Here is a 144,179-nt window from a genome sequence, read left to right as displayed (position 1 = left end):
GTTGACTGATGTGATTGTCTGGAAATCTTAGTCTTCATATAAAGAAATGCACAAGAAATTTCTTTTATCATATATCTTTGAATATGTGATGGAAATTGAATATTTATTTTTTTTGTTCTCCATTTTGCCATTGTTATAGGTTGATGGGAATAGAAATTAATGAACATTGATCAAGTTAAAAAGAGTGTAATATTTTGTTTCAGGCTGAACGTGAAGTAAAATAAATTTAAATGAGATTGGAAGAGGAAGGAGGGAAAAGGAAAACATCAATTTTGGATATATTTTAGTACCAAGTTTTTTGTTTTGGTTGAGGTAATTGAACCTTCTATGTATTTCACTTTCCAATTTGAACGAGAATTTCCCCAAATATTTTTGAGTAGCCAATACAGAAAACAGGAGTTCTGATTGAATTAAAAAAAAAAAAAAAGGATGTTCTGACTCATAGTTTTCTTCCAATTATATTAAAATGAAAATTAATTTTTAAAATGGAAAAAGAAAAAACTAGAATAAACTTTATTCAAAAATAGACAAATGCCTGTCATTTGGATGCAAGTTGAAAGACTTACTTCCACAGTAAGTCTTTTTAGAAATTTCATTTTTTTAAGTCTTCTTGTACTCATTTGTCAAATATGTCGTTAAAAAGAAGCATATGCTTTATTTGAAATCCTAAGTATGCTGGACACACATGGAAAGTCCATTGTCTGTTTTATCGAGCTTATCTTTTCGTATGTTCATGCCATATTTCTGAACCCAGCAGGACTACATAAAGTACAAGGGCTGAGTACGGGCTAATATTGAAGGCTATCATTAGTGAAAATGAAATTAATTGGGTTATGCATTATGTGCTGTTGTCTCTTACAGAAACACCGGAATGAAACAGCAGGCTTTCTTGAGAAAGGACAAAATCATGTAAACAAACCATCAAAAACCTCACCGGGAAGCATTAAACTTCTGAATACTAGAAAGAAATTAACTATAATTGCCAGCCTACTGGGGAGGTTATTATCAGAGCCTCTTAAATACTGCCTGTACTTTTGCAAGAAAACACACTTCTTTCTCTTTGGAGATGAAGTCTGCAGTATTGGCCGCCTATGCTTATCTATTGCTGGAGAATTCTTGTAGTCAGGTATTATACCTGAGAGAGAGAAATTATAGTATTGACTGCATTTAACCCAATGTAAGATGAGTGTGTGATCACCAACAACTCATGGCAGGAAAAGCGTGGACCATGGGCACAGTACTGTGCTAAGCCAGGGGCTCGCTGCCTTGTGACATGTGTCTTCTTGTGTAAACTCTGCTGGATGCAAGCATGCTTCTGCTATGGCTTAGGACTGCCTCCACATCACTGTGATAGCGAAGTCCAACATGCTGGGTATTTGCACGCACTTTGAGATCCTCTGCTTCAGTTGTGCCATGTAAACTTGATGCTTTCACTTCTATGCACTGGCTACAGACCCTCATTTTGTTTTTTAAGCTTTAAGCTTTTTAAATCCATTTTTCCTTGGGCATATTCTAATGCTTTGTGCAGTGCTGCTATAATTATCCCAAGTACAGACCAATATATTGGTATTTCAGTTGCTTATGTATGTGTATGATTTTTGACAAACAACTTGAGGCATATCCTTAATCTGCTCCCTCCAGAAGGGTTTTGTTTTATGTAGTCTTTGCAAGAAAGAGCCAACTACTGAAACACAGCAAATGATAAACTGCACTGGGTCTATGTCTAAACAAAATGAGCTACACTGGCTCGGACAATGCTAATGGGGGGTAGAGATTATTAAACATACCAAGAGTGTGATCATACCCGTACAAAGGTAATTGTCACAATTTTTCTGTTGCATTTCTGTGTCTGCATTAAGGTAATTCTGTAACAATTTCAATTACACAGAAATGTAATTTTGTTTTGAAATTACGTTTTCACTTCAATTCATGAAAATTCAAATGAAGCTCCATTCATTTTCCTTTTTCTCTTCCGTAGATTTGAAAACTCATTTTGCCATTCCCAGTTCCTTAATTTTAGCTTTCTCCCCACACACGCAGTGCTGCCATTACACTTGTTCGCAGGGGCTTTATCAGATGAATTAAAGCAGATGGACGAGCTTTCTCTCTTTCTTTTCCCCCCTCTTAGTCTCTAAATAAGGATAAATTTCTTGCATGTAGTGAATTTCTTGTACTTCTGTATGGGGAAAAGAAATAAAAGTCTTTCATAAAGTAATTATTTAGCAGTATTTAGTAATTTGCATCTGAAAAATTAAGGTTCTAGACTTTTGAAATAGAAGATAACTTGGAAAATTCATAGATCAATACAGGATGGAGTTTTCTTCCACTGAACAATAGAAAACAATTGAAATGCAAAACTGATTTTTTTTTAAGAATCACTTTATGTCAACTTTTAGTATTGCCAGCACATTTCAAAACTTGACACTAATATTTATTTCACTTAACAATGCTGTTAATGAAGTTGGTTGTATAAAGCTGTGTAAAACCTCATACTTTCGTTGCCTGTAAATTCAGGCACATGCCCCTGAAAAGCTCCCAATGGTGCTCATTCTACTACATAGAGAGAAATAGTAAAACCAACAACTTCTTTGTCCAAGGCACTTCAGACACTAGTAAGAGACAGCCATGCACATAAGGTACATTTTCAAATATCTCAGCTGCTTTTTTTCGCTGAAAGCATCATATTCCAAGTTGAAACAGATGTGACTGATTTTCTGCTTCATCCAGTTGAACAGTTTTGTACGGGGAAGCCTGGGATAGAAGCTGCAGGAGGCTGGGTGTTGCCACATTGCCAGAGGCTGCCTTTTCAATGGGCTCTGGGAGGAAAAGCAGCTGGGTTAAGCCACTTCCAAATCTGCTAAAGGAAACAGCAGTGTAAGCAAAAAATTGTAGTAAAGGCTGAAGATTGATGCAAATGAGTTGGTCTTGTTGTTGTTATTTGTTTGTTTGTTTGTTTTAGCAAAGTTCTGCAAAAGAAAATGGAGAAAGTGTTTGCAGGCTGAAAGATGCCATAACAGGTGATAACAAAGGGCTTTGGGAAGGGCCCTGCCTGGAAAGGCTTGAAATGAAACAGGTCTTTCTCAGTTCTTGCTCTGTGTGGAGAAAAAAGGTGTTCATTTTTTTGACAATAATAAAAAAGGTAACTTAATTTCTTGTGTGTGGTTTTGGTGTTTTTTTTTGGGGGGGTGGGGGGGAAGGGAGAGGGCGGTAATATTTATTTATTTATTTATTTTCTCATTTGGAGAAATTCAGAAGACGTCCAATCTGGCTTAATGAAAGGATTTGAATGTTGGATACTACTGATGAGTTTCACATATAAATGAACACTCTTTAGAATAGAGCACTTACCCAATAAAAACTGCCTTTTACTGAAACCGTGAATGCATGTCCTCTACTACATTGAAATACTTCAGTCCTGTGACCTCACTGTGACCTTTCCTTAGAAGTGTGTTTAAATTACTGACTGTTAGGTTGTTGTGTTTTTTTTTTTATTGTTGTTGTTCTTTATGTTCTTTTGCTTGTTTTTACTGCAGATTTGGTACTTGAGTATCAGAGACAGATCTCCTATGTACTATTTGGCTGTTATGAAATCTTTTTAATCTTCTTGGGAATAAATTAATAATTCAATCTTTTATGAGCCAACTTTAAGAGGTATTTTTCTGACATTGCAACTTCCTTCTGAATTCTCTCCAACTGGTAAATCTCCTTCTTGTACTGTAGTTACAAAGATGGGCATTACTGTGTTACAGTTAGACTGTAGTGCTTCTAATACTTTAAAATCTCTCTTTCCTAACCTTCCTGGGCATAATTTTCATGTATTTCATATATTCTTTATCACTCTCACCTTCATTTGCATTTCGTTTGCTGTCAATTTATTGTATTTCCCATTTGTCATGTATTGGTAAGAAGGATTTGTTTTCTTACAGTGCTCACTTACTTTACTTTACTTTATAAACTGAAAATATTATACTTTCTCTTGCATATTTAAAAAGTTTTCGGATAAATCCCTTTTATCGTTCACATTTATATATCTGTATTTCTGGGGCTAGAAGATCTTTAGGGTGTCTTTCAATTTGAACCATTCTATGCTTTTCCTCCTCTAGCCTTTTACTGTATTCTATCATGGTAAAGGTTTTTCTCCTGTTTTCCACTTTAAACACTTTGAGTTGTTTCTCATTCTTCTAAACTTAAGACCAACCATCATTTTTATTTTCTACTGACTATATTAGAAGCTAATTTTTAGTGCCTAGATTACATTTGTAAACATATGAGGACTGAAGTAATTATTTAACAACAAGTGATTGCTAAGCATATGCAGGAAAATGCAATAGCAATAATCTGTTAAAAATGCAAAATGGAGGGGGAGAATTAAAGGTTCAATCCACTTGTCTACAAATGTTAATAAAATTGCTAACATGATGCCTGTTCAGAAAACAAAATCTAGGATTGGTTGTAAGTCATTTTAATCCCCATCATTTTCAGTGACAGAAAAAAGCCTATAACAGTCCAAATTTGGTTTAGCACATATAATTTATCTCTCTCTACTCACACTCAATTAAACAGCACATTGTCTAATTTTCCTGTTCCAAAACACAGACACCCACCATTGATGTTCATGGTTTTTATTTTATTTTACAAAGCTATTCCAGCTATGCTAAATTAGCGGGAACATTTTAATCAAAGCTTGCAATGGATCATCCACTGCCAGTCTGGGGGGTGCTTGGTGCATGCAGAGGTGTGTTTGCTTAAACACATCTATGCACAGACCGACTGGTCAGTTCATCGCATGAACATAGACAGACTGGTTGAACCATATTATTTGATCATAACTGTAACAAGCTTAAATTAGTATCTCAGCTTTAGCTTTATTGCTTTTGTGCAGCTTACAGAATGGAATTACAAGCTGAATATTTCCAAAACGATGCAGATGGCTGGCATTTGGAGAACTACAGAGTGAGCATGGGTAAAACAAAGCTTGAAATCATGGCAGCTTCTTGCCTCACAGTAGTTCCTCAACCAGAGAAACATAATTTAGATCTCAATGTGTCGGACTGCTTGTATATCATAAAACTTTACTTTTTGATAATGCATTGGAATAGGTCCCTCAGTAAAATATCTAATTTTAATATTCAATTTGTTGTTTTTTTTTTTTTTTGTGAGTCTTATTTTCCAATATTGCTTTTCAATGATGAGTAGAAAAGATACAATAGCATTCCTTACTATAAATAAAATTGGCTTTGGTTAAGGTTTTAATAAATTAACCAAATAGCACTAAATATCACTAAATAGCACTCCGATGTTTTGGCTCTCTGGAGATGTCAGACTTAATATTTTTGTCATCTTTGTAAACATTGCAGCCAGTTGGAAAACTGATTACATTAACACTATGAAAAAAGGCATATTTTTACACGATCCCCAGGTAGGAAACAGGTTTTGATGCACATGCATAATACCTCAGATACCATTATGAAGAAGACAGCCAGGAGCGCATAGAAGCACAGGACAGTAGGAGAGGCCATAGGCATGATTCAAAAAAGGAGAGATGCCAATTGGATGTAAGGAAAACCTTTTCTCCCAGGATGACTTTAACAATCACTTATGCAGGTTTGATAATGCATATTCTCTTCAACACCACTTAGTGGAATAGGAATCTATACAATTGGCCTTAAATATAAAATCAGGATAGATAAAAGTTGCTGAAGTCCTTTGGATTGTCTCAGATTTTCCTCGAGAACTCTTTGAGAATGTTTCCTATTGCAACTCTTTCCTAATTGAGAAATAGTCTGATTTTTTTATTATTATCCTTAAAATCCTACTTTTTACACTTAATTATCTTTTTCCCGCTTTTAACAAAAGCTTTTAACAATGGAGATTTTCAGTAATTAAAACATGTTAGAAAAAATTCCCAGGTAAAATGAGATTCTATATTCTGTATTTCATGCTTTCATTGAAAAAATTTGCATCGGATGAAAATAAAACACTAGCTTAAAATGCTTTTATTTCGATCTGCTTTTCACCACATTTCATTTTCACTACTGTCTTTATTCAGTGTTAAAAGCATTATTTGTTGTTTTTTCAGTAATGTTTTCTGTATGAAAGTATTTATCTGGGGTGAGATTATGTTATATGAGCAAAAACTAACAAGATTTATTCTGTCCAGGGACTACTGATAGTGTCTTTCCTTGACCTGTCTTTTGATTTTGACATACATCAGCAGTATCGTGGGCCAGGAGCCCTCTACTTGTTCCTTGTGTGGTTCTGAGTGCTCAGTCCTGATCTTATTCGTGGTAGTGACTACTCATTGTTACAGGTGGCAAATAATCCCTAAAAAAAAAGCAATAAAAACTTCTTTAGAGCTGATGGATCAGACACTGTAAGAGTAGAAGTCTCCCCTGACCTTGTAGCAGACTTGCATGCTGCACAGTTAATGACAGCAAACTTCACAATGTTGAACAGGTTATGCAGTCCTTAGTTCAGAACTGTAGGATTCCTCATTGTGGTGCTGTTTGGAACATCTGCTTCTTGTCTTCATCAATGCCGTCAAAATGGAGTTATCAAAGACTGTTGTCATTACACACACACTGAAATGTCTGTGCTGGGTCTGACTGGGCTAGAGCAGTAGACATCAGCCAGATAAAAAAACAGACAAAGGGATCAGTTTTGATGCCAAACAGCATGATGTTCAGCAATAAAAACTGCATTAGAAGAAAGAGGGGGTGTTGACCTGGGGTATCTAAGGGGACTTTCTTGCTGGCTCGGCCCTGATCTGCCTGTGGGAGCTCTGTGTGGTCACCTTTGCATATTTGTTTTTTTGCCCTCTCTGTCACTTTTTAAATGGTCTTTGTCTTGACACATGAGTTTTGGTACTTGTTCTTCCATTCTCTCTCTTCTGACCCTCTGGGGAGAGGGGAAGTAGCTGCTAACCATGGCAGGCTTAGGTTGCATTTTGATTAATTTTTAAGAAATATTCTGAAAGAAAACTAGTCAGAACTGGTTACTATCACAGATCTAATCACTTTTCCGCTACAAGGTGAATTTATTAATTTATTTGATCTCAATTTCTCTAATATAATGAATACTATACCATATGTTTCCTTTCTTTCTATAATGCAAAGAAGAGGATAATACTTTTTCTTACAAAATAAGAAATGCTTTGTGCCTGATATAGACATAATGCCAGAAGACAAGATGATCCTGTAAACAATAAAAGATATATACTCACCACAGTATGATTTTGAGGCATCTACCTTAAGTATTGTGAGGTATTCTCTATGAGACACGTGCTCACCTCTGCCTTTGTATTTAGGCACAGTTACAGGACTTGTATTCAGGTCTGTAGAAATATCAGATATTAAATATTCTACTACCTAATGCATGGGGAGGGAAATGTGCCAAATACTTTTAGTTCTTTCATTTATCACTACTCTTCTGTGATAAGAGTTGAGAATTAACTCAATGTTTATTAGACATGTTACGTAAGAGAACAATGCGAAACATTGTATGCAAAACAAGATTTGTAATGTAGGCGTTTGTGATACGATATCACATAGTTTCCAGTAACAGAGCTACACAGAAAATTAATGAATGCTGATTAATGTTTTCCTTTTCTAACATCATTCTCCAAACACCACTTTTGGCTTCCCAAGTAAATAATAACAGCTATTAGTCTGTCTGGGAGCCCAGTTGGCTTGGATTGTTAGATGCCAAAATGAAGAGTATGTTTTGTTCCCAGTGATCTTGGGTCTTTTCTTTGCTCTTTGCCAGTTGCTAATAGGGAAAAAGCTGAAAATGTTGAATGATTTTGGATCTAATACAGTGCTCTGTTTCAATCGTGTTTTCCTAGCAAGGAGAGACAATTTCTCCTCTATGCCATAAGATTTCTCATAAGTTATTCTCTTAAAATGCAGGAGCAGAGTTTTATTGTAAACATTTTCATGGGAAAAGAAGTATTTCAGTGGAATTCCTCTGAAAAAATTACATAGATGTTGCAATAAATTTACTCAAAATGTGCTTCAAATTAAGGTTGTATCAATATTAATCAGTATGACTAAGTCAGCTTCAGTAGTTCACTCACACTGTCTCCCACAAGGTCGATTAGATTCATCTAGCCAAGTATCCAACACAGCTGGCTCCTCAGTGCTGTAGTCTTTCCCTCTGGTTGAGCTACAGGAGGATATGATGTGGAATGAAAATAAAGGTAGTTAATATTGGAATTTTCTGTGAAATTGAACTTCCATTTCTTCAGTCACCCATGGATTTCCCTCTGATCACATTCTGAGAGAGTAAATAAGTTGATCAAATTACATAGCTGAATTTCAAGCAGTGAAAAAAACAAGGTGAAAATCAGCAGATTGAAAATAAGGTACCAGAACCGAGTTCTTCCATCCAGGATTTCCAATTCCTTGAAAATTCAGATGCCAAATTGTGCTCTGACTTCTAAATACAGTTATTTGCTTGTTTCTTTCAATGACAAGACTAGAGTGAGCTACTTCCCAGCGTGATCCTTGCTCCTGTCCTACTGTCTTATTTATATACAGCAAACTGGAAGGGGAAATTAATGGCTGATAATTAAACTACTCATGAAAAAAGGGCTATTTTTAACCTGTCTCTTTTCCCTGTTTAACACACCATTCCACAATCCATTGTAGTTGTGAAGCTGAAGCAGTGATACTGGAGCAGTAGCTGATACGGCTTTTCAAAGCAATGCAAGTCTAAACGTATGACCTTTTTTTTTTTTCCTGTCATGATGATCTGGGTACAAGTGCTTGGTGAGGCTGCTTAACCTTTCTGAAACAGTCCTTGAGGGCTGTGAGCTATTTAATAAGATGTTAGTGTGAAAGTTACAAGTGCAAATTGCTTCATCATTTCTTACCCCAGTAAAGCAGCCAGCATAAACGATCCCCTGATCTAAGCATTTGGAAATCACATAAAATGTTCCACATAATTATAAAAAATTTCCTAGGTATCTGTTCCCTTACTCTACTTCTACCCACACTTCTCATACACAACTTTCTTTTCTGGAAGAAAAAAAAAAGAAAAGGAAAAAGAAAAAACATCTCAATAGTTTGCTTTCCATATCTGTAGTAAAACACATGTTAATAATGTTGACATTGGTTTCTCTACTAAGCATGTTTTGGGGCAAATATTATGGTTGAATAGATATTGTTTCACCCTGAAATAAATTTACAGAAATAAATAATAACCCCATGAGATGTTTTTAATGCCTTAATTTTCTGTTGCTTGATACAATATTTTTCCTTTGCTTAGTTTTGGCAGCTTGTCTGTACATTTTGTTTTTCCTACTGTTTGATACAATTATTGAAATGTCTCTAAGACTGCATATTTCAAACTACCAGCAAGATCCTGGCACAAGTAAAAGTTGGAGAAAGAAGCCTAGCTAGTTCTTTTCTGCTTCTACTAACTTGAAGCTATACAATCCCCACAGGCTCACCAGACATATCAGCGGACACATGAATGTGTCACCAGTTAGCTCATTGTTATGACAACATATTTCTTATTAAAAAATGTAGAAGCTCCTACACAAATAAATGCTGAAGTACTTTTCTGCTGTAGAAATTATTTCTGATTAGAAATGGATAAGATACAGTTCTCTCTTCAGCAATCTTATGCAATTCCAAAAGATCTTTCGACTGTTTTTCTGCTGTAAAATTTAAATTTAGAATGTTACGGTAAACGGTTAGTTTTATAACTATTAAGCCAAGTGTATGCAGGAGTAGGAGCAGTTTTTAAATTGTTCTTGATTTAGTTGTTAGTTTCAAGGGAAATCAGTCTGCTTTGCTCGTGATTCACGCAATATGGAGGTAACTATAAAACTGTACTTAGTGACCTTTTACAAAAATACTGCATATTCAATTTATACTCCACTCATAGCTGTGCAGACTAACACTCCTGTGCTTCTTCCAAACTTTTTCTCTGCCTGTGCTTCTTTCTGCACGCTCTATGTTACTATATTTCCCTTATCTCTCAAAAGTTCTCTCCCATGTAGTCTCTTTTTAAAGAAAAGATCTGACAATGCTTTTCCCAAGCATTTATTTAAGAAATGAATTTGAAGGATTTGTTTAATATTTATGACTTTCAAAAGATCCAGTCAAGACAATGGAACAAGAAACTATCCAAATTTATTTAATTCTGAGTTAAAAGCTACAGAGAAAGAAACATTTTATTTTAAATAATTTTACTAATCGAGTATTTTTCTTCATCTGTATCTAGTCAAAATCTTTTTAAGCAACTAGTCTTCACTGCTTCCTGTTTTGACATCTCTAAACCAATTTGAGCAAGGCTTTCAGCACTAAGAAGTTGTTCTCCACTGATCTGAGCCTTGTCTACATTTAGCAATAGCAGAATGAATATCTGGAGTGAAGACAAAGCATGCTTCTAAAAGGATTTTGCATGGAATATGAAGAATGAAGTTCCCCATTATTTTAGGATTCCACTAGCTCAAGCAATTTTTTCAACTTTTATTCATATCTCCCATTAGCTTTCTATGCCAAGACTTTGGCTCTAATCAGAAAACCTGCCTTTACTTCATATACCCACATGACATTTTTTTGTTTTTCCATTGCTGTGGTCCCATCCCCCAGAGGACGCCACTTTCAGTAGCCCGAGCTGTTCTAAGCTGCTATTGTTTGGCTATAGGGTTGTTTGGGTTAACAACCACTTGTTGCTAACGCCAACCCATCTTGTGGTGTAGCTTCATTGCTGAGCACCTGGCTTGGAGCAGGGGTTTTATAAGCTAGACCACAAGCAGCTGTCTTGGTTTAAAAATATGTTATACATGCTAATTCACAGATCCTGAAATTTGCTTTACCACATTTGCTGAACTACAATGCAAGTGGTTAGAACTGTGGATGTAGTTTGTCTCTAAATCTAGAAATAGTTTTTCATTTTAATGGTGTAATTTTCAATAATCCGTATTTATGAAAACCAACTAAAGGAACACTGGTGTTCTACGATCAGACATCCCACTTCCATTGATCTTCATGATCTGGTCAGAATCTGTGATTTTTATACACAAGTTGGAGAGAAGCCTGATTTCTTTTTGCACAATTTTCTTCTCTTCCACCACCCAGAATATGATTTGAGAATGAGACAGTATTTCCTATTTTCAGAGCAAATTTATTTAAACAAATGCAGACATTTTCTGCTGCTTAATTCCTTAATAAATGATTTGGCTTTATTACTGCTATGTACTAACGGATGTGCAATGACCAACACAAATACTACTCTTTAATGTGATTCATTTTGTATATGCTTAGATATTTTTTTACCTAGCCTTTTTTTTTTTTTTTAGCTAATTCAAATGAGTAGTTCTATAAATTCTGCCATCACCAACACAATCATAACAATTAAAACAATTTATTTGAGAACACTGGAAGGCTGCAAAAGACTTTTTCATATTTTTTCCAGGTTACAGAGTGATGAAAGAATATTTAACTTCAAACAGCAAATCCTACAGAAGGAGCAAAGTAGTCATATGGTTTTAAAAGTAATCTGGAAATTGAATTTTGAGGAAGCAGGAAGATCGCTATTTTTCTAGTCTTCAATATGGACAGCTGGAAAGGGTACACTGGCGTAAGGGAACTGTTAGGTCACAGCTTGAACTGGTGATTAAGCAACTAGTGAAAGGGTGTGGATGGCCCAGGAGCACAGGCAAATTGTTTGCACCTGTGCTCCCCAGGTGACCAGAAGGGATGGACACGGGGTGGAACCACACTGGCCTCACATAAGGGCCAGCCATTGAGGGGAGAGTATTTCTTGAGCCTAGGCTGCTTCCTGAGAGGGGATGCTGCAGGGCTAGAGAGCACCTTTAACCAGGTGGGTGAGTTTTTCTGTATATGATTTGTCTGCCTGTGAATACTTTACCTAATATCACTAAGAAACTACTACTAGTAGTTTTGCTTCTTCATAAGCAGAACAGCTGGTAAGACTCAAATTCTGAGAATATTTTAGAGCAACAGAACCAGCCAGCATAACTTTACCAGAGCATAGCACCGCTGGCCAAACTTCTCTTCCATGGGGAAGTGACTGGCTCTGTGAATAAAGGAAAAACAGTGAATTTATCTTATGTTGACTTTTGCAGGGCTGTCAAAAATCCTCTGGTATGGTACCTTATAGACAAGCTGGAGGGAGAGTGTATAGAGGTGTATGTTAAAACTGATGAAAAGTTAACTGGGTTAGAAGGCTCAAAATACAGTTTTTGGCTTGCAGCCCAGCTGTGGCTTGTGCCAAATTCCTTCCCCACAATTCTGGAGTAGATAAAGCGGATCTCCATTTGTGACCTGAGTGATGGGATGTATACTGTGAGCTTGTAGGTGATACCAAATTGGAAGGAGCAGGCAATATGGCAGAAGCATCTGCCAGTCAGAGGAACTTTGTCAGTCTTAAGGAACAGGCTAGGAGAAGTCTTGGGAAGGTCAGCAATGATAAAAGGGAGTTTGAACTTGTGGGATAAAATAATTGCATGTGGCAGTAAAGGCTGGGCTCTGGCTGACCACAGCAGCCCTATAGAAACTACTCTGTGATTCTGGTTGAGAACAAGTTAGGTGAGGTTACAGTACCCCTGTGTTACTGATATAAATGCATCAGCAAGAGTCTATTGAAAGGTCAAGAGAAGTGATGATTCCCTTCTAGTAAGCATCTCTGAGTTTGACCTACCATGTCCTCTTCTAGGCCCTCTTACTTTCCAGTGTGAAAGAAAGATCAAGAAACTGGAGGGCATCCAGCAGAAAGGCTCTGAGGTGGTTAGGAGGCTATAGTATAAAATATGAGAAGATACTAGAGAAGTTGGCTTAGTTCAGCACGGAAAAGAGGAGACTAACGAAGGAAAAAAGCTCTGTAGGCCCCTTTCGTGTGTAAAAGTAGGCTATAAGAGACTTACCCAAGCTTCTCCGCAAGGTCTATACAATGAGAAACAAAAGGAATAAGCTGCAGCAGGGGAAATGTTGACTGTTTAAAATAAATATCAAAACTAGAGTGGTTAAGCTCTGAGACATACTGACCAAAGATGTTTTGAAATCCATCCTTGAAGGCTTCAGACGTTAACAAGACAAGGCTTTGAGCAACCTTGTATAACACTAAAATGGATCCTGTAAGAAGTAGGCTAAGGAAGCGGAAATTGTTTGGTCTCCTGAAGGCCCTTCTAATCTAAATTATTCTGTAAATCTATGATCAGTTTAAGCAGAGACAATTCTTGTTTTATCCCAGGAGAGTAATAAATGGCTACACACAGTCAAACTGATAAGGTCAATGAAAGCAATAAATGTCTTCTTAGAACTACTGAAAATGGATTCAATGCTGCCTTCAGCTAAGACTTAACTGCTTGTTGCCAGTCATTGACGAGTGACATGTTTTGGCAGTGTTAATTTATCAGTTAAATATATCAATCACAGAAGTGATACTTGTTCAGTTTGAGTGATACTTGTCTGAGCATCTGTATCATCCCTTTAGGCGGGCCTTACTACTAACCCACATACTATGCTTGTAGTTAGTCTATCTCAGACTGAAGCAGTTTTGTGCATGGGTTACGTGCACAAAATGTTCAAAATGGGCTGCTTGTGCATATCTTGTGAACCTTCCACCTTCTGTAAATTTTAATAAGACAGAGAAAAGAGAGTAGAGAAGGAATGGTATCTCAGAATTGATCCTCAGTTCATTTAACTGAAAGGAAACAGCTTTTGTTATTGTACTATGGTAGGAATGTGTTGCCAGCCACAAACAGTTCTTTGTACTATATAGACAACTGATTCTACTATTCTGCAGTCAGTATATTACTCCACTCATTCATATGCTCTTTATTTAGACTCATTTAAGAAATTTAAGATAGTTACATTGATTTGCATTGGCTGTAGTCCATCCTTCAAATAGAATAATTGCATCTTTAAGCATGATATAGAACAATCTTTTTGCCTGGTATTAAGAAAATCTTTGAGCAGTGAATAGTCAGAAAACCAGAGTTCGATTTCTAGTAACTATTGACTCATAAATTTCACTATGCTATATCAGAGTAGTGTAAAGAATTACTGCTAATTAGGGTGGTGACTAATATCCTGGGACAAGGACAGAAATCAAGTCTCTGCTGATACTCTTCTTACTGACCTTATGAAGACTCATCCATTACTTCTGGTAGAGAAAATAGAAGACCAATCATGGCAGATGAGGTCACTCTAAACAACTTCAAACATGTGAAACAAACTGGAATTAATCTTGCACAGTATTCTGAGTTGGCATTTTGTATAGAGTAGAATGTGAGTATGACAAATTCTGGCAAACCAGACTTCATCATTTCTGCACTTGTATGAAGGCCACAGGGCGTGACAGTTTGATGCAGTAAACTACTTTGTTCCTCTGCTGTGAAGAACAAGCATATTAAGGTGCTTTTAACACGTTCTGTCCTTCACCACTACATGAATTCATACTGAATGCAAACTGAGCATTGTGTTAATAAGAAAATCTACCTTAATTCTGCAGTTATCAGTAGAAGAACAAATGTTTGCCTCAGTGAACATATAGTTAAGGAATTTCCTTTTTCCTCTTTCAGTTGCAGAATCATAACACCAAGGTGATAGGAATGACACTTAAAACTTAAGCCCACAAGCAAACATCAGTATTTTTCTTTAGGAATTACTTAAGTTGTGGAGGCCATTTACAGGAGAATTTGCCTAACTAAAAAAAGGAGATAAATTCTCTAGGCAGTGTACTGGGAAGAGAACTAGTAATCAAGAAAGTCTCCAACAGGCAATGTACTGAGCTGAAGGGATGGCTAAACAAGCCAAGAAAAGCGATGTCAAGCAGAAATCCGATCTTGTTCTTGATCTAAACATTTATCTGCATCTCTGAGATCAAATTCACAGTACTGTTTTTCCTTCTGCACTTAGATGTGTGAAATGTTTCTTTGAATGTCCTCCACTTATTTCTTAAAAACAACATTTGTTGGCAAAAAATAAAAAAATAACAAAGTTAAAAAAAAAAAAAAAAGCTAGGCATTTGAATTGTATTTATTTGCCAAATTTAAGTATTGAATTATGCAGCAAGAAACTTGTGCTTTGTAGTCTTCTGGCATTAGCTGGTTGAGGTAATGACCCACAGAGATGCTGGTGACGTTCATTTTGCTGGATTGTGTCTCGGTTGCCTGTCAGGAAAAAAAGAAACTAACAACAGTGGAAGAGATTCAAGAACAAGGAGTAGAAAATGACAGCAAAAACATCTCTTATTTTTATTCCCCATTTTTAGTGAAGGATTAGTAGAAATCTCTGAAGCATGTAGGCAGGCATCTTTGAAGCCTTTGGTGTTAAGTGAAAGTTTTAACCATTTTGTGAGAGCCCTTTATCTTCTATAGAGTCTCCAAGGATTACTCCTGCTATTATGAAAGTGTAATATACAGAAAGTGAAGTAGCCCTTCAGAAAAGTTGTGCTGACAGATAAAGCAGATGTCATATTTTGATGTGCTGATATATGGTGTGTGTCCTTTTCAGGATGCCCCAAGACTTGTATGTGACGGTGCCTCATGCCAAACAATAGAAGTGGGTTCTGCATGGTCTAACACCCAGGCACAGACTCCAGACTGTTGGTCTGGACTGGTGGGGTTGGTTCTCCTCACATCCCCTTGCCACCTTTTCTCAGTAAACTTGATTTAAATTTCAGTTTGACATTCCATGCAATTGTTAATGTTTTCAGAGTTTTTCATTGGTGTGAAAGGTTTAGAGAAAACTATTTGGTAATACTAACTGCTAATGAAAAAGCCACATATTCACTCAAGTAGAATGTCAAAGAGAATGGACAGGTTGAAAATTAAGAATTTTCATGATTCCAACAAGTTCTCAAGAACTACTGGTATTTTTGGAAAAAAGCCCATCTTATTTCCTGAATACTTTATATCATTTTTGGTTGTGAATACTTTTACTATATCTACTAAAACAGGCTTTATGAATATACCTCATGCTAAAATGTGGTATCCAAACTCTATTTCTGAGGATCTGAAGTTAAAAATTAAACAGCTGCAACAAGAAAGATAACCAGTATCATGTGTCAGCTCAAAAGGAAAGGGAAATAGATAAGAGCAAAGTGACCTGGAAGTAACAAAGCATCAGAAAGTGGAAAGCTGAAGCGCATAGCCAGTTGAGGCAGATGGCAATCGCTCTTTTGTTCCCCAAATCCTACAGCTAACACTCAGTTCACAACAAACTGCTGAATATTTAATGACATAAAAGTTCTCTACTAGACCCTTGCTATGAATTAATAATTTGAGTGAGTAAATCCAGGTATCTTGGAGATATATGCTATGTGAAAAGCAGGAAAACTTCAGAAGACTAAGATGTAGAGTTCTAACACTAAGGCAATGTTTGAAATGACAAATGGATAAAACTAGTTAATCTATAGTTTGATGCGACACCTACACCACAGTTTTCATCAAAATGCTAACAGCTCAATTCAGTGAAGACATCAGAATCAAACAACACCACTGATCCTTCTCTGAATGGTTCCATGAAAATGGAGCCAAACCAGTAAGACTTCATTGACTCAGGTTATGTATTTGATGAAACAACAGACAGGCTACTTGCAGAAACTTGCACCTTCATAGTTAAATCATGAACATGCAAAACACTATGCACAAATCTCATTTTGCATGTATGCATAAAAAGAGCAAAAGCCCAAACCAGTTTTCAAGGAAAGAATCCTGTTCACAATTTTGATGGTGGCTAGATTACACTTTTAACATATTTTTCTTATTCTCCTACAGAGCAAATTCCAAAGCTGCAAAGCTCTGAAAGAGGATTCTGCCAGAACCCACGCCTGATCTCATCAATGAATATAAAAAACCTCCTAAGAATGAGTAATGAATGCAAGTGCGCTTGGAACAGTCAGATTTTTTTAAAGTGATTTAAAACTTAGCTTAAATTAGCGTACTCCTACAGAATAATTTAGATGGGTAATTAACAATGTTTGATAGGTACAGCCTCTTTTGGAGATGCAGAGAATAATCTTTCTAGTTTATTCCATTAACTGAGGTCAATGACTAATTCACTGAATTGAGACTCTGAGAGCTAGAAGAAAACGATCGTTTTATTTCCACTTCATTCAGGAATAAAAATGAAAAAAAAAAGCACTGAATGCTACAATTTGCCAGGACAGGGGAGAAAAGTGAATTCAATACGTTAATAGATAGTATTTTCTTTTCACAATCCATCTTCATATAGGCACAAAGTGAGTAATATATATTTAGTTTAAGGATTCTATTAATTTAAATATAATTAATAAAATGTATTAAAGGAAGAATTTCTGCATCTTAAATTTCAAGTTTGTGTTAGTGGAAAGCTTGTGGGTGGAGGGAGTTTATAGGCTAATATAAAAGGGGATATGATTTTTTTTTTTTAACAAAAAAGAAAAAAAAGAAAGGAAAAAACCCAAGTTCCTAAATTGCTGACTTATATGTAATTATACTTTCTCTAGCTTTTGAAAAGATAAACTACACATTAAAATCTAAATATGGAAGGAGTGGACATAGTCCAGAAGTGTGCAAGTCTGTCTCAGGGCAGTCTCTGATGAAGGATCTTGTTGCAGGTAGTGTGCTGGGAGCTTGGCTGACTTGTGGCCTGGGTTTCCAGATGGGTACACCCCAAAATTCTGTTTCAGGTCAATTCTGTCTCTTGAACCTCCTTTTCTGTGCTGTTCCAGGGGATACAGTGAGAAGTAAAGCTCACTGCAGGGGCTGCGATGAGCTGCAGCCTCACAGGTAAGCCTACACCCCTTGGCTTACAAATTATTTCTTTATTGTTACTGATCCAAGACAGTAACTGATACAAATCATGTAAGGATGTGAACAGAAAGAGCATTAAGTCTTTTGAATTCTGCACATGTGGAAACATACTGGGAAGAGTCACATGATGTTCAAATTACTGGTTAGGAATGATCCATTAAAAGGGCCAGAGGGTGTGGCATGCTTTCAAAAATGGCATCAGCTGCTCCTGAGTCACTGACCATTCAGAAACAAATTACTGAGAGCTTACGGACCAGTCAGTGCTCTGGTAAAAAGCTAGTGACCAATCTGTATTTGGTCACCAGACCTCCCTCTGGTGCTGTGGAACTGTGCTCCTAGTCCACAGTGACAGAGCTCCCAGCCCACTTGCCCTTTTAGAGCAGCCCATTCATTTTGCTCCCCAACTACACCCACACAAACACAAGGTTGAGGAAATGGATCCCTGGATATACACAATGTAGCACCCCAAATTAAAAGCACATAGTGAAAACCTCCTTCAAACTTCTGGTCTATTTTACAGAATGTGAAAAAAAAAAAAAAAAAAAAAGCATAGATGACTGTATATGTTAAAAGAACAATAACCTAAACATGGCACAGCACTTTGAAATGTGCTCCTTTCTTTTCATATATCCTGGAGCAAAATAATATTCATAAAATATTTCTTTTCAGGGCAGATGTACTAGATACAATGAATACTTTACCTAATATCACTAAGAAACTACTACTAGTAGTTTTGCTTCTTCATAAGCAGAACAGCTGGTAAGACTCAAATTCTGAGAATATTTTAGAGCAACAGAACCAGCCAGCATAACTTTACCAGAGCATAGCACCGCTGGCCAAACTTCTCTTCCATGGGGAAGTGACTGGCTCTGTGAATAAAGGAAAAACAGTGAATTTATCTTATGTTGACTTTTGCAGGGCTGTCAAAAATCCTCTGGTATGGTACCTTATAGACAAGCTGGAGGGAGAGTGTATAGAGGTGTATGTTAAAACTGATGAAAAGTTAACTGGGTTAGAAGGCTCAAAATACAGTTTTTGGCTTGCAGCCCAGCTGTGGCTTGTGCCAAATTCCTTCCCCACAATTCTGGAGTAGATAAAGCGGATCTCCATTTGTGACCTGAGTGATGGGATGTATACTGTGAGCTTGTAGGTGATACCAAATTGGAAGGAGCAGGCAATATGGCAGAAGCATCTGCCAGTCAGAGGAACTTTGTCAGTCTTAAGGAACAGGCTAGGAGAAGTCTTGGGAAGGTCAGCAATGATAAAAGGGAGTTTGAACTTGTGGGATAAAATAATTGCATGTGGCAGTAAAGGCTGGGCTCTGGCTGACCACAGCAGCCCTATAGAAACTACTCTGTGATTCTGGTTGAGAACAAGTTAGGTGAGGTTACAGTACCCCTGTGTTACTGATATAAATGCATCAGCAAGAGTCTATTGAAAGGTCAAGAGAAGTGATGATTCCCTTCTAGTAAGCATCTCTGAGTTTGACCTACCATGTCCTCTTCTAGGCCCTCTTACTTTCCAGTGTGAAAGAAAGATCAAGAAACTGGAGGGCATCCAGCAGAAAGGCTCTGAGGTGGTTAGGAGGCTATAGTATAAAATATGAGAAGATACTAGAGAAGTTGGCTTAGTTCAGCACGGAAAAGAGGAGACTAACGAAGGAAAAAAGCTCTGTAGGCCCCTTTCGTGTGTAAAAGTAGGCTATAAGAGACTTACCCAAGCTTCTCCGCAAGGTCTATACAATGAGAAACAAAAGGAATAAGCTGCAGCAGGGGAAATGTTGACTGTTTAAAATAAATATCAAAACTAGAGTGGTTAAGCTCTGAGACATACTGACCAAAGATGTTTTGAAATCCATCCTTGAAGGCTTCAGACGTTAACAAGACAAGGCTTTGAGCAACCTTGTATAACACTAAAATGGATCCTGTAAGAAGTAGGCTAAGGAAGCGGAAATTGTTTGGTCTCCTGAAGGCCCTTCTAATCTAAATTATTCTGTAAATCTATGATCAGTTTAAGCAGAGACAATTCTTGTTTTATCCCAGGAGAGTAATAAATGGCTACACACAGTCAAACTGATAAGGTCAATGAAAGCAATAAATGTCTTCTTAGAACTACTGAAAATGGATTCAATGCTGCCTTCAGCTAAGACTTAACTGCTTGTTGCCAGTCATTGACGAGTGACATGTTTTGGCAGTGTTAATTTATCAGTTAAATATATCAATCACAGAAGTGATACTTGTTCAGTTTGAGTGATACTTGTCTGAGCATCTGTATCATCCCTTTAGGCGGGCCTTACTACTAACCCACATACTATGCTTGTAGTTAGTCTATCTCAGACTGAAGCAGTTTTGTGCATGGGTTACGTGCACAAAATGTTCAAAATGGGCTGCTTGTGCATATCTTGTGAACCTTCCACCTTCTGTAAATTTTAATAAGACAGAGAAAAGAGAGTAGAGAAGGAATGGTATCTCAGAATTGATCCTCAGTTCATTTAACTGAAAGGAAACAGCTTTTGTTATTGTACTATGGTAGGAATGTGTTGCCAGCCACAAACAGTTCTTTGTACTATATAGACAACTGATTCTACTATTCTGCAGTCAGTATATTACTCCACTCATTCATATGCTCTTTATTTAGACTCATTTAAGAAATTTAAGATAGTTACATTGATTTGCATTGGCTGTAGTCCATCCTTCAAATAGAATAATTGCATCTTTAAGCATGATATAGAACAATCTTTTTGCCTGGTATTAAGAAAATCTTTGAGCAGTGAATAGTCAGAAAACCAGAGTTCGATTTCTAGTAACTATTGACTCATAAATTTCACTATGCTATATCAGAGTAGTGTAAAGAATTACTGCTAATTAGGGTGGTGACTAATATCCTGGGACAAGGACAGAAATCAAGTCTCTGCTGATACTCTTCTTACTGACCTTATGAAGACTCATCCATTACTTCTGGTAGAGAAAATAGAAGACCAATCATGGCAGATGAGGTCACTCTAAACAACTTCAAACATGTGAAACAAACTGGAATTAATCTTGCACAGTATTCTGAGTTGGCATTTTGTATAGAGTAGAATGTGAGTATGACAAATTCTGGCAAACCAGACTTCATCATTTCTGCACTTGTATGAAGGCCACAGGGCGTGACAGTTTGATGCAGTAAACTACTTTGTTCCTCTGCTGTGAAGAACAAGCATATTAAGGTGCTTTTAACACGTTCTGTCCTTCACCACTACATGAATTCATACTGAATGCAAACTGAGCATTGTGTTAATAAGAAAATCTACCTTAATTCTGCAGTTATCAGTAGAAGAACAAATGTTTGCCTCAGTGAACATATAGTTAAGGAATTTCCTTTTTCCTCTTTCAGTTGCAGAATCATAACACCAAGGTGATAGGAATGACACTTAAAACTTAAGCCCACAAGCAAACATCAGTATTTTTCTTTAGGAATTACTTAAGTTGTGGAGGCCATTTACAGGAGAATTTGCCTAACTAAAAAAAGGAGATAAATTCTCTAGGCAGTGTACTGGGAAGAGAACTAGTAATCAAGAAAGTCTCCAACAGGCAATGTACTGAGCTGAAGGGATGGCTAAACAAGCCAAGAAAAGCGATGTCAAGCAGAAATCCGATCTTGTTCTTGATCTAAACATTTATCTGCATCTCTGAGATCAAATTCACAGTACTGTTTTTCCTTCTGCACTTAGATGTGTGAAATGTTTCTTTGAATGTCCTCCACTTATTTCTTAAAAACAACATTTGTTGGCAAAAAATAAAAAAATAACAAAGTTAAAAAAAAAAAAAAAAGCTAGGCATTTGAATTGTATTTATTTGCCAAATTTAAGTATTGAATTATGCAGCAAGAAACTTGTGCTTTGTAGTCTTCTGGCATTAGCTGGTTGAGGTAATGACCCACAGAGATGCTGGTGACGTTCATTTTGCTGGATTGTGTCTCGGTTGCCTGTCAGGAAAAAAAGAAACTAACAACAGTGGAAGAGATTCAAGAACAAGGAGTAGAAAATGACAGCAAAAACATCTCTTATTTTTATTCCCCATTTTTAGTGAAGGATTAGTAGAAATCTCTGAAGCATGTAGGCAGGCATCTTTGAAGCCTTTGGTGTTAAGTGAAAGTTTTAACCATTTTGTGAGAGCCCTTTATCTTCTATAGAGTCTCCAAGGATTACTCCTGCTATTATGAAAGTGTAATATACAGAAAGTGAAGTAGCCCTTCAGAAAAGTTGTGCTGACAGATAAAGCAGATGTCATATTTTGATGTGCTGATATATGGTGTGTGTCCTTTTCAGGATGCCCCAAGACTTGTATGTGACGGTGCCTCATGCCAAACAATAGAAGTGGGTTCTGCATGGTCTAACACCCAGGCACAGACTCCAGACTGTTGGTCTGGACTGGTGGGGTTGGTTCTCCTCACATCCCCTTGCCACCTTTTCTCAGTAAACTTGATTTAAATTTCAGTTTGACATTCCATGCAATTGTTAATGTTTTCAGAGTTTTTCATTGGTGTGAAAGGTTTAGAGAAAACTATTTGGTAATACTAACTGCTAATGAAAAAGCCACATATTCACTCAAGTAGAATGTCAAAGAGAATGGACAGGTTGAAAATTAAGAATTTTCATGATTCCAACAAGTTCTCAAGAACTACTGGTATTTTTGGAAAAAAGCCCATCTTATTTCCTGAATACTTTATATCATTTTTGGTTGTGAATACTTTTACTATATCTACTAAAACAGGCTTTATGAATATACCTCATGCTAAAATGTGGTATCCAAACTCTATTTCTGAGGATCTGAAGGTATCAGGATAACCTTTTTACTCATTTCCTTCTAGGAAAGGCAGAATTTCTTTATAGAATTCAAATAATAAACAGGAAATCACTTCTACATTTTGACAAACTTTATGTCCCCTTTCTGTCTAATGAAGGACTCAAGAAGTCTATAGAAACTTGTTTTTCCTCTTCCCCCATCCCCCCCATAGAATGTGTTTTCAGTTTTGTTTTTGCACTACTAAAAATTGTTTCTGTACTGTGAATATGCAAGAATGCTTTGGTCTTTTTTGACTTTTCAGCCTCTGTGAGCTGTACATGCTTCAAGGGTACTTCCTTTCCTGATAGATTTCTCTATCTGGTGAGAACGAATAAAGAGCACCCACCACACCCATTTTTGTAACTGTTGGAAGTTATAATTGCTGAGTAGTTCTTTTAAGGAAAAGTAAACAAGTATGAGACATCACCAGAAAATGAAGCTTTTAAAAATAATTAAACAGATAAATTTTAAGAAACCCATGTAAATTTGCAGTATTTTCTATTAAAATTTCAATATTGTTGTAGTATATTTTGGACGTAAGACTATCACTTTTTGATAAGACCAGAAATCATACCTCCAGTTTCTCCTTTGCAGGCTGAATCCTACATTTCAGAGAAGTGTTCTGACACTGGACTTGGGCAATTCTCTGCCATCAAACTTGTGAAGTATATTCTCTTTTTTTGGTGTCAATTGTATGCTTGCAACAGAGATTGTTAATGAAACATGTGCTTCCCAAAACACATTTTCTCCAGTTGACAGAAGGCATCAAGATTTCTATATTAGAGGACTGGTAGACTATTCCAATTGTCAAAAATACAGCATCCTGGAATCCATTTCTATGCACTTACATAACTTCACAATTTTTTTGTGAACAGTTTATTTCTATCTACTCCTTTTTTTCCTTTTGACACATGAATGTTTTGCCACTTTAGCTGCTTTTTTTTTAACTATTGACTGTTTTTATTTTGCTCCTCCACAGAGGCTCACAGAAATCTACTTTTACTCACCTATTATTATCACTTGCTTTGTTGTTGGTAACAGGAATTTGCCAATGGAAACATCTTAAGAGAGAGACTACAGAGATTTGCTGTATGTTAATTTGTAAACGAGGTACCTATTTTAATCTAGCTTTCCAAGTCTTTTATGGTGAGACTATCATTAAGGCAAATATTAAGTTTTCTTTTTCTTTCCTTACATACACAATGGAACACTGATGGAAAAACTACCAGACAAGAACTTAAAAGCAGAACTCTTACTAGCATAGGCTCACTCTACTCAAAAGCTGTGTCTTTCACAAATACCCAGAGTTTAAGCAAAAGCTCTACTGTCAGTGTAGAATTCAGACTTGGGATAACATTTCACCATATGTGACAGGTGAAGGCTAAGCTTCTGTAGGTCCTGTAATAGAAACTTCTGTACTGCAAAGTATCTAACTCCATGAATATTATCAGTGGCTTATCAACAGTGATAACACAATCTTACTGAATATATTTCCAGTGATGCTCTACTTTAAAAAGAGTTCTGCTGCAATCTTTTGCTGTCATCTAGTGTCCAAAGAAACTTTCTGCAAGTGTTGGGTGTTTGCACAGAATAATTAAATGCTACTTTTTCCTAACTTAATTTTTCCCAAACACAAGAAAGAAAACAAACAAAAAAACTGACAATAATCCCCAGATTAATTCCTGAAGTTATATATAAAATTTGAATATTTTCTTCTCTCTCTATAGTTAATCAGATATGAAATAATCTATGCAGCTAAACATGTTTGGCCAGTGAGGAAATAAGAAATGGAGAAGAAACCCACAGCTTTGAAAAATGACAGCATTGCCAATGATGACTGAAGGAATAGATACTGCAGGTCCCACTTGTATCTGAGCTTGAAGGGAAATGGAAGAATGGGGGCTAGAAAAAGGCACCATCAAAATATCTCAGTACAATCAAGCAGGAGAAATAAGTAAACCTAGTGGGGAAAAATATTGAGACATTGCTGAAAATCAAACAAAAAACAACAAACAACTGAAAGCTCATATAAAACTCTTGTTTTTACTTAAATGTGTACTTGCCACAACCGTGTGATCAAATTCAGGTTTCATTTCACAACACTCACATAGCACACAAGATATTCTGAGAAAAGTGGGGGTTGTGCTTACTTATCCATAAGGAAATAGGATTAAAATAAGCTTCAATACCCTGAGATGTTGTAATGTATTTAGCTCCTTTGGAATTAGTCTTCAGTTATGGCACCAGACTGTAAAATGACAGACTTAACTCAGGGCATTCAAAAACAGGATATCTATTCTTGAATGTAAGGTTGCTGCCAAATGTATATTGCCTATTTACTTCATAAGTATAGCGAAATATATCGTAGTTACAAAAATCTCTCGTGACATAAGATTAATTAATTAACAAAAAACGTATTAATAAAAGGCAGATAAAAAAAAAGTAAGAATTTGCCTTTTTTAAAAAAATACCTTTTATGTATGCAAATATATAATTTAGGTATGTAATCAATCTTAATTATGCCATTTTATAACCTTGTAAGGATATAAAGTTGTTAAAATAAACTTTTGATCTTTGCAAATTAGATTCAAGTCACTTCAGAATGGAAAATAAATAAACCAGAATCTTACATTTGATCTAAACTAGAGTGGATAAATATTGCAATGACATTAACATTTATGATGAGCAGATCCATATTGATCTGCTCGTCCTCATAACATGGCTGCAATATTCTCATTTGAAGCAATCTTAGTGTCCATAAAATTTAAAACTTAAAAAAAAAAAAAAAAGCCTCTTAAGAACTTACTTTAAAGTATTTGTTTGGAAGTTAATGCAAGCAAAAATAAACTTGCTGTTCACAGATAAGGCAGATGCAAATTTTCAGGAAGGGAAATAAAAGCTTCAACCTGCTCAACAGCACTTTTCTCAACCTTTAAGTACTCTTCCTGAATTTATCAAGATGTAAATAACTAGCAGTGTTTTCCAGTTTTTAGTCAGCAAAAAAAAACCCAAAAAACTTACTGTCAATCTCTTTTGATATGTGGCTTACAGTAATGAATGATAATGTCTCAATTATAGATTTCCAACTAATGAATAAGATGAATATATAAGACTATAAGTCTCACCATGCCCTTCAGAGAGGTCCATATGGCAAATGCAAACAACATTTGGAACCCAATAAAATGTGTGTGCCTTATTTACTATCCTGTCTATTGTCTCACCAAGTAACTAATGAAATTCAAATAGCTTGGAGTTCTGAAAGTGTTTTAATGCATTTTCTATAAAGAAAACAAGTAATTCTATAAACCTGAATAGCAATTTATTTGCTCTAAAATACTATGCCAGAGATGTCTATCCCATATAAAATACTGCTTTTAAAAAAAGAAATTGTTCAAAGAAGATTTTTTTCATTACGAAATTGCTATTTTTGATCTTTGAATATAGTAATTTTGAAGTGGAACATGACGCTGGAACTGTGCAATATAACCTCAATCTTCTGTGAAATTAAGTCTCTGTGTATCTAGATGGTAAATTATCTATGTATTGGTAGTAAAACGTTTGAGGTAATGCTATATTAGACCTCTGAACTCCTACTTTTTTTTGTTAGAATATTAGAAATATTCAAGCATGTGCCTTTTTGCATATAGTAAATGACTTTCAGATAACTTTGTACTCACTGGACTGTAAAAGAAACAAAAGATAAAAGTCTTTCCTGAAACAGTTCCTGAGCAGCATTCTACGTGCTAGACACAACTTGGTAGTAATTCCTAATATCTATCATCAGTGAAAAATACTAAAACAGAAAATTAATCCTTGCTAGATTAGATAGTGGAAAAATGACTATGAACCAACTAAGAAATATAAAAAACATGTAGGGCTAACATGCAGGTTGTTAGATCACTTTGTTGGTTTTAACATATACATTCCCTTGTCTGCTCTGGGATTGCTGTCCTACTCTATTTCTTAAGAATATACATATAATTAAAAAAATTCAAAAAAGGAAGTGCAAAAACTTACAAAACCATGCATAAGAGGATTGGTTCCCAAATATACTCAACAATTCGTATGTTTAAAGCTCTCCAGCTCTCAGAGCAAAACCTTGCTTTCAGCTAGAAAAAAAAAACTGTGAAGACTAATGATGTCCCCTAGTGTTGCTTTTTCAGAACTACAGTATAGTGTTGCCACCAATAAACCACAGCATCCATGAAATAGGTAATTCTAGACTGTATTATTCAAGTGAGAGGCTAATCTACTTCATACTGTTGCCGGCTATGCATCCTATAGACCTTCTGTAGGGAAAGGACTGAGCAGCAGCGCTTTCTGAGACAAACTTCATGCAAGGATAATGCTATTACTGTGCCTACACAAATACTCCTGTTGCATATTGGCTTCAACACCCATGAGCCTGAACAGAATAAACTTAGAAACACAGACATGGTTAGAACAAGATGTAAATCAATTGCTCATTTGGGTCTGAGAAGAACACAACACTTTTCTTTGGTAACACCACAGGTGTACCAAGAATCACTGGCCTAAGCCCGATAGCTCAGACCTTGCTTCCAGATAAGTGGGATCAATTTATTTCTACTAAATATAAAAAATACCTATTGCTTCAGAGAAATAAGAAAAAATGTCTGTATGGACAAATTGCCACAGTAGGATGGCTTAAAAATATGAACATCCCCAGTGTATCTCATGAGAGGACTCCAGAGGATTTCATAACTACAGCTAGAGAGTAATCACTATATAATCTCACCAGGTTCTTCCAGGGTTTGGTGTGGTCATCTGGCACTGAGGAGTGCAGTGTCTCTCACACTAATTCCACTTATGGATCTGGCTTGCTCTCACTTGTGTCTCACTTTTCTTCTTTTCTCTTTTTAATTCTGTTAAGCACACTGCTGAACTTACTCCTTACATCTGTAAGAGTGTTCTGTGATTTCCTTTAATTGCCTCAGTTTAATTGCTAATTCCTGTGTCAACACAGATATACTTGTTTTTTAGAGTATGCCTGAGCAATACTCTAGCCGCTCTATACCTGCAATTGGAGATTATTTTTATTGTAATGCTATCATTAGGAAAAAAGTAACTGTAAAGTTTACGGTTAAAGGTTCTCCCCCTCTGTCTTTCAAAAATACTCTCTTCAAGCAAGCTGGAAAAAAAAATCACCTTCTGCAAAAAAATCTAGATTAACTAATTCATGAAGTTAAATTTGTGGCTGTTTAGTGACCACCAGCAATGTTTGTCTCACATTCAGAGTGGCTGTACTTTGGTCAGGTAGGAGGATGTATGTAGACCTACTGCATCCTTTCACCTAAATTTCCAAAGGTAGAACCAATGAGCAGAACTGACCTGAAAAGGTAAGTTCAAAGATAAATGTGGATGAAACAGAGCGTTCTTTCAGAGGCTTTATAAAGCAGTACAGAATCCCCAACTGCATAATCTAATGAAAGCTAGCACTAAGAGCCTATCCAGATTCAATACTTATATGAAAGAAAGTTAAAAATTAAACAGCTGCAACAAGAAAGATAACCAGTATCATGTGTCAGCTCAAAAGGAAAGGGAAATAGATAAGAGCAAAGTGACCTGGAAGTAACAAAGCATCAGAAAGTGGAAAGCTGAAGCGCATAGCCAGTTGAGGCAGATGGCAATCGCTCTTTTGTTCCCCAAATCCTACAGCTAACACTCAGTTCACAACAAACTGCTGAATATTTAATGACATAAAAGTTCTCTACTAGACCCTTGCTATGAATTAATAATTTGAGTGAGTAAATCCAGGTATCTTGGAGATATATGCTATGTGAAAAGCAGGAAAACTTCAGAAGACTAAGATGTAGAGTTCTAACACTAAGGCAATGTTTGAAATGACAAATGGATAAAACTAGTTAATCTATAGTTTGATGCGACACCTACACCACAGTTTTCATCAAAATGCTAACAGCTCAATTCAGTGAAGACATCAGAATCAAACAACACCACTGATCCTTCTCTGAATGGTTCCATGAAAATGGAGCCAAACCAGTAAGACTTCATTGACTCAGGTTATGTATTTGATGAAACAACAGACAGGCTACTTGCAGAAACTTGCACCTTCATAGTTAAATCATGAACATGCAAAACACTATGCACAAATCTCATTTTGCATGTATGCATAAAAAGAGCAAAAGCCCAAACCAGTTTTCAAGGAAAGAATCCTGTTCACAATTTTGATGGTGGCTAGATTACACTTTTAACATATTTTTCTTATTCTCCTACAGAGCAAATTCCAAAGCTGCAAAGCTCTGAAAGAGGATTCTGCCAGAACCCACGCCTGATCTCATCAATGAATATAAAAAACCTCCTAAGAATGAGTAATGAATGCAAGTGCGCTTGGAACAGTCAGATTTTTTTAAAGTGATTTAAAACTTAGCTTAAATTAGCGTACTCCTACAGAATAATTTAGATGGGTAATTAACAATGTTTGATAGGTACAGCCTCTTTTGGAGATGCAGAGAATAATCTTTCTAGTTTATTCCATTAACTGAGGTCAATGACTAATTCACTGAATTGAGACTCTGAGAGCTAGAAGAAAACGATCGTTTTATTTCCACTTCATTCAGGAATAAAAATGAAAAAAAAAAGCACTGAATGCTACAATTTGCCAGGACAGGGGAGAAAAGTGAATTCAATACGTTAATAGATAGTATTTTCTTTTCACAATCCATCTTCATATAGGCACAAAGTGAGTAATATATATTTAGTTTAAGGATTCTATTAATTTAAATATAATTAATAAAATGTATTAAAGGAAGAATTTCTGCATCTTAAATTTCAAGTTTGTGTTAGTGGAAAGCTTGTGGGTGGAGGGAGTTTATAGGCTAATATAAAAGGGGATATGATTTTTTTTTTTTAACAAAAAAGAAAAAAAAGAAAGGAAAAAACCCAAGTTCCTAAATTGCTGACTTATATGTAATTATACTTTCTCTAGCTTTTGAAAAGATAAACTACACATTAAAATCTAAATATGGAAGGAGTGGACATAGTCCAGAAGTGTGCAAGTCTGTCTCAGGGCAGTCTCTGATGAAGGATCTTGTTGCAGGTAGTGTGCTGGGAGCTTGGCTGACTTGTGGCCTGGGTTTCCAGATGGGTACACCCCAAAATTCTGTTTCAGGTCAATTCTGTCTCTTGAACCTCCTTTTCTGTGCTGTTCCAGGGGATACAGTGAGAAGTAAAGCTCACTGCAGGGGCTGCGATGAGCTGCAGCCTCACAGGTAAGCCTACACCCCTTGGCTTACAAATTATTTCTTTATTGTTACTGATCCAAGACAGTAACTGATACAAATCATGTAAGGATGTGAACAGAAAGAGCATTAAGTCTTTTGAATTCTGCACATGTGGAAACATACTGGGAAGAGTCACATGATGTTCAAATTACTGGTTAGGAATGATCCATTAAAAGGGCCAGAGGGTGTGGCATGCTTTCAAAAATGGCATCAGCTGCTCCTGAGTCACTGACCATTCAGAAACAAATTACTGAGAGCTTACGGACCAGTCAGTGCTCTGGTAAAAAGCTAGTGACCAATCTGTATTTGGTCACCAGACCTCCCTCTGGTGCTGTGGAACTGTGCTCCTAGTCCACAGTGACAGAGCTCCCAGCCCACTTGCCCTTTTAGAGCAGCCCATTCATTTTGCTCCCCAACTACACCCACACAAACACAAGGTTGAGGAAATGGATCCCTGGATATACACAATGTAGCACCCCAAATTAAAAGCACATAGTGAAAACCTCCTTCAAACTTCTGGTCTATTTTACAGAATGTGAAAAAAAAAAAAAAAAAAAAAAAGCATAGATGACTGTATATGTTAAAAGAACAATAACCTAAACATGGCACAGCACTTTGAAATGTGCTCCTTTCTTTTCATATATCCTGGAGCAAAATAATATTCATAAAATATTTCTTTTCAGGGCAGATGTACTAGATACAATGTTGAACTTTTGTTTGTTATTGTTAAGACAGGCTCAGAAAAAAGCCTGCAATTAGTTGCTTGACACAAAGTCTCTCGGATTGCTTTGAGAGGAAGCAACATAATGAAATGTTACAAGAAGCCAGATCAACCTGCTCTGCTGGCAGCTCTTTGCTGACTCCTGTTCCTCCTTCAGTCCTTCCTGAACTGTGCTGAAATCAAGCTGTCCTGCGCGTGCTGCCCAAGACCAAACAGTGCCTCAGTGCACAGAGCCTTCCTTAATGCAACTGTTGAAAGCCTGAATTGCAGAGGTTGTCAGAAAACTACCAGGCCTAGTGGCACTGTAGCCTGTGTTGGAATACCTAGTATCAGCTTCTCTTACTGATGTGCAACAGGTACCTCAGTACCATCTCCTTTGCCAGACAACTTTAATGAGGCTCCCTGGTACTCCAACTGCCTGAAAGAGTCACCTGCCTGTGGCAAGGTGGGGATCAGACTCTTCTCCCAGGTAACAATGACAGAATGAGAGGGAACAGCCTTAAATAGAACAAGGAGAGGTTCCGGTTGGATATTAGGAAAAATTTCTTCTCAGAAAGAGAAGAGGCTCACATGGGCTGCCCAGGGCATGGTGGGGTCACTGTCCTTGGAGGTGTTCAGGAAACATGGAGATATGGCACTGAGGGACATGGTTAGTGGGCATGGTGGTGGTGGGTTGATGGTTAGACTAGAAAATCTTAGAGATCTTTTCCAACTTCAATGTTTCTATACATTTCAAAGTTGTTTTTTAACTTTGGTTTGTCCCCATTTAGAGTATGGACAGTGCTTGTTTTGTGAAGCTTTCCATGTTACAGATCACCCCATTGCACTTAAAGAGTTTATGTAGGGGAAGAACATTTTAGGAGATACAGAAAGCAGAAGTTAACATCTGTAGAACTGGAGCCTGACCACTGGGACTAAATTAAATTAAATCTGCCTCGAATTGCTGTTAGAAACTTGTATGGTATTTCCCATTAAAATCGGTCTGCACCTCTCAGTACCAACGCTTCTCAACTCCATTCTGCTGTACTCTGAGATGACAACAGCATCTTTCAGGATGTGGGTAACTACGCCATGCTTCCCAACGGGATGCAGGAGCCAGAGAGTGCTCGTCTATCTGGTGCCATAAGGCACCTGGTGACACTGAGGCCTTGTTGTTTTCAACATCCCACAGCAGCAATGTTTTCCAAGTACAAACACCTGGCTGTACGGGCTGTGGGTGCTCAGAGCTGCCTGTAACAGGACAGGCAGACAGGCAGCTCTTCAACCCAGCAGCAGGAACTTCCAAGGGCTTCTGTGAGAGTCAGAAACCTGTCCCAGCTTTTGAGAAGGGGTAACTTACAAGCCGATGAACTAAAAGCAAAAGAACTCGCTGTGTGTGTGAGGCCTAAGAGAAAATCTCAAGACTGAACTTTGTATATAGCCAATCTAGTTATTGTACTAAATGCGCTTGTCCTGCAAGCTGAAAATGAGGTGCCATGTGCTCCCTTCTTCATTATTGCTCTTATGTGTTTGCCTCATAGGATGACCGCAGGATTGCACTTTGAATTCTGCTGTGCTATGACCTGCTGCTTATAGTGTATGGAAGAAGTGCCCAATGTTTTGGCTTGCCTGGGCCACACTGAGTGAACAGAAATTGTCTTGGAACACAAACACAAAGGTTGCTCCAAAAGTAATGCCTCCTGTGTTTCTGCAACTGATTCAAAGAGCACATTAGCACTGATAGAGAAAATTCTCAGCTACAAAACACTTTTTCAATATAGTCACCACTATCAGCTATGCTTTTGCACCAGCGATGAACAGGAGTCTGCATGCTGCACTCATAAAAATCTGCACCAGTGTACACGATCCACCTTTGCTGTCACTCCTGCTGAAACACACCAACCACCATCTCACTGTGCTCACATCCACTGTTTCATCTCCGTAAATGTTCACAAGTGTTGATGAATGTCAGAGGCTGCCATTTTTTCCACATGGAGGAATTCAGTTCCTTTGCTTCATCTGCCAGTGCTTCCACGTCAGATGCCATTTTGTCAGAATGCTCCTCTGCTGCCATCTGTCACACAGCAACAACATGTAATGGACAGTTCGTGGGAAGATTCAACCTGCACTGCCGTACCACCAGCATCTGCCTCTGACACTATGGGCCGAGAAAATAAAACAGCAGGCATTACTTTTGCAGCAGTCCTCATAGGCCACTATAGTTCATGTATGTAGGTAACAAAAATTATTTTAATCTTTAACATTTTTTATTAAAACAAAAAAAGACTATTGAAAACACAGAACTAGTGGGATGTGTGACCCTGTTGTTGTGAAACTACCACATCAGTCTAGTTCAACAGCAGTAGCTGCAATTCTTAGTGAGCTCTCAAGGTGCTTGTCAGAGATTTTAGATGAAATTTTACTCCTCCTGTACTTCATCCTTAAAAACAATTTTTCACAAATGCGTGTGATGACATGAATAACATCATTGTGAAGCGAGGATTCTTTTTCTCTGGTAAGAGAGGGCTTGTAAAAGTAAAGAGACATGGTCAGATTTTTAAGTAGAACATCTGATTGCAATTCTGTATGCTGCATTAGAAAATTCCCATGTAATGCATTTATATCAACTGAAGTTCCAAATATACCCCCCAAAAAGATTATTTTGTGGCAGTCTTGAAACCTGTTCTCAAATTTCCTTTATCAAAACGGAAAGCATTAATAGTGCACTGACTTTTGGCTGTTGCAGGACGGTGGGTGCCTTCCCGGGGCAGGGCCACATTGCCTGCTGTACGGTAAAGCAGAGGTCGCGTTGCTGCAGGATGCGTGACCAAGCCACGTGTTGGACTTTAAGGTAATATTGTGCAGAACACCCCTAAACCCATACGCAGTTCAGAGCGAACCTTTCTCACACCTCTCTAATCTGCTCTCACGTGGCTAAAACTATATGAGGAAGCCTAAAGTAAAAGAGAAACCCGAAAGCAACGTGTGCAAAGTTCATTTTCGCTTTCTCAGGACAGGCACGAGAGACCGAATTACAGAGCAGTCTCACTGCCGGCTGTGTGCTAGAGACCTTCCGAGCCCCCAGGGGCCTCAGCGCTTCCCTACGACCCCCGCGGGGAGGCAGCGCCAGATCAGCAAGGTGAGCGCACCCTTCAGCTAGGGAAGGGTTGGTCCGAACGGAATACAACCTCCCACATCGCAACTCGCGATGGAGAGAGCTAAATCCGGACGGCCATGGGCACTCCTCACCTCCCACAGCCCGGGAAGCGGCTTTCGCCAGCACTGCCGCTTCCGCCCCACGGTTCCTCCTCCGGGCCGCCCTCTCCCGGCATGCGCCGGCGCCGGAAGCCGCTGACGACAATAACAAACATCGGCGGCGGCTGCGCCTGGGCTCCTCGGACCCGCTCTCCCCGGCCGGCCGCCCCTCCCTGCCCTCGCCGTCCTCCCGAGCGCAGCGCCCGCCAGAGGCGGCCCGCGCTCCCGCCGCGCCGCGGGGCCTGGCCGCGCACGGTAGGGGGGCTCCGCCGCCGCAGGATGCGCGGGGCCGCCGCCGGACCCTCGGGTGAGTGGCGCCGGGAGAGACGAGGGCCCCTCCGCGGCCCCGCTCCGCGGCCCCGCTCCGCCTCTTCCCCGCCCGCCGCGGGCGCGGGGAGTTCGGCGAGGGGCTGCCGGCGGGTCTCCTTTACTGGGGCTATCGCGAGGGGCGGCGGTTCAGGGGTTGGCCGCGGGGTGGGCGGCGAGCGTTGGGGGCCGGGGGTGGAGCGGGGCCCGGCGCCGGTTGCGGCCCCGGGGCGGCGAGGGAACCCGCGGGGCGGGGGCGCCCGGCAGGCTGCGGGCGGGCCGGGGCGCTCCCTGCCCGCGGTCCGCTGCCAGGGGAGGGCTGCGCGGCGAAGTTACTCCGGAGAATGACTCAGCCCGTGCTTTCGGCCGGGCGCAGCGTGCAGCAGCGCCGTGTTGGCCGGTGCGCTGCCGCCGTTTCCAGTGTTTACTTATCGTTGTTCCCGAGGAAGCGTGTGCCGAGCTCTCCCGTTGTTTTCTCGTTACTGTTTGTGAGCGTGCTGTCAGGCAGCTCTGCGGGGCTGAGCTGCTGCTCGTCCTCAGTGCCCCCGGAGTTGTGAGTGACTGCTGGCTGAGGTTACAGGGGTGTGTGGGACAGCTGCAGGGACAGATCCTTGTGACGCCTCATCTTTATCTAGAGATTAAAATGATAAATTGTGCCTAAAACCAAAATACTCAGAAACGACTTCCAAATGTTAGTTTTCTTGCCTCCTTAAACTGTTATAATCTCAATTTTTTAAATTATTTTAATTTATTTATTTATTTTAAGGAGAGACTCTTTGTCTGAGGAAGGATGATCTATCAATGAGCCATTTGCTGAGTTCACATTGAAAGTTTCACCTTTGTCTCATTATGGAAGGGAATGAGGAGGTCATGTGTTGTCTCTGCCCCTACTTAAATGTGTGAAGTAGTTGGCATGGCAGCCTTTAGGGAAGATGCTCTTGAAATTGGTTAGTTCACTGCGCAGTAGAAGATATCTCACCTCTGTTGGAAAGATAATGCAGGGACAGCTCCCAGTTGAGGTTCATGTTGTTGGGCAGTATTTTTAGGATGCTAGGTACGAAAAGTACTTCAATGAAAGAAACGTTGATGGTATGTTTAAGTTGTAAACTTTTTTAAAAAAGAGCAAAAGCTTAAAACAGCCTAGTACCTTGGATGTTTTTAGAAGATAAAGCAAATGAACTGTGTTATCTATTTTCAGATAAGCTGTAGTGCCAAGGGGCGCATACAAGAAAGAAATGAGACATTACTCACTAAGTTTAGTTTAAATGAAATTCTGCAGAGAATCTAATGGTACTTATTTTAAATGCTATCTAAAGCTCAAAATGGTTTTATTTTATTATACTGGGAGTAGTGAAGAAAAAATTAACTTACGAATGTGGAGTAAGGACCCCAGAAATACAAGCAGGAACTTTTGGGACAATGTACTAGTGTAAGGTAGACTTAACTGCAATTTGGAAGTCTATTACCATTGTGCAGTTTGTATGGGTTTTTTGTTTTGTTTTGTTTTTTTCTCTGTAAGCAAAACCAAGTTGTGCTGTAGTCTGTTGACCCAGCCTTCTGCTTGATACAGATTTGGGTTAGTAGTCTCTGGGATCCTACTCAAGGAGCTGGCTCTGTCCCCATGTCATGTTACCATATTTATAATTAGAAGCATATGAGGCAGATTTGCATTTGCTGGAGAAGAGGACATTGGTTATTTTGAGGTCTTTTGTGGTGTCTGGTTAAGACGTTGCTTGTCCCTGCGTGAGATCTGAATGCAGCTAAGATTATGTACGGTTCCGGGAGAGTTAAGGTGAAAAATATAGTTTCTAAACCATGTATAAACCTGCAGTTTTCAGTTATTGTGATTAAATGGGTTAGGTGTATATGGAAGGAGAGGAATAGCGTGTGTCCTTCTCCTCCTTTTGATAAGATGGTGACAGAGTGGGAAATTGTTTGACAGAAATTGTCACTGTCTTAAACTGTAGTGTTGGTGGTTGTAAGTATGATCCATAGACCCTTGTTTTTAATCTAGCAGCTAGTTTGAGTAGAAGGCTGACTTAGAACGGTGTGAAGATCTAGAGATTTTTTTTTTATTGCATAGAGTGGACTTGCTTGTATATTACAGTCAAGTGAAACAAGTTAAAATGAAAAACTGTTGTCTAAGGTGGGTGCTCTGAGCCATAGCATGCATACCCGGCTGTCATCTGAGCTACTCCAGAGCCATTTGGACACTGTCCCAGCTGTCATGCCTCTCTTACATGTGTATTGTACAAGAGGAGTTGTGCTCCCAATGTTGGGTTCACAGCTACATGATATTGCTTGAGGAATTTCTGAAGAGGAAAATGAAATGGTAGAAAGGTGAAATTCTTTGAAAAATTACCAACTTTGCACTAGACCATAAACTATTGATATTCTCAGCAGTAGTGATCAATGAAGTAGCAAACACTTGTCTATAAGATTATAATAGTATTGTGTTATATCACCTGATTGAATGCACTGATACCAAACAGGCAAAAAAAGTATCACTAATATGGAAATTACTAACCTAGCTGCTAGAGTTAGTGTGCATTTTGTAGCTGATTTGTCAGAGTAATGGTTTAGGTAAACATTTTGAAAGACTCTCATGTGGTCTCTTAGTCATAAAAATGATTGATGATTGAGAAGTCACTGGCAGTAACTTATTTTATGAACTAGTGAAGGATTCTGTGGCTACTGTGAAAGTCACTTGTCTATGAGTTAACTTCTATTTCAGGTACTCTTTTAATTTAGTTTTGAGTTCAGTTGAAAAGAAGGTTGGAAGACATTGGGTGTTTCCCTCTGTGGGAAGAACTGGTAGCGGATGTACTTCAGCAATGCTTTCTAAAGCCAGTGGTGTTTTAATGTATCTGAATTGTTAATAATAAATAATATCTAAGTCTGAATTCTTGGTGGTTGTTGATAGAAATATCAAAACAGATTTGTTGATTTAAAATTTTCACTCAGATTCAAAGGGGGCTGATCGCTGTTGACTGACCAGGAGAGAACTACTGGCTGTCAGGAAAATTCTTACTTATCTTCTGGCTGTCTACAGGTGTGTATTTTCCAGTAGGGTTCTGAGCTCAAACTGTGTACTCAGGCAGTGGCAGTTGCTAGTGTAGCTTCTTATGTGCATCCAAGATGTTGACATTTTCTTCTGGGAACTGATTTGCAGCCAGGCCTGCTGCCTTTATCACATCAAGGTGAAGCGATTAACGTGTGCTATATATAATCTATAGTAGTTGGTGTATCTAGAAAATCAGCTGTTGAAGAAAGGGGTAGCCTGCCTTCTGTATGAAATGACTTGCTGCTCTGTGATTGGAGAAAAATGCCAATCTTCATTGGTTACCTGTTGATTGAAAAAATAAAATGCCAAACCACTTAGCTGACTTAGGGTTTCAGATGTTCCTGATCTGTTTTGCTGTGTTCTGACTACAGAGCTCTTTTTTTATTTCCTTGCTATGAAATAACTCATATTTTCTTACCTCCCAAGGTTTTTGTTTTTGTTTTTTTTAAAGGTATTTTTACACTTTCAGGATATTAAGAAAGATTTGTTAGTGTTTGGGAAATAGTATGTTCAGCATTAAAATTGCCTTCTTTTTTTTTATTTGGACAGAGTGTCTGTATGATAGTCACAGTACAGCAATCTTCATTATTATGCTTGGCGATGTGCTTGAAAGGCTAGCGTTGTGCTTTCGGTTTGAACAGATTGAATGCAATCACAGAATCATAGAGTCATAGATGTATATGCAATGTGTATTTCTGAGGTAGAAAGTGGCACTGGAGAAGTAATTGAAAGACAATTTCCATTGCGAGTTCAAAAATCATACCTCTCAGCAAAACAGTCAGTTCTAAAAGGCACTTTTGAGATCTGATGTCTGTGAACATTTGAGTCAGTTGCTCAAATTTGGATTGTGCTCATGTTCTCTTTTGTACATGATGGAACTCACCTGCCATGTTTGTTGTATGGACGAGTATGTTTGTGCTACATTCTGTCAAGTAAGCTCTTTTGTCTGTTATGGATGTTGCAGATATGGCTGCAGCAATTTCCATTCTTTTAACATTTTCTGATACTTTAGGGATTGCAAATGTCAGTATTCTATCTCACATTCTGTTTTAGGTTCATTTATGCCTACTATTAGTGCTGATATGTCAAAAGTATAGGTATTTGATCCTTATTTGGTGTAGTTGTGTCTGGACTAGGCAGTTTATACTGATAAAATGGTGCTTTCAGTGATAGTTTTAGTTTCGTCCTCCAGAGTGTATATTTCTTTTAAATTCAGATGAAATGGAGGTTCTTATGTAAGAATATATTGTGTAACTGGACTAGCAACTCTTTTCAAATATATTATGCTTATGTTAGATTGCAGGCATTCTGCCTGTAAACTCCAGATGACTTATTTGTCTATTCTAATTTAAAATACTTTGTATGGATACTTGTATTGCCTACTGATTGGGTTTGCATTAAATTCCTTTCAGTTAACATTTCTTTAAACAAAAAATGAGAATATCATTTAAAAATTCTCACATCCCAGTCAGACCAAAAGAGGGGGTGGAGTGTGTAAATTTGCCTTTACTTATGTCATATGAAAGACTTGAAGGCAAAATACCAATAAGCTGAACAAAGCATGTGTAATACAACAAAGCAATTTCGCGTGAATGTTCTGACTGCAAACGCCACAATTGGGGTTGAATAAGGTAGAGGTGTAATTGTAGTGTATAAACCTTTGTGGGTGTGGGGTTGGGTTTTTTTTAATCTCTGAGTTGTCTATTTCTTAAGTTGGTAATATTCCACGGAGGGATTTATTAATGTGCTTTGTTGGCTGTTTTAAACTGCCAAAGATTTATCTAGGAAAAGCAAAGAAGACTTGTTGAAAGCTACTAAATACTTTCTAGAGATATTATGTTCTTCATGCCCACCATGCAGTTTTTGTCATTTCTCAATACATTGCTCTTATCTTTTAGATTTGTCAGTAGAGGCCTGAAGGTTATTTTTAATTGTGTAAAATGCAAATAGCTGATGTGCCAAAAATCTAGTTGTGATTTTCTTGAATGTCTTGATGAGGTTTATGTCAGTTCTGCAAGTAACTGGTTCTTTGCTCGTCTGTTTCATGTAGATATATTTTAAAAAGAATTTGATAAATAGGAGGTGGTTCATTGGTGAAGCACTAGCTATGAGGAAAAAAGTTTGCAGCAAGTTTGGAAGCTGCTAATCGTTTGAACGCTTCAGCAAGACTGTGGTTGATTCCTTTACTGCTGGAAACTTTAGTGTTATTCTAAACGTTTACAATTTATAAGAATTTAATTCGTACCTGATGATGGCATGTGTAGTTAGGAATTTGAGTGACGCCTTTTGAAAATTTTCACTTCTTTCCTTGAGTGATAGTGCTGACTTGGTTACCTCCTGTATCCATCAGCTTTTTTCCTGTCCTTAGCTCTGGAGTAATAGTTTGGAGGGTTGCATGGCAGACAGCAGTCCTAGAAAGAGTTCAAAGTTGTTCCAGGAAAGTAATTCAGTTTACAGCATATAACTGGAAAGATGTGCAGCTGAAAGTTGGTGCAGGGAGAGGATCAGGACAACTGACTGAGGAAAGGGATTCACAAGGCTGGTGCTCAGGCTGTAATCAGTGTTTTTGATCGTGGTCTTGGTTAGCCAGAGAGAGGGTTAGTGAAGGAGAAGCATTTGTGCTGACTTGTCTGATCTTGATCTAAGAAGGAAAGGAATGCTTGTTGGCTGTTTCTTGCAGGATTGTTTGCAAACACGGTAAGATTTTACATGCTAATTATTTTTCAAAAGTTCATTTCTGTAGGGGAAACCTTCCCACTCGTATGGAGTTAGTCAGTAACTTGAATAAAACCACCTGAACCTCTACATACTGAAGAGCACCATTTTTTGTAAAGTATTAATCACCATAATATGAGAGAGATAGGTAGTCTGCATTTGCTTTTGAAATGGCAAAATTATACACTTAAAAAAAGAAGAAAACTGACTCAATCTTCAGTTAATTTTTGTCAAAGACAGTTGCAAACAGCTGTGGAAAGACTGTTTCCACCAGTTAACAAACTACTGCAAAAAAAGAGTGCTTCTACAAACTGTAAGCTGTTTCCTAGCAATAAGAATGTCAGAAAACTTTGGCTTGTTTTCTGACTTGTAACCAAGATGCAGAAACTTCACTTTCTGACAGATAAGAGATATGAGGTTTGGGGTTTTGCAAAAGCTAGTAAACTTTTCCCCCCTCTTTTTTTTTTTTTTTTTTAAACTGTTGGGGGGAAAAATGGTCTGATTGATATGTGGATTGTATTTTGGCAGTTCCTCAAATACTGTGAATAGAATAATATAAATAGATGCTAACCCTCAGAACTGAAGTTTTATAATTATGTACATATGGAGTCATGACATAATGTCTAATAATATGCTTGTTGCCTCATAAAGTTGTTTGAAACTATTTATTTCCTAGAATTCATAAGTTCTGTCTGAACTTGCAAGAAGCTACACTGTTTTGGACTACATCAATTTTAAAGCTATTTCTTAATACAGTGTTTTCTTGCCTGCCCAAATGTTGCTTTTGATCTCTTGCTCTTCCACCATTGATGCTGAGGATATATAGGTATCGCTCCACCTATACTGCTGAATAGGGAGAACAGAGGTAGCTTCCATGTAACTCAGAGTTGCTCCCGCATTCATATGGTGTAAATTATATTTCCTGAAAAGTTAAAGATAAAGTTGATGTTTTTGCAAAATGCCCAATACAAAACAAAAACAAAAAAACTCCAACCCTCAAAAACCAAAAAGAAAAAGAAGGAAAACTGTGCCATACTTTTGAGTTTTGCAATTCCTCTTTAGTGAATGGGGAAGTAGGGACTTTGGCACATTTCCTGATTGCTGTGCAGAATTGCAGCGTCTTTCCTGTTTTAAGAGCATAAGAGACTTACTTGACTGACCAGTTGATGAATTTGAGAACTGCTGACAGTGCAGTGACTGCTGGAGATGCTTTATTTAACTGCTTCTGTGCCTGTGCACATCTCAGTGCTGTATAAATAAAGCTACAGGTGGCACCTTGCAGATACTGGGGTTTGGCAGCCTTACATGAAGACGGCACTGAGCAAGGTTTTTGGAGGGATGAGCAATGAATTTTTTTCCTGAATCCTGTTCAGAACAGGCTCTGCTGGGTGTTCACCACATAGCTCAACCAACCTTATCCTGGGCTATATCAAAATAATGTAACTAGCAGGTTGAGGGAGGCGGTTGTCCTCTTCTACTCAGCTCTTGTAAGGCTCCACCCTGCAGTACTGTGCTCAACTCTGGGTACCCTAGCATAGGAGGGACTTGAAGTTGTTGTCTCCTCTGGACCTGAACCAATAAGAATGATCAGAGGTCTATAGCGCATCCTTAAAGAGAGGCTGAGGTAGCTCTGCTTCTTCAGCCTGGAGAAGGACTAGGCTCCAGGGAGACCTCACTGTGGCCTTTCAGGACCCAAAAGGGGCCTAGAAGAAACCTGAAGAAGGGGCTCTGTGTGAGGGAATATAGTGACAGGACAAGGGATAATGGGTTGAAATGGAAATAGAGTAGATTAGGTTAGTAGTTTAGATCTTAGAAGTAAATTCTTCTCTTGCGGGTTGTGAGGCATTGGCACAGGATGTCAGGAAGCTGTGGATGCCCTACATCTAAAAGTGTTCAGGGCCAGGTTGGATGGGGCCTGGACCCTGATTTAGTGGGTAGAAATCTTGCTTGTAATAGGGGAGTTGAAACTGAGTGGTTTTTAAGGTCCCTTCCAACCCAAATCATTCTATGATACATTAATTTAAGTGCGTTTTAAGGAGTGTTTTCTTTGACCAATCAGTTGTCCAGATGAGGATATGCATTCTCATTGTGGTTTTTGTTTTTTTTTTTAATTAATTAATTTATTTATTGAAACTAAGCTGTTTGTACTACTAAAAGCAGCGGTAGAGAATGTGTGCTATCATTGTGAGGATATCTTGTCTGTTCTAGGTGATCATAGTGGCCTTTTGCAAAATGAAGATGCTTCTGATTAGAAGCATAAGTAGCAGTATTGAATAAAGCTCCTTGGAGTCTGCTTTTAAACATTGCTTTACATGAAGAAAGTTGTTTATTTCCTTAAGTTCAGCCTTAGTCTCTGTGTTCCTTTTCCTTTGATATTAGGAAGAGTGCTGTAAAATCCTTTACTTGTGAAGTGAGGTGTGGAAGTTAGACAAAGAAATCATTTTTAGAAGGGCACCTGAAGAAGCAAAGGAAGTAGAGACAGAATACAGATTTGCAGAAGAAAGTAGATTCAATTGGAAGGAACGTTACGTTCTCCATGAGGGGAGGTGTATTCCAAATGAGATAACTTGGTGAGTGAGAAATAGCACACGAGGTTCTTTTGTTGTTGTTCTTCTAGCATGTGATGGACTTGCCAGACTTTGCCTTGGATGAATTACCCTTTTGGCAGGTAGGAATTCTATCTACATTGATCTACTGTGAGAAATTGGACTCGTGTAATCGCAGGTAATATTTCTGATTCATATTGGAACCAATATCTATTATTACTGGCAATGTAACCTTAGTCCTCAGTAAGAGAACTTTCTTTCCTTTATTAGCATTGTGTAGGTGATGTTCCTAAACAGCTATGCGAATGCCTGATAATTAATGATGTGGAATTGCGAGCTTCTGAATGAATAGTGGGGTACTGCCTTGCCTGACTACTTAAGCTAGTTCTGTCTGTATTTAGAATTGTATTTCTTTCAACCTGGAGATATGTAGGGGTAGTGTGGGAAGGAAGGAGTTCGGACTTCTTGGTCTTCTCTGATCTCAGAGATGAAGCACTGAGTCCAGCACTTTGCAGATATGAAGTAATGCTTCCCCAGGTGCTAAAAGCAAGGTACCCTTTACTGCTGATGTTTTTCTGTAAAAGGAATGCAAAACCCTTGGGATTAAAGTGAAGCAATGACTTTGGCATAGTTTAGTTTAAATTCTAGCTAGTTAAATTAAAAATGTTTTGGCAACTCAGATTGTTAAAATTTGGTTCATAATGCCCCTTTAAGCACAAGCAGTGTAGATAAACATTGATTTTTATCTTTGTCCTGTCCTGAATGCAGATTTTATTATTTGAGTTTGTAAAGTTGGAAAGAATTGTACTGTGAAGCAGTGGAACAGTCAGAATTGGGTAATGGAGTAAGGATTCTGCACTTAATGGCAGAAATGGATGGCTAATGTAGCTATAGGATTATTTATGAAGTGTTCTGAAACCCATGACGTCTGTTGTGTTTTTACAAAAAGGAGAGGTCTGTAAACAGACATTCATTTCCTTTTACAGATGTAGGAACAATGAATGTGTTCTGAACTAAATAAGCTACATTTCAAAATTTCTGACCAACATGCCTTGCAAGTATTGATCAACACAGACTTAAAAAGTTGCCAGTTGTTTCAGACTTTATGTTGGGTACGACAGTCTTGTAAGGTGAAGCAGATGTAGTTCTATTGCAATGTAAACACAATGTAGAGCAATGAAATAATGTTACATTGTCAGCATAACATATTCATGGCTGTTTTTGGTGTTAGGTAATGCAACAAAATACACATTTGAATTAGTTCTTGAAGGTTTTTCTACCACATGCTATTCGTACCTTTGCTTTTGTCACCTCATTCTTTTTCTTATATTCATTTCTACCTTTTTTCTTCTTCTTCTTCTTTTTTTTTTTTTTTTCTAAATAGTAACCTAACAATGACAGCCTGGGGAAGATTTAGGTTAGATGATAGGTGGAAATTCTTTACTTGAAGGGCAGTGAGATGCTGGCACAGCTGCCTGGAGAAGCTGTGGGTGCCTTATCTCTGGGAGTACTCAAGGCCAGGTTGGATAGGGCCCTGGACAGCTGAGCTGGCGGGGAGCAGCCCTGTCCATAGCAAGGGATTTTAACTGGATGATCTTTAAGATCCCTTCCAAACCCAAGCCGTTCTGTTATTCTTTGAGTGCACAAACTTGTCCTGCCAGTCAGTGTAACCCAGTTCCCCAGGACTGATTGCTAGCTTGTTTGTTGAGTGGTAGAAGCAATGCTTGATTTCTAACTTTTTAGTGGTCTCAAAGGAATTAGAACGATAGTTGTTATAGTACCGGGGGCCACCTTTGTGGTAGTAGTTTCTTACAACTTGTGGTAATGTCCATTACTTCAATCTAAAGCAAATACTGCTATATATACTTGGTCCAGATTCAATTACTGCCAATGGCCAAAACAGGGACACTTCCGTTAGTAGTTTTCCAATAGTGATTCTTAAACACATTGCTTTTTCCATTTTATTGCACCTTTGCTTCTGAGTAGGTGATGTATGTGCCTTTTGAATAGGTGGAATAAGGAGGCTCAGGAGGGAGGAAGCTAACTTAAAAGCTCAGATAACTAGCTGCTGACGAAGTGCCATCTGTTCCATGCATGTAAAATACAGTTGTGTATTTTTCTCCTTGTTCATAATGTTTGCAAATTTGGGACGAAGAGTTTGTTTTTGATTTACCCTTAGTTACGGATTGTGTAAAATGAGTTACGTGTTCTAATGTTTTTTTGGGCTTCAGCAATCCTATTTTTAGTGATGGATTATCACCCTTTATAGCGCCTGATCATCTTCTCAGAAAGCTTGCTAGGGCATTAACAGGGTAGAAATAGTGTTTGTTGCAATTCAGAATTTGAGTGTGCAGTTTGCTGACTGCTGTTGTGGCAGTTGCACTCAGTGTTACTGAGCCCAATTGCCTGCCACTGCTTTCCCTGCCAAGGGCTCCTTCTCCTTCAGCACTGTTATCTGACTGATAACAGTTAAAATGAGCTAACTTAGCTTTGAAAGACTGCTGATCTTGTTCACTTTGGTTGTAGTTGTAACAGAAGTTCTGGGAGATGGCAGCCTCGCCAGAGGCTTCACTGACAAGCAACTGCATCTGGTAACATCTTCAGTTTATAAGAACAACAACAAAAAGAAAAAAAAAATGAATGTTTTGCAAATAGGTGACTGGCTTAACAAGGTTACCTTAAGGAAAGGACTGTTTATTCCTGAAGGTGCCTGATGAATACATCTGCAAAATAGAACTGTCGATTACACAGAATAGCATAGGTGCCATTTTACTCTGATTTCCCTTAGATCAATTGTGTTGTGACTTTCTGTTTTACTGTTAGCATCATGTAAGAATTCTGCGCTGGTTCTGAAAAAGTAATTTCAGCTAATGGGAACTCAGGCAGTTCTTCTTAGTGAACTAACTCTTGTATGCACTGGAAAATGTTACAGCTATTTTAGATGCAATTTATGTGGAAAAAGACACAGGTGTGTAGCAGTTCTGAGTGGACTTGTGACTAGAAGGCATTGTTAAAAAGCGGTATTCTTTTAATTATTATTATTATTTTTTTTAAATAGCATTGTCATACATATATTTCAGTGTTAGTTGCAGTGGTAGCTATAAAATCCTGATATTTTAATGATACCTGTAGTTATGTTCTGTATTTTTTTTTCTGTTTTCTTTACAGATCTTCTTTGGTTTTGAACAGCCATGCCATTCTGTTGCCAAAATCAAGTACAGAAAATGCTCATTTATTCTCTTGTATTTGAAGAAGGTGATAGCTTCGTGTAGTGCCTGAAGGTAACTCCTGCTTTACTTAATGTTGGAAGGTCTGAGACTACTGATGCATGCATGACAGATGCTGCCATAAAATATTTGATCTTCTTTCAGTGCTTTAAATGGTTAGCTGTGGTGTTAAGAATGGGATGGATTGATTAAAATTTCTCTTTCTGTACATGAACAGAATGAGGTTTCTGGACAGATTATCTATTAAATACCACCAGATTTTGCAAAGTAATTTTTGTATGGAAACTAAACATAATGCAATTATTTGACTAAGTGGGAAAGAAGTGTTCCCTGCTGCTTGTTTTAATGTTACATTTAACGTGTCTGTTTCTAATTTTACATGGAACATAGTCACAAATAATGCCTGTTGTGAAAGTAAGTTTCTCTGTACTTTTAAGTCTCACTTATTATATAGCTTAGGGCAGAAGAATTAATAATGAATTACTGCTGGTTTGTTCTTGAGGTCTGGGAGTTTTTGTCTGTTTAGTAAGTTTCTTTATGGAGTATATTCTTTACGGAGGTGATTTCTTTATTTGACGTGGTTCTCCTTCCAATATGATGTTCTTTCTTGATAATATACATGTCTCTGCTAGTTTATGTGCTAGTTAATGCTTGAAAAATGTGAGTATTCATGGAAGAAAACGAAGGATTTTCTGGAATTGTTCATCTGGTAGAACTAATTTCCTAGCCCTGCACACTTCAATAGTGATTTTGTTATTTTCCTTTATGGTTTTTGAGGCTTTTTATTCTATAGACAAAGATAAACGCAAATTCAAATTCATTTTAGAATAATACAATTAGGAGTGTAGATCTTGTACATGTTCTTTTCTTATTTCAGGGAAAGGGGCATCTTGTACTTCCTATGAAGTAATTTAATGCAAAAAGTCATTTCTATAATGGTACAGAAATATAGCTGAGGCTAAAACTTCTACATCTTAGTGTTTCATAACTCTTTTACATTAAAAAAAAATTGCAGTGCATTAGTGATTGCAGTGATACTGTACTTTTGCAGCCACTCCATTAGCGCATAAGAAATTATTCACAAATTTAAGAGTTTCTCATTTGTAGACAAAACATCTGAAATATCTGCTCTGTGTGTTCTACAGCAAATTGGCTCATTTTTTTTTGGTGGAGCAGAAGAGAAATAAGTGCAGAAGTATGAAGCCTTTCAAAGACTAACATATAAGAATGTCTTACAAAGCAATTAAATGTCGTCTTCTGATGTGTACACTGGAAAACAAGTGCTTATAGTCATTCATCTAGAAATTTGTGGGGCATAGGAATGAAAATATTCTGAGATGCACTGTCTTTTTTGATCGCTGCGTAGTGGCTAGTAGTAACTAAGGCAATAGTGTTAGCTAGTGCTGAAAACAGAAAAATCTGTAAATTTGTTGATTGCATCTGTCTGTAGTTAACTAATCGTTTTTAAAAACTGCTTTTCTGGGGGTTTGATGTTTCCTTTTATATGAGTGGAAAAACAACGCCTGGGGTAATAACCAGTAGCAAGGCTTTGTTGCTGTACATTGGGGAATGAGTACTTAGAGCACAGATCATTTTGCTATTTGTAAAGAGCAAAAAAGGTATCTAGAAATAACTTTATCATGGGATTTAAAAATGTATTTTATAACTAAAAAAAGCCAGGTAATGATCTGGGATGTTGCTCCTCCTTAACTGAAAGTTGTCTTCCCCTCTCCTCCTTGTCCATCCCCACTGTAACTTTCCATGTGTTTCTCTAGCCCATTCACAAATTAGAAGGTTTCCTGTGCCCATGGTCCTTGTAGGAGAAGCGTCTGTGTATTTAGTAACAAAGAACTGGAATATGAAAGGCAGCATGTTCACCCTCTATATAGCTAAAAGCTGTATAGTACATACTTCTTATAACTCCTATGTGAAACTGACTTTTTTTTTTTTTTTTTTTTACAGTTTCTAAATGATTTTAGCAGTGGAAGTGATAAACTTCAGAAACCTAAAGAAATCATCATGAAGCTATATGTATTTCTGGTCAACACTGGAACTACCCTTACCTTCGACACAGAGCTTGCTGTACAAAAGTAAGAAAGTGAAGCGACTACTTTTTTTTGGAAAATCTGTCAGAATTACATCTGGTCTTCTGTGATCTTTTGCTGAGTAGCATTTTTATGTTTTACTTACTGACATCATAAAATTACACATTATTTTTCTACTCACAGTATTTTACATGTTCTGAATAAAATGTGAAATGCTGAAGAACAAGCATGTAGGTTTCTGTCTTAGGCTCAAGGTGGAAAAACTTGGTTCTGTTGTATAAGACTCTAATGTGTTTTACAACATTCTGTATGTAAAACGTGAACTTCCGAACTGCCAACTGCTTGAAACAGCAGTAGTTTAGATTCCCAGTGAAGTCCCAACAACTTGACTATTACTGTTTTTTTTCCACTGCACAATAAAAGCATTTTGTAATCTTAATAATGTTTTATAAAGAAATAAATGTACTAGGTATATTGAAACGTGTTCCCCTGTTTCAGAATACTGGTCTAGTACAGTAAATCTTGTATAACATCATTATAGCTCATATGCTTGGTGCCAACCTTTCATGCTGTTTCCCTATTCTGTCAGTGGTAAATGACTTAGCAGGTAACGGATGTGTATGCTGAGACATGGGCTAGGTAATGCTGCTTGAAAGGCTTCCATGAAAGTGCACTGTTTCCTTACTCCTGAATTTCTGTTTGTGATTTTCATGACTCAGCAAGTGAATTTGGATTTTAAAACATTGGAGTAGAAGGGCCCTAACAGTGGTGTACATAGTGATTTTTTTTATTTCTTTATTTTTTTATTTTTTTGTTCTGATAGCCTGCTGAGGGTATTACTGAGGATGAGATAAAAATATTTCACCTTAACCATTTTAGATCTACTGGGTCATGAAGCTTGTGAGGGGACTAGAATATAAGACACATGATGAGTGTCTGAAGGAACTGGGGTTGCTTAGCCTGCAGGAGAAGAAACTGAGGCGAGACATAATTGCTCTCTACAACTACTTTTAAGGAGATTGCAGTGGGGAGGATTTCAGTCTATTTTCTCATGTTGCAAGTAATAGGACACAAGGAAATTACCTCAAGTTGCACCAGAGGAGCTTTAAATTGCAAACCAGGAGAGGGTAGATAGGCTTTGCAATGGGCTGCCCAGAGTGGTGGTGGTAGATTTTCCATCCTTGCAGATATTGAAGAGATGTGTGATTTTTTCCAATTGATTCTATGATTTACATATATATCAATACCTCTGTGGGCTCTCTGGTACATTGAGACGTTCTGTCCTAAATTACGGTGAGGTACAGCATCTGAACTGCCAGACAGGGTACCTAATGGCCTGACATGAGCTGACTTTTCACTCATTCTAATAGTTTTTTGAAGAAAAATGGATGGACAAGACAAAATAAAGACTGTTTATCAGTTTAACTTTTTGTTCTCTTTGCATATTGAGAATTGCTTTTTTTAAGTAAGGCTACGTTTTTCTTGGATTCTTTGACTCTCTGTATGTGGATATGTTAAGCAATTTTCCTAAAGAGCATGGGAATGATATGAGAGTGTTTGTTTTAGCTTGTGCTTGTGTGGTGTTTGTAGTGAATTAACTTTGTCATATTAAATATATATATTAAATATAGTAATTTTGGATAACTGATCTTTATTTTTCAATACAACATAGCCAGTAACATTTTTATGATACCTGACAGTTATATCAAAATCCCTGATGCAAAACACAAAATCTAGAATTGCCTAAAGTAGCAGTGTCATGAAGATGTCATTACCTGAAATTAAAGCAGCTAGGGGAGTGAAAGCAAGCAGGGATGATGGTCTACTGACCTACTGTTTGCACAGTAAAAGTATCTTTAATGTTTATGTGTGTTGTATATATACAGACTGTTGAACTCCTTGTCATTTGAGCATTATACTGTGCTTCATGCACAGTAAATCAGAGTTGATCAGATGAAATTTTGCTTACACAATGCATAACAAAGTATTAAGTACTCTTGTAATTTTCTAGAGTTTGAGAAAGTCAGCTGTGCGTTCGTAAGGTAGACACTAAGAGAACATAATATTATTTTTACAGGTGGTGTTCTAAATGGTTGATTTAATTCAGAATTTCAACATGCAATCAGGTCATATTGGAAGAAGGTTGCTGATGATATACCAGTATTGTACAGGCTCTGTTGCTTTAGCTGATAGCTTATTAGATGGACATCAAGAATGCAACAGATTACAGCCCTTATAAAATGTAAAGATGTTTCATTGTGTAGCTTAAAAATGTAACAGTTTTTTGAAAAGTCCTGCCTTGAAACAGAGAAGTTGCCTTCTCTATATTACAGGAATCTGTGAAATTAAGGGACGTGTGTTGATGTTATCTTCTTGCCCCTGTTTTTTCTAGTGTGGCTGATCTGAAACATGCAATACAAGCAAAGTATAAGATTGCCATTCAGCACCAGGTATTGGTTGTCAATGGAGGAGAGTGTATGGCTCCAGACAGAAGAGTATGTAGTTACAGTGCTGGAACAGTAAGTGCACACTGCATTTATAGTCTAAACAGCCCTTTAAAGAAGAAGGAAAAAAAGTATTCTACTAAGGGATTTTCAAGTATTTTTTCTTCAGTTTACTGCATTCCTTTACTTTGAGAAACTTTTTTTTAATGTGTACAGCAGTTAGAATGTTCTTGAAAACATGTTACTCATATGATGGAATAATTGGTGATTGAACAGTGTATTGCCTTTACTTAATACTTGGCTTCATTTTCTTTCTGAGTGTAGGACACCAACCCAATTTTCTTATTCAACAAAGAAATGATTTTGTGTGAGCGTCCACCAGCCATCCCCAAAACCACATTTTCAGCAGAAAATGAGATGGAATTGAAAGTAGAAGAATCTCTCATGATGCCTGCAGTTTTTCACACAGTGGCATCACGAACACAGCTTGCTGTGGTAAGTAAATTCTTAGTGTACTTGAACAACAAAGAATAATAACCTTTTTTTTTTTTTATATCAGATTGGTAGCTTGGTACAAACTTTGAAATAATTTGTTCAAACAGCAGTGAAAATAGCAGGTTAGTGATGGTGTATTCTTCAAAGCCTTTGTCTTTAAGATTCAAGGTAGGTACTAAAACATGCTTGCTTCTTCAGCATCTTCAAAGCTTCTTTCAAAAGCAAATGTAATACAGCTTAATGGATGCATGTGTTTTCAACATTTGCAAACTAAAAAAACTAAAAGCAATCTGTTTGTTTGTTTTTTGGGCTCCTGCCCTAACGCTTTGCCTTATTTTCAGTCTCTTTAGTCTGCTTCAACCTGAAAGAAGAAAAGTTAGTTTGGAAATGCTGTTAACCCAGGTAGAAAATTTGTGGTATAAGTTTTCAAACTGCCTTCCTAACCTTCTGTTTCATTTTATGCATGTAAACAACTAGTGAGGAATTCATAAAACTAAACTTCCTTTTCCCAAAATGCTTTCAGATCTTTTTTTACTGAGTAGTCACTTCTAGTTGCATAGAAAGTAAACCCAGAATTCCAGGTTGATTATTGCCATATTACTCTGATAAGGAGGGACTGGTGCCCTTTTACAAGGGCAGTAAGATACTGTGTATGTGCTACGAACAGCTGCATGTTCAAGAATGTGGCTAGTATATTCAGTAGCTGAATTGATTCATTTTTGCTGACAGTGTCCTCACTTTTTAAATTTGGCATTCCAAATTTGACTTCCAGCTGCTGGGGGAATGGTTACGTTAGCGCAGACTGAATAGTTGTGTATGGTTTTAGCATGTTGGCTTGGTAATAGTTTCTGAGTTTCAGTAGCGACTTCATTGTAGTCCAAAAGAATATCTAACACTTGAAGTGACTGTTGTTCGTTTTTTTTTTCTTCTGATTTCATACAGCTGAATTTAGAGGAAAGTGTCAAGTCATGCATGTAGTACGAAAGTTTTGTGTTTTTTTTCTTTGCTTTTTTTTTTTCCTTTGGCCTGTCAGGAATGGATGAAGGGGAAAGTCAACCTAAATAATCTAACACTGACTTTTTGTCTGATTTAACTCCCAGAAGCACTCTCCTCTCTATTACCTGTTGACAGTTCTTGCTGACTTAGTAAATAGGACCTTGAGTAATTAGGATTCTATGAATCATATGACTCTGATACTGAGAAGTGTAGTGGTGTGAATTCATCTAGGAGTAGGAGGGTTTTCATCTGTACTACTTGAGAAGTATGAGAATTGTTTGGTTTTTTTTTCCAGCAGCTGAGACTGAAAATGTTCTAAAACTTTTTTTATGAGGTGTTAAAAAGACTTTATAAAAGTAATTAAGACAAGTATCTGTTAAACGTTTAACGTATTGATGGATTTGGTAGAAAAAAGTGTTACACTCTTCACATATGTGCTTTACTTGGAGTAATGGAAGCTATAGCATTTAGCTTAAGACTATAAAGTTTACCTGTTGATTGATCTAGAGCTGATTCCCACAAAGTAAAGAAATCTTTCCATGCTTGGTGGAATCTATTAATTTTTTTGATGAGGGGGATAATGATAATATTTGGAAGGTCCTTAGTTCTATTGTAGTAGAATGGAGTTATTCTGGTATGCACATTAATTTTCTGAAAAACTGTCTTCTGTCCTATTCTTTTGAAGAAAAAAAAGTAATAAAGACTGAATAGATAGTTTTACTCTTAAATCTGTTGTGCCTTTATACTGTCAGTTAATTTTATCCAGTATTTTAAATATTTCAAAATCATAGGCTCTGTATTTGGCTGTGAAAGTGCACTGGGTACTTTTCTGGGTGTTCAGGGGAATAAGAAAGCCATCCTGCCTGATAGAAGATGAGAAAATAGGCTCTTCTAACTTAAGATGTATCTGAGTGTGAAAAGGCCATAAAGGAGTATTGCAGTGTTATACTCCACTGATCTGTCTTGTTGCCTGCTTGAAACACATTGAGCAGTAATTCAGAAGAAACTGAGGGAAGGCTACGAATGTGATGAGAAAATTGATCTTCTTTAAAGTTCTTTGTAAGTGTAGGATTTAGGAGGAAGAGGAAGCATGAGGAATTCTTATCACAATTGATTAAGATACAGGGAGAAAAGAGAGGCTCTGAACCATCATAGTTGTGAGAATGATGTGTACAGTATACTTAGTGTGGTTTTGGCAGTATACTTAGTGTGGTTTTGGATGCTAGACTTAAAATAAAATGAAAAATCTGCAGTATAAAGATCCAAGGATTGCCTTGTTATAGAGAGAGAGATTTTCTGTATTACCAGAAAAGCGGAATTGCAGTAGTAAATAGTGTTTTTGTCTGTTGTAATTATTCAGGGAATCTAACTAATGATAATTTACTTATAGTAGGTATTAATTACACTGATATTTTGCATAAGGAAAATAGACGTTCCAATCTAAATTGTTCCTTGTAATATAAAATCTTATTTTGTCAAGAACGAGACATTGATGTGCAGCTATTTAAAAGTAGTGGAGAATATTTGATAGCTACCAATTTAATTTTTATTTGGAATCTGTTCTGTTCATAAGACAAGCAGTAACATTTTAAAATCAGACTTGATAAGTAAATGTAGTAGTAAAAACTGCTTAGAAGTTGGCTTCCAACTTACTTTGCTGAACCTCCCGTAGCTTGTGGCCTACTTCTAATTTATTAATAGGCAAACTTGTTTTCTTGTATGGAAAGTTGTGTGTGTTTTGGAGCGATGGCTTTTGTTTTCATTTTGGTTCTCCCTCATTTTAAATCTATTGGAAAATTATTGAAATAAATAATTTTTTCAGCATCAGTGAGTTGTACTGTGCTGTAAAGCTGTATCAGAGGGTTTTTTCATCCTTATTTTGTGCTTTATTTACACTGTAGAGAATGTACACAGGTATTTCTGATTTTCTAATTCTGCTCTTGTTCTAGTGGTTTACATTTACATTCTGATCTGTACTTTGTATATACTGGTAAATAGTTTTGTACAATTTTTATTTGCAAAACCAAGTGGTTCCACATTCTCCTTTAACAAAGTATTTTTCATATTTTATTTTTCTTCACATCATTTATTGCCTAAAATCTTATTTTATATTTTTCCTTTGTTAAATGGGCATCTATAACTGACCAGCATGGATTTTTAGATTTTGCTGTTGCTATCTGCATTTTTGTCATGTTTTCGATATCCTTAGTTAATGTTTCAGCTTAAACAAAAGTTGTCTTCTAGCTAACAGAGGAGGCACTGTTCTTCTCTTGTCTTACAGGTAATTAAAGCTTTTGAGTTGCTCTGGGGATTACTTTAGGAACATAGGTACAACAAAATAGTTATAACTGGAATTATTGCTGAAAAAAGTGTCTTTTAAGATACCTATATAAATTTTGCTACTTCATGGTTTGTTTTTTTTCTTCCATTTCATCAATTCAGAAGCATGGGGATTTAAAAAAATACGTGTGTGTGTGTGTATCAGCAAAACTGTAAGAGTTTTCAGTAATTTCAAGGGAAGATTTTTGTTTGCGTTTTTCTTTCTTTGTCCTACATGTGCAAGCCATTGTCTGCTAAATAGCTTGACTGCTTTTATGGTTTGAACAAACCAAATTAATTCCACTTACAAGTACAGTTTTTTTCATGAGCAAGGAACCTAACATGTCTCTGTAAAATGTTTGCATTTTCATATCTTTTTTCCCATGTGGTATAGAGATACATTAAAGCAGTTATTCATTTTTCTTTATTTTCTTTGTTTAATAATGTTCAATTTTTTAACTTCTGCATAGCTTATTTTAGATCTTTTTATCTCTCAGACAATACCTCCCAATCTTGCACTTTGCTTACATCAAGTTTATTATCACCTGTTTCTTTTTCCACTGTTTTCCGTGATTATCATACCAAGATAAATTATTTTTGCTTTCGTTAATTTGATACTTATACAGATGTCTTTAAGTTCTTGTGTTGCTTTTTTTTTTTTCATGATTATCTCACTATGTGGAATTCATAATATAAAAGAAGCTTTAGAGAAGCTGCATCAGTTACCATAATTTGTTCCTTCACTGGTTAAACTGCCATTCTTTTGTCGAATGTGGCAGTGCATTCGCTTATTAACCTTTTACAATTTTTTTGTTAGATAATCTTTATTTAGTGTTTTTAACATCTACTGTTTGGCATTTAAATCACAGTCAAAGCAGGTATTTCCATTTCCCATACAAGCATCTTAGTAATAGGACAAGTGGGAATGGTTTTAAACTAAGAGAAGGGAGATTTAGGTTAATTACTAGGAGAAAGTTTTTCACACAGAGTAGTGACACACTGGAACAGGTTGCCCAACGAGGTTGTGGATGCCCCATCCCTGGGGGCATTCAAGGTCAGGCTGGATGTGGCTCTGGGGAGCCTGGTCTTGGTGACCTGCACATAGCAGGGGGGTTGAAACTAGGTGATCTTTGAGGTTCATTTCAACCCAGGCTATTGTACAGTCTTGGTTTCTTTTTGGCTAAAAAATTGTCAGACAGCATGTCTTTCTTGCAGCTAGTCTAGTTTGTCACTTCCAGTTCAGCAGTTTTGGCCTTGAGCTCTGTAGTATGTGGACAATGAGATGCACAGAGTGCTTTCAAAAGTTACAAACTCAGAAGCGCAAAAGATGACAAGTTGTTCTCTACACAGTGCATTGTGCAATAAACTGTGTTCTATGAATGTTTTCTAATTTTTCGATCTTTTAACACCAGTGCTAAAAACTTTTTGTAGCTCAGCTTTTAGAACATCTTAAGTAATTTAACTGAAATTTCCACATTAGTTGTTCTAGACAAAGGTTATTGGAAACTTGGACTTACTGTTAGGAGATACATTTCACATCTGATCTGACACCGTTGCTGTCATTGTCAAACTGTCAATTCCAGTCAGTTTTTTTAATCTTACAGATGAGAATGAGAAACTGTGGTTGTTCCATTTTGTTACCTAAAACTGTGACTGTAGTCATAGCACCTACGTCATTCTTGGTTCAGTTCCAAATGCTTTGTAACTCTTACTGAAGAAATACAAGCATGCTTGAAAGCTATGTAGTTTTATTTAAATAAATATTCTCTTGTCTTGACTAGGAAGCTACTGTGACATCCACTGGCAAAGAATTACTTTAAAATTTTGTTCTGGAAGGTGTTGTAAAGATTATAACATCTGTGTGACTTAATTGTTCTTATTCCTTCATTTTGGCTAAAAGGTCTAATAGCCACAAATACTACTAGCTCCTCCACAGAGGTCCAGACTTATTGTAACTTAGATTATTGATCAATCTGACCATCTTTTAATATAATTGAACTGGGTATGGTTAAAATAGAAGAGCTTTTATGATTAGATGTTTTTGGTTGGCCTTTGTGACCAAGCTGTTTGATAAATCACCAGTAAGGAGAAAAAAAAAAAAAAAAAAAAGGCTTGAGTAACTTGGAATCAAGCTAGTAGAAGTTATTGCTTGCCTTGTACCCCACTTTGTTTCACTGGCTGTGTGTGTTACATCAGCTTCTCATATCCTTTTCAGTGCTAAATGGTCACTTGACTTCTTGCAGCCTGCTTTTAGGATCACTGCCAAGAGCTAGTGAAAAAAGGACTAAGAAGAAATCACTAAGCTATGAATAGCTTGGTTCTGTATTGTGCTGATGGAAAAAATACCTTATGAATGTGTAATTAGCCATGAACTGTATGGACAAATGTCCAAAGGACACTGTTGCTGAAATTGACAGGTTTTAAAAGGGGATGGAATATCAGCTGCCTAATGAAATAAAAGAAATCACCATGAGATCTCAAGTCTCCTTCACAAATCAGCTGTTGCAATTACAAGTTATAAAATTGAGAAGTGATTTGTCTAGTAGCATTACTGTTGTTTTCGGATGAGGTGTATGAAGAGAGATATTGGCAATCAAGATATTGGTTACCTTTGGTTACCTTTTCTGGAAGCACTTATCTTCTACTGTATTGTGTGAATGTGTGTAATTACACTTTGAGGGATCCTTTGTGATGACCTGAGGTCGATTTTTGTTGCTGTTGTCCACTTTTTTTCTGTTGCTGATGACTTAAACCTCTAAGGAGTCCTTTTTACAGAATTCCAGGCAGATGGCAATAGAGGACTTTGATGACTTGTTTCCTTTTATCACAGGGTTGTAGAGCATGGAAAGAACCCTGCATTTCCTGAGAACTTTTGTTCTGTAGAGGTAAGTCCAAAGAGCACTTAAGACAACTGGACCTTTCCAAGGTTTACTCTTTTCCATTCAGTTGAGCAAACTTAGGATGGCAAGATGCAAAGACAAAGTCTTGAAATTAATGAGAAATTAACTTTACAAATTTATTGTTTTAGCTTAAGTCATAGGAGGAAATAATAAAGTAAAAATTCTGTTAAAACATCCAGACAAAGTTTAAGAAATCTTTCTAGTGGGCTTGTGACTTTCTTGACAAATTCAAAAGTGAAGATGCTTTTATTTAGTATTCGACATAAATGGCCAGGTTGGGTTTGTCTAGTCTTGTCTCAGTAGTGGTGCATTTTTGAGGTCCACATTCCAGCAGCATGGTGAAACTGTCAGTATTGTACGTGTTCCTGTGTATCTGAATAAAATGGACATAACTGTGCAAGGCAACTAGTTTCAATTTTTTTATTATTCACTGTGAATCCCTGAGTGTCTCTAAATTACTTCTGAGTTGATCTGTGAAAAATCAATGACAAAGCATGCCAGTTGTTAGGCAGACTTCACTTTTCTGTGCTGGAGCTGATGTTAATTTAAAAAAAATAAAATAAAAAAATGACTTGTAGGCCTATGTTTATATGCCTGACATAGTTTGAGTTTTTAGACATTAGTTTACATGCCTGACATAATTCAGTTTTAAAATGTTATTAATTTAGGAAGGAACTATTTCTGTGTGCAGATATACTGATTGTGAAATAGATTGTTCTCCTAATGTAGCTTGAGGATGTCTCCCCTTAAAAACAGTGTGTGGAAAAGTTAGGGAAAATAGGCCCAATCACTTGTAGCTGCATTCAGTAGTGATGACATGATAACAAAGATACATCTATGCAGGTTTCATTTTTTTTTTAACTACTTCTGAGCTACTGTGGAAACATTAATTATCTCAGAATCATACTTATGATTGCACTCAATGGAATTTTTTGTTTTAATATTTGTCTTGCACGTAGAAGAGCTGTAGCTCACCTCACACTGAAAAAGAACTTGATTAAATAGTTAGATGGTATTGGACTATTTTTATTTAGTGGCTCCTAGGCCTATCTCTGTTATGTGACAGATCTCGACAGTTAAGCTCTTCTGTTATGTGGTTTCAAAACATTATTACTTTGCTTCTGGGGGAATTACTGTTGTTTAGTCTTTCACTTTTCTGGGAGTCCAACTTCTGGGACTCAGCTCTTTGGCTTGGGTGAATTCAGGTAAACCATCACAGGTCAGACTGGTGGGTAAAAATTATCAGTACTTATTGTCTCTGGTCATTGTAGCATACCAAACAGTCTCAGTTGTAATGATTTATTTTTTTTTCCCCACAAAAATGTTGTAACTTGCAACATCTCTTTTCACTTTTAAGAATTGTGCTGTGAAAATAACGTTGCTAAAACTAATCTTAAATTGAGAAAACTTAGGTTCTCCAGGGAGCATCGAGAATGACATAGAAAATTTAATAGGACAAAGCTAACTTAACAACTTCTTACTCCTATTTTGAATAATATAAGTATATCTAGCTTAAAAACAAGTAGAGCCCGAGTGTTGAGAGTATATCTCGGGGCTGTATCTCATCTTACTAAGCCTAGTGTAAGCATTTCCTCATTACACAGTTGATTTGTGCAATGCCGAGTCAATTTGTCCAAGGGAAAATAGAACCAACTAAGGCTTCTACCCAGGGCTTTTAAAGAAATATTTTGTTTTGTGATGAGATAAATCCAGTCTTTATTTTCTAAATCACGCTGTGGCAGTCATTTAAAGGTACTACTGCATATAAGACTTTATGGTCAGTGTAGACTTTATAGATTGTTTTTGTCTTCAAACTAACGTGTGGTTCTGCATGTGCTCTTGCCTTTGGGATTCTTGCCAATAGCTTGATTGAATAGAAGGGAATAGTTTGTGGGTTGAAAATAGAATGTTCATTTACATTCACAAGGCACATATTAGAACACAATGGGTAAATATAGTTGTCTTTTCAGCCTCTTGTTATTAGTATATCTTCAAGTATACCTTTTGACAAAATAATCTATTTTTCTGGTTCTCAATATGATAATAAAGACAATATATTGTTTTTTCATCTGCTGCAGAAATTGCATTTGAGAAATGTGTTCGAGGTTTATTTTAATTATTCAAGTTGTCAGTATCACACTAGTTTGCATGCATGTGTTTAAATTGTATAAAGGGACTAGATACAGCATTGACATCCACAAGTCATTATCTGGAGACTATCTGGATGATGTTCAAGTTGTGTTACTACTTTCTTGACTTAGGAAGTGAGAACTATGCTGCAAATAAAATAAATGTTCTTCTCAAGCTTGAAATCCTTCCTGTCACACGTGCTGAAGGTGAACAGAGTTCAGAAGACAAGACATAGCATCTTGCTGAAGTAATAAAGATTTATAATAGATTTTGATTTCCTTGGAGTTTCATGTATAAATGGTTGTATATGTATTGTTTACCTGCTGATTTCTGATACCAGTAATTTGAAGGACAATGGAATCTTGCGATGCTGCTGGAGAAAAGGCTTGGATTTTCAAATTTGTTTTTAGAGGCTTCCTATTAGGTACTGTTCATATTCTGAAACATTCGGATAAAGAACTCTGCTGTTCTGTGATTTGTTTTGGGAAGACAAGTGTTATTGTTGGGTTTGAAACTACTGTACGTTAAGCATGTGTGCAGTTAACCATGTGTTCATAAGCAAACATATCCTGTAATAGTCATAGGTTTGGGTTTTAGTACTGCTTTTTCACTGAACTTATTTCTCCATGTGTAGTTTCTCACATGTACTATAGCAAAGGAAAGATGTTCATTTAGTTTAGTTCAGCAACATGAACAAGCTGCAAAAAGTTGTAGGATTTCCTTTATTGGAAGGGTAGGATCAGAAGAATATTTCCAATATACATTGTTGATACAGTGTTGAGCTGAAGGATTTATTGTGATATCTGTTTTGTTTTCTCATTTGGTGGTTGGGAAGTAGCACTATCAGATGAGGGTGGCAATCTGTTTTCTTAGTAACCTTAAATAGATTTTCTACTAATAGTTAGAAATCTGGAGTTGAACACAACAATGCATTGCTATTAGTGCACTTTTAAGAGGATATAATACATGCCGTATCTAGGACTGTGTTAAATTACTACCTAACTTATCAGCATCTCTCTCTGCATCTGATGCACTGTGCTTCTGCTGGCTAATGCTGCAATTCTTTGTCTTGTTCTGAGTTTCTGTTTGGCTCATTAGTAGTTTTCTCCTTAATCGACCTTGTTTACTGACTCTGTTGGATTACTACAAATGTAATTATGAATTATGTGTGCATTGAGTAACTTATATTGGCAGCATTTAATTTCATGAGGTTTGATGTTGTGGCGTTTTTTTCTTTTTGCAACTGCAACTTTAATTTGCTTGTTCATAAGAAAAATAATTCTCAGTAAATGATCAATAATTACTCTATCTTCTGATTTTTTTTATTTTTTTTTTTTTTTAATCCATCTTAAAGAGTAAGGAAAGTTTTGTTGTTCTTGGTTGAAACTTACAGGTCACATTTTATCACTTTTTATCATAATATTTTCTTGGCCTTTACTTTTCAATAATAGCAATATAAAACATCACAAATCTATCTAGAGTAACTTGCATTTTTTTTTTTTTCTTGGATTTTTTTTTTGGCAGGAAATGTACGAAGTTGCCAAGAAGCTTTGCTCGTTTTGTGAAGGTCTTGTACATGATGAACATCTTCAACATCAAGGCTGGGCTGCCATAATGGCTAACTTGGAAGACTGTACATACTCTTATCAAAAGCTGCTTTTCAAGTTTGAAAATGTGTATTCAAGCTATTTGCAGTCCATAGAAGATATTAAGTTGAAACTTACACAGTAGGTTTGCTGTTAAACTTCAGTCTGTCTCCAAAGCTACTTTTTTGTGTGTGTTGTATATCTCTTGCTGGTTCTAATTAATCAGGCAGGTATTTGATTATGTTTCTGAAAATATTCTTTCTGTTGTATACTAGTCATTTTTTAATGGACATTTTTCATTGCTTTCATCAGTGCTTAGAAACCACTACTGAGTTATTGGAAAAATGATGTTCATTAATGAACAGCTGTTTAAGAGCTGGAGTCCTTCCAAATGTGCACTAGAAATGTCTAGATAATTTAGACATTAAACAATATTTTGACTACATAGTTGTACTTCTGAATTAATTCTGAATGCCTTTAAACATACATTAAGAATGATGATTTATCTTGCAAATTTGAAGCTATTTTTAATGCAAAATTTTGATATACACTTTGAATGTGTGTGTATATATATGTATACTTAAATTCTGCAAATTCTATATGTTACTTAAGGGAAAATATTTGACATCTTTCTTGACATTATAGTATTATGGTATTTCTCTGAGTAATATACCTAATAGAATGCCAGGTACTCACAGAAATAAAATATAAATCCAGTTCACTTTTTTAAGTGGGGAAAAAAAAAAAAAGATGAACTTCATAGCTTTTAACAAATACATAGAAACTATTCAAACTCTGCCGATGTATTCAGCCAGAGGGCACTCGTCTTTGTTGGTAAGCATTGGTGCATACCCATGCAGAATGCAAACATGAGATCCAAGTGCATGTTTAAAATGTGAGCACGCGTCTGTTTATCAAATGTTGTGGGTTTTTTTTCTTGTTTTTGTCATTGCATTGTATTCTGAAGTTTATATTCTGCAGTGCAAGAGAGCAGAAATTGCAACTTCTTATGAAGTTGATACTAAACGTGGTGCTTTGAAAGGATAGTCAGCAAATTCATTTTGAATATAAATAACACTTTAATTATGAGTGGTTTGTGTCAGTTTTTGTAATTGGATAGTAACAGCTTTTTGTTTTCACCCTTTTTAAAAAAAGCTTGGGTTCTGCTGTCTCTGTCATGGCCAAGATACCACTGCTGGAGTGCCTAACAAGACACAGTTACAGGGAGTGTTTAGGAAGATTGGATTCATCAGCAGAGCATGGAGTGGTGGAAGGTGAAGAGACTGAAAATGGGAAATCTTCTGAACTGGTGCTTTATTCTGATGTATCTAAAATGAACAATAAATCAATGTTAGCATCGTTTTGCAAGTCAGTTGAACATTCAGCTTTAGAAGGCACAAATCCTGAAAATGTAAAAGATGATAAGGAGTCTGGTCAAAATACTACTGTCCAGGACAATGAAACATCAGTAGAACTGAAAGATGATGATCAGCCTTCCTTCAATGTGTCTTTATTAGACTGGATAAATGTTCAAGACAGACCTAATGATGTTGAATCATTGGTCAGAAAATGTTTTGATTCTATGAGCAGGGTAAGTTAATAATTTTGTTTACACTCAAATTATATTGGGAATTTGCTGTGGAATTTTTTTTGTTTATTTTCCAAATGCTAGTTCTTTTGAAGTGATTCAGCTGTCTGTTGCTTATTGTTTCTCAAATAACTTTCTGATGGAGACCAAAAAAGAGTGAGGGCGGGGGAAGTACTTTGAATGAGTTCTTAAATTTTAGGAATTTGACCTTTAAGAAAATTTGTAATTTTGCAACAAACGCTCATTATCTTAGTATGTTTTTTCTTTGCTTTTCGCCAAAAGTAGCCGTTCTTTATGATAAGCCAGTGACTTCTTGGAGCTTTTAAACAAAGCAATTTCAGGTCTTAGATGATTGTGTTCTTATGGTTACAGTGAAATATTCATGGACCAAACTCAATATTATTCTAATAAATACTGAAGTATTTATTAAAATATAGGTCAAATTCATGTGCTTAATTGTGATTTTGTTTGAATAGTGTGTGTGTGTGTGTGTACATATATATGCATATGTGTTATTCATCAGTCGATACAGATGTGCTCACAAGAGCATAGTATATTATGTTGTATTTCTGTGGATAAAAGAAGAAAAAATTACTCATATTCTTTCCAAGTGTCTTTTAATCTTTGTAACCTTTTAAATTCCCTCCTATCTTCCATGCTCATTCCTTTCACTATGGCTTATATGTCTTAAATAGTTTAACTTTGTTTGCATACGTATAATATTATTGCAACTCAGTGTAGCTATAAAAAAGAAAATAAATTTTATTGTCTTGGACAGTTTATTTGTTTTTTAAGGTAAGTCTGGAAGACTCTCTCAGTTATGTCTAAGCCCCATCTGTTACAAGGAACATTATCATATAATTGGTTTTACACATTGATTTTGATGAGTTCTACTTTAAAAGTAATGGTATAGCTCTTAAAAATCAGTGTTTTGAGAGAGGCATTAAACAGTCCTTCAGAATAAATTATATTAGTGATACTAAAGTAACAAAAACAAACAACAAAAAAAAAATCATTGTATGTTATTTGGATCAGCTTCTAGTCTTATCTGTTAAGTGCCACATATAAAGAAGAGATTATCTTGCACCTGTTTTTTTTCTGTCCTTGTTTTTCTTATCCAGGACTAGTTAGAAACCCTTTGTTTCAATTATTAGAATTGTTCTATAATGTAAGTTGCTATTTTTGGGGGGGAGGAGACAGGAAGGGGATTGCTCCTGCTCCTTTGTTTTCTTGTCATAATTAGAATTGGAAGGCAGAAATGATGTTCAGGCTATTAGGACTATGAGTGGAACATATAATGGTGATTGATCAGTCTTGAACTATTTTGGTTCACAAGAACCCAAAAGCTTCCAAGTCACGTGACAGTTCCTAGTTTACCTTAGGAAAGCATTAATGTGGTTTTTTGATGGTAGCACAAAGGATTCAGTCTTTATCTGCCATTGATTTAGAATTAGTTAAAAAACAGAATTGGCCTATTTAGCTGAAAAGGAAAAGAAAAATTTACAAAATAAATACCTGAAATACAATTGTTCTCTTAGCATTTACTTGAAATGACTCTTTGAAGTAGGAAATGAGACTATACAGCCAGTATTTCTGTTCTTTTTCTTGTTTTCTACCTGCCCTTCTTTGAAAAAATGAACTGTACTAATGGGATATGATTACAACTGATGACCTGAATTCAGTTTCAAGTAATATTTTTATTAAAATGTAAGGCATCAGAGTGTGAAGCTTATATCTTTGACAGTAGCAATCTTGATAGAATTGGTGTGTGGCAGAGCATTGTTAGGTATGTGATTCTTCTAGCCTCTAGGCATTTCAACAGTGATGCTTCTGATTGCACGAACAGAGGCTGCAATAAAAGCAGAGGGTAAGTAGGAGCTAACCAGATGTTTCTGTCGTAACTATTTAAGTAGAAAGAGAGAAGACTTAAAGATGAGGAAAACAATGTTATCTATTTAGTAGTGAAAGTAGAGCAGAATGCTACATATGCAATTAGGTAAAAGGTGGAAGAAAAAAAAAGGGATGGGAGAAATAAATTACAGGGTGGAATAAAAGAAACAGATTTTCTTTACAAAGGAAATAAATGGGATAAACTGTGCTTTTTAGGGTGATTTAAAGGGAAAGAAAAAAGAAAAGCAACATGATCTTCAGTATTTTTTTCTCTAGTTAGAAATTGTTCAGGTATCTGCAGTTCATACTTGGGAAAGAACAAAATTCATAATATGATGAAAAGAAATTTCAGAAGTTTTGAGAAAACTTTGGGGATTTTTTGTAAATTAAAGTTATTTCTTATGAAAAATTCTGGAATTTTCTAGTATTTTTTCTAGTAGTATTTTAGTGTAGTCATGTTAATATTGATACCATGTAAGTGACCTCTTTTCTAAGAGTTACTGGGCTCTTGTGGTGTATGTTGACATATAAACTTCATGCTGATGCAAGAAGCTAGTGTTAAAACTGTATGGATGACCTCAGAAGATTATATCCTTTCCATTAGATTCTCATGTAATAAGGTCTTTATTTTGTTACTTCTGAAGTGAAACTTGAAGAATTACCCCTACTGTCTATGTAGCTTTTTATGCCAGTTTTTTTTCCATGGATAACGGATCACAAAGGAATATGATGAAATAATTTTCCAAAATGTGTTTTTATTAACAAAAATATCAGTAAAAATATTACGAATGTGCTTTTTCTGTAGTTTGTGTTCCAGCTACTAGTACTGGTCTGCTTACCTATGAAGCTATCAAAAAATATTTGTTCAGTAAGGAAATAACAGTGGGTCTTGTAACTCTTTTGTTCTGCCCTTTCTATTAGACTTCCTACTGAGTCATGTTGATCTTTCTTTTTAACTGTGGCTGTATGGATTTTTTTCCACTGTAAACTGTTCAATGGTTTTAATCGCCCCTGTCCACTCTTCGTCCTTCTCCTTGCCAGAACTGGATTTGTATGCTAGTCTGTTTGTATGCTATTTGTATGCTAAGTCTAGTTAGAATACTTCAAATAAATTGGTGTGGTGACTTGGGATATTCTATGATACCACCCAGACTTACTGCTTCTGAAACAAATGAAAGATGTAGGCATAGGATATTTGATTCAAACAAAAATCCTGGTGAAAATAGTATTGGTAACTAGATAATAGTGAAGGTAAAAACAATAAAGTTATAAAAATTCATGTAGTTATGTAGCATTATCTTTCAGTACAACAAGTGCACTTATTTATTTGTTTTTCCAGCTTGATCCAAGGATCATCCAGCCCTTTTTGGCAGAATGTCGACAAACTATTGCCAAACTAGATAATCAGAACATGAAGGCTATTAAAGGCCTTGAGGATAGGCTCTATGCGTTGGACCAGATGATAGCAAGTTGCAGCAGACTGGTAAATGAACAAAAAGAACTTGCTCAGGTAATGTATACATATGTGTGTGTGAGACACTGGAAGATGTTAACTTTTGATATATGTTGATAAAATTATAATGAAATAATTACATATTGTCATGCAGGATGATTTTCATTATTCATAATAATTAGGGATTTAGATATTGGTAATTTTTAATCTGATATTTTCTGTATGATTCTCGTATTCTTTTAAATACTTTAAAGTATTGTTCTAGGTTTTTTTTAACTGAAAAGTTGAGACATCACTGTTATACACCAGTAGTTAGAGAAGGAGTGGTGACCTTCAGTTTTCATTTGTGGAGGAATTCATTGTTATCCTTGTGGCTTAGAAATAGAGAAACAATTAAAAAATCAGAACTTGAGAGATGGACAGATTCCCTTTCCCTTTTGAATGAAACACTGCACTGTTTAACAGTGGAGTCTGTTTTCTAGTAATTTCAGTGACTGAGTCTAGGAGTAAGTTTGTGTTAAATCTCAGCCTTGTGTAAGTGCTTATGTTGTAGCCAGCTTCTAAATACTGTTCCTTCAATCTTTCAGTCTGATTCTACTCAGTAGCTTGTCCTTTACATTTTCTTGCATGTATTGTTGTTGTATTTTTTCCAAATTTTCCCTGTTGATAGTGCAGCTTTTAAAAACATGATTACATCAAAATTCTATGAACCTAGTTCATGGAAGTGTTCTCCTATTAGAACTGTTAACCATAGTCAACACACTGATTTGCATATGACTTTCTTGATTCTGGGATAGTTCTATTTCACTTCAAGTAAGTCTAAAATGTTGGGTATTCTTGTTTCTTCTTTGATTTTCAAGTAGTAACTGAGTAAATCAATAAAAGCATTACCATACCTGTTTTTCAGCACCTTTCTTAGTTTACCTGTGACAGTCACATCATGAACACTTTCATCTTCTCAGGGCCAGAAAGGCCAAGAACAGAACTTTCAAGAACATTGATTACTCACATCTTTGTTTTCTCCCACGTTTGTTTTCCCTATTTTTTTGTTGTCTTACGTTTTTGACTACTAGCATGTAATAAGAATTTGAATTTTAAACACGCTTCAAACATGGATCCATAGGGACAGAATATCTTCTGCGTTTTCAAATTTACAAATAGTCTTTCGGCACTAAGAGTAAAGCTGTACCTGACTTTACTGCCTCTTCTATGCATGTCTATATATGTTATGTTCTGTAATCAGCATTCTAAAACATATTTAGATATGTGTTAGGTAGTCAGTCTTTCCTATTCTGCCCCCTTTCCCCTTTTATGGATTGCCTGTACAATATATTTGTACAATGAACACCAGGTAATTCCTTACCCTGCTCAGCACCTAGTTACAAATAAACATCTGGCTATACTTACTGTATACTGTAAAGTTTATTCCTCACCCTCCTACATTTTCATGTTTTCCGCTGGTTCACCAGAAACAAGGAAAGTTCAGAGCAAATGTTGAATATTTGAGAGTCTTATTAGCCCTTGTCACTACGAATAGGACTTCCATTTTGCCTTATTACAGGTTTTTCCTGGCCTTGGCTGTCTGACCTTTCTCCTTCAGCTTTTTAGCTCACATCCTCTGCTTGGTCTCCATAAATGTTCAGCCAGTGTTAGTGAATGTAAATAGGTACCTTTTTTTCTGTATGGAGGAATTGAATTCCACACCTTTGCTTCATATGCACTTCTGTGTCAGATGTCATTCTGTCAGACTGTCCCTCTGCTGCCATCTGTTGCACAGCAACAAAGTGTAATGAGATATTAATTGCATGGTTCAACCTCTACTGCTATACTAGCAACATTGGCATCTGATATTGTAGGCCAACATAATAAAATAGGAGGCATTATTTTTGGAGTAGTCCTCATATTACCAATACAGTTTACAACATTATAAATTTTTTGTAGTCAGCTGGACAACTGGAACTGGATGACTGTTCCAGAGAATCTGTGTTGCTATCTAGGTTCCAAAGAAAATGACGGTTGCAATGGTCTTTTGTCTTTTCTTACATCATAGGTACCCAAGGTGAATTTCTCATTCACATAGTGAGTACTTCTGAGTATTTAAAAAAAAAAAAAAAAAAAAGGAAATCTGGAAAAAGCACTTAATGTTTCTGAGGCTGATATAGATATTAATGTTTCAGTAATTATTACATTCAAACTTTCTCTGAAACGCATATTCTATAGAATATGGGGGAGCTAATGCCAGATAATTACTTTTTGAAAAGATTAAGGGCAAGTTAAGTCAGTTCCTCTAATGTTCCAATATTGGGCATCCTTAATTGTCATTGCGTGTATTTGTTTTTCTGTTCTTATAGTTATATATTTGATGATGCGTAAAGAAATTCAGTAATTTGTCTTAAGTGGGATTTACGCGGCTGAAAATGTAGTAACAGTTATGATGTACTGCTAATCAATCCAGGAGGTAATAACTGAAGATAATGTTTTAGTTTGTACATGTGTTCATAGGGAAGAGAGAGAAAACGGGTTTTGTAGAAGAATTTTGATATTCAGAAGGTAGATAATTTAGCCCGCAGTAATACTGAATGTGTTATAATGCTAAGTCTTCAGTATGCTTGAATTTACCAAGCTGACTGTTGAATTGATGGTTCATTGCCTCAGTATTGGTATCTGTTTCTTTTTGCTGCATTAAATTTATAATCTTTCATTGAATTCAGTTTGTTGTGTTAAGGTCTCACAAGGTTGTGATGGTAACGTTTGGAGAAGAAAATCTCAGAATCAGATGTGTTTGAATTGGATTATAGAATGAAAGAAATGCATGTTGGACAGTGACTTCACAATGTGTGATTCTGTTAGCTCCCAAATACTTAAAGGAAGTTCTAATAAACTCTTTCATTCTTACAGAGAAGATGATCACTTCAGTGCCTTTTTGTTTTCACAAAGCTTTTTTAACGTATGTCTTTTCTTTTCCAGGGATTTTTGGCTAATCAGAAGAGAGCTGAGAACTTGAAAGATCCTTCTGTGCTGCCTGATTTGTGTTTGAGTCATGCAAATCAGTTGATGATTATGTTAACTAATCACAGAAAGCTGTTAGATATTAAACAGAAATGTACCACTGCCAAACAGGAGCTTGCGAATAATCTACAAGTCAGACTAAAGTAAGTTACAACTGTTCAACTTGATATTGTGAATTCTATTTGTATTGAGGATTTTAAGAGAATTCTGTAAGGAAATTTTCGTTAATGCATAGAGCTTTTTCTAAATGAAAGAGAAGATAGAAGTTGGATAAACTTTGAAACTTGCACTTGCTTATCAAATCATTTCTAAGTATGAAATAAAATATTAAGAGAAAAATTTCTTAGGCGTTTATATGACCTTCATATCAGTAAAATAGTTATCCTCAAGCCTGCCTCCTATCATCAACTTCAGAAGCCAACAATGTCTTATTTAAAATTTAACTGATAATTATATTGATGTTGTCATAGGGCTGTAGGAAGTATCTGAAAAACACTTTCAGTAGATTATGATCATATCAAAGCAAAAAAAAGGCATGCTGTTAGTTTGTGATTTACTAGCACAATATGATGAAAAATAATTCTATTAACTTACAAAAAAAAAAGTAGTATTTTTCATGTGAGCATCGTTGCTGGGTGACACAGCCAGTAAGTATTATATATTGCTCAGTGATAAAGTTTTCCATGCTACTAAACAACTCAAATTTTAATGTTATGTCAGATGTATAGGGAACGTACACAGTTTAATAATTTTGTTTAAATAGTTTTATTTGTGTCAGCAATTAATAATTAAGCAATGTTAGTGGAAGGTCTGGAGAGCAAAGCACATGGGAAGAGGGTAAGAGCCCTCTTCAGAGCAGAAGAAATAAGGGGAGCCCTCGTGGCAGCTGCAGCTCCTCACAGGAGAAGAGGGCAGCGCTGAGCTCTGCTCTGTGTGGCAGCGACAGGGCCGGAAGGAACGGCATGGAGCTGTGTGAGGGGAGGGGCGGCTGGGAGTTAGGAACAAGGTTTCCTACGGAGGGCTGTGGACATAGAACAGGTTCCTCGGGGATGCTGATCACAGCCTCAAGCTGCCGGAATTCAATGGGTGTTTGGATTGTGCTCTCACACGCAGGGTTTGGTTTCTGGGTGGTCCTGCATGGAGAGACAGGATTTGGACTCTGTAGCAGTATTCACAGAACCATAGACCTGCACACTGGATTAGATATCTATCAAGGAGAATTTTTTCTTCATGGCAAGATTACAGTTTGTATAGAAGAGGTAGTTTCAAGACACAGGAAAAAGTAAAGTAAATTAGCAGTGCACTAGTGACAAAGATATTTACTATGAGAGCGGTGAGGCGCTGGAACAGGCTGCCCAGAGAGGCTGTGGATGCCCCGTCCCTGGAGGTGTTCAAGGCCAGGTTGGATGGGGTGCCTAGGCAGCCTGGTCTGGTATTAAATGGGGAGGTTGGTAGCCCTGCATGTGGCAGGGAGGTTGGAGATTCATGATCCTTGAGATCCCTTCCAACCCAGGCCATTCTATGATTCTGTGATCCTGTATGTCTGTATTACTAAGAATTACTTATTGGTAGATCGGAATAGGAGTTTGTCTCTACAACAGCCTTTAACTTACTGAAAAGATGGCTTTTTTCTTTTGGCACCATTTTTCACAAGTAATGAGGGTTAGTACCTAGAAGCTAGCTTGCCGTAAATATCATTTTAATTTCTTGTATGTTAAAGTATTTATTTAGCTATGCACCAAACTAGTGAGTTATTAGAGGGAAAAGGCTGGCATCCCCTTGGGAGGAAAAAGCTGATGAGGCAAGGAGAGTGAATGCAAGAAAAATAGATTTGCAGAGAATAGTAAAGATTTTCAAAAAGAAAAGCAAAATATTGTATTCTGGGTCAAAACAAACATCTAGCTTGTCTGTTTTCAGTAGCAGTATGTAGCAGATGACCATAATGGGAATCTAGTGAGAAGGAATCTTTTTGTCTAAGAGTTTTTACTTACAGAAATAGTTCATTTGTTTTTAATTGCTGGTGGAAATTTCTTCCATTAATTCTTTTTTGAATTCACAAGCTCCTGGCTTTTGCAAGGAGCATTATAACAGTTGTATGGAGAAAATACTTCATTGTTGTGCTTGAACTGGATGCTTGTTGGATTCATGTGGTGCCTTCTCTTTCTTTCTTGCTACTCATTGTTGTGAGAAAGTTAACAGATAAAAGTGACTTCTTTGGTGTAAAAAATTACTGTAATGTTTCTCTTCAGTCTCTCCATTTTTATCACTGTTTCAGTAGTTAAACTGTGATTTGATTATTTTGCTGACTGATTGAAAATTTGTGTTGACCGAGGAATAAATGTTCATATTTTCAATATAGGAATTTGTATGTTAGAGTGGCTGTTATTTATAATGAATGAGTAGATGGCAGTCTTTCTATCTTATCTGTTAGACAGTATCCACACATTCAATATTTCTTACAAATGCTTCTCTGTAAATATTTTTAAGACTTATAAACAGACTAGTCTCTTCTAGGCATAACAGCTTCTTTTTAAGTTCTTCTGGATAAAACTTCATTATCATTTATTATAAAGTTACATATGCTCAGGCTTACTTATTAAAAACAGTACCTTAACTCAAATGCTACTAAGTGTTAATTATGGAGCACTTTCGAGGCTTTATTTGAGAAATTAATGGAGAAGACAGTTAGTGAATTCTGAATTATTTGGTACTTCCAGATAGACTGTTGTTGTCCCAGATAAAATGATGTAATTTTTCACTTGATCCAAAGATGCTGTTAATTTCAGTGAAATTAAAATGCATAAGAGATGACTAAGTTGTTATCTTCTAATGTATAACCTACTTTTGTAGGTGGTGTTGTTTTGTAATGCTTCATGCTGACCAAGATGGAGAGAAACTGCAAGCATTGCTTCGTCTTGTGACAGAACTCTTAGAGAGGGTCAAGGTTGTGGAGGCTCTCAGTACTGTTCCTCAGATGTATTGTCTAGCTGTCGTTGAGGTTGTGAGGAGAAAAATGTTCATAAAACACTACAGGGAGGTAAGTAAACAAGATGTCAGGTTCAAACCTTTGTATCAGTGCATAAATTAACAATTAACTATGTATTTCCCCTTCCACAGTGGGCAGGTGCTTTAATAAATGATGGGAAACACCTATATGAAGCTGAAAGGGCAAAAAGAGAATCTTTTGGTAAACTATTCAGTAAGTACTTTCTGTTCTTAGTATGGCTTAGTATGACATTTCTCTTCAGAAGTAGATAAAATATTTCCATTATGTTTTTGTTTAAATATAGATATTATATATATGTGTATGATTGTTTTTCCATATAGTTTTATCAAAAATACTGTGAATGTTCTCATTGTTTAATGCTCCTGAAAGAAAAAATGTTATTACACTTCAATGCAGTTTCTGCTTGAACGTGTTCTGCAAGTTTTATGATTCCTTTAAAGGAATCCTTTTGAAATCATTTCTGTGTATTTTAAGCATTGGTGCAGCATCCTCTGTAATTCATTTAAAAAATGAATAAAAAGCTGAAGTTGCACACCCAGAACACTTGACCAGAAGTTTTTTTCTTTAAATAAGAGAATTGAGTAAAATGTTATCAAATGTTTGGAAAGGAAGTTAGCAAGATTACGAAGAAGAAACTTTTGAAGAATTAGCTGAAGCTTTTGAAAAGGTGAACAGTAAGCAAATAGAATTCATCACACCATTCAAGCCTCTGCTTTTATGGTGGATTTTACATTAGGTTCTGTCACTGCTTTTTGTTAAGAAAAAGTATGTTTGGAATAACTTCAAATTTAGTTCAGCTGTTGAACTACAATAGCTCAATTGTTTTTTGTTGAGGCATTGTTTGTATGTTGCATTTATTCCTTTTAAATTACCATTTTTTCTTTGCCCAGGGAAGTCTTTTCTAAGGAATCGCTTGTTCAGAGGACTTGATTCCTGGCCTCCATCCTTTTGTGTACGTACTTAGTATCTTTTTGTTGTTTCTTTCATTTCTGTGAACAGCACTTACGAATTATGCTCATTTAAATTACTGTTGTATACCTGTCACATTGCCCTGGCAGATGAGATAGCTAGACAGTGTACTTTTTGCTATTTAAAGGGACCTATATTAACACTGTTTACCAACTTGTATTGTGGTGGTAAAGTATGTATCAGCTTGTTATTCCTTTTTAAGGAGTCATCGGTAGAATTGATTTAAAAATTTGTTTTTTATTAATGCTCAGAAAACAAAGGCCAGGAAGAATAATTGTTTGTTTAATCCAATATTCTGAATAATATAGACGTAAAATTAATCATGCGGTAAAAGCAAGTGTTTTCTTTTTTTCCTGTGATTACTGGGTGAGTGGAACAGAATTTTTGTTTGTAATTGAGCATTGCCTATTTAATTTCTCACAGATTAGTTAATTAAAGTAAAATATTCTGATTCGAATATTGCTGGCTTTTTTAAGATTATTATTTTAAATACTGGACTGTATTTGTGTATTAAGTTAGTCTTAAGTTTCAGAGTTATCTCTAATCCCTTAACATCAGTGGTTTGTTTAATAACTTTAGTAAGCTTGGTGATAGGGAGGAAGTGCTGCTGCCAGAGATGCTATGGATAATAACAATAAACTTGAATTTATATATTTATTCTTTAGGGTTGTGAGAGTATGGCCAGATGTGCTTGTTTAAAAGGAGAATTAAATCTTTGATAAGAGAAATCATAGTTTAATTAATCTGTTATGAATTAGAGTCCTTTTGAATCCTTTAGTTACCCTGTTATCATCATCAACAATGTATGAATTAATTTCTTCTTGATACAGACAAGAAAACCTCGCAGATTTGACAGTGAGCTTCCAGATATCTCATTAAGTGACTTGCAATTTTTGCAGTCTTTTTGTCCTTCAGAAGTTCAGCCGTTACTCAGGTAAATCACCTTTTTAACCTCTCTGTGATATGTAAGTGGCTTCCCTTTCTGTCCTGCTCACTCCTCATTCAGACCCTCTCCCTCCCTAATATCTTTTATGTAAGGAATAGACAGTGATATTTTGTAAACTGGTGTCGTTCTTAAGTGATGCTTTTAGCTGACATACTACAGATATGTTCCTTATATGCTTCATGTACTCAAGTTAAAATGACCTGAAAACCTATGTCCTATGTATTCTGTATTGAGGTGTAATTAATGTTGGGCATTGCTATGATGGTTAATAAGCTTTCAAATTCATACATTTTAAGTCTGTAGAAATAAGTAGGGTAATGTTAAGCAAGTTAGTGAGCAAGAAATAGGCAAGAACAAGTCTGGTGTGTAAGGTCCTATGTCAGAAGAGATCTTTCTGTATCACCACAATGAGATGCTATATGTATGGGTTATCCTTCTATTAGAACAGAGCTTAGTTCCATTTTCCAGTTTTAAGGCTAAAATCCCACAGAGGATAATAAGATAAATCCCAATGGAGATGCTCTGTTGTCATGTTAGGTTCGCCAACAGTATCAGCCTGAAACCCGTTACTGGCGTGCAGAGTTGATATTCACTGCATTTTTCATCTTTATGTTGTATTGATTATTTTTGATTCTGGAGTCCTGCTGATCCTCCTGGTGCTATGTCTGCTGGTAATAACAATAAGTGTAGTGAGCTTAGCTTACTTGACAGTGAATTTGCTATCAATCATGAGTCTGCTGATAAACCATTTTAATTTCTCTCGTTGCAGTTAGATTGCTTCTCAGGGATTCTAAAGATAAAATATAAACTATAATTTTATGTATTGCTGATATTGACATCATGATTTTGGGGTTTGTGAGAATTTTATGACCGTCCTAGGAAGTTCTCTGACTGAGTCCAGTAAGAATTTTGTTGTGCTATTAGAAAATATTCAGTAACAAAGCTGCTCATGGCTGATGTAGTGACACAGCTTTCCACTTGATGGCAATAGAGGTGGGATTATGTTGTGTTCACCTTGTCTTCTGAGTTCAGACTTGCATTTGGTGGTAATGTTGATGAAGGTGGAGGACTTAACTTGAGCAGGCCTAGCTTTTGCACACCTTTATAGACATTGAGCTTCAGAACAAACTTTATATCTTCAGTGCTTTAATTGAAAATCCCCAAGAAAACAATTGGCAAGCTAGCAAGCTGAGGCTGAGCAGTGGGATTCTTCTCTGTCACTGCTGATCCCCAGAGCTTCAGGATTAAAATTATGCCTCCATTTTCATACAGTGCTTCATTCTTCTCAGCTTCTAAGTTTAACTAGTTACTGAAATCTTAATTCCATAAAAATAATACTATATACCACATGCCATATATTTTGACTAGAGAATGCAAAATACATTGAAACATTATCTGCTTTTATTGTATTGTTAGTCTGAATAAACTCCTGTTTCATTAATTCAGTGGAGCAATTCCAGACAAATTAAATATTCTAGAAGTACAAGCTCTCAAGAAAAATGAAATGTTACTTTTTCAAAGGTTTAGGAAGCCTGTAACTTTTCAACACTTGCAATGTGATCACAAGTTGTTCAGTCTTTTCAGTGATAGGTAACATAATTAAATAGAATAATATACAATTAATTGCTGCTTCAAAATAGGAGCTGGATTGGAGAGGATCCAACTGAAGAGAATAATTGAGCCATTTGCAATAAGTGCTTCAGTTACAGATTTGATCACCGTCAGTTCTCTTCTGTTATGTCTTGAAAGGAAGTACTTCCCCATTATTTTTATCGTTATGTGGTCCTTAAGAGCTTTGAAGTTTTTAATTTAAAGCACAAATAAAAGGTACCTTTGTGGATTTTCCATGCTAAATACTTGAAATGAAAAAAAATATAAACTTTATACAGAGGGAAACTTTGTCTCGCTGGAATGTCTACATAATAAAATTTAATCATTTGAATATTAGATGTAACAATGTGCCAAAAAGATATAATTCTGTATTGTTTTTAAGGGTTCCAATACTTTGTGACTTTGAACCTCTTCACCAGCATGTACGTGCTTTACATAACTTGGTAAAAGCAGCACAGAGTTTGGATGAAATGTCACAAACCATTACTGACCTGCTGAATGAACAAAAGGTATGTTATTTTTCTTAACCAAGGAAATAGAATAGTCTATTCAAAAAGAGCTGTGTATTTTTATAATGTTGTTTTATCTGCTTCAAGAAGATGTGAAGGTTAGTTTTTCCAGATGTGAAGATTAGTTGATCACCCAACTTTGTAGTAGTAATTTACTTCATAATAAGTAAATCTATTTAGAAAATAGTCTAAAGATATGAAATGCCTTCAACACATACGATGCTTGTATTCCACAGAATTTGTAAAGTTAATAGAATAAGATAGTCCAGTGGAATAGAATAGTCCAGTGGAATTATTCTGATCATATTTTTCTGCTGTTTTTATGATCCTCTTTGAATGTGTGTATTTTGTCTCGTCGTTTGTATTTTTCAAACATAAATATAAAAATATTCAGTTTGGGGCACCTCAGTACAGAAGGAACATTGAGGTGCTGGACAGGTCCGAAGAAGGGCAACAATGCTTGTGAAGGGCTTGGAGAATATGCCCTATGAGGAGAAAGAACTGGGGCTGTTCAGTCTGGGGAGGAGGAGACTGAGGGGAGACCTTATTGCTCTCTTCCAGTATCTGAAAGGTGCTTACAGCGAGAGCGGGGTTGGTCTCTTCTCACTGGTGACAGGTGACAGGACAAGGGGAAATGGCCTTAAGTTGCACCAGGGTAAGCTTAGCTTGGATATCAGGAAAAACTTCTTCTTAGAAAGGATTGTTAAGCACTGGAATAGGCTCCCCAGGGAGGTGGTTGAGTCATCATCCCTGGATGTGTTTAAAAACCATTTGCATGTGGTGCTCAGGGACATGATTTAGAGGAGACCTGTTAAGGTAGTATGGTTAGGTTGTGGTTGGACTCGATGGTCTTTGAGGTCTTTTCCAACCTGAGTGATTCTATGATTCAATTTAAATAAGCTTGTAACTTTAGATGTTTTCACTGTTTAAATCTTTCTGCCCCAGGAAGATAAGAGAGCATTCAGGGACCCCATGACTGGTTGTAGCCATTAATCTGAAAACTGCTGGTTGCAGTTCTGGCATTCTGGGGAAGTGTTACATGCAGTCCTTCTTTGAGTATATAGGGAACAGATAGCTTAAAAACAAATAAACAAATTAAAAAAAAACAAAAAAAAAACCACCTTTTCCTCCTTTTACTCCACCTATCAAGCAGATTCTTCCCCTAGAAAGAGTAGCCTGTCAGTCACTTCAGGTTGCTTCTAAACATTCTGCCTCTAACTTTCATTGTACACCAAATGGGATCCTTTTAGCTTCTGATTGTAACCTATCCTGGGGACTTAAGCAGTGTTGAACGTTTTATGTAAAGTTTACTGCTTCAGATTGGGTTCTCCTGCAGTTGAATATTTTGCAGGATTCTGTGTTATAATCTACATTGTGTTTAGATGGATTTTGATGCTGTCTAGTACTAACCTCGTGCAACTCACTTCACAATGCCATGGTCCTAGTTAAATTTAATGTATATACATCGAATAGACTGTTACTGGTTTTATTTTTATTTTGTACTCCAAGTCATGCGCATGTGAAATTTTGAATGAAAAAATTCCTACTTAAAGCAGATATGTGAAGTCCTCTATCTTTTTACCCCTCTGAAACTTGAACATGAGATTTACTGGAAGTCTTTGATTCCTTCTTCTGGTAAGGAACTGGCTGGAGGGCCATGCCCAATGGGTAGTGGTTAATGGAGTTAAATGCAGCTGATGACCTGTTTCAAGTGATGCCCCCAGGGGTCAGTACTGGGGCCCATCTTGTGTAATATCTTTATTGATGACCCAGATAAGGAGATTGTGTGAGTAACCCTCAGTTAGTTTGCAGATGACACCAAGTTGAGAGGTGATGTGGATCTGCCTAAGGGTAGGGAGGCCCTTCCGAGGGATCTAAATAAGCTGGATCACTGGGCTGAGGTGAATGGGATGAGGTTCAACAAGGCCAAGTGCCAGGTCCTGCTCTTTGACCACAATAACCCCATGCAGCGCTACAGGCTTGGGGATGAGTGGCTGGATGATTGTGAAGAGGAAAGGAACCTGGGGGTGCTGGTTGATGCTCGGCTGAACGTGAGCTGACAGTGGGCCCAGGTGGCCAAGAGGTGCAACGGCATCCTGGCCTGCATTAGAAATAGTGTGGCCAGCAGGAGCAGGGAGGTGATCATCCCCCTGTACACAGCACTGGTGAGGCCACACTTCGAGTATTGTGTTCAGTTTTGTGCTCCTTGCTACAGGAAAGACATTGAAGCCCTGGAGTGTGTCCAGAGAAGGGCAGTGAAGCTGGTGAGGGATCTGGAGCACAAGTCCTATAAGAAGAAGCTGAGGGAGCTGGGATTGTTTAGTCTGGAGAAGAGAAGGCTCAGGGGAGAAATCATTGTACTCTACAACTTCCTAAAAGGAGGCTGTGATAAGGAGTGGCTTGGCCTCTTTCCAATGGAACAAACAGGACCCGAGGAAACGACCACAAGTTGTACCAGAGGAGTTTAGGTTAGACATAAGGAAAAACTTTTTCTCTCAGAGGGTGGTCAGGCACTGGAATGGCCTGCCCAGGGAAGTGGTGAAGTTGCTGTCCCTGGCAGTGTTCAAGAGGTCTGGATGAGGAGTTACGAGATATGGTTTAGTGCTTGTGGGAGCAATGGTAATGGGAGGACAGTTGGACTAGATGATCTTGCAGGTCCTTTCCAATCTTGTGATTCTATGATGCTATGTAGAATATGAGATTTGGGCTTCTTTTTGATCTGAAATTTAAGAAAATGTGTCACTTAATGAAGATTGATTTCTTTATGAGCAGCTGTTATGAATAAGTATTTTAGGGCCTTTTCACTGTATTAGACAATGAAATGGCTAAGAATGGTGGCAGCTGTGAGTTTTCTGAACATATTCATTCAGCAGATCACACTATCATGTGTAAATGTCCACTCCCAGCTGAAAGCATCCTGAAATTTCTCAGTGACACATTTTCTAGGGAATTTATTATTCGCAAAAGCTTACAGTGTAAGGAAAAAGTGAAATCAATCAAAACAGTAACTTTAATTCAAAATACTTAACAATAGAACAAGAAAACTTGCCTTACTTATTCCACCTTAATCATTTCTAATATTCTGAAAATCCATCTAGAAATTGGTTCAGACTTGTTTATCTGAGACATTTTTATTAGTTTATGGCTGCACAAAAAAGATGCTTGCTAAGTCAGGAGAATCTGTTCTTTCCACTTTTCTTTTGCTGTGCTTTGACCATTTTGGATTCTTGGCTGACTCACAAATGTCAAATGCCTAGACAGATCTGGGTAATTGTCTCTTTCCATAGAGTAAATTACATTGCACAATCAGTGCTGGGACACTCATGATGTCATCTTGAAAGTGCCTATTTCTGTCTGTGATTTCGATGACTCATTTGAACACTTTTTTGTACTGAAGCAAATAGGCCTACTGAAATGATTTTCTTTGTGTTGTTGTTATCACCTGATGAAAGACATTAGGTCTCTTCTGTGTTGTTTTGGTTTGCAGTCTAGAAGTGTCTTTTGTTTTAGTTTTATTTTTATATATACATACTACTTTTGCATATCTTTGTACTTTTGCTTAGAATTTCTGAAAGAATATGAAGTATCCTTTTCTTATCCTTAGTGTTACTGGAAATTGACACTACATAACTAGCAAGATGAATAAACATTTAATAATAGTCCTGGAAATGACTTCATCTTCACGCTCCTAGAAGTTGTTTGTGAACTGTAAGATCTCCCCAGCTTGCTGATCACTCTGTGGGCACTGAAGTTTGCTTGTGTAACCCACAGTATTTTCCAGGGAGGCCCATCAGACCACTGGGGATAGGAACTAGTTGATTTTTAAGGCTACTTCCAACCTAAGACATTCTGTGGTTTTATGACCTCAGGTTTCTATTCAAAACAGGTGGCAGTAGAAGCATGGTTCGTCAAGTTGGACTACAGAAGTTTTTCCCATGCTTGTTGTTAGTGCAACAGTTGAGTTGTCTGATTCGAAGAGGAGTTTAGCTCTTCTTGCTGATACAGGAGGATGGTCTTCATGCATTTGCTTTAGGCAGGAGAGAAAAGCTGTGATTGCAGCCAGGTGAACAAAGAACAAGTCAGAGAGGGATTCCAATACCATTTTGGGGATGTTAGTAATGTGTGTTTTGTGTCTCCTTGAATCTTATTATGACAGCTTTTATGTTCATGGAATGCTAATGATGAAATGCGTCTTTATCTGGTGAGTTTCTTCTAGTATTACATCAGAGTAAAAAGAAATGAAAAACATTGGTCTTTAAATAATTTGTTAATTTTGAAGTGTGTTTTTAGTGTTTTCTGCTTATTCTGTTTAATGGCCTCACACCAAAGAGGTTGCTGTGCCCTTTCATTTTTCTGATACAGAGTTTAATCGGATCAGCGATTAGGTTAAAGATATCTAAGAGAAAGTTAAGATGCCTGTAGGAGTGAGATAAGATGATTAAGGTGTCGTCTTCATAGGTAGCAGGTAATTAACACGTTCAATCCTGTGGTATTAAAAGTTGCTCTTGTGAGAGAAGCTGGCTTTTCAAATGAGATTATGAATCTACAGCTTGTTCTAGTCAAGCTCAAAATTCAGCACTGTTTGTAATCCTTAAAAGAATTGCCCAATTCCTTGTCTATGAGTTTACCTAGTAACATAACCAGGGCAATATATGTAACCCAGCAACACTGCAGAACTTAACAATTAGTCCTACTGTTCTGCTTCCTATTTTTCTTTACTTGCTCTGAACTCCTTTTCCTTCATTATCATGGGAATAACAGCGTATGACATTTACATTGATTGCTGCCTATAGGTTGTAAATAGAGCACTTGGCAGACATTAGGTTTTCAGCAGAATAGGCAACAGTGAACTAGTCTTCCATCTAGTTTCAGTTCCTCAAAGTGTGAGGTTTTATTCTTCATGAGGATGTAATCTAGTAATGCAACTAGAGACCCAGCTCACAACAGCCATTGCAGAGCTTGGAATTTTTTACAACCACTAATTTTGAGGAAAACAAGCTCCCTACAGACTATTGCTCCACACAGTGAAGAGTTGTGGTTTTTACTCTTCATGCTAAATAGTTATTCTCTATCTGCAGGACCACACTAGAATTGATACCATCTTTGCTTTACATGTAGAACCTTATAGAACCTTAGAATATTCACTCCCTGAAGTGTTTTTTGTGTTTATGATGTCTCTAATGCTAGCTTTTATTACAATTGAAGCTCTGGTTTATCAATATTAAATGGTCGTTGCTTAAAGCGTATCATTTGAGTCGATTTATCATCACATACCCTATCTTTCAACGTGTTCTTCTCTAAATTTCTGTGGCTAAAAAGCAAGTTGATCCCAAGGCAAGTGTTGAAATATGGACTAATAATACCTTTAGGAAAAGGAACATTGCTCTTTAAGTTGTCTCTTATGACTTGTATTCGTTTGTGATGACTAAAGACAGCACATGTTCTTTGGAAAAGAGACGTGAGCAAGATTATTATTACTGCAGCTGGAGGAAGTGTTGGCTCTTTGGAGGACAGCACCATTCTGAATGATGTCCAGTATTTGAGACCGAACACTTCATGTGAATCATCTGTTGTAAACTTTCTCATGAGTTTTGACAACATCTTTTGTTTTTTATCACAGTCTTATTTCTCAGACCAATAAGATCAAATAAGTCCTTCAAGGATGAAGAATGGAAGAACATGGTTGGGCCATACTGTTACAGGCACTGCACCTGAGGTCTTTTAGAAAACTTATCCAATCTAAAATCTTAACATCTCCTTTGATTTGCAGTCCTGATGGTCCTGCTCCTGTTTTTCTGTCCTGCACATCATAAATATCCTCCTTAAGTATTTTAACTGTGTGTATTTCACTGTAACTTTCTTGAGAAAAACTGCTTTCCCTTCCATGCTGTTATATGAGGAATGCATCCTTTATGGATATAGAGGTTGGATATTGCTTTTTGGCTTCCATGGTGATTGTATAGCCTACAGCTGTTGTAGCTATAAATCAAACTTCAACTGAATTCACTAAAAGTATTTGTTCCATAACAGTATAGAAAAAGCATCTACACTTCTGAAATGTTCTGAAACATTTGTCTTTGAAATTTCTGATTTGTTTTCAAAGACATGAACTTCAAAGTACATGAACTTATACTTCTCAGTAGTGTATACAGAGCTTGAAATCTTGCTTCATAATTCTTACAGTATCGAATAAGAATTAATGATGATGATTTAAACATGTTATCTAATACCAATGAATTGGAAAATAGGCATGAGGTAAGTTTTTAGCCTTTTAAATATCAAAGCCATCAGGATTGGTCAGTTTTACTTGGGAACAGCACCATGAAGGTTTAAAAAAAAAAAAGTGTAACTTTTTGCTAAATTACACATTACTGTTGCTCAGGAACGATTATGGATAGTTATTCTAAACCATAGTCATTCATTTGAACACTGAATGATTTGGAGCTCCAGAATCAGGTCTGGTGTTGTATCAGTGTCTCTAGGCAAAATGACAGAAATCGGTAATGTTGGAAGCAACATGGAAAAATAAATCTACACAAAGTGTGATGTCCTTAGTTCTGAAAAGTGAGAACTTTACATTTACTTAGAATGTGCCCTTTGTTGTATTAACCTCCTTCTACATTCTTTTCAGTCACTGATCTCAGAAGCAGACATTCTCATTAAATATTTTTTTTATAACCATGCTAGAAGGCAACAATTTTGTTATACTAGAATTTTTGGTAAACCTTCTTAATTTAATATTCATTATCAATGACTGAATTACCCTGGTTTATAAAGCTGTATGAGCAAAAAGTAAGTAATTTAGCTAACAAAATTATTAGGAAAAACAAATGTAATAGGTTGTCAGTAAACAAAGAATGTCTGTTTCTGACTACTTACTTAAGTTTTTTGTTATCATCCAAACTTACATTTGACTCCTTTCAAATACAATTCTATGGGATTATTGTAGAATTTTTATATAAATGGACTCTTGGTAATTAGGTATGTGTGCAATTTTCCAGTAATTTTCAGAAAAGTACCATTTGCTATTTTTAGTTGAATTTTTAAGTTACTTATTTTGCATCCTTACAGATAAGACTGACTTCTTCATTTTACTTCTGCCTGATAATTTTTAATCAGTTTCAAATATTTGCCAGGACTTTTACCTATCTTTTTAAATATTTGTTTTGCATTTTTTTTTTAACTTGCAGGCCTCCAATAGTCAAACATCACCACAATCTGCTACTACACCAAGGATGGAAAGTACAACAGGAACCACAATTGCTACCTCTTCAAGAACTCCTCCATCACTCAGTCTTCAGGGTCCCCTGTGTCCTCCTGTGTGTCCCCCTGCTCCTCTAGAGGAATTGTCGCCAGACAGCATTGATGCTCATACATTTGATTTTGAAACTATTGCCCACCCAAACCTGGAGCAAGCTCTCAAGCAAGGATCATTGGACTTGGATTCATTAGCAGAAAGTCCAGAATCTGACTTTATGTCAGCAGTAAATGAATTTGTTATAGAAGAAAATCCAGTCTCTCCTAATGCTATAAGTGATCCACAGAGTCCTGAAATGATGGTGGAATCTCTTTATTCTTCAGTTATCAATGCAATAGACAGTAGACGTATGCAAGACACGAGTTCTTGCGTAAAGGATGTTTCAGTAGAAAATGCTTCTCGTAGTGTTTGCGTGGAGAAGTGTAAGGTAATTGCTCAAGATTCAAAAGTACATTTAAGAGGTATAAAAGAAGATCTTTGCCACTTTAGAACACTTGTACAAAAAGAACAGTGTGACTTTTCTAATTCTTTAAAATGCACTTCATTAGAAATAGTAAATACTATTGAAAAGGTAAAACTTTCACTTGAAAAAACACTAAAAGATAAACATCAAAAAGAACTGCAGTCTCTGAAAAGTGAATATGAAACCAAAATTAATAAATTACTGGAGGATGATGAGGAAAGCAAAAAAAAGATTGTAAAGTTAAAAGGTGACTTGTTAGGCCTTGAAGAAGTACTTCAGAATAAGAACGATGAATTTGCAATGGTGAAAAATGAAAAGGAAGCTGTAGTTTCCCTTCAGAATGAAAAAGATCAGAAGCTACATGAATTGGAATGCCAAATGGAGACACAGAATTCTGAAATTAAGAAACTGAGACAGTCACGTGAGATAGTACTCGAAGACTTGAAAAAACTTCACGTTGAAAATGATGAAAAACTACAACTCCTGAGGGCAGAACTCCAGAGTTTAGAACAAAGCCATTTAAAAGAACTGGAAAACAACCTTCAGGCCAGGCATTTACAGGAATTTGAGAAGGTGCTTGCTGAGCACAAGGACAGTTTAGATCAATTAAAAAAAGAGAACCAGCATAGACTTGAACAAATGGAGGAATCTCATGCAGCAATTGTGCAGGAGAAACAACAACAGGTAGAAGAGTTAAAACTCAAAGTTTCAGATCTGTCTGATTTGAGGTGTAAATTAGAAGTTGAACTTGCCCTGAAAGAAGCAGAAACTGATGAAATGAAGCTTCTCTTGGAAGAAAGCCGAAACCAGCAACAAGAGACCTTAAAATCTCAGATTGATAAGGAAACTGAAAGCTTAAAAAAAGAGATAGAGAAATTAAACACTAAGATACAAGTTAGCAGTGATGAGTATCAAGTGGGCTTATCAGAACTAAGAACTTTAATGACAATTGAGAAAGATCAATGCATTTCCGAGCTAGTAGACAGATATGAAGAAGAATCAAATTTGCTTAGAACTGAACTAAACAAAGTAACGGATCTGCATCAAAAAACTTCTGAAGCAGAAAAAAGACTTTCAGATCAAATAACAGAACTGCAGTGTAAATTAGAGTTGGAAAAGAATGCCCTAGAAAAGGAAAAAACAGAAAAAATGGCGCTCTGTGAGCAGCAGGAAAAATATGAAGCTATCATCCATAGGCTTAAGGAAGAGAAAGATCTGTTAGTATCTAACCAAGAACAAGACAAGCAGTTGCTGATTCAGAAACTCAATTCTGAAAAAGAAGATGCTGTACAAACTGCTTGTAAAGAATTTGAATTACAAAAGGAAGCTGCTGAAAAAGGACTTTTGGAAAAAATACAACAACTTGAGATGCAAGTAAATCAGAGGTACTGTAAGGATTAAGTTGCTGTGTTATCTTTGTATTCTAAAGTAATTACTGGATATTGCAGCCTAAATACACCAGATTAAGTAAAACTCCTACATATTTGTAATAGTATTTGTTTTTTATTCAAGTTACTTTCATTTTGTAGGTAGTGATATTTCTGTGTGCAGTTAGTCACAAAGTTTGTCAGATATCTTTTAAGTATTATTTTCAGACAACACCTAAGGTTTTATATTTCAGTTTTGTAATGCTGTGCTGAAGGAATATTATTACAATTGCCTGAAATTCAATTTTTGATGATGTTAGCCTACTTCTCCTGTTCCATCCTTTGCTCTGTCTGGCTTTAGTACTGTGACATCATGCGGTGCCTAACTTCTAGGTTGATAATGTTCTTATACTGATTAACTATATGCTTATGGAGGTGCTGATGTTGCCATGAAAAACTGCATGAGAATATATGAATAGCTGAGGGCAGTCTCACAGCCACCTGAACTTCAACTGACTTCAACTCCTATAGTTACATATTTCAGGGTCTTCAGTTTGAGCTTCATAATGAAACACACTTGGGCAACATCATTTTAAAGAGCATTGTAGGATGACTGTTCTTCATTGTTAATTTCTGCAATATTTTTCCAATTTGGGGAAAAAAATTCCTTCCCATAAAAGCCAAGTTATGCCTCCTGACTTCCTGTTTCTAATCTGTCTGCTAGTTCATAATGCTGTCAGCAGAGTAGACTGTGATATTGTGTAATGGAAATATTAGAATTTTTCTCTGTGGCTGTGGTCTAGAAACAGTATTCTAATTTGAAATACTCAAATTTGTCATTAATGTTCTTGGATTGTCTCAGAACTCCAAGGTTAAATCTTGTTAGTACAATATCTTAAGTTTTTTTTTTGTTCTGGGTATTACAGTATATTGAGTATTTGAAATAAAAAAAAGCAATAGAATGGATATAAAAAGAACAGTGCAGAACATAAACACAAATTTAAGTTAGCATCTAATTTTTAAATGTCAACGTATGGTGGGTTTTTTCCTAAGTTGAATGGAGGGAGGGGCTATAAAAAAAATCCTGTGATCCAGTGTGCACATAACTAACTTCTGTGGTTCAGAGAGAAATATAAGCATCCACTTCACTTGAAATATCCAGATCATCCCCATAACCTCAGGATTTTGTTATGCTGACATATCTGTCATTGATGTTGTATCAGTGTCAACATTTTATATATCTCTGTACAGAAAAAGTTGAAATAGTGATATGCTTCTTGAATTAAGATTCAATGATTGAGTTACAGTTTAAGATCTCTTTCTTAAAATATTCTCTAAATTTAATAAAATATGGTGGAATGAGGAGGGGGAAGTGTCAAATGCTGTATTCAAACCTTTTCTTTGTATTAGTGCTTGTAGAAGATTAAAAATGTGTCTCAGTAGGGAAGATATATAGCTATGTCATCAAACTTAAAAACGAAAAAATACACAGCAACAACAAAACCACCATCTGCATTTAAATTTTAACAACTGACCAAAGCTCTGTGTATTTCTATACTAACTGGATAAGACTGATACCAATGTATTTCAAAGAAATATTGTCTGCTTCAGTCTGATGAAGCATTAATAGTTATGAGTTCTGTCAAGTAGTTTTTATTTTTGAAGTACAGTGTTAGAATATGTATTGCCTTCTAAGGTTTTGCTTTATCCCTTTCATCTGCTGTTATGTTTTTTTCTTTCTAGCATGTGTTTCATGTGCAGAGGGTGTATGTTATGTAGATCTGTCTTAATATTTCAAAGTCACTGTCTAGCTGTTTGGGTTTTTTTTGAGTTCCTAAAGATTTTAGTTATGTAACTTGAATTGACTTGTTGTCCTTGCTGAATTGTTGCTTAGAAGTTAATTTGTAATGTTAGAAAGAAACTTATGTTTGCTACATAATGTCCTTTTCTGCAAGATCACTGTTATGTTAACGTTCCAGAAGGCACTGGTGATGACTTAAGTTGTTAAATTTTCCAGAATATTTTGCTGGTATCAGGAGTTTCATTTTTGAACTTGCATGTTACCTGTGCATTACCAATATATGAAAATGTGTGTTTTGGTTATAAAGTGCCTGGAAGTTATCAGGATTAAGGGAGGTAATAGAACTATAACCCATTTGTAACTCTTCTATGTGATCTTACATACATAGTGTGTACTGTGCTCGACTGGGATTAATGGAGATTAGTTGAACAATGCAATTTTTGTAATGATTGTCATTAAGCAGATTGGTTAACGTGATTTATAATACTTGGGGGGGGGAGGGGGGGGAAAGAAGAGTATAATAGGACTGCTTTGTGAACTAAGTTAAAAGTTGGTATCTTCCAGCCTTGGTATTTTCCAGCCAGTGCCATAAGACCACAATTAGTGATGAAGCTTCTCCATATGGAGAAACTTTATCACATTGGGTCATAATGCTCGTCACACACACACTCTCATGGCTAGACTTTATTTATAAATAAATTGAAATTCAATCCAGCACAAAAGAGAAGAATGAGAATTTAAAATAGTGCAGGTTTTAACAGAAGTTGCTCAATGAAGGGATTTGTCTGTCCCAGTACTTTATAAAGTGATGCTTCATGATAACTTGTGCCAGACCACAGAAGAGGATAGGTAGTACTTTGAAATCAATTATTAGAAAATATTTTATCCATTTATGATCACCTGCTTCATGAGCCACTTAAGGCTCTTATTCTTCATACTTGAGTGACAATTAATGCTTTTCTTTCTGATCATTACTGCTGATCTCTAGATTCTGCAACACACAGTATTCTTTTACATCTGATTCCTTATTGTTGAATTGCTTACGTTTGTAAGAGTTTTGGAGGCATTACATTTGGCACAGTAAAAATCTTCAGGGAGTTGATCTATCATTGTTTCTTGTTCTTTTGCTTTGCGTTCCATCTACTCAAATAGTAAAAACATGTCTTTCCCCCTCAAGCAGATTTTAACAGTATTGACACACTAATGGTCACTAGAAAACAGAATGACCAAGAAGAAGAATTTGGTGACGTGCATGTGTTTAAAAATAAAATTGAAGAGTAGGAATGACTTAATTTGAATACAATATTCAGGAAATATTTCTGAAAAAATGTCTCAAAACTAGCTTCTGACTTGTGTGTTTACTTTCATATTTCATATAGTCTGGGACTTATATATATGATGAATTTAAAACCTAAACATTTTCTTTTAAGTCCTCCCACTGAATCATCTGCTGAATCAAGCTTGGTTGCTGAACTTCAAGAAAAGCTTCAGGAAGAAAAAATGAAATTCTTGGAGCAGCTTGAAGAACAAGAAAGAAGAAAGAATGAAGAAATGCAGAACATTAGAACATCTCTAACTGCAGAACAGCAGGTAAAACTGACTCTTCATTACCCTTCCTCCCCTGAGAAGGATGTGTTCTTTTCCTGTTTGTAAGTTATGGACTTTTTTTTTGCTGTTCTAACACTTGTGCTTTCTGAATTTGCGTTATGTTAGAGTCAGGATATGGTATGCCAGTGGAATTCAACATGCTTATGACTTTTCATTTAACTGTTTGTGAAGTGAGCAATCCAGATTCATTTTTTATTTTGATAGTTTTGCTTGCATTGTTATGTTAGTACTCTAAGTTTTACCTGTTAATCTTCTGAACTCCAGAAAGATGTCACTTAAGTATAGTTTAAGTTAATGGTATTATTTTTGGGCAACACAAATTTAATGCTTAGAAATACTAATTGATTTGGCATGCTTCTTAGTGCCTTTTAGACTTTATTAGCCTGGGCGGATGGAATTTAGGTTCAATACAGATGTGATGTTTTTCTTCTTTCTAAAACAGATTAAACATTTCTCTGTACTCCTCACCTCGATACAGACTTACACTACACTGTATTAATTATTGCTGCACTGAATTACTTATTGCAGTATCTTTGCTGGCTCTTTTTTTCTTTTAAACACTGAATCTCAAATTTTGTAGGTGAACATTCACTTCTAAAGTTAAATCTCTAAGTAACAGCTATTATCTACAGCTTTGTTGCATTTAAATACTAAGGAAGGATTTTCTGTTCTAAGTACCTGTACTTTAGCTGTAGCAGGATCAAATAAGGACAGAGAGACAGTGAGTAATCAACCGGCTTGATGAAATGAATGCTGCAAATTACTTGGTGCAGAGAGCCGAATGTCACAGGCAGAAGACAGAAGAAGTTCTGAAAGTTTTCGAGAGAGCCTTCTGTAGTTAATCTAATAGGAATATTTTATAGATTATATTTTTACAGATTTTTATAGATTACATAGATAACAGTAATATTTATTTTTTTATCAAAGTTGGTCTTGGTATGCCATTTTCCTCATCCAGTAATCTTCATTTGTGGTGCAGAGTACGCTAGGAAAGGCTCAGAAGTATTGACAGCAGATTCTGATGATGTACAGAATCTATTAAAAAGAAAACCTGCCTGAATCAGTCAGTGCTAAAGATTTACAAAGCTGTTACTGCTGATTGCTGAGTATGTAACTTCACACTCTTGTAATTTTTGTCCCTTTGAGATGTTACTTATGCTCTTGGCGTATTGTGTTGGTTTACTTATGCACACGTTTACCAGAGTCTGCTTTGCATTATGTAAAGCTTATAACTGTCCAAGTAGCTTGTGGCTTAAGACAGATGAATAGGCATGTTCATAGGCATATAGATTCTAAAGCTAGTCAAGATCATGCCTGGCTCTTAAATTCCCTGAAAAAGTGAAATTGTAGCTTGAAATGTCCTCTTCAGAGGCGATTGTTCATAGATTTTGCCTGTTTCGTCACCATAACCTCAAAAATTGTAATGGTGAGCGCATAATGTTTAGTAGAAGGATTCAAGAAGTAGAAAGATCTGTCAGACTGATACAGAAGCATGTAGTGTTCTTCTTTATATTAAATAATTCAAGATAATTCACCATGATTCCTGTATAACTTCTGCATTAATGAATTCTTCAGTGAGGAATTACTGCAAAGCTTGAAAGCTATTTTAATGCAGATTTTAGTATATTGTTCTATTTATAATTACATTTGTCTTTCATATTATATATCTTGATGCAGTGTAGCTTTGTTGTAGTAGCCCATTTAATCCCAAAAAGAGCTTTTTAATTTAAAAAAAACATGCAACTAATATATGAATTGGGATATGAAATGTGATAAAAGGTCCATATTCTTTTAATGATTGTTTAAAATTGTATGGCGTGTTATGGACATGGGAGTGATGGGATATGAGAGAAAATTTGAGAGGAAAATAGAGGCTGTTTCAGAGAATCCTCAAAACAAAATATCCAACAGTATATTCAGAAGAGTATGCAAACAAACTTATTTCCTTGTTTAATTATAATCTAGAAAAACACATGTAATATCTTTTGTACTTCCTTTGTTTTAGTGATGTGTTTGTATTCTGTTTATAATGTACATTTCATATTTCAGTAGTACTTCTTTCTGTTTTCAGACCAACTTTAACACTGTTCTAGCAAGAGAAAAAATGAAGAAAGAAAATATAATTAATGATCTTAGTGACAAATTAAAAATGCTAACAGAGCAGCAAGAAAAAGATAAGGGTAAGCTAACTTCTGCAGAAATTTGTGTCTTTTCTAATAGGATAATTCCACTTGCTTGTTTGGCTTCACTCCTGCTGTTATTACAGAAATTTTTATTTACTTGCATCACAGATTTGATTGAAACACTTTCTGAAGATCGAGCTCGTTTACTTGAAGAAAAGAAAAAGCTTGAAGAAGAAGTCAATAAACTGAGAAGTAGTAATCTTTCTCCATCAACCTACTTAGCAGCAACTTCAGAAACTTGTGGAGCCTGTGCAGCTGATGTTCCCACTGATACAGAGAGATTGGCTTCTGATATTGCACCTGAAGGAAGGATGGACTCTACCATGGAAACCAGTATGATGGCTGTGCAGTAAGTATGAGGCATTGTAGTAGAAGTAGAGCATACTCTTTTAGATGTGTGCTGTTGGATGTTCTGGAGTACAGATGAGCTTATTTAACACTTTCTCTGCCTTTGACATTCTTGATAAAATTATTCTTTCTATAGTACACACATAATTGTGCTATAACAATTATCAGAAATGTTTGGATTTCATAACTTAGAAGTAGGCAGCTTCAAGGTGAAACTTGATTAAAAGGTGAAGAAATATGTTTACTTATATGAAAAATAAGGAAAGTGGGAGAAGAGCAATTATAATAGGGTCCTAGGGTGAGTTAGGTGGTTTTATGTTATTAGCATATCTTTTGAACAGTGGCTGATTCTCATATAAAACAGAAAAATTTGTGGTTGCTTGTTTTTGTGACAGCTGTAGATAGCATAATTATGCTTCTTAGTGAGTGGGAAATGCTTAATAAAATTAGGCCAAATACTCCGAATTAAGAAAAAGAAAAGCATGAGACTGAGTGGCCTTCGTGGGTTGATGTTTTGTTTTATTGGAGAGGAGGACAGATATTCAGCATCTCTTTATTTGTATAAGCTCTGAATCATCAGTATTAGGATGCTTATTAGAAGGTAGTAATAGGACTAGGAAAGAATAACTCTGTGATATTTTAAATCGATACTTAAGGAGAAATACCAAGGGCAAGCAACGTGCATGAAAGGTTTACTTTTAAGTACATAAAATTGATTCTTTGATGTCTGGTTCTGTTGTACACTGGTATTACATCAGATTGAAATAGCTTTTAATAAATATTGCTCACATTTCACTGTTTATCACAATTTGCATAGGCTAGTCAATGGATAGCTAACCACAGCTGTGTTTGAAATACTGAAGTGATTTAAGACATCAAAGGGAACTCCATGAAGTTCTATTGCAGTGATCAGCTTTACTGTATTCCGTACTTATTTGTCCTGTATATTCTGTACTTATTGGTACTGTACTAATGGTCTGGAGGGCTTTATTCTTGCTCTCCAAACTATCCCCCATCTTATAGTCCTCCTTTGGAGGTTTTATGTCCTTGTATTATAGCAACCAAACTGCTCACATCATTTGATGTGAGGCTATGCAAAGCAGAGGTGACAATCTCTCCCCTCACCTGTCTGGCAATGCTGGGCCTAGTGTACCCCAGGGTACAGTTGGTCCTTTTGGCTGCCAGAGAGCACTGCTGACAACTTGTGGTCAACTTGCTGCCAACCAGTACCCCCAGATCCTTTTTCTGGGGCTGCTCTCCAGAACCTTGTCCATAGTCTGCCCCATCCCAGGTGCAGAATCCAGCACTTGGTCATCTTCATGCAAATGGTGACCACCTTCAAATTTATCAAGATCTTGGTGCAGGGCCTCTCCACGTTCAAGGGAGTTAACACTTTCCAACTTATCATTGTCCACAAATGTACTTAATATAACTTCCAGATCTTTGTTGAAGTCGTTCATGGAAAACATTACAGACAACTAGTTCAAAAATGAGGCCCTGCAGAATCCTGCTAGTGACAACCAGGGCAACTCTCAGGCCTTCCCTTGCCCAGTCCAGACATGTTTTTGTTGTCATGGAACATTCTTAGAATCACACTACCATGGCCTTTATGATGCCACGAGCCCTCTCCCTCTCAACTGCTATAAATGTGGGGACTCTGACAGCAGAGCACCATTTGCTAACTGACTTGCATCCTGGTTACCTTTTCCTGACAGAAGAAGTGATTGAGATAGAGCCTTTTAACTCAGGGTGGGAGCTTTTGTGGAGGAGGATGGATTGTCCTCCACTGAAGAAGCTTCAGGGGAGTAGCAGTGAACTTCCAGGAGAAGAACCAATGGAAGTAGATCCACCTCTACCAGGGCAGGACAATTGCTGTAACATTAAGCTTGCCCGGAAACATCACCACATCTGTTGGTGGTGCACCAGGGGTTCTCTGTTTCCATCTCTGCATTGAAATGACAGCATCTGCCAGAGAGCCCTTGTGCTAGTTGCTGCTCCCTGTCACCCTTCCTTCCACCGTCCTCACACTTCCCCAAGACTTCTTACCTCTTCTTTCCCAAGCTCTGTGGAAAATGGAAGGACTGGGACTGGTGTCCTCTGAACTGCTATGCTGGAACAACAGGGGGAGTCCAGCAGATGGTCCTGAGCTCCCTGTGACCTCCAGGTGAGCCCTGAGGAAGAATGCAGGACTGAGACTGGCATTCTCTGTGCTGCTGCACTGAGATGACAGGAGTCCATGGGTGACCAGCTCCGTGCAGCCTCCAGGGAAAGTCCTGAGGAAGGAAGATGGCAGGTTTGGGACTGATGTCCTCTGAGGGCTGTCCACAGAGCAGCTGAGCTCCCTGCGGCCTCCAAACTGTGTTAGAGAAGCTACAGAGGCAGCGGTTCCTTTGGAGGGTCAGAACACTTTGGTACGAATGGGAAGAAGAGCTGAAATTCAGCATAAAGATCTGTTCCAGTTGATCCATTGGGACTTTTTTTCAAGTGAGGACAATAAGCAGTTTAAAAGCACAATACAAAATAATAACAAAAATGTCTTATAATCGTTTAGTTCTACCTGGTATTTTGCTTGGTTTTATAGCATGTCTTGTCAGACTAGATGAATGCACTATCAGTTCAAAAATGTGTCCGTTTTCTTTTCCCAACCAAATCAAGTTGGGCTTCATAAGGTGTTGGCTCTTCCCTAGTAACCTGCCTTTCAAAATACAATTTAAACATAAAAGGAATTACTCTCTGTTCTTAGGGAACTTCTAATTAAGTTGTTAGTGTTATCTTGTGTCCATCTGCTTTTTATCTTGCAGATGGACAGAGATATGCACAGTTAGCAACACAGTATTCATATTGGTCTTTCTCTACCTGGTATTTCCAAAGCACAGGGCATTTAAACTGGCAAGATTAGGGAAATACAGCATTGTGAAGCTGAACTGCTGTACCAAAGGTTAGCTGCCGAAGGCCTGTAGTTTTCATACTAACATTTTGAAAGTTATGCAAAATATGCAGAAATGGCTCTATGCAACTTTGTAAGTTATTTATCAATGGCTGAAAATTCACTGGATTGAAAAAGAAAGCTATTCTGGAGTACGTATATAAGATTCTGTCAGTCCTGATTCTTTCTGCACTGTATTTTTGTTTTTTTCCTCCCTTTTATTTGCTACTTTACTGATCCTTTCTTTTCCTGAATATATGCCTTGTCTACATGTGATAGAATGCCAGGATCCAAAATATTCTGTGAATTCCGTTCTGCTAGCAGAATGATGGCATTCACCTGTAAGTGAGAAGGGGAAAGAAAAAGAAACATTTTTGTGTGTGAGTGTGGAGGGGGGAAAATTACTTCTAACGTATCTGTTGTCTTCTTTCTATTTTAGTGAAAATATCCACATGTCTGAAGAAAAACAGAGGATCATGTTGTTAGAAAGAGTGAGTAGATTGTGAGATTAAATGTTGCAGCTAATTACTGTAAATATATTGGTTACGTGCTCTGGTGCAATATAGCATATTTGGTTTTTGGTTGTACTAATTTCAGTGTAACTGAAGCTATTCAAAATGGGTATTAGTGCACTCTATCTATACTAGGACTAGCTCAATTCACCTTATTCATGTGAACTTCCATACAAATGCATCAGGTGTAATGCTTTTATAAGTGACAGATCATTAATCTAGGGAATTCTTCACTGGGTGGGGAAAAAGAATCATAACTTTTTCAAATCAAAGCATCTGAACCAATTGGTCAGGAATGAAGATTGATTTACTTGTATCTTTGAGAAACAGATATCTTAGACTTTAATCGTTTTAGGGATGCGTTATAGCCTTGACAATTTTGCTTTCTTAAGAAGCAAAATAACACCTGTTTTGAATGTGTTATGTTATCAGTATTCTGAAGTTATTTAATTAATCTGCAGGCTGGGATTTTAAGTTTATACCTAGATGCCCCTGCTTCCACCTCATCTGCACCCCCCAACCCCTCAGTTTCAGTTCTTAGCTTTCAGGTTTATAGGTTCTCTTGAAGACTGAGATTAGCAGGAGAAATTGAATATTGAACCACATAATGCAAATGACTGGATATTTCTAACTATTAGCACTTGCATGTTTGATTCTGTCATCTGTTTGCAAATGATCTGTCATGGTTTGTATCTGGCAGCTACAAATAGTAATTATTTTTCTGTTGCTGTGCTATCAGTGAAATGTTTTTCAAGTTAAGGAGAAAAACTATGCAGATGAACATAATTTGGCAGTTGGTGTAGCAATGGTGATTACTGTCCTTCAAACTTTGTATAGGTCTTTGTTTGAATTATATTTTGATTCTATTTTAAAACTATAGTATGTGTATTGTGCAAGAATTCTGTCTCTGGTCATATTAACACTATTTAAGATTTTTATACTGTATAAGTTGTATTAATTAACTAATCAGGTAAGTTTTTCTCTCAGACTTTGCAGTTGAAAGAAGAGGAGAATAAGAGATTAAATCAAAGATTGGTAAGTGTGCAACACATGTTTTAACTGTTATAAAAATTCAAAAAAAAAATCACAAATGTTAAATTTGTTAAAATCTATGAATGTGTTTTTAATGCAATGGCAAATTTATGATCTGATAATCTTTCAGAGTTAACTCTATTTAAGTTTTCTTATGTAAACAATGAATAAGATTGGAGAGACCTCTTCCCAAAGAGAACAGACTATCCATACTTGATGTGGGAGGAGTAAATTCCAGTGGCACTATTGCTCAGGTTTTTCGAGTAGATTGAAAGTCAGTTTACAAGATTGCATTATATGACTGTATATAAGGAGTGCTAGCTAACTTAGAAATTATTTTTGGGAAATTTTTTCTTGAAGTTAGCATTTCAGAGGTTTCTTCAATTTTCAGAATATGGATGCAGCATATTAAAATCAATACTATTGTCTGTCACTTTTCTGATAAAAAGTATTTCTAAGTTACAAGCCAAAAATGTAATAATCATAATAAAGCATCCAGAATATTCTGAGGCCCTTTAACTTGCACTTGTATTTTTGTCAAATGTGAAACTTCAATTCTGCTTAGCTACTGAAAATACTCAAGTCGTCATTTTTAACACTGAAGTCAGTGCATAAGGAAGAATAGTGAGTATGCTGATAGTTATTTTAATTCATGAGTTATGAATCCTTCTCTATTTATTTACCCACAACTTAACCTTGCTAACCTTAAGCTTAAAAAAAAAAAAAAATTACTTTGCATATGGGGAAACAGATGGTTTTTCTTAGCAGTATACTGGTTGGACTGGCCATGGATATCTCCCCTTCCCTTAAAGTGATAAATGGTATCTAGTAATTTACTAGGAACTAGTACCTTAGTTCTCAGGTGAAGTTTCATTTCGTAGTAAGAATATTTTTTTTCCAGTTAAGTTGGAGATCCTGACAGTCTTCTGTTTGGGATAAGATTGAAATTTGCTTTAGAGCTTATTTCTGTTACATGTTCAGGTATGAAATTGCTTTTTTTTTTTTTTTTTCCAAAATCTTTCCATTCCATGTTAAAACCTGTCCTTAATCACACTGCTAGCAAAGGTCATAAAGAAAAGATTGCAACACCTTTTACAGCATACTTTATATTCTGAAACATGGTGAACAGTATGCCAAGGCTCTGTGTAGATTTTTCTGAATTAAATTCTGGAGCTCTTCTCAACTCAGAATAAAATTAAATTGAAGGAATTCTGGTGTTACTGTTACCATAATTAATAACAAGCTATGTGGGGGAGATTAGCAACTTACTGGTGTATAAACCAATTCAGAATCATTTTCAAAATCAAATGGACATGAGAACATATACTTTCGATTCCTTACACATAACTTAGCTGTTTTGTAAATAAAGTATTTTATAGTCTCCTCCTCCTCTTTTTTCCTACCCACTTTACCATACATTTTTGAAATTTAGCTACTTCAAATAAGGAACCCAGAAGATTTTCTACAGAAAAAAAACCTTTTCAGCCCATTAGATTTTGTAGAAAAAATGTGCGAGTTATCTTTGTAAGCAGTAAAGAAGAAAATGGAGCTTTTAATGATAGGGATGTACTTAAAGGATTTATTTTGAGTTACTGAAAAAAGGAACTTTTTTTATTAGGCTGTATTAGCACACTAAGCATAGAATATTCTCAAGCTGTAACAAGTTCTAATGGAGATAATATTTTGTGCTTTTTCTTAGTTAGAAATTAATAAAAAAACAAAAATCAAGCTGGCTTGCATTTTAAATTAATGCTTAGTCCAGTTTTTTTAAAACAAAAACTTCAGATGTTAAGACTTACAGAAGAGGAGGTTCCTGGGAGACCTCATTGTGGCCTTCCAGTACTTACAAACAGGAGGGGGAAATAACTTTCTACACTAATAGCAATAGAACAGGGAGGAATGGCTATAATAAATGAGGGGAAATATAGGTGAGATGTTAGGAAAAAAATGTTTACTTAGAAGCTGCACAGAAAAGCTCTGGGTGCCCAGCTTCAGAGCCAGGCTGAATGGGGCCTGCCCTGGGCAGCCTTAGTCTGTGGGGGGCAGCCCTGCCCACAAGTGGGGATTGGAACTGGATGGACTTTAAGGACCCTTCTAGCCCAAGCTATTCCACAAAGTCTAAAGCAAGTCCATGAACAAGTTATATGCAGTTGAAAACTTCCATGTTAGCTGCAGCGTTTCTTAATAATAAAAAAAGTACAGTATGAATGACTAAAATGTTGTCTAAAAAAGAAAATCTGGAGTTGGAATGCATAAAGGAAACGTCTGAAAGGGTCATTAAATGTCAAGAGCTTTTTGTGTGGGACTGTGTTCAGTCTGAACTAATTTTCTTAAAAAGGGTGTTTGAAGTGAAGAAAATAATCTGTGAATAGGCTTCAAAATGATATCAAGACTTATTTTATATATAGGAGATGAGAATTACATGCAAAAACTTGCAGAATTAGGCTTTTGCTTTGTCTTTTTGGCCACAGTTTTTTTCCAGGGAGGCTCACTTTAATTTAGCATAATAAACTTCAGATTGTGTGACAGCCCTCAGTAAAACTAAGACCATATATTGAGTTCAATGTCTGAAGTTTATTTGCAGTAAAGTAGTTTAACTTCCAGTGTATTACCATCTGATTCCTTAGAATGCCAAAGGCATCTGTGTTAGAGTGCATAGCTATATTTCTTCTGTATACTCAGAAAATATCTTCAGTAACACTGATCTGGAAAGCACTTCTTAGTGTTAAATGATAAAGGAGATATCAGCTGTTTTGTAATCAAAGGTAGTTATTAACAAAAAAAAAAAGCTGCTACAGAACAAAATGGCAGAAATGTATGCAGTTTTCTTAGGTGAACTGATCTGCAAGAACAGACAGGGTTTGAAATCTGTAATGAGTAATTTATCTTAAGCATAGTTACCTTAAATTTACACTTCATCGTAGCTTGCCAGTCCTTTGTAGCTTTTCTTTTGTTTTTTTTATACAGATGTCCCAGAGCATGTCATCAGTATCCTCAAGACATTCTGAAAAAATAGCAATTAGAGAGTAAGTACTTGTTTAACGATTTCCCTATGAACAGATGATTGTGCTTTCAGTAATAACTGTGTAAGTAAAGAGTGTAACAGTTCTTTAGTTCTTTCTTTGTGATGAAAAGATGTATAGACCATCTCGATAGTTCACATGTTAGTTATTGAACAATCCTAGTTCAGCTTCAATAAAACATTAAACATTTATTTTTCCTTTTAAAAAAAGAAAAGCATTTTTGATTTGGTGAAGTTGGCTTTCTTCATATTTTTTTTAACTTTTTTTAATTGTTTTGTTTTTTTTTTTCCGTTCTTTACATTATTTGTAAGGCGAGTACTGTGTAAAGCTTGTAGTACTGCTTATTTAATCTGAAAGGTCACAGTCTAGAGTATGAGCTAGATTTCTCTCTATATTTACTTATTTATCCCTGAGTAGATACCTCCACTCTCTGTTTATGAAGAGAGATTTCCCCTTTCTTTGCTAATTTCTCCCCCAGTTTAAGAATAGTATCAGTATTTTTTACTGGATTGCTCTCGTAGTTTAATGCGTAATTTGTAGCTATTTTAAACTTCATTTCATTCATGGATAATTAAATTACTTCAAGCACATTTGCATGGTGAAACAGAAAATTGGAGGCTGAAAAAGTCTGAATTGTTACTGAAACTTGTCATAAGAATTTTGTAGCTTCCTGTGTTATCATGGTGTTAGAAGAAAGATTTTTAAAAACTTTTTATGTAAAGACAGTCACCAAAGTGTTTCTTTTTTAACCTTTTGATCAAAGTCTGACAAATATTCTGTCCCTTCCTTATGCTTGAAATTTTAATACTAGGTACCTACATAAATGCTTTGCTGTATTTTTGTGATCAAATCAGCAACTGTTGTAGATTTACAGTAATAATATTGTGGCACCATTATCATCATCATTAGTATTGGTGAATAAAGATCAGTATAAATAGACCTTAGTATTCTTCTAGATATTCCTGTTCATGTTTTAAAGTAAAGTTGTCAGTTCTTTCAGGGAAAAAAAAAAATGGGGTATGGATATAGGAAAACATTTCCAAAACATACTTAGTTACATTTTTTTTCTGGTGTTTCCACAAAATACAAAATATGAACGAGTTGACAAGCAGAAAATTATGTGCTGCTGTACATAAGTCTCATCTTGGGCATTGTGTAGAAATGTTTTGTGTAATTTATGTTGTCTTTAACTTTCATGCTGTTTTAGCTAAATTCCTTTATTTCTTTAGTTTTCAGGTTGGCGATTTGGTTCTCATAATCTTAGATGAACGACATGACAACTACGTATTATTTACTGTTAGTCCAACCTTGTATTTCTTGCACTCTGAGTCTCTTGCTGCACTGGACCTCAAACCAGGTGAGTGTGGTAAGTGTCAGATTGCTTTCAATTTTTGTCTTCTTCCAAGTTAACACTCTTAAATGATATTCTGATAGTAAATGATATTATAGAAACATTTGTGGTAAACATAAAAAGCATGTAATATAGTTAGCTATTAGTTATCTTTGTAGCTTCCGCTATTTGCTATTAAATGATATTCAGTACAGAACATTTTAGATCTAGCTATGAAAAATAGGAGGAAATGTCTGCATCTTTTAAAGTAAGCTGTAATAAATGCCAATTTTATCCACAGCCAGTATATGTAAACATAAAATCTTAGAACAGCTCAAGTTAGAATGAACCTCAGAAAATCATCAGGTCTAACCTTTTATAGGAAAACAGAGCCTGGATAAGATTATCTAGCACTCTGTCCAATTGCATCTTGAAAACCTCCAGTGATAGGGAATTATTCAACATCCCTGAGTAATTGACCCTTCTCACTGTAAAAAGTAGTTCCAAAAGCTTCAGAGCCTCTAAGTGCAGTCTGTACCTGTTGCACATTGTCTTCCCTATGTAGCTGCTTGTGAAGAGATCCTCTGTCCTCTTTGCAACTGCCTATTTAGTACTAGAATGCTGTGATGAGATCCTTCTAAGCCTTTTGTTTTCTAGGATGAAAAGACCTGACTGCTTTAGCCTTTCCTCATAGAGCAGGTTCTCCAACTTTTTGATTATCTATGGACAACCTTCCTATTGTGAATAGGTGCTTAACTATTTAGAATCAGCAATAATTATGTACAGCTGTATATGTCTCTGGCCTATTTTTATGTAGATTTAAATTTTGACAAAAGCAAACATAAAATTCATTGTAACATTTATTTTCAAACTATGCATGCTCAGTTCTTATTTTTAATACCTGTCTTCATGATATTCTTTAAAGGTTGTCTTTGGATAAAATTTGTTCTCTTTGTATTTAAATTTCTAAATTCCATATATATGTCTGAAATTAAATTCTATCTCTAGTATAGAGGGATTTGCAAGCTATGTTTTTGCTGATAAAATTTTTCCATCATATCCAATTGTATTTATTAGGACCCATTATTCTTCAGAGAATAGTTTCTGTATGTTTTGCTTATGTTGCCACTGAAACTGGTGGTGCATTTCCTTCCCCCCCTTTAATATTTACATTATTTGTCAGCTGTTTTTGGTAGCTATGTAAACTTTATGAAATTGAAGCATTAATCTCTTTGAAATGAGGAAAAGTAGCAGAATGTTTAGTGTATTGTACTAAAAGAAATAGATTCATATAAATGTTTTTAAACTATCATACCTGACGTATGTCTTGCAAACCTTCCCAGCCCACCATGCTCCATATTTTTGTTGCAAAAATATGTTAAGAGCATACATCAAAAGGAACTTTGGTACTAATTCTAACAGTTTTTCATAGTCATGCTTAGAGGAGCACTGATGATGCACTGTATATTTGCGCTGTTCCTTCAATCTGTTTTTGATGCTGTATCCATGCCATTGATCATTGATGCTTTGAGAAGAACAAAGCAGTTAAATAGACAATGTTTTGTAGAATAGAAGAGAAATAAATATTTCCTCACTGTTACAGAAATTTATACAAGCTGAAAGTTTTGCATGGAGACTTTCAATCTGTTGAAATACATCAAGAAATAACTTAAATCAGACCCAAAGATCAGGCTACAATAATTTTCAGCCCTTAATTGAAACTATAAAGTTTTGACTTGCTTTTGTTTTTTCTAATACTCAAACAAAATCACAGAAAGCATTTTTTCATTTGAAAATTCGAGCTACCTTGCTTTTTACGTCTTTGCACTTGTTTAATTTCTGTGACTGTTTAAAAAAAAAAAAAAATAAGACAAAACTTGTTTTTGTTTCAACTTAAGCTTTCAAGGTTATGGTCTTTAACCATAGTTAGTGTAATATTCTGTTATCTGTAGTTGAGTATCCATAATAATAAATATATTATCTCTTTAGCTTCAGGTGCATCTAGGAGACCTTGGGTGCTGGGAAAAGTGATGGAAAAGGAATATTGCCAGGCAAAAAAGGTAAGGAAATGGAAGTAGAAACATCATCTGATTAAATTAATAGAGAAGAAAACCAGATTCTTTCTAAAAATATTAGAGTAATGAATGAGAGCTCTTCAGGATGAAAATTGTCCAAAGTTCTGCCATTCCTGCTCTATTCTTCAAGTCATTGAATACCAAGAGAAGGGGAACTAGAAAAAAGAGGAAGTGAGCAAATGTCTTGGGTAGGATTGCCCCTGGAAAAGCTGCCTGTGTGAGAAAACTTTGCTTTCTATGGATCCTCCTGAATATTTCTGATTAACCTGTGCAAACATATTTCAGTGACTGCAAAAAAAAATTAAGTTAGCTTTGATTCCTAGAAAAATGTTGGTACCTTTAAGCAACAGGGGAAAATAATGAGGCATCATCGAAGGCTCAGATGTAGAAATCATTTAGTATGAGGAAGTAGGGAGGAACTTTGCCAGACTCTCTTGAGTCTGCCAAACTTGGAAGGATGGGAGTCTATTTTTGCTTAAAAATATATTAATCAGAGGAATCGGCTTCTGATTACATTTCTAATGTGATTTGTTTTGTTTTTCTTTTTGGTTTTTATAGGCTCAAAACAGATTTAAAGTTCCTCTGGGTACAAAATTCTACAGAGTGAAAGCAGTACCGTGGAACAAGAAAGTATAACACAGAATTTCAGTCCGTTCTGTCTCCATTCTTTTTTGACTTGTCCTTCAGTGCTCATTCATCGCTCCAAATACCAGGCCATGTTTTTATACTGAGTTCACGTGACAAGATACTTCACTGATGTACTGCTTTTACTTTTTAACAGGTCACATTTTAGAAACAAGAGTTGCATCGAAGTCTCTGGCCCTAACTGTTCCAATTTTTTACCCTGATAACTTTAGGAGTGTGGACCAAAAGCGTTCATTTTCTCAAAGGGCAACCACATGCAACATGGTTTGTCAGCCATGTTAATTGCCTGTTAAATATACATTAGCTTGTATTTAGGTGTTAAGTGTTAGTTACCATTATTACCAGCATATGTCCTTTTGTGAAATCATTATCAAAGTACTTGCACTCTTTAACAGATTCTTTATATGTAAATTCATCAACTATTTAAAGAGGAGTGTTCATTGCATGCAGATAATCATATAATTTTTCTTCAACATGAGTTTGCCTCAGTAGATGAATAAAAATAACTACTGCAACTTGTTTCATTACATGAAAATGCTCTTTAATGTTATTAAAAAAAAAAGAAACAAAAAAACAACAAAAAAAACCCTTGTAATTTGATGGACTGATTTTTAAAATCAGTCACAGTTAGATCTGCAATCTTCAAAAGCACTTTCAATGGATTGATCACAGATTCTGAAGGGAAGACACCTGTGCTGTTAGTTCAAAGTGAAGCACTTGTTCTTCCTGACAAACCAGAAATCTTGTATTAATCTATTTAGAAAAATCATATTGATGAAATTGTATTTCATGGTTGAGTTTCAGGAAAAAACTCATTGTACATTAACCATACAAGAGTCATTTAAGTAACAAATTATTGTAATTGTAAAAGACATGTAGAATTTTAAAACAATAAAGATTTGAAACTGTATGTGTTTGAAGCATTTGTGTGCCTTTTAAATATTAACTTTCTATAATGTTTATTTTATATTAATCTGCTGTAGCTTTTCTCTGCTTACTTGAGCAAAGTTTCGTTATATAGAAATAACTGTTTTCTCCAGTTCATGTTCAATAACATTCAGTAATTAGAAGAATTACCTTGTAATAATAAAAAGAATTTCAGTAGAAATATTTTTTTTCAGCAATTCAAACTGACAGGTGACTTTTTTTGAAATGTAGTTATTTATTTATTTCATTTTATTTTTAATAACACTATGAAAAGATATACCATAAGTAACTAGTTGAAAGTGAAATTCTTGGTTCAGTAATAAGTTTATGTCTAGAACTTAGTGGATAAAATCATGTAACTGGTTTGTCTTGAGGAGGTGTAGAGAGGGGGAAGAGCAAGGTAAAGAAATTATCAAACAGAAAACGTCAATGCTTTTGCCCATACGTTGCAAATAATATTCCCATAGACTAACCTGTTGACTTGAGTACCCTGAAACTCCTGTATATGCTTTACTTAAAAAAAAAAGAGGTATTTCAAGTTTCTTCAGATGTTTTAAGTTGTGAAATGCATAGACTTGGAATTGTATCTCATCTCTGATTAAAATAAAACTGAGACAGTTGATCTCTGGAAAATAGGATGTTATTTTGTCATGTTGCATTCTTATCTGTTTCTTAAATTTATTAGTTGATGTATTAACTTTTTTAAAGTTACTTAGCAGAAAGCATCCTGTACTTCGGGAACAATATTGCCATTGTTGGAGTTTATCCAGTGCCAGCTATGTAAATAACATCTATCTATAATACAAAGCAAAAAAAAAAAAAAACAAAAAACATATGATGCATTATTTTCACTGAATACTTTACTTTCAAATTGACAGGAATTCAGTTCTGTTTGGAATTTGTATGCAGCCTCATTCCTTTCGTCAGTTGAGTTTAAGAAAGTCATGTGTAGCACTATTCATTCTTTTTTTCTTTATATGCTACATGTTCACTTGCGCAAATATATTTTACATCATTGACAAAAGTTTTTCTACCTGAGGCAGTCTCCCTACTGCTTTGAGCGTACTTGTCTTCCAGGTACCCAAAAGCCACTAGGACCACGAGGTCCTTCCATTCCTGGGAGGACAGTTACTTCTGGAGCAGCAGCAATGGATCTGCACAACTGTATGCAATCCTGCGCTGTAAATTAAAGCCCCGTGCTGCCATCATTGAATATCATACTTCAAAGTTAACTCCCCAAGTTCATTCTTCACGGGGAAGAGGATGTGTCTGTAAAGTTGTAGGTTGGAGAAAACTGCTGCTTTGATTATGGCCCCATAGAACTATGCATCTACAAACAGTCAGTATTCCTTTTAGAGGATACAAAAGTTAAATTATGTTTCTTGTAGTCTAATCTCAAAAATCCTCTGTGTCTTGCTACTCTGTGTCATGAAGAAGGTCATTGCGGGTTTGGGATCGTATTTGTGAGTGCAGAAGTGAGGTCAGTGCAGAACTCCATGCTGAGAATTTAAAATATGAAATAAACCATTTTTTTGCTGCCTGGATTAAAATATATGTACATATTTAAACTTTTATATGGACAGTAGCAGTAGTGATATATGATACTTTGAAACTTGGCTTGATTCCCTTCTGATTTGTGTCTTAACATAGACAAAAACATGACTGACATTTATATAACAAGCAGTTTATGAACATGAACTTGTGAGGCAGCTGAATACCTTGATTAAAATAAAGTGCTATAATGCAAACCACGAGGGAAGAAAAAGTCCTTCCCCGCTGATATATGCCACTTAAGAGAATACCAGGATATATCTGTTATTCTTTCATGACATCATACTTACAAATTATAAATAACCAAAAAACCAAGCAATGGCATTGGTTTTGAGGAATATTTGTCATGTGTTTCATCTTATAATCTTTATGTATATTCGAAATGGAAATTCTGTCAAACAAACTCCTAACATATTCAGTAATGATTCTGAACAGTCATTGAAAAAAATTTAGTTTACATATTTTTTGTATGTCACAGCCTTACTGGTTCTTGAAACTATGCTTGTTATGCACCACCTATGTGTCTCGTCTTGCTCCATAATAAAACTTTGTATATAGCTAGATAACTTGGAGGAGGAACAGCGTATTCACAAAGTTGGGGGGAATTCTGAGAATAAGTTAGATCATCAGAGATTTTTCTAATTCTATTTTGTTGAAAATATATTGGTTTAAAAAAAAAAAAAAAAGAGGAGAGGTTTCTTTTTTTTTGAGCTTTGGTATTTTTATTCCATAAGTCCTATTTCAGACAACAGCAGCAATATTTTGAAGTGCAAAATAACATGGGTGGTGGAGAAAGCTGATTGAAAGCAAACCCTATGCTTTAGACCAAAACAAAAAGGATGAAAGGGTGTGATGATTTAAAAGGGCTCTTTTTACTGTTCTTGGAAGTACTCTGAAAACTATGTGGCCTTTTGTTCAGCTTTGCTGCAGCAGATCTCAGTCTGGTGCTTGTGCTGGTAAGAATTCAGTTGTGGTTCTTTTGAATCTTGTTATGGTCTGCGAGTAAGACTGGTTTAGTATATGCTGAAGTATATGTGTTTGTGTTTCCCTAAATATAGCTGCCACTACATATGTTGTGTAGCAAGACTGGGAAGTCAGCCCTTTGCAAAACTATTTGGTGCTGTTCTGCAGTATGAGATCTTCTCCGTGACCCAGTATTCCACCCCTTCTTGTTTTGTGGAGTTTTAGCTGGAAATCCCATTGGCTATAAACAGTAAAAATTGAAAAACACTTCATAGTTCTTACTTAGTCCTGTCAGTTTTTCACTGATAAGTTGTCGTTCAGAAAATTATTTTTCCTTGGAGTAAAATGATTAATGTTAGAAATGGAGCATTCATAGCTCAGCGATTGTTGCCTTTTCAAGCTACATTTGACTATTAGACTTCAGTAAGCTGCCTCAGTGCTGTGTTTTAAGATCACGGTGTCTTAAATATCACTTTACAAGCCATTCTGCAGTCCTAAAGTGATGATAAATTATAAATGTTAAACAGTTACTTCCTTTAGCACTCACTGTAATTAAATCACTTGTATTAACAACATCCATATATAATACTGAGAAGTACTGGAAAGTCTGGTCCTGTGTTCTAAGTAGCTACTGGCGAAGAATTCGGTTCAACGTTGACGTGCTCAAGTGGTCTCAGAATCACTGAACAGTTGAGGTTGGAAGTGATCTCTCAAGGTCAGCTTGTCTGGGTGCCTGCTCAGGCACAATTGCAAGGACTTTTTCACTAAAGGATTGGAGATTACAACTAAATTACTGTTATTTCTGTGGCTGTCCCCAGCAAATACACTGTATTTTTGTTTTATATATTAATTTATACTCATTTTCATAGTTGTAATAGAATGCTTCAAGTTTTGAATTTATGGCTTATTGCTGCACTGCTGAATAGTTTCTCCATATTTTTATCTTAATTCTGTGGAATTGATCATGGGCTGCAGCCTTGCTTTTCTTTCCTCAGCTTTTTCTTTTTGGATTTAAATTTGTTTTTCTACGTATTTATCTTGAGACTTTTCCCAGTGGACCACTTTAATTGTCTCTTGTACTAAAAAGAACGTTTAGACTAAATTCCTGTCTTGAACTAAACTTGTGAAGTTCACCAAGATGTTAGTGGAGAAGCCTTGTCAAGTCATTCATGTAGAGTAAGAAATTCTGTTCCTGCCCCCACACTTCTACATGCGATCTATGTGATCTACACACGTTTCACAAATGCTTGCCAAAACTGCAATATTTTGGTCTGGTTTACCTGTATGGGAAGTATTAGAAGTCTAGAAAAATGCAAAAAAAATCCAAGATTTTTGTACTGTAGGTGGAGAAGTAGAATGTGTTTCTATTACCAGAAAAGTTCTGTTCTGTGGAGTTAAGCTATTCAATAACCACCACAGAAAAAAATATCAAGGATGATCATAGGTGATCTAGTGGACATTTAAGCAGAAGCTGTTCTCCTGGAAACATCCGGAGTATACTGTGGATAACTTTCTGGTCCAGGCATTAGACAACAAGAGGTGAAGCACTACTGTTGTACCTGGTACTCACCAATGTAGAGGAGATCATTAAAGAGGTTAAGTTTGGAAAAGTTTGGAAGCAGTCTGGCAAAGAGCGGAGTTAGGGCCAGGAACTTCAGAAGTGTGAACTTATAGCTCAGGAATTATTGGATGAGGTCCCCTGTCCTTAGGGACAAAAGAACAGAGCAGAACTGGGAACTCTTTAAGAATACCTCGTAGCACAAGAGCTCTCCATCCACCAGTGCATGAAATCAGGCAGAGGTGGTAGGAAACTAGTATGGCTGAACAAGGACCTGCTGATCAAACTGGGAGATAGGAAGGGAATGTACAGGTGATTTTTTTGATAGGTCTTCAGAGAAGGTTAATAGTCTGATGCTGAAGTTGCCTGCTTCATTCTGAAATTATCGTATTTCTTCCAGTAGTACTGTGTTGAATAGTTGTTCTGTCAAAATGCTCCATTCCACATGATTCTTTAAACCTCCGAACCCTGTCATCGTAAGCTCTTTGAAAAAACACTAAGGCAACTGAAAGGAACATAGGAGGGAGCAGTATTTGAGTACAAGCTGTGAACAGCAGGCCATCCTGGAAGCTGAATTGTTTTTGGGCTTGACCGTGCTCATGATGCAGGATCTACAGCTGGGACCTTTGGGACAATGCCATTTGCCTCAGACTGTTGTACAAAATATTTTAGTTCATTGGCCTATAGTGGGAGGGGAAAAAAGTAATAATTTATTATACTTCAAATTTAATCCTTTAACTGAATGCAGCAAGTGGTTCAGGATGGCAGTCTGTAGAATAGGTGGTGAAGTTGCTCTTGACACGTTCTCCAATAAAAGTTCAGGACAGCGTTTAAAGTTTGTCTTTTCTTACAAAGTGTGGTGCTGCAAGAGAGAGAATAATGGTTCATGAACCTGAAGGAAAAAAAAATGTTATTCTTTTACTTCCAACTGCCAGAGTCCCAACCACCTGTAGTTGTGCCATTCATCTATCTTTAATACACCTGCAGAAATGAATGTTCACACTTTTAGCTTCTTACAATGAATTAACAGTTCCCACAGGACAGTGTCTGTCTCTGTTGCATTGCCTTCTTTGGGTTCTTTCTGAGAGAGTATTTTTGTTTAAGATCACGGTTGTTAGGTAAATGAAAGAGCAATAGTAGCACTTATTTCTATGTGCATAGTTGATCCTTTTAAAACAAGCATGTGATTACAATATGAAAGGCAGAATATTTGGTTAGGTAGGTATGTTCACATTCAGAATGGAAAATAATAATAATGTGCTGGAATTCAAGTGCAAAGGAGGATGATTAAGTTTTTGAAGCATACAATGGCTCTCAGTAAGTTATTATTTCAAGTGTGTCCTGGCAATCCCAGAGTCTTTTTATAACATAAAATCCGTGGATTATTTCAATGGAAAGAGACAAAGCAAGGTATTAGTCTCATACAATTTTTTTTACTTAAGTTATGTTTAAATCTATTTATTTAGAAAAAAAAAAAGATGCTTTTTATTTTAAAAACCAGAGTTTAAAAAACAAAAACAACAACAAAAAAAAAACCACAAGATTATCTCTTACTAAACTGAAGGCAATTATGTATTCAGGATAGTTCCTTCTCTGCTTCTTAGACACTTTTTGTGTATGCTTGTGAACAATAAAAGCACACAATAAACAATATGTTAACAGCTACAGTGAAATTAATTGCTTTCTTTTTGCTGTGTTTCATCCTTTAGAAAATGGGCATAAGGCAGTAAGCCCAAGTTTTTTTTCATGCCCTGCTTCTGATCTGTGTTTCTATAGAAGTTACAGCAATACGGTGTGTGGGTAGCTCCATGTGTGTGATGTTTCTGGATGGCTATGATGTGAAACTGGTAATTCCCACCGCCTGTTTCTGTCTGATATAAGATTAGACTTTTCTATTGACATCCTCCAGTCCTGCTTTTTAGAAGTTGCATGTTTTGAAGTAGGACATAAAACGAACAAACAACCAAAAAAAAAAAACCATCCTAATTTCATACAAGGCAGTACTTCAAATAGTCTTTATTTCCTGTCTTTCTATTAAGTTCTACTTTTGACTTGTAAGTTAACACATCTCCTGCTTATATATATACACATTTCACTGATGTTTAGCATTAGTGGTTACCTGTAATTCCACTCTCTGTATAATATCTTGATAGATGGGAAGAAGGATCTTGGCTGAGATGTTTCTCCAGGTCCATGTTTCGCACAGGCTGAGCCTTACAACCTGGGGCTGTCTGCATCTTTTTTTCTCTCCTCCCATTTGTGAGTTTTCCATTTTCCTTTGCGTGTTTAACCCTAATTCCTTTCCTTGTTGATAATGAAAATGGGAAATCATGAGATTACTGTGGGAGAATATATAGATTTGTTTTGTTTTGTTATTTTTTTCCTTAAGAAGATTTTATCATCTGCTTCCCAAAGTACTGAACTATGGAAGAACAGAAGGGAGCAGGGTGGTGCCAGATAGCATGTGAACTGACACAGCCAGCATGGCTTCACCAGGGGAAGGTCATGCTTAACCAATCTGGTGGTCTTTTATGATGGAGTGACGGCATTAGTGGACAAGGGGAAGGCGACCGATGTCATTTACCTGGACTTGAGCAAAGCCTTTGATATGGTCCCCCACTGCATCCTTATCTCCAAATTGGAGGGGTGTGGATTTGATGGATGGACCACTCGATGGATAAGAAACTGGTTGAAAGGCCGCAGACAGAGTGAGGTCATCAATGGCTCTGTGTCCAGGTGGAGGCCGGTAATGAGCAGCATCCCCCAGGGGTCAGTCTTGGGACCGGTGCTCTTTAACATCTTTATCAGTGACATCGATGATGGAATCGAGTGCACCCTCAACAAGTTTGCTGACAACACCAAGCTGAGTGGTGCGGTTGACACTGTGGAAGGAAGGGATGCCATTCAGAGGGACCTCAAGAGACTGCAAAGGTGGGCCCGGGTGAACATGATGAGGTTCAACACAGCAAAGTGCAGAGTTTTGCACTTGGACCGGAGGAATCCCAGGCATCCATACAGACTGAGAGCAGCCCTGCGGAGAAAGACCGGGGAGTCTTGATGGGTGAAAAGCTTAACATGAGCCAGCAGTGTGCTTTTGCAGCTCAGAAAGCAAATGGTATCCTGGGCTCCATCAGAAGAGCGGTGGCCAGCAGGGACAGGGAGGTGATTGTCCTCCTCTACTCTGCTCTTGTGAGGCCCCATCTGGAGTTCTGCATCCAGGTCTAGAGCCCCCAGTACAGAAAAGACAGGGAGCTGTTGGAGAGGGTCCAGAGGAGGGCCACGAAGATTATCAGGGGACTGGAGCACCTCCCCTATGAAGATAGGCTGAGGGAGCTGGACTTGTTCAGCCTGGAGAAAAGAAGACTGCGAGGTGACCTCATTGCAGCCTTTCAGTACCTAAAGGGTGCCTACAAAGAGGAGGGGAATCAACTCTTGGAAAGGGTTGATAACTGCAGGACAAGGGGAAATGTTTTTATGTTGAGGGAGGGAAGATTTAGGTTGGATGTCAGGGGGAAGTTCTTTACAGAGAGAGTGGTGAGGTGCTGGAACAGGCTGCCCAAAGAGGCTGTGGATGCCCCATCCCTGAAGGTGCTCAAGGCCAGATTGGATAGGGCCCTGGGCAGCCTGGTCTAGTATTAAATGTGGAGGTTGGTGGCCTTGCATGTGGCAGGGGGTTGGAGATTCATGATCCTTGAGGTTCCTTCCAATCCTGGCAATTCTGTGATAGCTAAGTTAATCTGTCTATTCTCAATTGAGCTTTCAATAGTTTGCGTCTAACCCGAAGACTTCACAAAACCTGAGTGCCTCTTTTATGGCAATTTTAAGGAGGAAATGACTGCTTCCATTTCAGGAAGATATAAAAACTATGAAGAAGCAAGAAAAATTTTGCTGTCTTGAGAGTAAGAATGAAAATTGATTACTCCTCATTAGCTACTACAAAAAGCTTCAGTGCGTGTAAGTAATATCTGAGTGGAAATGATGTAATTCAATTGTGAGGTGGAAAATAGCTATGTGACATAGTTTTGAGAATAATACTGAAAGTTCAGTCTCATAATAGAAATAGCTGTCAGCTTTGAAGGAGGGAAGGAAAATTCTAGCTATTGCCAACAGGATGAGCAGCTGGAGGACTGCTGGCTGCATACCACTGGAGGAACAAGCTTGGCAGTGGAGTAGTGACTTTGACATAGGAAAGCCAGTGGGATTCTGGGGAGCAAGTGCTGCTGGGGTGACATCATCAGAGAGGTATCTGCTAATGTGCCTTTGAGACTCGTGAGAGAATTATGTGCCAGTACTGTCAACTGCATACACAGACATAGCATGGCTCAGTGTAAGTTCATTGAATAACTATCAGAGGTAAGAGTCCATTGGGTCCTACCCCTGCTTCAGCAAGGTTATCAGAGCCCAGGCCCATGTCCAGGTGGGGGCTGCTGAAGACCCCACACACAGCCTCTGGGCAGCCTGTGGCAGTGCTCTGTCACCCTTACAGAAGTGCTGTCTGACATTCAGAGGCAGCCTCTGTGGTTCATGCTCCATTGTGCTGCTTGATTTCTGCGGAAAATAATGGATATTTTTGAATATGCTTCATCAAACATTCATATGGATTCTGTTTTTCCCAATATCTCTAGTTTTCTAGCATAGGTCTTTGACCACTTCAAGAATTTGAGAAGGCCTTTTCAATGCTGCTTTGACCTGATGTGGTCCAGTCAAGAAATGTTCAGGGATTTGCAGTATATGCTAAAAACTAAGATAAGCAAGAGACCAAGGTGCTGGACAGACCAAAGTTGTTACGGCTGGTTTGTGTTGCACTGGGGAAAAATAAGTGCTTGTCTTACACCTTTACCCGTAAGTTCTTGTGATGTTTTCCTTACTGAGGCTTTGCTGTAACACATACTACAGAGAAACAGCTCAGTAGCTTCAGTTGAAAATATCTGATAGTGCGATGTTTGTAATGAGCCACTGTTTCAGTGAGGAATGCAGTGCCTGCAGAGAAGTTTGGGCTTAGGGGTGCAATTCCAACTGCTCGCTTCCCTCTCCCCAAAGCACTGGGGGAAAGATGATGCTCAAGGTCACTAAGTGGTCACTAAAAGTGAAACTGGGATCTATACTCTCAAGTAACTGCCATTTTCTGCTGCGTTTAAGAAAAAGCCCCAAATAGCTGCATTAGAAAGCGGCATTAGAGGAACTGCAGACAGAAGTATCAAAGCGTACAGTGGTTAAAAAAAATCTGTGGTTATTTCAGATGCCAGTGGCTGGCACAGTGTCAGAAGCGTGATACCGTATGAGCAGAGAGAAAGGTGGTACATTCTGAGAAGTTGTTTAGGAGTAAGATAACCTTTCAAGAAAATGAAGTTATCTTCAAAGATAAGTAAGTAGACAAGTGTGTGACTTCAACACACAAACGAGTAAATTAAAAACACCAGATCTTATGTCTTGGTGGAGGAAAGCAACTTTCTTTTCTGAAGCCTTTTGGTGCCAAATGAAAGGAATGTGATGCCTCCTGAAACCAGAGCACCCCTATTTAAGGGAAGACCCCTACAAATCCAGGCAACAACAAATCACCTATAGACTTTGTTCAGTGGACTGACTTTAATGATTTTGAATTTGGAACTGGTTTTGTCAGTTTTTGGGAGGCAAGGTTTTGATTGTTTCATTTTTTTCTATAGTAGAAGACCATGGTGGAATTCTTAGCTGAGTTTCATCATTGGTGAGAGAAGAAAGTAGAGGTTTTTTGTTGTTGTTTTTCTGCTTGTGGAAGCACTGGTAACTGGATGAATATCAGCAAAGAAAGCAGATCTTTTCTAGTACTTTGAATCCTTGAATGTCACAGCCATGAGGGTGGTAAATTCCTATGAAGTTATCAAACTAATCAAAAACCTATTGTTGGTTTGAATATTTTTTTTTCCTCGATTAAGAAAAAGTCATCTGTGACCAATATGAACCAAAAGACAACCAATGAAATGTCCTTTGATATTTTTTCACTATTCATTACAAGTCTTATATTTAGTAAGAATGTTTTTTATTAGTTTCTTGCTGAGATGAACCTTTGACTCCTCTAACAAATGCAATGCCATGGACAGGGTATTCTGTTAACTGATACGGAGTCTTCTGCAAGAATTTAATCAGCTCTAGATATTAAACACACTGTGGGAGATGTTGCATGACCATGCAGTGGCAGAAAAATATTGTTGTAGCCTCTCACCAGCATATTCCTTTAAAATAAGCCAACAAGTATATATTTGCAAGAAAAGATGTGCTAAAACAAAATTGCATTTCAGGTGAAAGGCTGCCTTCTGGTATTTTATTAGAGGTAAATCAGTTTAAAGGTATATATATATTTTTAACTATGTATGAGCTGATGCTCTCAATATCTGTTCCACTTTATGTTTGGACTTTATTTCCAACATATTTTTCCCAAATTAAAAAAAAAAAAAAAAAAAAAAAAAAAAAAAACAACAACAACAAAAAACAGCAGCCTAATCTCCTGCCTGAGCAGGCTGTGGATGCCCCCATCCCTGGAGGCATTCAAGGCCAGGCTGGATGTGGCTCTGGGCAGCCTGGTCTGGTGGTTGGTGACCCTGCACATAGCAGGAGGGTTGAAACTAGATGATCTTTGTGATCCTTTTCAACCCAGGCCATTCTGTGATTCTATGATATGATTCTCATCTAAAACAGGTTTTCACAGATGTGTGTTAAATGTTTACACCTCTAATGATTAAGGAAAATGCAGCTTTTTTGAAGAAAGGAAGAAAAAATGTAAGCTGTTTCTAATTTATCTTTGTAATGCTAAAATGGCTGCGTTAAAAATCTCTTTGTATTGTATGGTGAGACTAAACAAATATATGTTAATAACAAGCTTAATCATCTGGGTAAGTATTCTGGGAGTTACTCCTTTAGAGTTGTCTTCCATTCCAAACTAATTAGCTTGAAGTTCCCTTAAGAGTAATTTGCTTGGGCATAAAGTATCTCATTTATGGATAAATATAAATTTATTGTACATAATTAATTACATTATATTTTTTTAAACTGTTTTGTTTAGACTGTCTGATCTATTTTTTATGCTCAGTAATGTCTTTAAAATGACTGTACATTCAGCCAGTATCAACTCTTCTATCTGCAGGAATGCTGGTAATAGTATTTTTTGCTGTTGTCCTGGTGAGTGTTTTCATATTTTTCTATTTATTAATTTTATTTTAAAAATATTTTTGTAACTGTGTAGACTTTAAGTCAGAAAGTTGATGAGGTTACTTAGTTTGACCTCAGTTTGGCATTCTAAGCACTTAATATTTTTCTCCATTAGGATTGAACACAATAACCTGCCTAAATCAAAATAACAGGCGTGGACCTGTTTTTCATGAGGATACTGGATCTTAGTGTCAAGACTCTCACCAGACCTAGCAATTTGTTACAGAAATTAAAATTGCTTTCTAAAAATGCAAACAATGAAAATGAGCTTGACTTCTAAATCTAATGCACATGGCCCTTGGTCTCATTCTGGTGGTCTGTTGCCCTGGGCATGTTAGGTTAAAGTGTGAGCTGTAGCTTGTACAAATGCTTTAGTGACCCTGTATCTACTGGACCATGGGGGAAGCAGGAAAGCATGTTCCCTTCCTGAAGATACTTGCATCTTATTCTTCTTTTTGATTGACTTCATAGATTGATCTCTTGATCGATCAAGAGAAGTCCTTCTTCAATCTGGAGAGCAGCAGGAGGATCAGAGGTGCCTTCATGAATGCCTGCCACCCACATCCATGCTGACCACCCTAGTCGTGTTCACAACCAAGGGCAACGACTCTGCAGTGCTAATGAGAGAGCATGTGCTCCTCTTCCTTCATCTGCTGTGTGTATCTGTACGTACGCTAGTTGGTGTTGGTCCAGCCTCCAGCTCTGTGGCTAGAAATCCCAGAGCAGATTTTCAACCTGAGGATGACAATTGTTAAATTGTCTCTAGGATGTCTCTGCATTGGCTGAGTACGAGGGGAGACAGTGTTGAAAATTGGCCCTTAATCCACACAAAATCACCAACCAAAACTGGTTTGTTATGCACGTTAAATACAAATAAAAATTGACTGTTAACAGCAGCTAGGGATGTTTCTAAGGTATTTTAAATGATATTAGATAAGATATTTAGATATAAAACACTATGTGATAGCGTCTGTGTTGCTGCTCTGATTGGAAAAAAGAAAATAATTATTTGAGATTAATGCTTGGGGACACATTTCAGAAGACTGATGGACAACTCTGATGACTATGATAATACTTGTCCTATGCAGATAATCTTTTCCCAGATTTGATAATATAAGCTAATGTGGATTGTACGGGAAGTTACTTAGTTTTTGGTATGAAACAACATTTGTGATCTGTTAAACAAGGAAAAAAATCCAGTCCTGATGTTGGTATCAGGCACTTCTGGTCTCTGATGAGTGTTCTTTGTTACTGTAAATGCTGCTATGAAAACAGCTGAAGAATGGCTAATTGCAAACTAACAAGATTTTAACCTTGTTACTTCTTTGTAGAACAAATTTCCCCTTGAGGACTGCAAGTTTCAACATGAATAGATATTTAAACTGTTTCCTCTTCTGTATAAAAACCTGTACTTTATAAAAGGCAATAAGGAAGGTTTGTATTTTTTAAACAAAAATTGTGCGGACCTGGTATCGGGGACAAGATTTCATTAAGATCTGCCACTTAATACAGCAGCATGTTTGATGAGGGAGGTAATATTTAACATCCAAGTGAAGTGCTATAGGCGTCAGTGCACAGAGATGCAAAAAAGCTTCCAGGAAATCATTCCCTTGGCATCATGTTAGACATGACAGCAAAATGTGCTCTAAAAGATGGTGGTAAAGGTAGAGTGCCCCCTCAAGCAGGAGCAACAATTCAGCTTTTCCTTTTTGTTTTGGAGTTTAATGACTAAAGTACTATAAGACAGGATTTTATGTAGATTTTTTAATATGAATTTTTTATTTCCCCTGGCCAAAATTTGTCAAAAACTTGATTAATCTCCAGGCTTGTTCATGACCAAAGACTTGAGTGTCTGGTATTCTGTCAGCTGCTGGCCAGTGATGACCTTCCTTAAAAAAGAATGCTAGGTTATTTTCATGAAATTAATAGTTTATCAAAAGTATTGCTCAGGTTTCCACAGGACCACAAAGGAGTTGACTTCATGCCTCCTGTTACCTAAGCCTGTGATTTAAACCTCAGCACACAAGGAAGGAAGATTGTGTGCTAAACTTCCTATCAGAGTTGTTTGTGAACAGTTGTTTGTTTTAGATATCCTGAGCCCCATAGAAATGGGACTATATGGTTGATGTGAGTCCTTAGGAGGATCCCAGGTTTGCTCTACCAACTTGTAGTGCTGTCTAAAGCGAATCATCTTCCCCAAGACTCTTCATGATTTTCCTCTGCTTCTGGATGTGTCTGGAACTCAACTCAATGGGTTGGCCTCTGTGAATTTATTTTAACTTATCCTTATCTCCTTAGCATCTTTTAGGTTGCCAGATGTTTAGTATGCAATGAAATCACTTTGAGAATTTAGTTCTGACAAATCTTTCTTCTGTGTCCCTTGCTGAAGATCAGGTCTCTACTAAGTGGATGGACTGACTACAGCTATTCAAAAACTGCAAGGACCAACCGGTAGGCTTTCTTTAGGAGAATGAAGTTCTCTCTTGTTCCTGTTGAACAAGAGAGCAATCCAATTTTAAAAATCATTAAAAAAAGTAATTCATGCAGATTCTCATGGCCTTAGGGAGGATAAACAAAGCACTAACAATTAATGAAAAGTATCATTTAATTTTCACTGTTCAAGCAGACACAATAGGCCTTCAAAAGCACTTGTTGGTTCAGCAAATCAAAATCTGATTTGATTTCCTCTTTCCAGGCTCCTTTAAATAAATATTTAGTAGTCTCTTCAGGCTGGCCTTCTTGAAATGAGATATACTCAGTAGAGGGTGGAGTTTTTAATTGCTGTTTTATGGGTTTGATTTTTTTTTTTCTTTGTTTTTTCCCCAGCTTGGTCTGAAGCCACTTCTACAATCTCTGTGCTGTACACTTACTAAAACAAAATGGTTACCTAAGCAATTTGATGGTTTTGCAGTATCAAAGTTCACACACACACATTGCATATTTCTGACAGCTACTGCAGAAGGCAGAGGCATCTTGATGGCAAGTAAAGAGCAGGGCTTCCTATGCCTTGGAATTTGTGTCTAAGCAGGACACAATGTCGAGTCCAAGAACAAGCAGCTGAGTGGGAGGTACTCTTCACTGTGCATCTCTGCAGCTGTTCCAGCTGCCTGGCACAGGGAGATCTGCAGACAGGTTACCTGTCCTGATACACTCTCACTGTGGGAGATGGGAAATGTGCAGCACAGCCTCAAGACTCATGAGAAATAATAAAGTATAGACTTTGTTTTTAAATTGCTTTCTTAGATATTCATTCAGTGAGAATTTATCACTGAGGTAGCAACAACCCTATTTAGCAAGGTGTAAGCTTCCCTTTTTCCAAAACATCCAAGGCATTAAGGAATTTGCAGCTTAAACAGCTGAGAGGAGCACAGCTGACATATCTGAGGAACTGCATTGTATAGACAAGTAGGGTCATAACTTATTAAAACATTTGCAAAACACATTCCAGTGAGATGAAGTTAAACAGCTAGAGCATCTTTTCACATAGAAAGGCATCAGGGAGCGCAATCATGAAAATCAGCTGCCCAGGTGCATTCCTCAGATGGCTGAATTCACTTTTAATGACTCTGAATCCCCCAGCACTGTCTTATAGGGCAAATTCAATTTGTATTGCGATATAAGTGATTCTGGAGCTCATGTAAGAGGTTTTTTTCCCTTCCTACACCCCACTGTATATCTATCTGTACACCATCGTAGGCTGCTTTTCAACATATGTTTGGATCAGAAATAGATTGGCATGTTATATACTTTTTCCTAAAAAAAAAAAACCTTTGAATATAAATTTACAGGTGGGAAAGATAAACCCAGCTGTCTTCCAGTTTAACGTTGATCTAAAAACTGGGTTGTCTGTCCTTGTGGAATGATGTAATACTGGCAAGGGTAAGCAGGAACAGAGTCAGGGATTTCAGTTTCACATACACAGGTCCTAGGCTGCTTCTCTGTGCCCCATCCTACATGCAATTAGTGCAGCTTCATGGTCATAACTCCTTCCCCTCACAGCCCTGGTAGCCTCCTGTGTTTTAGGGAATATAGCACTACCTGGGATAGCCTGTAAAGAAGAGATAAGCTAGATAGAATCTTCTCCTCTTCCACAGAAGGCTGTGCAGCTACATGCAGCAAAGGTGCTTGTTTTAAAGCATGAGCGTCCAAGCTTTTGGTTTGCCTGGGCCTCAATGAGTGCAGAGGAATTGTCTTGGGCTGCGCATAAAATATATAACTTATAGCTTATTTCTTTTTTTAAGGTACATGCTTTTATATTAAAACATTAAATATAGTGGGCAACAAAACTATAAAACTAATGGGATGTCTGACCTTCTGTTTGTGAAACTGATACATCAGTCTGGTTTGATGGCAGTGGTTGCAATACTTAGTGAGGTCTCAAGGTGTTTGTCAGAGGTATTTTCTTTTAGTTTTACTCTTCCTGTGCTACATCCTTGAAAAGAGTTTTTCAAAAAACTACAGCCAAAAAGTGATGGCATGAATAAAGTGTGATTGTGAAGAAACAGATATCTTTCTCTGATAAGATAGGATTATAAAAGCCTTATAGACATATGATCACTTTTTTTTTTTTGAGTTAAATATCTGATAGCAGCTTTATATATTCAATTTGAAAATTCACAGATAATATATTTATGTTGATTGAAAATGGAGTTACAAGTATACAAAAAAAAAAAAATTGGTGACATTTTAACTTACTCTCAAATTGCCCCGATGCGTTCAGAATAGAGAAACACTAATCAAATACATATTGTAAAACTAATTTAAAAAATATTTTAACTCATATTTCAATTAAAAACATAATTCAACTCTTTGAAAGGGTTGATAACTGCAGGACAAGGGGAAATGGTTTTAAGATGAAGGAGGGAAGATTTAGGTTGTATGTCAGGGGGAAGTTCTTTACAGAGAGAGTGGTGAGGTGTTGGAACAGGCTGCCCAGAGAGGTTGTGGATGTCCCATCCCTGAAGGTGTTCAAGGCCAGACTGGATGGGGCCCTGGGCAGCCTGGTCTAGTATTAAATGTGGAGGCCCTGCATGTGGCAGGGGGGTTGGAGATTCATGATCCTTGAGGTCCCTTTCAACCCTGGCCATTCTGTGATATTGCAAATTATTTTATACTTTTTGTGAGCTTTTTGAGTTGCTGGAAATTACAAAATGTGTCAGCACTGCGCTATTGTTTTGTAAGCCATCAGGCAGCCCAGTGCCACACAGCCACTCACTCACTCCTCCCCACAGTGTGAAGAAGGAGAGAATTGAAGAAGAAATAGAACTAGTGGATTGAGATAAAAGCTATTTACTAAGACAGAAAAGGAAAATGAAAACAAAATAATGATAAATATTTATATATCTTCACAATGCATTTACTTGCAACCTGATGCCCAGCTAACAACAGAAATGCCTGCCAGTCGATGCTCTGCTGAGCAATGCAATGTCTCATCACCCTCTGACACCCAGACAACCTCTGAGCACCAGCCATCCCCAGCCAGTTCCCTGCAGCTTCATACCTCTTTGTGTGGTGCCAAGTAGTACAGAATTAACACAGGCTCATTCAGGCACCTATGTTGGCCCTGGCCCATGCCATCATGGTGGTGGCTCTGCCACTGGATTGCTAGGCCTGGGTGTGCTCCCACTGCTCAGCAATGACCAACACATTGATACTAGTCAGGTTCTCTTCATTACTGTGGTCCAGGCAAACCAAAAGGTTGGATATTCATGTTCTACAGTCTTCCCCATCAACCTTTTAACAGTGCACAGATAACCACCTGCTTTGCTAACTGGAGGACTCAATATATTTGTGTATCAAGTCTTGAAATCTTCTTTGACTAATTCTTGCAAGCAAGAATCTGTAGAGAAATCAGTTAATACTAGAACTGAAAATGAGCAATAATACAGAGATTCTGTCATTGGTCAGTTACTTATTAAGTCGTTTAAATATAGGATTGGTAATTCTTAAATCTTCTGCAAGGCTGAGGGCTGACTACCATCACACACCACTGTATTAACTGAAAAAAATGTATTCTTTTTCAGGCTTCTAGACTAAATAGCAACTAGCCCAAAGGAGATATCAAGGTGATATGATAAAGGCCTTGTTGTGTATTTAACTTAATTCTGTATAAATAGTAATGTACAACTTGTTCTACAAAGAACATGAGGGAAAATATGACTAATACATAACAGTAAAGATTAGTTTACTTGCTGGTTCATGATCATTATATAGATGGAATTTCCCTTCATAAAAATAGCATGACAAAGAATTCAAGAATATTTTCATCAGTAGCTAATGTTTCCATTCCCAGAGGAGAGCTCTTAGCCAACAAACAAGAAAGACTGATGCATTTAAGATTCTAGAGGATGTTACAAAACTAAACTTGTAAGAAACTTTCAGCTTTGATAATTTTATCACATTAGAGGCAAGTGCATCACAACTGTGAAGTGCATCATAGCACAGACATGACCTATATTCAGAAAAATATGTGACTAATGTAACACTTTTTTGCATTAGAAATCTGTGCTGTACTGTAACTGAGTGCAAACTTGGGCTCCGCTGAGAGCAATGAGAGTTTGGAGATGGAGGGCAGTTTCGTGTTTCTGTTGTGTTACCATTTTAAGAAGGAAGATGTAGCTTTTCCACTGCTACAGGCATGTGAATGCATTTTCAGAGGATGGCATAATGAATTTTTATGCATTCACCATGTGACGTTCAGAACTGTTCAAAAAATGTTATAGATTAAATTAAAAATTAGTGAGTAAGATGTGGATGCAGCATTTTTTTAATATATATTTTGAGTGAATATATTATGAAAATGATTAGCCTTGCTTAAACCAAATTCTTTCCTAGAATAATGATAGTCCTCATAAGTGAATACAAAAAAGATATAATCTGCCTTTGAGGGATTGTGTAAATAGTTTATGAACTAAACAGATTTAAAAGAGCAGTATTGATTATTTGGACCTAACTTACTTTCTGCAGAGAATAATTATGCATCAATTTAGTTGTTATCTTGTATCATTCCCAAACCTTTTATCTGTTTTTGAAGTTGGAGGGGACAGATGAATGACATTGAAAGGAATGTTACCCAAATGTGGGTAGTAATAATAATAATAATAATAATAATAAAACATGGGGGAAAAAAAAACAATAATATTCAAACAAAACAAAAAAACTGATGATGCAGCAGATCTGTAGGAATTAACATACAGAAAAAAGTAAGCTTAATGATAAATAAAAAACAAGGTTAGGGTGAAGTTGGAACAATAGTCTTAAAAATGTGTAGTTGGTCTAATGAATTAGAGAAGACATGGGTGGGAGGAGTATCTTGCAAAATGTGTTGTGGGAAGTGACATGCAGCCTGCAAAATGTGGTAGATTAGAAAATCAGCAAGTCTCTATAAAGGGAAAAAATCCACAAATATCTGAAAATGCATATATTTTTTAGTGGAGTGCTGTGACACCTTTTCCATAAGGAGAACAGACATTCAGGAAGTTCTTCTTACAGCTGTGGCACACACCCAAGTGGTCAAACAGATTTTTCCAAGCGCACATGAGTTCTAGTGGCAAACTAGTTTAAGAAAATAAGATAATTAAGCTGAAGGATTACACATATTTACTTCTTAAACATCTCTACTGAAGACACAGTTGGCCTTTGTCTATGGGCCATGTAATAAGATCTTCAGTTGAATGTGCAGAGCTGTCCAAGAAGTAGCTGGGGCATATTTGGAGCAGGAGGGTGAATTATGTCTTCCATCAGCTGAAAGCAACCTGGGAAGAGGAAGGATTTGATGCCGTCTTGATGCTCTGTGCTTAGTGCCTGCATGAAGGCAGACACTTTGCTGCATTACAGAGTGAATCCTTGACACCAGGTTTTGGTACCACTGCACTATGGAGTGCTGCTGCATTGGGCAGCCCCAGTCCACAGAGCCTGAATATCAGGAAATGCTACTTGGTGGTCGCTATGAGGAATATCATCTCTCTCTCCAAGCAATAAATTTCCCATTATTTTGCCATCGATTTTTATAAAAGGTGCCGGTAAGGAACTATTCGGACAAAGAAAAGTTTATTCTACTTTTCCATGGAATTTGAGGACAGTTCCATATAATGTTGTGAGAATAATCAAGGCTATGGGAGGAAAAGATGTTAGGATTTTTTAGGCAGAACAACAAAAAGAAAATAAGAAAGATCAGCACTGCTCAAAAGGAACAGATGTTACAGCAGAAACCAAACCAAATATGAGTCAGCATTGATCACTCATCCACTGGTAAGCCCTATTCTGTGTTACTTTACTTGGTGCTGTTGAGGCTGTTGCAACATACCCTCTTTTGAGTCATTCATGTCTGCAGATGTGTTATGTATCAGATATTTGTTTTCAAATGTTGGAAGGAGACTTCTCGCTAGCCAAACCAAAATGCCTATTCCAGCTTCCAACGTGACCATGTCACTTTAGAAGGACTTCAGAATACGAGAAGGACAAACTCGTAGTTTTGCTGATGAAAAAGATGTGGATTATGTTACTATGATAATAGAATCTCAGGAAAGGAAACATCAATCTAATACACGAGAAGTTAATAGTCATGAAGGGAAATAGTGACTATGAGAAGAATAGTGCTTCTGGTAGAGTTGCTATAAGTCTGTTGAAACCTTTCTCTGATCTGAAATATTTTGTTACTAATAATGCAATGGGCTAGTGAGCAGCAAGACCTCCAACCACAGCATAAAAAAACACAGCAAAATTGCATTAATGCAATTAGTATGCGTTGATGCATCGTATACTAGAATTTTGTTCAAAATCAAATAATTATAGTCAAATTAATTGATAACTTGAGGACTATCACCTTTATTTATTAATTTAAAATGAGAAAAATTCTGCCTTTTGCTGTGTTGAGTAGCAAAATCAACCTAGGTTCACTGCAGTTCCACGTCCTTTGTAAACCCCGAGTACATGCGTTGAAAATATATTTTATCTAGGGAATCAGTTTTGTTGAGGCATCTCCTGAGAAAAAGCAGGAACTCTAGCTGTTTCTGTACTTATTAGCCTAAGCAGGCAGACTATTGTCTTCGTGGAGCAATGATATATCTTACTGCAGAAAATCAAGCGTGAAGTATACTAGCAGTCAAGAAATATTAAAGGCACCAAGATGTGTCTTCAGTAGCTCCAGAGGCAGCAGGAAAGAGGAAATTGGAAGAGACTGCAGTTACCACTTGTGCTTGCAAACCAAGAAAGAAAAAAAAAAGGTATCACATGAATTGTTTAATTTGGACCAATAAAGAAAACCTTCAGGAAGAAAAATGCAATATCGTATTCATGCTTTTGTTCTCTTTAATCACATTCTTTATTTATAACAGTGTTGGTGAGTTAGGGGTTCCCTAGAAATCCTTTCATAGCTCTATATGCTGATTTACACTGGATCTCACAGATTTGCTATCAAGGGAATGTTGAATTAGTTGAACTATATCTGGGTATAATTCTTGGCTGTGTTATAGCAATTCTTAAGGTGAAAGTCTGGCTCCAAGAGATCAAATAGGAGTTTTTTATTTGATACCAAGGCTTTACCCTGTATTTTCATTTTTTTTCACAGCTTGATCAGAGTCAAGAGAAAGAAAGAAAATATAACTGGTATGCTGGCTGTTTTGTAGTGGCATTCGAAATGAGAACTCTGAGCCTTTTTAATCTTATGTTGGTTTTGTTATTTTTTTTTAAGCTTTGAACCATGGAATTCAAAGCTTTGTATGTGTGAACTAAATGTTGTAATTTCAGAAGAGAAACTGCTTGAAAGTTGAATATTTAAAAAAAAAAAAAATTATAAATCTTTCTAAGCCTGTCATGTGATGCTTTGGGATCTGACCCATAGTACTGTAATGCTTGGAATACCCAGTGGTGGATCTCCCTAGGTTTCTTGAATCCTAATGTATTTCAGACTGAGCTTCTAAACTTTTCAAAAATTGGATAGAGGTCTTTACCCTTTCCCTCCAAATCCAGAAGAAGGTGGGGCTGAGAAACGATTAAAGAGGAAATACAGTTTAGCCAAAGTAGAAGGTATATCAGTTCTGTGTTTTCCCTAAGTTAGCTTCTCCCATTGCATTTCTCAAAGTTATGGAAACTGGGTGGCCTTTTAATAGAATGCTCATTCTCAGAGAGAAGGATTTATTTCCTCATCCTTATACAATGTACTGGATCTATGAGGAGTACTTGTGAGAACTTCGCTCTAAGATTGCAAGTGCAGGCAGTGTGCAAAAGTTGCTTTTCTTCTGGGCACCTTAATGGGGTTAATGGAAAAGCTAAAAGTAGCACTGAGCTGGCGTATAGGAAATACCATCCTGGATTAGGCTCCAAACACACCTAATCCCATACCACGTCTTCAGTAACAATTACTTCAGAAGAAAATGGGATTATGTGGCCTTTGCTCCTCCACAGATATTTGCAGGCTTATTCTGAGTTGCAGTCATTTGAAATTGGCTTAAATCCTGAGGACTGTGACTTCATGTCTCAGTCAGCTGTACTGAATCACGATCCTATGGATGTTCTTGTCGTCCACAGAAATGACCACTTTTTCCACGAACTGCAGATTTTCTGAGCCTCAGTGCTTTTTGTGGCAGTACATTCATACCCCATGTTTAATTGCACATGGACTGAAAACTGCTCTGGAAGTCTAGTTTCTTCCCTATGTTAACAAAGAGGAAGCAGAAATTCCTTGTCTATGTTCTCTGGAGCACTGGTTATTTCCATAACGTTTTGTATGCTTTCATTGCAACATTAATTTTTTAACTCCTTTTAAGGTCACTTTTTGCAATCTCACTTAATATGACCAAGTTTTATTTTCAAGTTTGATCGTTCTCAGTGTTTCTCTAAGGCTGTCAGTGCCATTTCAGGACTGCTTATGGCAGGAGGAATGTGTTAAGAAATGCGCTGTAAATTTGGAAACACTTCTAAAGCAAAGTTAAGGTCATTGTCTTTGATTGGGATTAAGAGCAGCAAATGAAGTATTGATTAGAGTGGAGACTGTGAGGAAATTTTCATTTCATCAATGACAAAAGTAGCAAGACAATCTCAGAGAAAGCACACGCCAGGCACTAGGAGGGACAGAGCAAGCAAGAGAGTTTGCAGGCCCCATTCAAAATGAAAATGTTGTTAAAAAAAAAACACATGATCCAGGAATAAATTTCCATATTGTTTACTTTCCTCCTCCTGTTTTCAATTTTGTAAGGAAATTTGTTGCCATTTTGCGAAGAGTTGATAAATACTGCAAATAGTGTAGCACTTTATATTATCAACCTAGTGTTAGATAACTATAGATCACCAGTTACAGGAAAACCTGTTATAAAACTGTTGCATGAGCTTTCCTTCCATAGTTCTTAAATGTGTTATTGAGAGATTGACCCTCTGTTGATTTTGAGTCCTGCTTAGGGAATGGTAAATAGTGTCTTCTTTATGAAAAACAATGGGGAGTTTACATATGTTCTGCATCAGAGCTTATCTATGTTGACTAAGTTCTATCAAAAAGCTTTTATTATCTACTTCAAAACATAAGCAGCAGTTGAATAAACCCATGAAAAATCATGACATCCTCGGAGACTGAATGGAGACACCTTTCCTTACATGTGAGTTGGTAAAGCCTCAGGCTGCTACAACTCCTGTGAGATTATGAATTATTGGCTTGAGATACAGGCTCTGGAAGTAGAAAAACATATCCTTGGTTCTGGATATCCTAGAGTGTGCATGCATAGTCAGTTTGGCAATGCTTTTAGTGTTGTTTCAGCTGATGGTATAGGCACGGAAAGATGTATTTGCTCTGAAGTTCCAATAGCCTGAATGTCCATGCAAGACAGAGGCATAAAATGCCAGGAATCCATCTCAGTTGTTCCAAATCTGACTATTTTATATGTGGGCCCAATGTAATATGTCCTGGAGTTTGGGATTAGAGAGACCTCTCATGCCAGTTGACAGTTCCTGCTTCCTCCTCCTTCACTGGTCACCAGAGAACTAGGTGTAGGTTGGTGATCAGTAGATTAATTATCTCTGCTTCACTCCAATGCACTCAGTTCCAATTCTGTGTTACTGCACAGCCACAGGCTTGCTATGCTGCTAGTTGGTTACAGGATGATTTTTTCATTTGAGTGTATTAAAAATAAAACATCTTTCAGAGTAAAATCCACAGAGATTACAGATTCCTGGTCTAGCCTGCAGCCTTACTGCAGCTGCGTATTAATTCATGATTTTCTATCATTTTATTCCAGTGAGTTAACTCGGAAATTATTCCTAATGTTCCAACGCTCACCATGGTGAGCCAGGGGAGGACCTGGCCTGGGGGAATGGAGCTCAGAGACAAGATTTGCAGTGCCAAGCACAACTTTGGACTCAAGAAGAATGAAGCAGACCTGGGAAATGAATGAAGAAGTTGGAGAAGTGGATATAACCTTTTCTCAAATGAAGCTGCAGTGTAAGACCAGGGGCTCAGGTACAGCAGAAGGAAGAGCTGGTTGAGTCTGATACGACACCTGGCAAGCTGATGTGACATCAGCTCATTTGTTGATACTTCTTGTTATGATCTCAAGTCAGCTGATGTGGAGGTTAGATGCGGTCACAGCTGGGATGGACAGAGGTCATATCACTCTGTCACAGCATAGCTGCACACAGTGTTTCACTCCAAGACTGATGTCTACTTACAACCACAGCCCAGCCTATACTTCTTTTTGTTTAATAGTTGATGCAGAGAGGCCGGGCACATGTCTGGCAGTATTTTCCCAGCTTTTTTGAAGGATTGCATATGGGTTCTGGGATATCTGATATGAACTTTTAGAACACGCCAGATTTGTTTATTATTGTTATTATTATTATTATTATTATTATTATTTACAGTATGGGAAATCTGTTCCTACAATCCATGTTCTGACTAAGTCAAATAAGGAGAACTGCTTTTCAGCCTGGTTGCCCTGTAATCCATTCATCCATCCCTACCCAGGTATGGGACTTCCCATTGCCCAGCTTTGCAATCTTCAGCATGCTCAACTCTGGGCACACTGTAAACAACCTATTTCAAAGGATGTGATAGAGATATATACAGGGAATAATTACTCAGTGTTTCTCTTCGTTGATGTAGAAAGAGCAGCCAAGTGGAATTACTAGATGGCAAGTAATATTAAAAAAAATAAAGCAAATGATAGTACTATTTTTTTGAAAAAAAAAAACCAAAACAAAAGAAACATACTAAAATTTGTTGCTTAGTGTTATAAGATCTTTACTTAAAGGTACAAATGCAACATCTGGACCAGAAACTCCTCAAACTTTGGAGTGCTGGAAACTGCATGCAGATACTGTTCATGCTTAAACTCCTTCCCTTTGCTTTTGTTACTGGCCACTGCAAGTCAGAGAAGAGGATATCCAACTCTCCGGCTTGCCTGGGCCATACTGAGAGAAAAAGAATTGTCTTTGGCTGCAAATAAAATACATTATATATTTAATGTATTTTTTTTTAACATATAAAAAAAAAAAGAGAAAGAGTGGAACAAAACCAAATCTAGTGGGTTGGATACATGTGGCAGAGCATTGAGATGAGGTCCTCTATCTGGACCATGTGGCTATTTTACTTTCTTAGCTTGAGGAGGTAGAGGTTTGCAGGAGTTTAATTGTCTGTCATGAAGGGGTTGGAATAATCAACAATTTGGAACAACTAAGCAACTCATGATTGTTCCAAATTTCCACAAGTGTTCCATCAGCTGTGCACCTGTGGTTCTGTATATTAAAAAAAAGGGCACAAACACAAACTGTTCTTATGATCAGCACCAGGTCTAACAACATTTTCAAAGTGTGAAATGGGCAAGCTTCAGCTCTTATACATGGGAAAGGACGTTCAGGGGAACTTTTTGAAGGCAGCATCATGACAAATCCCATGAAATTTTATGCATCCATTTTCTCACTCCCACAAGCTTTCATCTGGGATGGATACAGTCTGAATAGTGGTGTTTACAACTGGGACCTGCTGCTAGTACAGGACTCAGACCACAGGGAAATTTCTCATCATGTCTGCAAGTGACACTGTTTACTTCATTCAGTGTGACAAATTCATTACATTTGAGCAGAATTAATTTTTGTCTTAGTTAAAATCTTCATGCTTTGTTTATAAGTTGGACCAACAGAGAACTGAAGAAACAGGCTGGATCAAGCAGGAGAAAACTGATCTGTAACTTCTGTGGAGAGATGGCCCCGGTTCATTCAGGTAATATGTACTTCAAAATGTTATGCAGGATTGCACAATTGAGTATTCTTTTCTTCTGGCTAAGTTACAGGTGATGTCTCCCATTGAAACAGGCTACTACAGAGATGCCGCCAGCACTGGTAAGATGTGGGTATGTGTTAGTGATATTCTGGTTTCTCTGTGGATTCTACTAAAATGTAGTTTGGACTGTGAGGGAAAACATTTGAATGTTTTTCTTCTATTTTTTTTTTCAATGGAGATGTAATTTTGTCTAGATTTTGGGCAAGTTTATACAAATAAAATAAGTTGGGAAATCCATATGGACTAGAGACTATTAAAGATTGAAAGCTTAGAGATATTTGTTAAATTACTATACTGCATTCCCAGTATTAGAGACCTAAAAGCTATGAGGTCACTCGGGGAAAAAAAAAAAGGAAAAGAAAGAAATAAAAAAAACAAAAACTATTTTAAGCTGCCACCACACTTTAACATGGAACAAAACTATTCTAAGCCCAACTTTTTAGAGAAAGCAGCACAAGTGAAAGTAATTGTGTAATTGTTTGAGACCCAAGGCATAGCCTACAGTGCTGTTTAATATCCTTTTTTAGCTGTTTGCCCGTTTTCTTGCTGTGAACACAGCCTTGTCTTTGGGACTGTTCAAGCTCTCCTGCACATGTGGGGCAGATCTGATGCTGAAGCTTTATGATTTACAAATAGACTAACCGAATAGCGAGGAGAAAAAATTATTACCTTCTGGGCACTGTATATGGTTTAGCAGAAGCTTGCAAGTTTGTCACTCACCTTTGAATAGACAGATTATAGAATAGATTTAAGACTCCTTATTTCTATACAAAGGCCAGTATTAAATCCTGATTAATTCTAACTGAAAGGTTTTTCAGGTCTAGTAGTAGCAGATAGATCAGGTTAAAATTCAGCTATGTACATTTAATTGAATTAAAATCTCTGCCAATTTTATTGGATTTTTGGTTGCTCTTGGAAACATACTCCTCCCTTCCTAACCACCTTAAGCTGTTCTTTCAGGGAAATTAGAGTATTTAATGGTACTGCGATCCAAAATTGTTAAGGCTACACTGGGGGCTTGAGTGAATCTTTAGAAATAGTGGCTGGTTTTTATGTGCAAGCAATGAAAAAAAAAAAAAAAAATACCCACAGAAACGTAGTTTACAGAAAAAAAAAATTAAAAAGTGAGCTCTGTGTACCTTCACTTGCTTGAAAAGAGAGCCTTTTCTAGGCAATCCGTTAGTACTTAAATTTCTTTAACTCCTCTATAAGTCATAATAAGCCATGTAATTTCCTGCCAAAACTTTGGTTGGTAGAAGCTTCTGAGTTCTCTGGCTGTTAACTGAAGCAATTACACACTTCAGATTAATGGCTGAACTGCCTAAATTGACATCTAAAAAATGTTTCCTTCCATATAGAGGCTTTCTAATATTTATCATTAAGAAATCCTGAAAGCTGTGTTTCTTTGAAGACCCTCCTTATCTTAAATGCTAGAATAAGAAGAAAGAGAACAGAAATATGCCAGAAAATTACATTTTTAAAGAAAAAGAAGTTTCAATTTTTTTTCTAAAAGAAGTTTAAAAATCTAAACTCTTGCTGTTTTCCCTTCAACTGAAGAATTTTTTTTGATTGCTAGAGGTCACCAGTACATTCAGTGCAGGAAGTAGGACTGCAACTTTTCAATACATTTTGTGCTTTGAAACCCCAAGCATTTTATTGTACTAATCACAGAAATGCGTTTGACTTTCATTTGACTGATGAAGTAGTAAAAGTTTAGAGTTTGTAATTTTTTTTTCCATTACAATTGTGTTGATTTCTTTTCCCCAGAAGAAATTCCTACTTCATAATGGCTGGTTGTAAATTTGTGGAGCAGGTCTGAACTGCTTCTACTTCTTTTTTTTTGGTGTGTGTGTGTAGCAATTAACTCTCTTCCGAAGTCAAACACAGCTGGACTGGTCCCACTCAGACAAAATCTTCCTCTGGACTATAGCACAGTCCCCAACACCAAGTATCAATGGGTAATGCCAGAGATGAAAAACAATCACCTGCATTCTCACTGCACACTACTCAGCCTGCTGCAGTGGCAGATGAAAGTGCCAGCCTCCACAAATGGCATTAAAAGATAGAATCAATTATTTTATTTCAGAGGATATCATACTTAAAATTGGTGAAAGACAATGTGGTTTATAATGCAGATAGCTTATTCATGGTAAGTTAAAGCTTTTTTCTTGGAGTTTAGTTATTGTTTATATGTTGTCACTCCATACAAGCTCTGCTCTGATCTCATGTTGTGTTAGATGTATACAAAGCAAGCAAGAGGTTCTGAGAAAGATAAATCTTTCATAAAAATTATCTTCCTGACCATATTTGTCTATTCAAAAGACAAAAACCAATACAAATGTATTAGGAGTTCTCTGTAAGAGCCATCATCATAATGTATCAGAAAGTCCTGGTATATATTACCTTCTTGTTGCTGCAAAAACTGGACTAGAGCAGAGTATTATCCCCTCTGCTGCCCCTTAGAGACTCCTCTGCCAATATGGAGCCTTGTACTGAAGATGTGAAAAGGGACTGGTTATCAGTCCAGAGGAAACTGTTTTGACTTCTGGATATGATTAACTGAGCCTTGCTTTCAGGGCTCTCCTGGGAGTATGTCTTTGAACTGTCCCTCCTACTGAAGTTAGGAAGACCCACCAGGATGATTTTTTTAATGGAGACAGGCCAATTTGTTTGCTTAGTAAGATAAAAAAGTTAATGTTATTAACCTAATGTGGCAACGAAATATAAACTAAAACATAGTAAGACAGGATTGACTTGCATATGAGAAATATTTGATTTTTTTTTTTTATCTATGACAAGTCTATGAAAATTCTATGGTGTTCAACATCAACAAATTTATATTTAAATACTTTTGATCATTTGCTATATTTTAATGGGCAGACAAGCAGAAAACACAGTTACATTTTGTAGAGGAAAATTAATCAAGAATCCAGAGCCATGAGCGCATCACAGAATTGTTTGCCAAGAGTAGCTGGTGTTAATGAGGTTTAAGGTCAGTCATTAAATGCTTTACACTGATTCACTTGGTACCTGGAAGATGTGGACTCATCCTAAACTATATGCAACCTTCCAGTTGCTCTCTGACTGCAATCATTTAAAAAAGGAAATCCATCTGAACAGTGTTCCTAGTGAACTATATCAAATGTACAACAATAAAAGTAGGGAAAAGAAGTTCCAGAAAAGTGGATAACTGTTAATCTCTGGCATGGCACATGTTGAAGGATAAATGGACTGGCTACATTTTAGTGGCAAATTTGAAACTTATCTTCATTGAGAATTTCGGTATTGAAAACTTGAATGAGGGCAGGTCTATAGCTGAGTCTGGGGAGATACTTTTGTAAGGGCATGTAGTGACGTGACAAGGGGAAATGGCTTTAAACTGGAAGAGGATAGATTTAAAGTAGATGTTCGGAAAAAATTCTTTACTATGAGGCTGGTGAGACATTGGAACAGGTTGCCCAGTGAGGTTGTGGATGCTCCCTCCCTGGAAGCACTCAAGGCCAGGCTGGATGTGTCTCTGAGCAAACTGGTCTAGAGGGAGGTGTCCCTACTATAGTAAAGGGGTTGGAACTAGATGATCTTAAAGGTCCCTTCCAACCCAACCCATTCTATGATTCTATTGTTTTGGCCAATTTATTTTTATTTACTGTTGTTGTTGTTGTTGTTTTTGCCACTGAGATAAATGATTCATGATTTAATATGGTTAATAATTTTCTTTGTAAATTTTTAGCTTATTGGTGTCTGTGGCTAAAGCTACGTGTAGATTACAAAGTTGCCTGGTCACTCTCATGTGATTTAGGAAATACTTTTCTGTGCCTTAACTATTGAAACCATTTCTCTTCTGGAAGTTAGGGAATCTCTGTTGTGGGGGACAATTGCATGCACCAGCAACTAAGGGAGCAAGGTTTGTATATTCCTACTGAGCCACTTAATAACATGCAGTGAACTGATATGTAACTGAATATTTCCTGTGTTTAAATTCTTGGCTCCACTGTGAAAAAATGAAGCTAGGTTTGGGGGTTTACCAATATCTCAACGAGGCACGGTGCTGCAGTTCCAGACAGCTCATGAAAAATGAGTATGTACCTGGCAGATTCCACGGAGAGCTTGCAGAAGGGAGGAGATGAGTAGCAATTTCTTATTCCACTTTGCCCCATTACCAATCTCCCAAAGAGAGGATAATTCAGATAATTCAGAGTATTCAGTTAGAGGACAAGTGTACTAGCACAAACAGATCAGCAGTAACAAATGCTTTGAAATTACGTGCTGACAGTTGCAGGAGTTAAACAGCAGTGACCTAGAGCTTTCAGAACTTTGCCATCATAAATCAAGGTGAACAGAAATGCAAAAGAATAGTCTGTGAAACATCATTCAGTGTGTCAGTAGCCACACGTTTGGGAGTAATGCCACAAAGGAATGAGGAGTATTGTAAAGAAAAAAGGTTTTATGCATATGAAATCAATGCTTCACCCTGAAAAAATAAGGTTTTTATTTAATTTTAACTTTTTATGCTATTTGATTTTTCTGGAGTATTTAGCTGATATCTGTGTGCTGTTGACAAAACAAACTGAATTTATGCTGCTAGAATAATCACAATGAGTCATTAAAATAATTAAAATGAGTCAATGAAATGAAATGAGTCATCCAATGAGAGTTACACCTGCAACCAATTCTTGTCCCTAAGTTACACAATGGACCTTTGGATGATGGGTTTAAAACTTCTGGCTGTCACGTTTAAGTGTTTTTTTTTTTCATGGCTCATACTGTGATCTGATTGTAATATTTTGTTCTTTTGAATGAGTCTTTGTAATTGAATTAACTTGTTAGTCACAGAAAATAGAATCTGAAAATAGAAACAGAAGGTGTACATTGCTACTTAAAAAGAAGTTTACTTTCAGAAAGTTTTTGTAAGTGTATGCTTGAGAAGATAATATCATGTTTAGCCTTCAAAAGCAGTAGGTATTATGAGGATATATCCTGCATTTCAGCTCCGGGTTTATTTTCATCTTGGTTCTTGTGCTGGTCAATTTTTCATTTAAAGAATGAAAATGGCTTGGTATTTTGGAAAGTGATATTTCACTGTGTAAATAAAGCATGTGAACTATTTAAGGAGGGGGATTACATACTATGGGTATCTGCATAACATCTGCTAGGGCTTATTTCTCTCTGTTGGAGTTGCTGAGTTTATGATTTACAGAAAAAATGTAAATAGTCTCAATTTTCCTTAGGTATTGGATGTTATTTATGACGTACCAACGATCAGAAAATATTTTATAACTACCAGTGATTGAAAATACTTCTTTAAGGATAAATTTGGTAAGTGCATTCATATTTTTAACTGATTGTAAGGTGTAATTATCAAAGTCTGAAATACTGTCTTCAATTCTTTTTCCCTTTCCAGATCTGTTGAACATTCGGCTTGATTTCAGATGCCTAACAGTAAATTTGGCTGGCCACCTGTACAAATAAACCTGTGAAAACTTTGACCCTAGATATTGATATCAGGCTTTAGGCAGGTTAGACTAGAAGGGAGAGTTTGGCTTGTTTTGACCATCGTTTTATGATTCTAGTTGGTACTTTCTGACTTTTTTCCAGACAGTACATGGTGATATAAATAAGCTTATAAGAAAGCACAATTCCAGTTCTTATCTGATTAAGAAGAGTTTCAGAATGTTTTTCACAAAGTACTGGTACAAATAGATCCACAATTCGTTAATAAATTACTGATTCAATACAAATCCATGAAGAATGTTTCAGAGTAAATTTATTCATCTCATTAAAAAATGGCATGGTGAGCTGGCATATTGTTATATTTTATTCCATCCTTTCATTTTGTATCTTTTCACTTTCATTTCTGGACTAACTATTTTTGGCTGACAAGGCAACTGAGTATCATACCGAAGCTGAAGGTGCCTATTGTAGCAGGTATCTACAGGCAGTAGGGGTATGTGTGCTGAGCATGCTGCTATGCTGACTGTTTCACCTTGAAAAGCAAAGCATGCAAATGCCTGGTTCTGCTTCCCATCAGGGCTCAGAATGACCATGGCTCCCAGTAACTTCAGCACTTGGTCTCAGAAAGAAAGATGAAGATGACTGGTGGATTGACATGGTTTTTTTTTCAAGAGTTTAAGCTGTTTCATAAGCAGTGTAAGATGATGGAGGAGGAAAGTCACACTTCTTTCCTGCCTGCCCAGTGCTTTTACTTAAGTAGGTTTAAGAATTTCACTGAGGAATGAAGAGGTTTTATCCCTTCTTACAGATAATCTGGTGTAAATTTATACCATGCAACAAACTGCCTTCAACAGACAGATTACACAAATTTGTTCCTTGAGTCTATTTCATAATCTGTCAGTTTTCACAGAGGTGCCAGAGGGGAACTGCCTTTCTGTTTGTGTTATGCTTTTATTTTAAAAGTGAATTATAATTCCCAGGCAGCAAATCAGAGTAAAAGAACTGTAAAATTTATTATCACCTTTCTCTGTGGACTTCTGAGTGTTTAGTAAGCAAAAGAGAATGACTCTTTCTCACTCTCTCTTTTTTTTTTTTTAATTTGTTTGTTTGCTATTCAAGTGTGTTGTTTGTAGATGGGCATTTACTGAACCCATCATACTTGGGAGTGACATCTAATACAATCTGGGAAGAGAAGAGTAGGAAAAATAACTTGATTTTGAGAAACCTAGTTTTCAGATAGAACATTTCAGCTTCTTGAAGCTAGACTAAGATGTCTGAAGTAAGGCAAAACAACACCAAGAGCCTTAGGTGTGTGAAAATGCTGATACTTTTATATATAATTCCTTTCTGCCCTCCCCCGCTCCTAAATGTTGTTGGAATATTTCAAGTAAATACATTTCTCCAAAAAATAATGCCTCTAGCTGATCTCACTGCCTTGCTTTATCTTTACTTTCAAGTTAAGTAACAGAGGATGAAAATCAAGAGCAGTTTTCTATCTATTACTTTCTTAGTTTGAATGTTTCAAAAGTCTTAAGAGAAATTCTCCAAGGACTCTAATAGGCAATTTCAGTAATGCAGCGATGTTATAGATTCTTGGCTTTTCTGTAAGAGGCAGATTTTTTTTTTTTTTTTATTGGCCTTAGTCTTCTATTAAGGAGTTCTCTGTCTTCCTGGAAAAATGCTTATTTCTATTTTTGATTGATGTCTTCAGTGAACCACAGTTTAAAACCTAGTTCAAGGGTTAGGTAATTCTTGGTGATGATTTAATATTTTCAGACAATAACTTTTACCTTTAAAATTTAAAATAACAATATATTTGAATTGCAGGCTGTGTTACTGTACCAGCCACTCCCAGAATGAAGACTGTAGAATGGTTACAAAAATTATTTTGCAGGAGGAAACAGTAAGGCAAAAGGCTTCTTCAAGGCTGCTTCTGCTATTGACCCTCAGAAAACAAATGACCAGTACAGTCACTAGTCTTCCCCAAAGACCTGTGTTACTTCGGGAGTCTGAAGTTTTGATGGAGATTTTATGATAGTCTTCAATTACATTAAAGATAGACATGAAAGAATAATTACACTTGGCCCATTTTAAGTAGAACTAGGAATAATGGATTTAAATTATAATGTGACAAAGAAGTATATTGGAAGAAAACTTTCTTACAGCATTGAAGTAGTGTACGTACTGAGATGATAGTCTCCCACCACTGTAAGCTCCTCAGAATAGACTTGACAAGCATCAGTTAGAAATATCAGTAGTGTGTTCTGAAGAAGGGTGAGAGACTGGATGTCTTGTGATCATCACTTCCAGCTCTATGTCCCTGTGAGAAGAGAGAACTTAAGAGCTTCATGCAGAAAAAGCAATATTGATCTCTTCTAAAAACAGACACTGTAGACTGTGCATCCTATGGTGCAAATGCTGGACAATCAAGCTGCATAATGCAAGCAGGAGAACAGCACTATGACCAACAATGGAAGAATGATGAAAAAGGCAGAGCCATTTATCTGCTGTTCCTGTAAGGCTTGTACTCTCTCTGCTTTCATCTTTTCTAATGGAAAAGGAAGCATTTACTAGCTGGATGTTAACTCCAGAGCAGACACTGGTGTAATTTCCTCTTACACTGTGTGATTCCTACAGGCTCCAGACTCTTAAGAGCTCAGTTATTTCTCAGCTTTCAGCAGTTACTACTTTCCTGGAGCATATAAGAATTGCACTTATGTAATGTCTCTCAGCTGAGGAACTCAGGATTCTGCTCTATTTTACAGATGAACAAAATGGGTCACAGAGTGGCTGAGTGGCAGTTCAAGATCACACAAAACCAGTCAGGTACTCAGAGCTCCCTGTCAACCTTAGAGCACAGAATTTTGCTCGTTTTTTCTTGGCTAAATGTTGCATGCAGTCATCCTTACTGTTGAATTGACAGGCACCATATTCCCAGGAGAGAAAAAGTAGAGCAAAAGTTTTTCGTAGAGCAAAAGTAGCTAAGCAAAACTTTACACATTTTTTCAAGGATAATTACAGCAGTAACTATTTCTGGTTGCAATCCCAAGTTAGTAGTAAGCTAGCAGTTTCCGACACTGCATTCAGTCACAGAAAGTGAAAAATATCTATTGAGTTATGAGATTGAATTTTCTTTTTTTTCTACAATCTACCACACACTACATGTACAGATTTGTTCCAGTCCCTCTAATGACATCTTTATAGTCTTCCTTGATCAGTATTGGTGTTTTTTCCTTGGCTTACATTTGTCCATGACAAGTATATTTTGTTCAACACAACAGTTACATTTCTTGACTCTGACCAAAGTGACTCTGGTCTAGAAAAGAGGGATGAAGGAAGGCAGTTGTAGTTGTCTGTATGTATTTACATATGTATATATAATATATATTTGAGATCTGTACTTAGCAAGGGATGAAGAACTAAACAAATTAAATTAGTATCTTCATGGGGCTGAGTTCAGCAATGCTGTGAAGGAATCAAACCTGTAGGAGTTATAAAAATTTTAATGTGAAGAGGAGCCTATTGATATTCATGACAAAAGGTTAAAAAGTGTCTATGATTCTGTTCTGATTTTTATTTCCTTAATGAGTGAAACATAACAGATGCATGTATTCCTTTCAAAGATAGATTGAAGCTTTGTCTTCAGAGATAAAGATATTAAAGAAGAATTCTGAAGACTCTCTAGCTGTTTAAATAATTTCCCTCTCCTTTTAACGAGCTGGACATTTTTTTTTTAACATTTCACTTGCAGATCAGTGCAAGCCCATTTTTCAACCCTGCAAAAATGTATTCACTCCTTATGTCATGTCAAGGATCCTGCTGGCTATCATGTTATTGGAGTTAATACAGACAGACACACTGTCCAAAATGAATCATATCACTAAATGAAATACTGATCTCATAGGATTCTATCGACACATTTATACTTGCAGTGGAACCAAAATATAATCAAAGACAGTTGGTGATTTGCTTTAATAAGTACAGTAGGGTGATGCTCTATTGAGAGTTTAATTTTGTGTGCATGTGTTTTGCAACCAGATTCCTCCCTTCTATAATACACTGGTCCCTCAATGCCTCATTTCATACAAAGAAGGAGTAATTTAGATTAGCAATGGACTTCATCCAGTAAAAGATGTGTAAATTAGGATTAATGTCACCTTTCAACTACAGTTGTATCGACATTGAAAATAAGGGGTTTACCAAAAAGTTCACTGTGTGAATCCAACCTGAAATTAAATGTTTGATTGATTGGCATGAATTCCACTTTTTTTCCTTGGGTGTTACAAAAGATCAAACTTTTGTTTCATTGCTATTAACTGTTTTTTGCTATATCTATGCCTCATAGTCAGTGCAAAAGTTAGTCAAATGAGTGGAAAACATTTCCTGCTCTTGAATTTTTGTCTTTACGGAATATAATAAATAGCCGCTGAAAAGAACTGCTACAGATCCATTTGAAAGAAAAGAATGTGGAATGAGAAGTGACTTGGAGGGAATGAGAGAGAGTGAATATTATTTTTCCAGCATGTTCTCATGAAAAGGGGATCATCTGACTCGATGATCCTCTTGATCAGATTGAGACAGACTTCAAAAGGAAGTGAATCAGGGATGTTGTGTCTCGAAGGGAATACACATATTGCCTACTAGGGAACTACATTTTCTCCCAGAGTCCTATTTAGGGCATTTGGATTCCCAAGTGACTGCTGGTATGTGAGCGATGTAAACGTTTCTTTTTCACCATCAAGTTGTATATCTCTAAAGTCTATGTAAGTAACATTACTATTTTGGCCACCTTTTATCTCTTTGCTGCAGCTCATAATTTTAATGCCTTCATTAAGTCTAGCTATAGTCATTTCAAAATTTAGTTAGAGCCAACAATTAATTATTTTTCTTTTGCTCTGTTTCTTTGTTTTGTTTTTCATTTTATTACATATATCTCTTCTAAATCTTGCAGGTTGGAGCTGTGAACAATGTTTTAATAGAAAGTACTTGAGTTCGTAACCCCGGTTTATAAGCTGAACAACAAGTTTATTGAGAGATCAGGTTGTATTTTAATACTTATGTGCTAATATGAAACGTTTGTGTTTTGCAAATGAGATTTTTCTAACCAACCAAGTTAGCCAGAATCCGAGAGAGTATTATGTTTCTGTCATGATTAAACACATTTATGTTACCACTAAACTAACTATTCCAAAACAGAGCCTGTACAAAATCTGCAAATGGGTGGAAAAGTTAAACTGCATTTGTTGTTTTATAGCGTGTGGAACATGATTTTTGACTTCAACATAGCCTTCTTGCTTTTGAAATGAGTAGTTTTATACCTAGCCCTAAAGTCTTCAGCTACCTTTTTTCAGTTGTATCAGTGATCAGAGAGAAAAATCTTAATAAAGCTATCAGAGGACAAAATCCACGTGCAGTTATCAAGGCCAGCAGCTACTGTAGCTTCTCTAAGGGATTTGGAAAAGATCCCAACTGGTGAACACTGGTTGAAACGCGGTTCTGACAGTGATGATTTGTGCTTCTAAAGGTCTGTGATTATGAATGGGTGCTTACAAATTAGGAGACTATTTCTTATCCAAATGTATATCATATTATTATTGAACTGATCTTGTGTTCTCTCTGTAGTTCTCTCATTGAATTAAGAAAAGTATATTTTGACACCTAAGCTTAACAAATAATCTTTGTTTACTGTCATTTATTATGCACTGATTGATTCAAATGTATGCTTGTTGTAGATCTTAGTCTGCAATGAAACATCTAATAGCATTTTCTTAATTTTCTAGGAATTTAGAATTAACAAGTATACTTTTAGCCACTTAATGGCATCTATTCCTTTCATACTTGTGTTTAAGGACAGCAGTGAATCTGGCATCGTGACCTAGAAGTCATTGTAACCATAAAAATTCCTCTCCAATTACATGAGGAGCTTAAATGTTTTAGATCTTCTGTAACAGGTGAGAAAAGAGGTACTTACTCATGTTTCTGAAATGTAAAACTCATGCAGACTTCAGATAAGTGGTAGTGACTCTGGATTTATTTAGAAGTGAATGAAACATCAACAAACTCACAAATAAACAGCAGTTTATTAAACTAAGTTCTCTGCTGGCACTTAGAGACTCAAATAATCATCAAGGCATTTTGTAGTTTGAGAGTGATAAGTCTGAGCTTCTTTCTATAAAGGTCAAAGAGAAATTATTAATACTTATCAAGGCTCACATGAAAAAAGATGTTCTGATCTGGGGAAACTTCCTGCTTTCCTATCTTAGTGGTATTAAGTTCTGTGTCATAAATCACATTATTTATGAATGTCATGCACTGAGTCAGCTGTGGAAGTGTGGGCCTCAGTCAAGTTAAAATTTTACACTGGAATAAAATCTAGTTAAATACATGTCAAAAAATATGATCTATCTTTCTGGAGCCTTGGATGATTCTTCAGACTCAAAGCAGAAAACAAACCTAATGACAAATTTAACACAAATTTATATATGAAAAGAAAAAGGACAATACATATATACACTGATTTTTAAAAGCTTTCTGGCTGATTAATTTTTTAAGACAAACTGGGAGGGCAGGGACATTTCAACTTGTTTTCTTTTTCTCTTCTCTTTCGCTTGTCTACCCTTTCTTTTCCATCCTTTTCTCCTTTCGCGTGATACTGAATAATGTTGAATGGGATGTGATATTGGTACCAACTACCGAACAGGAATACTTGTCTGCAAGTTCTGTGTTTTGCTTCGGGTTTCGGCCACTTCAGCTGTGTGCCTAATGTTGAAAGTATCCCTGAGAAGAAATATAACAGATTATCTGCTTTTTTTTTTTTTTTTTTTTTAAATCATATGTGAGGTTTTCTGTACTGTGGTAATTATTAGTTCTGCTGAGCACTTGTTTACATGGAAAGTGATTTGAAAAAAATGTGTATCTAGCGTCTAAGTGGATTGTGTAAGCAAAAAGTTGCACCCACACCAATGCAATATTTTAACGTTAAACTAGATGTAATCAAATCATTTGCAGTCAGAATAATAGAACTACAAAGAAGTGATTGCTCCACTATATATGTGTGTTGCAAATATTCGATAATTACTTAATTACTTGCTCATTTAATGTTAATTTCCAAAGAAAATAAGAACAGTAATTTTATAAATTGTTTTTTTAAATACAGAAGATTGCGATTTGTCTGTTCCTTAATATTCCAAAGCATTCCTCTTTTTTTTTTAACCTAGGATACACTCTAAGTTGCTGTAATGTGACTTGTACATACTTGCTTGTATTTCTATGCTTCTTATTGTTAAGACTAAGATTTATTCCTTCTTGAAAGTTAGAATTTCAAGCTCCTCTAAAAGCTGTCAGAATTGATTCAAAAGCTCTCATTTTCTTGGAGGTTAGTGACAACAGATTTAAGCTGATTGTTTTGCCTTTAAATAATTACAGACTTCCTTAAAGATGATGGACATGAGAGCAGGAGTTCTCTTCCCCTTCCTCCTCATCCATCCTTCTACTATCTATTAAATATTCCCTGACATCTTGACTAAAAATGGTGTTCACAGGCTATTGTTTTATGTGCAGATTGATAAACAAAGGAAATCACATTATTAAAGCCTCACCTTGTACAACGTATGGGCATTCTTTTGGTAGCTCTCTTGTCTCCACTACAGTGATATGTATTCCCTGCCAAAAAAGCTGTTTTCTATGTACCTTCTGCTAAGAGACCACCCCATTGCTTTATTTGGAGGCTACCTTTCTTTTTGTTTTATATTGAGATATCAAGTGCCAGTGTGGACAGCTGATTATATCTGTTTCTTCTTAAAAGCAACTTATGGAGGTTTTGAAGTTCTTTGATTCCGTATACTTTTTGACCTTCAGACCTAAATCATTTCATGTAGTGAGTAAAAGGTTAAAATGGGATTTATCATAGTTTCTATAAGCTAAGGAGATCCTGTGAATAAATTTTAACTTTGCTGTGTTTTATGACTTGTCATAAAATGTGAGCATTTATCAGAAAACAATAAATTTAGATATATTCCCTATTGAAACAAGTTCTGTCATCAGCCAAAGTCTGCCTGCAGGTTTCCTAGCATCTCTAAAGCTATAACTTTTAGAAAATGACCCAGAACATCTCTTTCAAACAGGCAATGCTTGGCTTGGTTAAGTCCGAAGTAAAAGGCCTAAAGTGAACAAGGCATTTAATTTGTTTATATCTCAGTGTCTCATTTGTAAAACACTTGCACACTGGTTTTATGCTGTCTTGTCTATACTGAAAATCTCTTCAGGCAGAGTTTTGTTACCTGTAAGAGTGCCTAGAATAAAAGAGATCCTGTCTCACAAGGAGAGTTCTTAATGCTGCTAGGAGAAATCATAACCCTTACTGGAAAACACACTTTTCTTGTATATGAAAATAAGGAAAAGGAAATATTCAGACCTTTCAACAAAATGAGCCAGGCATATTTTCCTTTATGCAACATTTTTGGCTCCTAGGTGAATGCAGATTAGAAACACCAAATTAGCATAAGTAGGTGTTTTTCTGGTATTTCTAATCTGAATGAAAAACACAGTCTCTCAACTGACTTATTACTGGGCCACTTAGAGAAAATTACCACCTAAGTGTAATAATGCAGGAGAAGCTTGGTAAGTGAGGAATGACTATTTATTCCTACAGTGATCTGTCTTAAAAATCTAAAATAGTTCCAAATTAAGATACTGTAACCAAAGAGACTTCCTTATGGTGTTCATATTGTAGCACTTATCTTGCAGTTAGGAAAACCTACACGCAACCCAAGCGGTGGTAGGAAAGAGAAGGGAGACATGGAAGTTAAAAATGATTTAATGGCTTCAGATGTCTTGAGGGAAGAGGAGGAGTGGGGTCAGCCTCTATTCCTGTGAATTTTCAGCTATACAGATAGGAGCAGCTGGAAAATTTCAAAACACTTTTTATCTTGGAGTTAGGGCATTGTCATCAGAGCTATGATCTGAAAGGTCTTTAGGTGGAAAATAAAATTAACCTTGCTTTTCTCCTTTCCATGTATGTTTGCAACCACAGAGCTAATGACGACAAATTTGCTGCCACTGTTACTTCTCCTTTGATTGTAAATAGTGTCCTGAGAATGAGCTCAGCAAGAGAAGTCTTCATTTGTGAGCCTTGCTGGAGTTTTCATGACCATTCAATATTCAGAAACAGAATTGCTTTCAAATTACAGATAAGGCCATGATTAGGTGATAGATCTGTGTGGTATTTTGAGGATCTACAGTTTGGGCTTAGGTATTTAAAGCAGGAGTTAAACTCCTAAGCCCTTTAATGGATCTATGGTGATTAGCCAACTCAAAGACTCCAGAAGACTCAAGAAATGTTTGGGAAGGGCTCATTTTCCTTTACAACAGCAACTTTTGTAAATACCTGAGAGTGGCCAATGGAAGTAGTAAAGACAAGGAACAGAGGTAATTAATTCCTTCATCAAAGCTATGAGATGGTTAGAGTTACCTTGTATCTCATTAAGCTGTGCAAGTAATAGAAGAGAAAATTTTGTGTGTTACATATTTCACCATCTGGATACTCAGGCCTTCCAGGAGTTGGCTGATTTATCCCAGGAGAAACCATGACTGTTTAACTGTTCTTATTCACTGAAAAGACACATACCCATTGCCAAGAATTATGGAAGACTCAAGCCCAGTGAGAATCATCTGGATCAAAAAGAGAACAAAAGAGAGTCCAGACTTGCTTTTCTCTTCTGTTGTTTTCATACTGACAGCACATACTGACAGAAATTTTGAACTTATATACCAGTTGAGAGGACTTGTTTATCACCAGTGACACAAAACCGTTTCTTCAGAAAATTCCTCATTCTTGTCCCCAGAATGTATTATTCATCAACTCTTCTTCTAAGTGCACTTTTCCAAAGATAGTGTTGACTGCCTACTGAGTCACCCTTGGTATCTGCCCATTAAGCATGTGAGACATGGTGGAAAGCAGAAAGGGAAGGCTGCTGAGAAGAGATGCCTACAAACCATGAGATATTTGTTAACAAACAAAGTACACTCATCCACTTGCCTCCTGAGGAGAGATGAATAACTCAATGAGAAGGTTTAAATCCAGCAGGCTGCTACTAAGACATGGATTTGGTATCACAGTAGGCATTAAAAGAGGTTTCCTTAATCCA

General features: G+C 36.7%; 1 protein-coding gene across 3 annotated transcripts; it reads left to right on the top strand.

Annotated features, from left to right (window-relative positions):
* Positions 1-33,872: 33,872 nt before the first annotated feature.
* On the top strand, positions 33,873-103,049 carry RB1CC1 (RB1 inducible coiled-coil 1). 3 transcript variants are annotated; one of them, XM_085221088.1, is made up of 24 exons: positions 33,873-34,120; positions 45,613-45,725; positions 47,634-47,761; positions 50,109-50,235; positions 50,485-50,655; positions 60,525-60,727; positions 61,742-62,177; positions 65,404-65,574; positions 68,485-68,669; positions 71,377-71,563; positions 71,644-71,725; positions 72,424-72,485; positions 73,333-73,436; positions 75,442-75,568; positions 82,759-84,674; positions 87,888-88,047; positions 90,137-90,245; positions 90,357-90,597; positions 93,962-94,013; positions 95,022-95,069; positions 98,034-98,092; positions 99,319-99,446; positions 101,409-101,479; positions 102,053-103,049. In XM_085221088.1, the coding sequence occupies exons 3-24, from the start codon at positions 47,691-47,693 to the stop codon at positions 102,128-102,130; spliced, it is 4,788 nt and encodes a 1,595-aa protein (XP_085077214.1). In that variant the 5' UTR covers positions 33,873-34,120; positions 45,613-45,725; positions 47,634-47,690; the 3' UTR covers positions 102,131-103,049. The 3 variants fall into 3 exon arrangements, with proteins under 3 accessions (XP_085077214.1, XP_085077213.1, XP_010707225.1); XM_085221087.1 differs by having other exon boundaries at positions 99,319-99,455; XM_010708923.4 differs by lacking the exons at positions 33,873-34,120; positions 45,613-45,725; positions 47,634-47,761; positions 50,109-50,235 and adding an exon at positions 56,801-56,855 and having other exon boundaries at positions 50,534-50,655; positions 99,319-99,455.
* The last annotated feature ends 41,130 nt before the right edge of the window (positions 103,050-144,179 follow it).

This window comes from Meleagris gallopavo, chromosome 3, assembly GCF_905368555.1.
Source record: "Meleagris gallopavo chromosome 3, MGAL_WU_HG_1.1, whole genome shotgun sequence".
In the NCBI taxonomy this organism is placed as follows: domain Eukaryota; kingdom Metazoa; phylum Chordata; class Aves; order Galliformes; family Phasianidae; genus Meleagris; species Meleagris gallopavo.
The sequence above is the reverse complement of the archived record's forward strand: the minus strand, read 5'-3'. Positions and strand labels throughout refer to the sequence as shown.

What these genes read in the sequence shown, in the direction of transcription:
- RB1CC1 (XM_085221087.1), top strand. Translation starts at nt 47,691, where the DNA reads ATGAAGCTATATGTATTTCTGGTCAACACTGGAACTACCCTTACCTTC. An exon ending in GAGATGCAAGTAAATCAGAG is followed by an intron (nt 84,675 to 87,887) that starts GTACTGTAAGGA and finishes TTTTCTTTTAAG; the next exon opens with TCCTCCCACTGAATCATCTG. An exon ending in ACCAGTATGATGGCTGTGCA is followed by an intron (nt 90,598 to 93,961) that starts GTAAGTATGAGG and finishes TTTCTATTTTAG; the next exon opens with TGAAAATATCCACATGTCTG.